At 33.4% G+C, this 142,023-nt stretch overlaps 18 protein-coding genes and 1 long non-coding RNA gene across 31 annotated transcripts; 13 read left to right on the forward strand and 6 right to left on the reverse strand.

Annotated features, from left to right (window-relative positions):
• Positions 1-13,490: 13,490 nt before the first annotated feature.
• LOC107952101 (dynamin-related protein 5A) lies at positions 13,491-18,000 on the reverse strand. The gene is made up of 8 exons (XM_016887355.2): positions 17,597-18,000; positions 16,905-17,096; positions 16,585-16,791; positions 15,848-16,276; positions 15,302-15,529; positions 15,008-15,203; positions 14,102-14,798; positions 13,491-13,897 (listed from the first exon to the last, which is right to left on the reverse strand). Exons 1-8 carry the CDS (start codon positions 17,930-17,932, stop codon positions 13,711-13,713), a joined length of 2,472 nt encoding a protein of 823 aa, XP_016742844.2. The 5' UTR covers positions 17,933-18,000; the 3' UTR covers positions 13,491-13,710.
• Positions 18,001-30,778: 12,778 nt separating this feature from the next.
• Positions 30,779-33,421, forward strand: LOC107952102 (G-type lectin S-receptor-like serine/threonine-protein kinase At2g19130). The gene has a single exon (XM_016887356.2). It carries the CDS (start codon positions 30,834-30,836, stop codon positions 33,216-33,218), a length of 2,385 nt encoding a protein of 794 aa, XP_016742845.2. The 5' UTR covers positions 30,779-30,833; the 3' UTR covers positions 33,219-33,421.
• A 51-nt stretch (positions 33,422-33,472) lies between these two features.
• LOC107952103 (proton pump-interactor 1) lies at positions 33,473-37,422 on the reverse strand. 2 transcript variants are annotated; one of them, XM_016887359.2, is made up of 8 exons: positions 37,266-37,422; positions 36,257-36,621; positions 35,737-35,922; positions 35,460-35,639; positions 35,153-35,347; positions 34,710-34,808; positions 34,128-34,619; positions 33,473-34,040 (listed from the first exon to the last, which is right to left on the reverse strand). In XM_016887359.2, exons 2-8 carry the CDS (start codon positions 36,602-36,604, stop codon positions 33,717-33,719), a joined length of 1,824 nt encoding a protein of 607 aa, XP_016742848.1. In that variant the 5' UTR covers positions 36,605-36,621; positions 37,266-37,422; the 3' UTR covers positions 33,473-33,716. The 2 variants fall into 2 exon arrangements, with proteins under 2 accessions (XP_016742848.1, XP_016742846.1); XM_016887357.2 differs by having other exon boundaries at positions 36,257-36,653; positions 37,266-37,415.
• A 2,688-nt stretch (positions 37,423-40,110) lies between these two features.
• Positions 40,111-42,308, forward strand: LOC107952671 (beta-glucuronosyltransferase GlcAT14B). 3 transcript variants are annotated; one of them, XM_041086906.1, is made up of 5 exons: positions 40,130-40,233; positions 40,339-40,975; positions 41,062-41,137; positions 41,217-41,332; positions 41,592-42,308. In XM_041086906.1, the coding sequence occupies exons 2-5, from the start codon at positions 40,411-40,413 to the stop codon at positions 42,089-42,091; spliced, it is 1,257 nt and encodes a 418-aa protein (XP_040942840.1). In that variant the 5' UTR covers positions 40,130-40,233; positions 40,339-40,410; the 3' UTR covers positions 42,092-42,308. The 3 variants fall into 3 exon arrangements, with proteins under 3 accessions (XP_040942841.1, XP_016743339.1, XP_040942840.1); XM_041086907.1 differs by having other exon boundaries at positions 40,111-40,975; positions 41,083-41,137; XM_016887850.2 differs by having other exon boundaries at positions 40,118-40,975.
• Positions 42,309-51,689: 9,381 nt separating this feature from the next.
• Positions 51,690-52,937, forward strand: LOC121213535 (uncharacterized mitochondrial protein AtMg00810-like). Its single transcript, XM_041086320.1, has one exon. The coding sequence runs from the start codon at positions 51,690-51,692 to the stop codon at positions 52,935-52,937; it is 1,248 nt and encodes a 415-aa protein (XP_040942254.1).
• Positions 52,938-53,975: 1,038 nt separating this feature from the next.
• Positions 53,976-59,728, forward strand: LOC107952104 (probable hexosyltransferase MUCI70). 7 transcript variants are annotated; one of them, XM_016887364.2, is made up of 10 exons: positions 53,976-54,177; positions 55,466-55,977; positions 56,203-56,439; positions 56,786-56,999; positions 57,174-57,283; positions 57,368-57,567; positions 58,191-58,294; positions 58,513-58,700; positions 58,812-59,011; positions 59,350-59,728. In XM_016887364.2, the coding sequence occupies exons 2-10, from the start codon at positions 55,722-55,724 to the stop codon at positions 59,539-59,541; spliced, it is 1,701 nt and encodes a 566-aa protein (XP_016742853.2). In that variant the 5' UTR covers positions 53,976-54,177; positions 55,466-55,721; the 3' UTR covers positions 59,542-59,728. The 7 variants fall into 7 exon arrangements, with proteins under 7 accessions (XP_016742853.2, XP_016742849.2, XP_016742854.2 ...); XM_016887360.2 differs by having other exon boundaries at positions 54,171-54,668; XM_016887361.2 differs by lacking the exon at positions 53,976-54,177 and adding an exon at positions 54,450-54,668 and having other exon boundaries at positions 55,463-55,977.
• Positions 59,729-60,584: 856 nt separating this feature from the next.
• Positions 60,585-63,351, forward strand: LOC107952672 (uncharacterized). Its single transcript, XM_016887851.2, has one exon. It carries the CDS (start codon positions 60,970-60,972, stop codon positions 61,402-61,404), a length of 435 nt encoding a protein of 144 aa, XP_016743340.1. The 5' UTR covers positions 60,585-60,969; the 3' UTR covers positions 61,405-63,351.
• Positions 63,352-63,569: 218 nt separating this feature from the next.
• On the reverse strand, positions 63,570-63,743 carry LOC107952105 (uncharacterized). The gene is made up of 2 exons (XR_001698773.2): positions 63,706-63,743; positions 63,570-63,600 (listed from the first exon to the last, which is right to left on the reverse strand). It is a non-coding gene; the product is annotated as an uncharacterized lncRNA (long non-coding RNA).
• Positions 63,744-71,912: 8,169 nt separating this feature from the next.
• On the forward strand, positions 71,913-80,267 carry LOC107952106 (probable ubiquitin-conjugating enzyme E2 25). Of its 2 annotated transcripts, XM_041086910.1 has the most exons (7): positions 71,913-72,037; positions 72,174-72,282; positions 73,834-73,974; positions 74,092-75,084; positions 75,183-75,246; positions 75,504-76,048; positions 76,203-76,567. In XM_041086910.1, exons 1-6 carry the CDS (start codon positions 71,961-71,963, stop codon positions 75,713-75,715), a joined length of 1,596 nt encoding a protein of 531 aa, XP_040942844.1. In that variant the 5' UTR covers positions 71,913-71,960; the 3' UTR covers positions 75,716-76,048; positions 76,203-76,567. The 2 variants fall into 2 exon arrangements, with proteins under 2 accessions (XP_040942844.1, XP_040942843.1); XM_041086909.1 differs by lacking the exons at positions 71,913-72,037; positions 72,174-72,282; positions 73,834-73,974; positions 74,092-75,084; positions 75,183-75,246 and having other exon boundaries at positions 75,737-76,048; positions 76,203-80,267.
• LOC121213536 (putative ubiquitin-conjugating enzyme E2 38) lies at positions 75,866-76,499 on the forward strand. Its single transcript, XM_041086321.1, has 2 exons — positions 75,866-76,048; positions 76,203-76,499. Exons 1-2 carry the CDS (start codon positions 75,866-75,868, stop codon positions 76,497-76,499), a joined length of 480 nt encoding a protein of 159 aa, XP_040942255.1.
• Positions 80,268-85,130: 4,863 nt separating the features above from the next.
• Positions 85,131-88,543, forward strand: LOC107952490 (uncharacterized). Its single transcript, XM_016887740.2, has 3 exons — positions 85,131-85,349; positions 85,644-85,717; positions 87,352-88,543. Exons 1-3 carry the CDS (start codon positions 85,131-85,133, stop codon positions 88,541-88,543), a joined length of 1,485 nt encoding a protein of 494 aa, XP_016743229.2.
• Positions 88,544-88,681: 138 nt separating this feature from the next.
• Positions 88,682-90,088, forward strand: LOC107952108 (uncharacterized). The gene has a single exon (XM_016887371.2). It carries the CDS (start codon positions 88,682-88,684, stop codon positions 90,086-90,088), a length of 1,407 nt encoding a protein of 468 aa, XP_016742860.1.
• A 108-nt stretch (positions 90,089-90,196) lies between these two features.
• LOC107952107 (uncharacterized) lies at positions 90,197-95,292 on the forward strand. Of its 3 annotated transcripts, none has more exons than XM_016887368.2 (2): positions 90,197-91,013; positions 91,669-95,292. In XM_016887368.2, the coding sequence occupies exon 2, from the start codon at positions 92,216-92,218 to the stop codon at positions 95,051-95,053; it is 2,838 nt and encodes a 945-aa protein (XP_016742857.1). In that variant the 5' UTR covers positions 90,197-91,013; positions 91,669-92,215; the 3' UTR covers positions 95,054-95,292. The 3 variants fall into 3 exon arrangements, with proteins under 3 accessions (XP_016742857.1, XP_016742858.1, XP_016742859.1); XM_016887369.2 differs by having other exon boundaries at positions 92,556-95,292; XM_016887370.2 differs by lacking the exon at positions 90,197-91,013 and having other exon boundaries at positions 92,570-92,789; positions 93,101-95,292.
• A 1,676-nt stretch (positions 95,293-96,968) lies between these two features.
• On the forward strand, positions 96,969-99,752 carry LOC107952491 (uncharacterized). The gene has a single exon (XM_016887741.2). It carries the CDS (start codon positions 96,969-96,971, stop codon positions 99,750-99,752), a length of 2,784 nt encoding a protein of 927 aa, XP_016743230.2.
• A 241-nt stretch (positions 99,753-99,993) lies between these two features.
• On the reverse strand, positions 99,994-100,851 carry LOC107952109 (putative RING-H2 finger protein ATL19). Its single transcript, XM_016887372.2, has one exon. It carries the CDS (start codon positions 100,625-100,627, stop codon positions 100,085-100,087), a length of 543 nt encoding a protein of 180 aa, XP_016742861.1. The 5' UTR covers positions 100,628-100,851; the 3' UTR covers positions 99,994-100,084.
• Positions 100,852-104,460: 3,609 nt separating this feature from the next.
• On the reverse strand, positions 104,461-106,331 carry LOC121213537 (uncharacterized). Its single transcript, XM_041086322.1, has 5 exons — positions 105,842-106,331; positions 105,381-105,697; positions 105,114-105,269; positions 104,616-104,734; positions 104,461-104,533 (listed from the first exon to the last, which is right to left on the reverse strand). The coding sequence occupies exons 1-5, from the start codon at positions 106,329-106,331 to the stop codon at positions 104,461-104,463; spliced, it is 1,155 nt and encodes a 384-aa protein (XP_040942256.1).
• An 11,633-nt stretch (positions 106,332-117,964) lies between these two features.
• Positions 117,965-118,531, reverse strand: LOC107952493 (RING-H2 finger protein ATL65). The gene has a single exon (XM_016887743.1). It carries the CDS (start codon positions 118,529-118,531, stop codon positions 117,965-117,967), a length of 567 nt encoding a protein of 188 aa, XP_016743232.1.
• Positions 118,532-121,332: 2,801 nt separating this feature from the next.
• LOC107952110 (terminal nucleotidyltransferase 4A) lies at positions 121,333-126,681 on the forward strand. The gene is made up of 13 exons (XM_016887373.2): positions 121,333-121,889; positions 122,675-122,787; positions 122,891-122,947; positions 123,207-123,302; positions 123,373-123,443; positions 124,093-124,135; positions 124,613-124,693; positions 124,786-124,845; positions 124,953-125,003; positions 125,131-125,228; positions 125,332-125,380; positions 125,491-125,535; positions 125,756-126,681. Exons 1-13 carry the CDS (start codon positions 121,514-121,516, stop codon positions 126,254-126,256), a joined length of 1,641 nt encoding a protein of 546 aa, XP_016742862.1. The 5' UTR covers positions 121,333-121,513; the 3' UTR covers positions 126,257-126,681.
• A 5,309-nt stretch (positions 126,682-131,990) lies between these two features.
• On the forward strand, positions 131,991-132,478 carry LOC107952673 (protein DOWN-REGULATED IN DIF1 11). The gene has a single exon (XM_016887852.2). The coding sequence runs from the start codon at positions 132,045-132,047 to the stop codon at positions 132,396-132,398; it is 354 nt and encodes a 117-aa protein (XP_016743341.1). The 5' UTR covers positions 131,991-132,044; the 3' UTR covers positions 132,399-132,478.
• Positions 132,479-142,023: the final 9,545 nt, after the last annotated feature.

Consider the following 142,023-nt stretch of genomic DNA (forward strand, 5'->3'; position numbering starts at 1 on the left):
TTATATTTAAAAATTAAGCACTATATAACCTAATTGAGTTAATATTTATGTATATAATCGAAACTAAATTAAAATATCGAACCCAAATTAAAATAATTTTGAAAAAATTCATAAAGATTTAAATTAAAATAAATTTACATAAAAAATAAATAATTAGGTAAACTATTAAAACAGTGACTTTTGTTTATCTTAAGTTTCATTTTAGTCACTTACGTTATTGCGTTGTATCATTTTAGTTACTAAGCCGTTAATTATCGTTAACGGTGTGACGGTAAGCTGACATGGCACGTTAAATCATTATTTCAAACAAAAATTTTAGGTTAATTTATATAATAGGTTCCCATATTTTTTTCGTTTTAAGCAATTTAATTTTTTTTCTTTTATGCTTTTTTAACTTTCTTTTTTTTTCTTTTTTCATTCTCTTTTGTTTCTCCCTCTATTTTTCTCTTTTCTCCATTTCCTTTAACGCAATTTTTATATGTTTTCCATTTGAAGTATTAGTTCTTAGGGTAAAAAATAAATTGATGTTTAATATTTGTTAAGGAGAGATTGACTCTTTTTTTAAAAAAAAATTGGTATATCGTTTGTTCAGAGTTGTAAAACTCCTCAATGAATCAATAGTCTCTCAGTAGTCTCCTAACCTCTTGACCCTATGAAAAGCTCAAATGATTGGGGCAATAGATTCAATAGAATGAGTTCAAATAGTAGTATGTATGCCTTTGTTGCCATTTAAGTGGCATGGATATAAACCCTACTAAACGTGAATGCTTACGTTCCCTTAGTAGGTGGCAATGCATAGATGTGACAAAGTGTTTCTACTCTATTGAATTTATCATCTCAAGCATTCGGAATCTTCGCAGAATTGAGAGACAAGACTTTAATTCGACTCAAAGACAATACCAGCCCATTAAAATATTAAACAATTCCATTAAATAAAAAAAAAACTTCATCATCGAAAATAGGTAACCTCCCCTCAATGATATTAAATATTAAAAACATTTGATTTTAGTGCATATTTATTGGAAAAAAATGGAGCCCGAATCTCTTTAATTTCTTTCAAAAAAGTGTGTACCGAAGAATGTCAAAAAGGGTTTGAGTTAAATAAATCTAACGTCAGAAAATAAGAAAGAAATGGAATTTGTACAGTGAGAGAGGGAAGAGGATTGATTCCTTTGAATATCTTAATTCTCTAAAAACATATATATTTGATTTATTTTTGTTAATATACTTGAGTTTTGTCTTTTTTTTTAATGTGATATATGTTTTATTTTTTTTATCTAATTTAGTACTTGTATTTGAAAATTTTATATATTTTGGTACTCAAAAGTAACGATGTTAACTTTTTAGTATTTAATTCGAATTTTAAAGTTGATTTGATGAAATTACATACTTAGCTAATAATATTAACTAATCAATGTTAATTTTCATCAAATCAACCCTATAACTTAAATTAAATCACTCCCATCGAACTATATTGTACAAATTACATGCAAAATTAAACAAATTCACAGTTAACATTAAATTTATTCTATTAACAAAATCATGAAATACTCCAACATAATAATACTAGCAATTAACTTTCATCAAATCAACCCCAAAATCCAGATTAAACACTAAATAGTTAACCCCGTTACTTTTGGGTACCAAAATATAAAACTTTTGTCAAATACAAGTACGAAATTGAACAAGAAAATACATTAAAAAATATCAAATTAGATTCTAAATGATATATTAAAACATTACACATTTATTTAAATTATTATATATATATATAACTTGTATCATATAAATTTTACTACTACATGTTAATAACTTTTCTTATATCATATTGATGAAATATAACTAAGTAAAAATAAAAACTTGTCATCATACTATTATTAAATATTAAAATATCACTATATTTATTTTATTTGATATTTTCTATCATACTTCGAAAATATGGTTAAATTCATCACACAAATTTTGTACGCAATTATATTTTGTAAATAAACTTTAAATTTTATTGAATTTTTCTATTATTGTTTATTTTTATTTAAAATTGTCACTTAATTTGAAAACAAAATTTAACAAGAAAATTATTACCTAAAATGTTTGATTTTAATATTTAACAAGTTACTTAAATTAACTTAAATTTTTATATAGTGAAACTATTTTTAGTAGTTGTTAGTTTTATATTAATTAATTTATTATTTTAAGCATTACTTAAAATAAAATATTAAATTTTTAATAATATTTTTTAACTTAATTATCTTCAAATTATTTAAGTTTAAATTTAAGTAACAGATTTCGCTCTAACAAACAAAAGTAAAACAATAAATTTATCTTTAATTCAAAAGTAAAATGATAAATATCAATAAAACAAAATATTAAAGTTGAATAAGAAAAATCGAGAAATCGAAAATTAAAAAATGAGGACGATGAATTATTTGAAGAAAAAAAAGGACTAAACTGAACCGACCTCACAATATAATAACAAATATCTCTAATACAATTTTAGGAAAAGGAAGCAAGAGAAGGGACATGTAACCAAGTGCGTGACATAATTTCATGACTTTTACCCACTTTTCTTCTGAAATATAAACGAACAATTTTCTTATGTCATAATCCAAATACTAGTGTTTTTTTTTAATGAATCTGTTCGGTTCGAATTCGATGGGATCCAGTTTTCAAATTGTTGCATCTATAATATTAGCATAAGGTTCTTGGTTGAATTATTAAAATCAAAATTGGATTTTTTATATTGTGTGTAATAAATTTTTTCTTCTCGGTGAGTAAATAAATGGGGTATTGGTTTAAAAATTAGATAATTGAGTAGATTGAGTCTTAGCTCGATTGGTATGGGTATTGTTGTCAATGTAGGAAGACGTGGATTTGAGTATGCTAAAGCGCATTATCCTTCTATTTATAGGCTGAGGAGGAGGTATAATAAGAATCTATAATGAGATTGTTAAAATGAAAAACTTAATGATGGGTATATAAAGATATATTTAAACTAGAAAAATGTAAAGGAAGAATCAAATTCTCATTATAATGGGAAACATAAAATATATGTGTGTGTGTGTGTTGTGGAGAGGGGAAATGAAGGGTAGGGGACCAAAGTTCCATTACAAAACACAGCAGTGCTTGTTGGTGAAAAGGGATCGAATTCTTTTTCTTTTCAAAACTAGTCTTAGATTGTGGAGTGCCTAACATATTCCAGTTATGCAACCAAAAGGAAATAAAGCAGTTTCATTAATTTGCTTTTAATAGTAGTATAGTACTATCCACCATTAAAACCACAATCAACCAATGTTTTGAAGGCAAAAACTATTAAAATAATTGATTTATGCTCGGTAAATATAGGTTAAGATATATAGTAAAACAGAGATGATACTAAAAATTTATGTAGTTCAGATACGTTCAATGTTTACAAGACCTTACTTAGAGAGTCAAATTCATTATGCTTCAATAAGTACAAGTTGTGATTTAAATTCCACTCACTCACCAAGTTGCAATCAGTCCTATACTCTAAACAAGTTCACTCTCTCCAAGACTTTCCTCTCGGAAACTTAGATGTAAAAGCGAAGTGACTCGCTTTGGTTTACTTATCAGTAGTTTTTCTAACTTAATACTAGTCGTATGGTTTGTTAAGTGACTCGCTCAGATTACGGTCAGTAATCTCCCATCCTAAATTAGAATTAGGTTGTTTTGATTTTTAATATTTCAACCATATTGTAATCTCCCATTCTCAAATAATATTAAATTAATTTATTTTTGTTAATTTCCAAAAGTAAAATGTTTACCATAGTTGGGGTTGAAGTAATGTTGTTTGGTTTGATATTATCTTGAAGGGACAAAAACTACAACATCACTCCAAAAACCAAGTTGTAATCATCCATAGTCTGAGTGACAAAACCAAAGATAATTACACTAACAAATCACAACTCAACAAAGAACCTTCATAGAAACTAGCAAAATTAATAATACCCAAATTCAAAGTCAAGTCACAAATCGCCATCATAAACACGTAATAAAATTAAACTTATTCGTGATAAGATGTTGAATTTTTATGGTTCCTAAATTCCCACGAAACTAGTTGTATTGACTACGTTGATTTAATTAGGCTGCTAATGATAATTTCATTTATTAATTATAAAAAAATTGTAAATTAAGCATTGGAAACTTAGAAATATATTATATTTAAAAAAATGCTGGGGCTTGGCCTGCTTGACTAAAATCTGCTGTCTAAAGAAAGAAAGAAAAAGTTGAGAAATGGGTGGTTTTTTCTAATGTTGGAATAGTACCAACTAATTAATTAATTAATTAGTTAATGAGAATCCTACTTTCGAATTAAATTTTGGTTAGGACACGTTGTTGGGACCGCCAAACGTGCTCTTTTTCTTTGTCTTAACACCGTCACACTCAAAGTAAAACCCTTTTATTTTATTTTTATTTATTTTTTTAGCTAAGAAACCGGCCACTTAAATTCCATTTCACTTTACTGCCACCTTCTTTTCCCCAAAGTTATGTTATTATTTAATTAAAATTAAGTTTATCAGTGAAGGTTTTCGTATTTAGGTTTATAATCTAATTTCTAGTTTCTTAATATACATTAGTTATATATTTAGGTTAAATGATTTAATTTAATGACCATATCTTATTTTCAATATAATTATAAAAAATAAGAATGATGAAGATAAAAAAATATTTAAAATATAAAAAACGTGTATCAATTTATAAGCTCTCGATATTGATTAAAATAGGTTAAAATATACCGAATTTTGAATTAGAATGATTAGGTTATTATTGAAATGATACATACTAACTGATGCAACTAGTACCAAAGTAGTACCAATCACAAGGGGCGAAGTCAAAAAAATGTATATTTATACGAGAGTAAAAATGTAATTTTATTATTTTAATAGCTTATATGTTTATAATTTTTAAAGAATTAAATTAATTTTTTATTATTTTTAGGGGAGAAAAGAACTAAAAACTATATAAGTTACTATAATTGTGTTGTTGTTAAAAGAATATGTTAACATTGACAAGGACAAATGGAATTAGAAGGTAAATTTCCAATTTGAAGTTTTAAATTAGGGGTTTGATAATTAAAAATGTAGGGTTCTAAATAGGTGTTGAAGAGAACAAAAGGGAAGAACTCTTCTTGGTGGGTGAGTGTTTTGGTGGGATTTTAAAATCAGTAAAATAAAACATTTTAATTAAATACCTTGACTTTTATGTCCTTTACGAAAAGAAAATTGTGATAAAAGAGAATTTGTCCATTACAAACATTACATGGTTGTAAGTCAAAGCTACATGACCCTACATTGTTTTGCTTCTTTAAATTACTCTCAACAATGATAATAATGGGTTGTCATCATCCTCATAAAAAAATATTTATTTATATATAATGCATAGATATTAAGAAAAAGAGTGAAACTTTCTCAGACTTTAATTAATGGTTGAAGGTTCAACATTTACTCCTCAATGGGCCTACCGAATACAAAAAATTAAGCACTAGGCTCGCTTCAATAGATATTTTGGGAAACTAAAAAAAAGGAAAAAGAGTGAAATATTAAAAAAATACTTTTTTCTACTAAAATTCCACCTTATTGTAATTAGATATGGAATTTGTGTAGTTCTGTATTTTCTTTTACCAATTGTATTTACTTAATTGAGAACATTTTTATTTTGATTTTAAAGTTTGTAGCTATATTATTTTAAATATTTTGATTAAATAAAATTTATAAAAAAAATGTTGAAATACAACATTTTAACTTCTTTAAATATATTTTTAACCTTTTGTCCATAATTAAGAAATTTAAAATAAAAAAATTGATCACCAAAAATCAAAAAATTTAATAATTCTTATTGGGATAGACCAACTGAGAGAATAATATAAATTATCATAAATATGAATAATCATGGTGTATTTATTATATTAATTTTGTATTTATTAAATATATGAAGTTTTCATATTCAAACTTCATATATTTACCAAGAAAATCCAATTAATTGATGGGTTGGTCAAATGACAATTGGGAAAAAAAAAAGTTTGAAAATGCACCCCAATACAATATTATCAATTGTTTAATTGAACCACTTTCATGTATGATATGGAAGTTTCATTCAATCTTTTAACTTAGTCTTTGTTGACCAAATTTGGTTGAAGAGGTAATCCATTACAAAAATAAAAAACAAAAATAAATTCGATTTTTGTGGTGTCTGAGAGTAATATTGAATTCTAATTAAACTGGAGTCAAGTTAGATCAAATTCTGTAACGAGGATAATTTTTTTTTCTAATGATGTTTTTCTTATCCATAGCACTCTAACTTGAAACCTTGATTAAAGAGTATTAAGCTTTTTATCATTCAACCCAACATAAGTATTGTTGGGGATTAACCCGATTAAGTAAAATTTTTTGTAAGTTCTCCACAAGTGTTATAAGTTTTAATCTTTAATGGATGTTTTTTTTAAGGTTGTAAAATAATTTATTTATAGGCTAAATTTGTAGGTCAAATAATAATAAAATAATCTAGACTAATTAGAGTTTAACTGAAACAAATAAACAGAATTTAACTGAAAGATTATCTTTTAAATTTAATTAAAATACATGGCATACTCAACAAGTATTAACGAAAAGGACTAATTTGATATTATAGAAATTTTCATTAAAGAATATATATAAGAAGAGTAACTTATTTTCACTCCAAAACAAATTAATGATATTTAACTCTTTTTTTTTCTTTATTGATTGATAACGGGTGCTTTTCAATCACATAAATTTTAAAGTCAAAATTTAGACCAAAGCTGCCTTTTGAAAATATTGTTTAGCCTTTCTTCAAAAAAAAATCAATTTTAGCTTACAAAAGCAAACAATTAGAAAATCCAAAGAAAACTTTTAAATATTACTTTTATTAATAATTAGTATTACTCCATGTTACATTTCGTGTTGGGTTAATTATTTTTTAATTAAATTATGGAATAAATTTTAAAAGTTAAAAAACATTTTAGTTTTTTGCACTCTTTGTGTATTTATAATTTAATCTTCATACTTTTATTTTTAATAATTTAGTCATTGAATTTAAAAATTAAACTCCAATTGTTAACACCATTATTTTTTTGTTAAATTCGTTAGTCTGACATTTTAATTTCTTTTTAAAAATGCTCACATGGTAACCATGTAACAAAAAAAATTGAAATGGACCTGAATTTAATAGGTAAATTTAATAACGTTAACAACTTTTAAAAATTACATAGTCATTTTAATCAAAATAAAGTATTTGGGCTAATCAATAGCATTGTAAAAGTTGATGTACCAAATTATGTCAAGAAATTGATGTATAAATTTGAGTGTAGTATGGGACCAAAATTGAAACTTGACCATTGTCATATAATCTATAGAAAAATACGGGGTCATGCCACTTTGTCACATTCATTGTCTTTTTTTCTTTTTTTTTGTCTAAAACATTTATAAATAGTTGAAAAAATCACTTTTAACCTTTCAACTGCAAATAATGTTTTTTTATTCTTGCATACTTGTCAGCATACAAAGGATATGATTGTAAAATAATAAGATAACTATCACATGTAAGTATGTAAATTATTTGGATTAATCAATGTTATTGTAAAAGTAAATGATCAAATTATGTAAATTTAAAATATAAATATTAAATATCAGTTGTGAGCATGGTAGAGAAACCGAAATTGCAATTTTACCATTATCTTATAATGACTAAAAAAGAGGGGAAACCATGTTATTAGTTAGTCCAAATAATCATCACGGTTAATAATTTTGGTAGTTGATTTTTTTTTTTTAAAAGACTTATTCCAATTCATCATACCAAAATAACTATTCGGGTGAGTAATCATCAATATAAACTATTTGGACCCAAAATTACAAAAAGAAAAAAAATAGGACCCAATTATTGAAGAAATTCAAGTAGAAAGATTAAATCTTAATTTTAGGCCTAGTAGAGGGACCAAAAGTGATATTTGTCCAATTTTCTGTAAAATTCAAAAAGAAACAAAGACTGAAATGTATGAAGTAAAAGGACTAAAAAGTGATATTTGACCAATTTTATATAAAATGCAAAGAAGATTTCAAAATTTGGTAGAAAAACATATATGAACATATTTAAAACAAGATATAACATATTTAAAACACTATGAACACATACAAAGACTATTAAAATATAAAATGTTGGAATAGGTCCCTTTTCTTCCTTTCTTTAAAGATGGACTACCCATAGGTCTCTTCCAATAGGGACATTAGAGACAAAATAGAGGAAAGGAGGGGACCACTTACAATTCTTGCTAATAAAAACAAAACAAGGTTCACGAATAGTTTTCAACTTTGCTCATACATACATACATACATACATACATATACTCTTATATATGCTGTTCTGTGTTTATTTTAAAGTCAAAATCTTTCATCACCATCATCATGATTCGTATCATCTAAAGACATCATACTCCTTGAAATTCCATTCTAAGTGGGCTACACTTTACATTTTCTTTTTTTATTTTAATTTATTTCTGTACTTTAAAAAAATATAATTGGATCTTTAAAATATCTTTATTCTATTAAATAGGTTGATTCATGTATTTTAGTTATTAAATTAAATGTTAAATGTCATTTTAGATCTGTGAAATATTTTTAAAATATATAAATAAAATTATAAATACGTGTGCAGTTACAACATAAACAATTTTAATTTGATGTCTTAAAAAAATAGAGAGCCAAGAAAATTATGGATGACTGTTTTTTGACACATTATATTTAAGTTGTCTATGTGGTAAGTATATGTATATTTACAATTTAATTTATATGTTTAAACATATTTCGCGTCTTATTTGAGCTTACATTTTATGCTTAAGCCAATGCCAAGGGTGATAAAGAGACGTGATTGATACAATATTGATAATTTGAGGATTCAATCAGAATATTTTGAAGTTTAAGATTAATTTAGAATTTGTATCATAGTTTGAGGGAATTTAGTGAAATTAATCCATATCTTTAACAAAGGTTGAAATTTGAGCCTTACGGATCCCAATAGCCAACCACAGTTACCCCACCCATTTTTTTCTTATTTGGGAAAAAAAGAGAGAACTGTAAACAAATGAAGAAAAGGATGAGGATGATGATTGATGAGAGGAATGATTATATTGAATTGAATTAAGAAAGTAAAATCTCATTGAAACAATTTATTTGAGTTAATTGTATCAAACATCTTTAAATTATAATTTTTATTTTAAATTGACCTCTATCTTAGGGCTTTTAGCGCAATAATTTCATCATATTTGATAAATTATTGAAATGATCAAACTGCTTATTCATAGAAATAAATAAATGTTATTCATCATCTCTATGTAAAGTGAATATTAGTTTGCTGATTACCTAAGATTTAACTAATAATAAGTTGAATAATAAGACATGGATTATGATGCGGGAAGACAACTTATATTAGTAAGTAATCTAATTTGTCAATGGTCCATAAGAATCAGATTAAACAATTGATTCAAGAGACTATTATGTTGCATATAAGTCCAATTGGAAAGATAATTTGTTTTGGTTGTTGAAGTGGTCAACTCTTAGAAACAGAGACATAGGTGTGATTGTCAAAATTGATACTACATCAGATTGGACCAAGTAGAACTTATTTTAGATCTGTTTATGTATTTATTCACTTATGATGTTCATAGTGCAACTTACTTTAATCTTGAGAAACTGACCCTGTGTATAGAACTCATGTACTTTGATATATTGAAAGACTGCACTCTTATGGTAGTGAACAGAAAGGTGGTATATTGGGTGCATGACTTATATATGGCATGGCTTTACTTTCAATAATGGAATTCAAAACTTAAATCAAGAGTAAATGATATCCTATCATTAGCATTACATGAATTATGAAAATGAAACCTAATCGAAGGTCATTTGTCTATGACAAACGATTTTATCATTACTAGTATAAGTAATGATAATTTTCATTGCGAAAGATACAATGATGGCCATGAGATAAAATAAATTGAATTAGATTAATGGATTTAGCTTAAAGAGATCATGGATATTCTACGAGGGTAACACACATTTGGCAATGTTATTTGATGTCCACCAAACTAATTAATAAATTAGCCAAGACAAGTGCACCTATTAATTAATAGTATAGCTATGGTGAACACAAATATTGTTCCCTCAAGGACTACAATTACCAATAACTATCACCTTTCTATTATTTAACCTAATAATTCAAATGATTGATTAAAATTAAATTAAACCATCTAAATTAACTAATGAATGAAACACAAAAACAAGCAAGTATCAATCAAGTGAAAAAACAATACATAGGTAAAAATTCACCTAGATTTCATTTATAATTCTCAATCTAATTTATGCAATTTATTTTCTTAGCTCTTTGATTTGTAGAAATGCCTAATTTATGTTAATATATCTTTTGAGCATAAGAGCAACTAATTCTTGGTTGATTAATTGAAATTTCTTTCTAATTAAAACTCTTATTATTGTATTAATTCGCTCTATGGATCCCTCTATTAGATTTGGCTCTAATCTGATATATTTATGTCGTTTTATTTCTAGGATTGCATGCAACTTCATTCAATTATACAAGATATAGTCACAATGAGGGTCTATTCAACCTCAGACTTATCCACATAAAAAATGAATTAACACTCTAGAATTATTAACCTAAAAATAATAAAATATTCATAATTGAAAACAAATAGACTAAGACTTTATTGCATAAAAATAGAAATTAAACAATAGAATCCATCCTAGGGTTCATCTCCCCTAGGTATTAAGAGAATTAGTTCATCATGGTAAGAGTAACACCAAAAATACAATATAACCACTAGAATAAAAGAAATCCACGATAACTCCCCTGAAAATCAACTTGGACTCTTGAATCTTGGTGAAAAATTGCTTGAAAATTGGTTTTAATGGTGTCCTCAAGGTAATTTCGTTCTCTCCCTTTGTGGCTGCCCCCTTCCCTTCTTTTTGGTTTTCTATTTATATCCTCTTAAGGTGTTAAAAAAACTAAAAATCGTACCTTGCAACCTTCAGTCCACACAATTCCCGAGATTGACACACCTTAGACACAGAACCTTGTGAATCTAAGTGGCCATGTGAATTGCCTATGTGAAAATCTACTACATGTGTACAACTTCCGAAATGCTCCAAAATTCTAATTTCCACCTTTTTTTCACTCTTATGGTTCTCAAATGCCCTATTAAACATCAAACATGAATATAAATTATTAGAAAATATAATTCACAATTAATGTCATATAATCACCCAAAAATACACTAAGAACGAGGCTAAAATATGTTACTTTTAACACTTATCATTATTAAACAGAAGCTTGAAATCAATAGCTTTCGTAATGGTATATAATAAGAAGTTTAGTCATGGTACTTTAGAGGAATGACTTTGTGACTAAATAATTTGTGATTAATAGATGAAAAGTCAAAACTTAAGTACGAATTATTTAAGCCCTAATTATATATGCATAATCGGTCACTCTATTATCTCAACACAACTCTTTAATTAATTGTGTTTAACATGAATACTTGTGTGAAACTGTAAATGATTGAACAACAAGAAATGTTCACTCCATTTACTCATTGGAGTAATATGTGTTTTATTGGTTTAAAGATTAGATTGATATGTAGTTAATTTAGTCACTTCGAATATCTATTTAATTGGATTAAATGATGAGGCCGAAATGGATCTAAATTAAGAGATCATGCTATCTAATTATTTGGAATGAAATAAAATTTATTAAATAAAGTTACACGTGTATTTTAATACCGTAAAATTGTTATAACTTTAATGAGATTAAAATAAGGCTTATGTAAATTATTTAATTAGAAAATTAATTTACATTGCCACTATTAAGGTGATGTAAGCCAAATTAGGCTGACACATATGGGAGAATTTCTGGATCTTTTAGTTCTTTTTAAAACAATTTCTAGATCACATGATTTTGAGGTTTATAATTCAAGATACGGTCATTTTCATAAAACAATGCAATTTCCTATAGGAAGTTTAAGATTAATCACTAGATTTCATAGGGATAACTTTGACTTGACTTTTTGAGACCTTTTGACCATTTTTTTGGACAATTCTTTTTCTTAAAGTGTATACCTTTGAGTTCTCTTCAAAATGACTTTTGAATTACTTGCTTTTGAGTTGTGTAGCTTGAATTTGACCCTTTTCGTAAAGGAGTGCAATTCCTAACGAGGGCAGTTTGAGTCTAGTCGCAAATCAACTTTTCTAACTTGTCAAAGCGAATTAGAATACAGCCAAGTACTAAATTATTGATGTTTTGTTATTCTTAATTATTCGAGGTGATCTTGGATGCATAAAAAATTCTAAAATTCCTCTGCTCAACCCACCACGTTTTTCCAATAAAATTTCAATATGTTTTAATTATGCCCTCAAGCTATCAATGTTATATTAATCAGGTTATTTCATTATTAAAATCATTAATGGCACACCAAATCTTACGTAGCTAAATTTAAAATAAATTTTAAAAAAATTAAATATTATCGCATAACTTTTAAAAATAAAACTAAAAATAAAGTAATACTGAAAAAAGAGAGTGAACGGAAACATCCTTAAAAGCTTCAAACCAAGATTTGTACGATGTCCATTTTAACAATATTCATTTTTTTCATAAAATTTTCTTTTTAAAATTATGTTGTATACAACTTGACATATCATTTAACAATTAAATTAATAATTTTAATAAAAAAACCTTAATTGATTTAATATCGATAATTTTAAAATATAATTTAAATAATTTAAATTTTAAAAACTAATTTAAAATAATAATCATAATTTGAATATGCCGCATGCAATTAACTCAATTTGATTATAGTGTTAAAAAGAACTAAAAATTAGTACAGTGATTAATGGGTAAACATTAAACATCAACTTTTTTATTTTCAATAAACAACTATTACTTTTTATTAAATTGTTAGAAACAAATTATTCAATCATTAGTTTTTATTTTTAATTATCTTATCAATAATTAATTTTTTTTAAAATCTTTGTTTAAATATTTTTATATTATTTTTATTTCTTTCATCCACACATAACGAGTATAACATATGATTAATTAATTTAAAATATTTAACTGAATTCATATCAACCCGTGATACTAATTCAATTAATTAAAAAATATTTTTATTTAAAAAGTAATAAATAGAATGAGTTTTTAATTTTTTATGTATTCTATAAAAAATAATTTAAAATTAAAATAAATCCACAATATAAATTATAAGAATTTTTTTATTTTTTTATTTTTATATAAAATCTAAAAATAATTTTACCTCAAAAAAATTCAGAAATTTAAAATTTACAAATTAAGACATCAACATCTTCAAAACTTCAATTTTGACATTTCAATCAAACCCTTATTTGTTTTTTTTATATAATTTTTTTTGTAAGTGTATTCTACATAATTTTTCTTTAGTATTTATTAAAGGGCTAAAATTACGCAGATATTTAGGAAAGCTAATTTTATTCACTGATTAAAACTGTGGTCAGTACCTTATCCAGAAGAGAAAGCAAAAAATGGTTGCCAGCATTAGAAAACAAAAAACACATGAATGATTTTTTTTTTTTTTGGTTCACTAGATGTGAAACCTTTGCTTGGGAGCATTATGTTGGAATGGAGAAACAAACGGTGTCGTTTGCATCAGAGTGCTCGAGCAACATTTTTGAACTCATTCAAGCAAGATTGAAGAATCTTCTGTCGCTTTTGAAGTGATTGTCGTTCCTTGTGCTGCACCTCAATGGCGTCTGGAGCTATAAACATATCCATGAATTTCTCATCATTCACAGCAAACAGGTCCAATCCAAGTGCCACCACTAGCCTGTCCCGACTATATATCCAAATAAAGCAAAGAAATTAAACCAATGTGTCTTTATGGTCCAATCTAGAGGGGTAAAATGCAATACTGGTCCTAATATAAGTGCCTTTATGGTACTTTTACTGTTCTTACAGCAGTTCTATTGTTAGTGAGGGTATTGATACCAGTAATATCACTTGTACGGATAATAATAAAAGCAGAGATTAAAGAACTTACCATGGGGTTAAAAATCCAGAGTTCAGGGTTGATGTCACACTGCGTTCAACAAGGACTTCACGTATCCGTGCAAAATGTTGTGCTGCCGATGAGCAGATTTCTGAGTAACTTGAACCTGTTTTGGAACCACTATCACCATTACCAAATAAAAGACTACCACCATTGTGAACTTTTGCCAATTGTTCAGCATTTCTGTTGCCAGTCATTCTTGCTATACGTTTTCTTGGTCCAACTTCAATGCAATTCCCAAGTTCCTTCTTAACTCTAGCGTAGACCACATCACATGGCTGGTCAGGAGATGGGGTCTCAGGCACTGTCAATTGGGTTTCTTGAAGAGCTTCTCTAGCTTCTGTGCCTTTTCCTGGAGTGGTTTGCTTTGAATTCTTTTCAGGTGGTATGTTCTCCTGATCTCTCTTCGCCTCGTCGTGCGGTACTTGCTCAATATCAGATAGCTCAAGGCAATATGAAGCAGATGAAGCTTGGTTGTATTTGTTATAGGAACTTGCCGTTGAGTTAAAGACTCCTTGAAAATCATTCTCATAACAAACCTGAGAATACGGACTTGTGACTGAATCAAGATGATGCCTAACTAGTTGCTTGCACTGTTTAGCCAAATCCTTTATAAAGCGATTGTATGCATGCCTTAAAGCTGCATGAAACCCAACATACCCATCCCAATTTCCAGTATTCTTCCCATCTGTGCAAATTAATAGAAATCAATAAGCATTATGTTATAAGGAAATCAGAGAGGAGGTAAATGCTACATGCAGTTGGTGTGCATAAGGTGGGACTAAAATATCCATAAAGTGACATCATGTATGTCAGAAATACCATCTCTTTGAAGATAATCCCTCTTCAAGATGATGGCTAAAAAGTTCGATCAATGAAGGGAAAATGACTTCTTACATTCCGATTCACGGCAGCGATTCCTCTCAAGAGCAACGTCAAAAAGATTGCCTAGAACGAAGGCAAGCCGATCACAAGCAGTATCAAGGAGAGGAGCAAGCCATGACCGTGCAGCAGTACGTGCAATTTCTGCAGCAGCCTCCGTTACTCCTCTACCCCCACCTCGGCCAGCATGTGCAAGTAAGATATTCGCAACCTGTTTCAGGAAAATATATCTATTTACAAGTTTATCGGGGATAAAAGTCATGCTCATATGATATTCTTGGGGCAAATTTCAAAGTTCGATATATCTACCTTCTCTCTTGATACTGGGGGACATTCCATGGAATATGCAGCGCAGCGGAATTCATGCATTACCCTTTCGAAAGCAGCTCCACCATAAAGACGAAGAACAGCATTAGCAGGTTTTATATCAGTAGTAACACCTGGCCAACTCCCTAACCCACTCTCGGATCTTTCCTCCTCTGTTGTTTTCCCCCACTGCTCGGGGGAAGGATCTGCTGCTCCATCGATCAAAACCCCCTTGAGCAACGAAAAGGTAGGATTAGTTTTTTGTAGTTAAGCCACAAGCTTTATGGAAGAAGAAAGGGTCACAAATTCTAAGAGCTCCATTTCAGCATGAATAACTCAGGTCGTGAAACTGGTATATATTAACCTCAGCTGAAGAAGTGGGAACATGTGATGCTACCCCAAAAGTTGGAACAATATTGAGAGTGGTCCAATTTGCTAAATACTTATACGTTACTAGAAGGGGAAATGATTTTCTGAAGTAGCTAAATCTAAAAAGATGAGACTGTTTATCTGAACCAAATAAAAGTCTGTATGAGAGAGATGTCTCACCACATGATTGCTTATATATGCCGCATGCATCATGGCTGATTTTCGAAGATGAGAAACATCGGAAGTTGCTTGTATTTTGGAGTCAATTCTTGCCAGCTCAATGTTAACTTCACTGCAGCGCTGCTCAAGCAATGCCAGTGTAGCTGGGGCAGCTTCTTTGTATCTCTTTTGTAGTTCTGATTCCAAATACTCCCTCAAAGAACAAAAACCAATATAGGGCTTGAACTTTTCTTCATCATAACCTCCCTTGATTCCATCATGCAAATGACGTAAAACTTCAGCATCCACTTGGGATATTTGCCTTCGGAATTCATCATTTGATATGGTGTTCCTTTCCTTCGGCAATGCCACAAAAAATGGCCGGGTATTTTCTCCAAGATATCCACTTGCATTCAAATAACGATCTACTTCCCATCTGTCACTAAACTCCTACATTAATTGAATCGTCACAATCAAATGCCACACAATTTCAGATACACAATCAAGTTACAAGACAGAGACATATCATATCAAGCAACAAGCAAGGCTTATTTTCAGTCCCTATTATGTCAGGACCCCAATGCTCAATTTCTCCTTAAACAGAGCCCCCGGGCTCAGGTTTTCGTTAAACCAAGTCCAGTTCGTTAAATCCTCGGCGGGTTGCAACAATATGTAATACTCATTGTAGTGTGAATGTGTCAGCTCAATGTTACATCTCATACATAATAAAGCCCAAAAGGAAAGCATGAAATCTGTACCTTGAGTCTATTATCAAACTTGGAGACCACAACTATTGTCCTTCTAAAGGTTGGATCAATTTCACGAATTGAATCTAACCACAAAGATGAGCACCATTCCACGCTACTCTGCTGAAGGAATAACAGAATACGATGGGGAGGACTAGCTAGTGACTTAACCATTGAAAGAATTTCCTCTGGTGTGTTCTCTGGTTCTCCCTTCTTTGCCTGCCAACAAATTGCCAACCATATATTTTGCTTCATAAATAAATTCATTATATTACAAGATTTCAATCAATATAAGATCTTTTATTTTTTTCCCAAATGAACTAACAGCCTACCTTAAGAACAAATCCTGGGGTATCAATGATGGTGAGATTTGGACAATGTGCAAATTCAGCTCTCATTATAATTGGCTTAGGAGAAACTGAAGTTTTAGTCTTTTTCAAAAGTGCCTCAGTTCTTGATTTTATGATGTCTGCAATTGTCGATGCTGAAACAACTGGACTTCCATATTCTTCAGAATCTTCTTCCTGTTTGTAGTTTTCAATTTTAAGTAATCAGAAAAAGATAACAAGGGAAACTTAGCAGCTTCTAGAAATGGAGTATATATTACTTAAGAACACCCTGATCCTATACCTCCCCAAGAAAAATGCTAGCAAAAGAATTAAAGGTATAAATCAAGACTATTCACATCCAAAACATAATAAATCCCTGGTATTTGTTCAATAACAAGTGTTTCAAAATTCAACTCTTTTAACACACATTATTCTGTCTAAATTCTATTATAAAGAAAAAACTTATGTTTCTCAATTAAATTCTTCGAAATTCCAGGTATTGTTTTGATTAAACAATTTGCAGTTCTTCCATCCGGAGTAAAATAAACACAGATAAAAAAACCGATTAAGCAAATAACAACATCGCCACAGGAAATTCAAAAGAAATAAAAGAAATGAAAATCCAAAAAAGGGCCTTAAACCCATTAAACAAAACCGATCCGAATTCGCAAATAATAAATAAGAGCAAAAACCACCTGGAAGCGACAACGAGGCTCAAGTGCCGAAGGGTCATTAACCATCTGCAAAATGAGAGGCCGGCGAGTGCCCATCTCGACCTCACGCACATTGAAACGAAATCCAAGCAAAGCTTCAAGGAGAGAACTTTTTCCATCAGATTGGCCGCCGAGCGCTACGATCTCCGGGATCGGAAGCTTCTCCCCGAAGGCCACTGCAGCCGCTTGGAGGCGGTTGTAGGCCTCGAAACGGGACAGAGAGGAAGAAAAGGAGGAACCGTCACGTGAATGGTGATGATGAGAGTGGGACCTTTTGGATTTCTCTACTGGGGTTTTGGTCGGAGTCGGAGTCGCCATCGCCGTTGGAAAGAGAAAAGAGGGGTGGGAAAGAAGCAAAGAGAGGAAGCGCTTCCAATTTTGAATTTAAAATTTCGAGGGAAATACAGACGTTGGAGGATTGTTGGGCATGTGCATGGGCTTGAGCTGGGCTGGTATGGTATGGTATGGTATGGTATGGAATGGCTAATTAGGTTTGGGCTGGACTCAACATGGATCAGGTTTACGCATACATTAATGGCTTATTACTATATTTCATTGGGAAAATTCCACAGATAGTCCCCTAGCTATCAAAACATTTCATTTTAGACATCCAAAATAAAAAGTTTGCAATTTAAGCACCGAAGTTACATAGTTTGATAATTTAGGCCACTCCCTTTAAAATCTCAAACAAAAATCTAACATGACATTTTTCTTTTAAATTTTGATTTTCCACGTAATAAGAAATAAAATGCATGTCATTGTAATTCATTAAAAAATTCATTTTAGCTTGTCAAACTTTTAATCTAATTTATATAACCTTAAAAAAAATTATATATATGCATCATTCCAATCTAAACATCTTCACTAGTGCCTTTTGCTTTGCCTTCCATGCATTGGCATATGATACTTGGTATTTATACTAGGAACTAATATCCGCGATTAACATCGTAACTAGAACCCTCGAATTTGCTTCCAATAATGGTGCTATTTCTTTAGCTATCATATTCAAACTCAATTTATAGTGATCTTAGGATATTGTTGGAACTGTGCAGGTGTGAGGATTATTGTATTTTGTTATCTCCCATAATTGTTTCCTCTTTAGAAATGAGGCTCGTACTCGCCACATGTATCCATCACCGAATTTTACACATGTTCCTACATATCTTACAATTGTAGATGCATCCACTCGGTAGTCTGCGAATGCCTTAACATTGTACTCCTAAATGGCTAATACGGTAACGTCTTTCATGGAAATTGAGTACCAGCTATCAATTGCCTTGAAATATGTATCGGTTGGGGTGGTATAACTTGGAGTGATATGCGGATACTCCGGAAACTCAAGACCTCTCATCTCGTCAAAGTTAACTTCTAGCATATAGGCTAGAGGTTCTAATTTCATATTATCCTATCCAACATCACTAGCATTTACAAGTTCCCTAGTCTTCAAATCATCATTACCAAAATCACCGATCGATTCTACAAAAAGAAATCTGATCAATTTCTTAAGAATTTCTTACTTAGGTTAGGAATGTGTATTCTAGCAAAAGTGGACGACCCCTCGTATTGTTGGGAATGGTGTATACCAACAAAAGTTGATGGCACCTTGTATGGTTAAAAGTATTACTGAATCTGGATTCTAAAAACTATACATTGCAAAATATCCTAATTGCATCTCCATCTTGTTGTATTCATTAAAGATATAAGAAGATTACAACAACGATATGAAGTTATTAATCCACCTGTATTTCGAGTATGGTATTCCCATTTGTGAATCCACTAAAGGGATCGTAGACGAGTTTGGAATATCACCCCCCATGTTCTTCTACAATGTTGTCGAGCTCGACATACAACTCAACTATATCAATACCATTACACTCGTGAATTGCAACCATTGTTTATATATCATCATCACCCATTAAATGAATTACTGAATATCTGACTTGATCGTTACATGTAATAAACCTACACCTTAACAACCCAACCGAAGCTTCAATTTTTTGACCAATTTTGTTCCTCATCTCCACTAACTTGATGTTTTTTTTAAACATCATGTTAATCAAACTTTTAAACTTGAAGATTACATCAGTATTTGTATTATAAGTTTGAATATTATAGTTCACCATAGCATAAAACATTTTGTTCATTTGGTAGTGGATTTGAAAGATAAGACCAAGAATAAACTAACAATTCTCCCTTCAAACTACTGTGAATGTGTCTATGTATGATATTCAGCCTTCCCACCTTTTTCATGACTATTTTTACATTTTACCTATTACTAAATAGGCTTCCATCAAATCATAAAGAGACTTGTTTTATCATTTCAGTTATCAGGCTTCCATCAACTCATGCAAACAGACTTGTTTTATCATTTCAGTCGTTAAACTTCCATCAAATCATGTAAAGAGACTTGTTTTATCATCTCGGCCATCAAGCTTTTATCAACTCATTCAGAGACTTATTTTGTTATCTCAATCTTCCATCTACTCAATTAGAATCTTCCAATGTCTTATTCTATTGTATTAAAATTCCATCCTTTCAATTGTGCTTGCATGTGAAACAAAATTTTATTACTTCAGAATCTTAAACGTGAACCTTAAAATTTTTATATTCAAATTTTAATATTGATTCAAACCCTAAAATGATTGGTTATAGCTTCAAACCCTAATGTCAAAACCTAAAATGATTGGTGGAAAAAAAATTAGGAGTCAGCATCAAAGTCGACACCTCTAGGGCATGTGACCCTTAGAAGTACTGAGTTTGATGTTGGCTCCCAAGGTGCCGACTTCATCTAGTTTACTAAATAATTGTCTAAGACAATTAGCTTGCTAAATAAATCTTTAAACTAGTATATTTGATTAAAAAACCTAACAATAATAATAAAAAATTTAATTAAGTCAAATTAAAGATTAAAATTAAAAAATATAGTATATATAAAATCGGTGAAAGTACCTCGCCAATTCCTAAATTATCAATAAAGGAGTAAACATATCCCTCTACTAAAAGAATGAGAAATTAAGCCCCTGTATTTTTAAAATGTAAGCAAATTGGTAAAATTATTAACATTTGAAGCAAAAGCTATCTAAACAAATGATGTGGCATATGATTGTTCAGTCAATGATATATGTCACAGACAATAATCACATATCACTTATAAAATATTAATATTTAAACATAACATAGAAATTTAAAAAAAATTATAAAATCATTGTACATGTGGCTGATTATGATTGGCTGTAATAACTTTAAAAATAAATAACTCTTTTTATTTTTAATACTTATTAATATAAAAAGTAATTAGCTAAAATTAAATTAACTAAAAAGAAAGAAAACAACTTACCAAACTAAAAAGAAATGAAGAAAAAGGAAGATCGGGAAACAAAGTTTCCAATCTTACGCGTGAATAAAAAGGAAATCGAAAGTAAAAAAAAAGTTATTTATTTTTTAAAAGCTCATTTAATTATTATAGTTAATCATAATCCGTTATATTTACAATGATTTTATAATATTTTAATAATTTTCATGTGATATTTAATTATTAATATTTTATAAATACCATATTAGCATCATCGGTAATATGTCATCATTGATTGAACAATCATATGCCACGTCAACCATTTTAAAGATTTCTGTGATAAATATTAACAATTTTACCACTTTGCTTACATTTTTTGCTCCTTTTTGTAGGAAGACTTTTTTGGCCCCTTATTGGTAGACATGTGCATGGGCGGAGATCGTGAAAGTCCGCTTGAAATATGGACCTAGACAAAAAATAGGGCCCGTTTTATAAATGGGTTAGGCCTCGGGTAAGTCTTTTTTGGCCCAAGCTCAGCCCAGTTCGGATACATGTTTAAAAAATCAAAAGTATCGATACCCTTAACAAAGTATCAATACTTCTGACAAAAGTACCGATACCTTGCCTACTATCGATACCGTTTTAAGGTTCAATGTTTTGAAAATTAAATAAAAATTGTCTAAGTATCGATACCCTCCCCAAGGTGTAACAACCCCTTCCCCGAGACCGTTTCTGGAGTTGAGCACGAGGCGTTATCTGACTTAACTTACTAGTTCGGAACACAAAAATTTGCTTTTAAAATTAATTTCAGTATTCCCAACAAAACTGTCCACCTGCGCGACTGTCACTAATTTAATTATAACTCGAGTTACGAAACTCAAAATTTAGATTAGTAAATTTTCTCTGAAGCTAGACTCATATACCTTCTTACCATAAAATTTCCAGAATTTTTGGCTCAGCCAATTAGTACATTTTATTCGTTAAATTCTCCCCTGTTTCACTGCTTGATAGTTCTGACCTCTTGTCACGAAAAATCAATTATCTCATTGTACAGAATTCATATAATGTTATCGTTTGATTATTTTGAAAATAGACTCACTAAGTAATCTATAAATATAAATTATGACCCATAATTCTTTCTGTACAATTTTTAATGAATTTCTAAATTCAGAATAGAGGACTTCAAAAACCATTCTGATCCTGTCTCACTAAAATTCAAATATCTCAAAATATAAAATTCCTTTGCCTACACTGTTTCTTCATGTAAAAATATACTTGATAAGCTTTAATTATATATATTATTCACTCTCTAATTACATTTCTACTATTTTTTGTGATTTTTTAAATTCACATCACTACTGCTGTCCAAAAACTGCTTCTTTGTATTAGCTACCATTTAAACATATATAACACCAAAACATGTTCTTTACTAACCATTTCGATAGTTAATCTTTAGCCATATCATATGAACATACTCAAAATGAATAAATCTCTGTACATGCCATAGCTTTAAACGTTTTGAAATCACATAATATGTAACACCCCAAATCCGGTCTAAACGTTATGACCGAATCTGGCGATGTCACATTGTAACACCCCTTACCCGTATTCAACGCCGGAATAGGGTACGAGGCATTACTAGAACATATACACTTATAAACATGTTAAACCGAGTTATAAAATTTCATTCAAATTTAAAATCTTCAAATTTTTAACATGCTTTTATAAATCTTCACGTTATAACTTTAAAATACTATATTTGTAACAAATAGAGCTTCTGAGACCCAATACATACTCATGCAATTCAATACTTCATTTCCATTTCATTTAATTCACGATTCTCATGTTCACGATTCAATTCAATTTCTCAATCCAATATACATATCAATACCACAATAATTCATTTAATTCACATCATATCATTTGCAATTTCCATTTAATTCACGTACAATTCAATTTCATTAAGTTCAATACTAATACATATTTATCGTTTAACTTAACGTCCCTTTTTTGCATCATTTAACACTTCAAGCATGAACCTAGTATTTCATTTCCTTTCCACTCCCGTTTCCTATGCATATCACACAAGATATAAACATTACACTCAACCATAGTCGCAAGCTAGTCTTTTTGAAGACTAACCACATGATAAATCATTTTAATAAAGATTACAAACTTTAAACGTTACCACCCTTTTATGATCACAAGCATATTTCCATCTAGACATTTACCATCTCAATGCATAATTTTATAAATTTAATGTGGCATAATCCAGCCACAACTTGGCCAAAGCCTAAGCATACACACGAAACATGCTAGCCAAATAAACATATAGTATAAGCATTATAAGCATGGATAAGCACCACATTTATTTATGTATCAAACTTATCAACATGAGTTAGTTCATAAACCATTTTTGACATTGCTACATACCAAATCATATACCAAGTATACCACATACACATACTATGAAACTTTATTTTCTCACATGAACTTCAACTATAACTAATAATGCACAATTATAAACATCATTTCTTTTCAATCGTTTATAGATTATAATCGAGCATATGGCCAATTATACACAAATCATTCATATGTTCTTCCAATTTTCCTCCTCATCCTCTCCATTCCACATCCTTAATGTGTATAACACACTTAAACAACATTAACTACAATTTCATTATACACTAAATTATTTTTACTCGGAGATATAAAACTCCAAATTAAGATCCGTAAATTTTCCCTGAAACTAAATTCACATATCTTCTTACCATAAAATTTTCATAATTTTTGGTTTAGCCAAATAGTACATTTTATTCTTTAAATTTTCCTCTATTTCACTGCTCGACAGTTCTGACCTCTCTTCACTAAAAATTAATTATCTCATTTTACAGAATTCGGATATTGTTTCCGTTTGTTTTTATTGAAAATAGATTCACTGAGGATTCTAAACATATAAACTTTATCCCATAATTATTTTTGTACAATTTTTGACAATTTTCCAAAGTAAACTTCAAATATCTCAAAATATATAACTCTTTTGCTTGCTCTGTTTCTTTTATGTGAAAATAGACTCATTCACCTTCAATTTCATATATTATTCAGCCTCTAATTCAATCTCCACCATTTTTGGTGATTTTTCAAAGTCACACAACTTTTGCTGTCTAAACTATTTTATTGCTCAATGTACTCTTTCATAATTTCACTTTTTCACTTTCAATCACAATTCAATTAAAAATTCACTTTTCCATTTCTAAGTCGATATTCAATTCAATTCCACACCTATATTCATTATTCAATTACACTTAGTCAATTTCTCGATGAACACTTTGGAATAATAACAGATACTCGGTGGATTCAACACATAGCAACCACCTTATTAATCAATGATGTCCGGTGGAATCAACACATAGCAACCACCTTACTAATCAATGATGTTCGGTTCACATAGTAGCCTGCACATAGTACTACACATGCAACCTATCATTTCGGTACACGTAGTAGCCTTCACATAGTACTACACACGTTACCATCACTTTCACTTTTACATAGTGGCCTACACACAATCCGTGCCACACATGTGATCATTTCTGTCACTTCATTCGTATCCATTTTTATTCCAAAAGTTCATTCGGGAATTTTTCACTTTTTCTCACTTTTCTTTTTATCGATCAATTTCAATTTCTCGTCTTTCTTAATTTATAACAATATATTTAACTTATATAACCTTCACACTATTCATTCCAATCCAAAAATCATACTTTGGAAAAATTACGTTTTTGCCCTTAAAGTTTCATAAAATTACAATTTTACCCCTAGGCTCGTAAAATAATTTTTATTCAGTTTCCTTACATTTTGGGCCTAGTTGAACCATTTTCATAACTATAGCAGCCCACAATACTCACTTATTCACACACTTGTGACATATTTTATAACTTTTATAAATTAATCCTTTTAGGCATTTTCATCGAAAATTACTTAGTACAAATCGTTTATCACACTCCAAACATTCATATTCTTCCATAAAATATCAAAATACATGCATATCATTCATGGGTAAATTTTTAAACACAAACCCTAGTTCAAAACAATGGTAAAAATGGGTAAATCTTGTTAAGAGGATTTCAAAAACGTAAAAATCATTAAAAACGGGGATAGAACGGACTTACAATCGAGCTTGGAAGCTTGAAAAACCATAACCATGGTTTCTCTATGCAATTTTCGGCCTAGGGGTTGAAGATGGACAAAAATTGGCTTTTAGTTTTGTTTTTAATTCATTTTAATAACTACATGACCAAAATACCTTTAATAAAAAACTTTGGAAACATGCCTAACAATACCCATTTTTGTCCACCAACTTAACCGATGGTCTAATTACCATATAAAGACCTCCAATTTAAAATTTCATAACAATTGGACACCTCTAACATATAGAACTCAATTTTTTCACTTTTTACAATTTAGTCTTTTTGACTAAATTGAGTGCCCAAACGTCAAAATTTTCGAACAAAATTTTCACGAAATCATTTTGTGAAATCGTAGACCATAAAAATATAATGAAAATAAATTTTTTTCTCGTTAAATTTGTGGTCCCGAAACCACTATTCTAACTAGCCACAAATTCGGGTTGTTACATAATACCGAGATGTCTGTTGATAGTGTGATGCGAAGCTCCGACAATCCCCAATTCGAGTAAGCTCAAAACACTATAAAACAAAGGAAAGGAAGAAAGGAGTAAGCTACTAATAGCTTAGTAAGTTACATGTAAATAATAAGCACTCATTTAATAATTAACATTTTTTAACATATAACTAATCAATACATTTCTTAGCAATTTCAATCACTTATATATGCACAATCTTACCAAATTCACTTGCATATACATTTACACACTTAACCTTTTATCACATATGCTCATTCTTTCAAATGTACCTGCATACACACCTCATTTCATATTCACTTTAACTCATTATTAATCCCGTTGAACACTCGGAATATACACGGATACGTAAAGAATTAGCACATAAGTGCCACACTGATATGTAGTCAAAGCTACCACTGAAATGTAGCCGAAGCTACCACTGATCAATAACACTGGAAATGTCCACGGGCCCGCTCATACAAGCTGTCAGGTATTTGCAACCCATGCTAGATCACCCAGCACCCGAGATTCACTGTAACACTGTAACACTGGTCTCTAGTGACATGTCACTTGTATCCACTTCTATTCCTAAGTTCAACCGAGAATTTATACTTAACACTTTATTTTAAACACTTTATCACTTGAATAATTCATGAACAATTTTCCTTCCACATTCAATATTAATTCACATATCAAATATAATTCACAATTTATAAATATATATTGCTATTATTTACAGGTAACTTACCTCGAATGCAAAACGACTATTTTCATAAATTAGTCGATAACCTTCTCTTTTCCCCGATCACTTTCACTATTCCTTCTTTCTTGATCTATATTAACACAATTTAATATATTTTATCAACATTCCATTCAAATACAATTCATACACAAAATTTTGACAAACTACATTTTTTCCCATAACTTTTCAAAAATTACACTTTCGCCCCAAAGCTCGTAAAAATAAAATTCACTAAATTTCATAAATTTTAAACCTCACTAAATCATATTTCATGCTCATAACAGCCCTCAATTTCACAAAATCACAACTTTTGGCACACTTTACTATCTTTCACAATTTAGTCCTTTTTCAACATTTTTATCGAAATTCATCTAGTAAAACTCGTAATTAGCACTTCAATCATTCATTATCTATCATCACTCATCAAATTACAACTATATCATGAATGAGTAAATTTTTTAAACTTTAATTTCATTTAAAATAAATGGTAGAAACATGAAATTCAAGCTTCAATAAGCATAAAAATACGAAAATAATTAAAAACGGGGTAGGAAATCACTTACAATTGAGCTTAGAAAAATCAAGAACCCTAGCTATGATGACATGAAATTTTTGGCAGCAAGGGTCTAATTTGAAGAAGATGAACACTTGTTTTCATCTTATTTTGTCTTTTATTCAATTTTGATAAAAATGCCCTTGACCCACTTAGATATTTTTCTAAAATTACCCTTATGTGGCCATAACACTAATTTATGGTTACTTGCCACATAAACACTTCCAATTTCATGCAATAATTCAATTAAGTCCTTTAATCACTAATTAGACACACTTTGCATTTTTCTCAATTTAGTCCTAAAAATTCAATTAGGCACTAAATCATTAAAATTTCCTATCCATATTTTTACACAATATTTCAATCAATCGGTAATTAATAAAAATTTATAAAATTAAACTATTTCACTTCAGATTTGTGGTTACAAAACTGCTATTCCGATTAGGCCCTATTTCGGGCTATCACACAAGGTATCAATACATTATAGCAAGTATCGATACTATAAATTTTAATATGGATCGGGTCGGTCTAGCTTCAGATTTAACATTTATAATCTGGATCGGGATTAAGCAAAAATTTAAACCCATATTTTGGATCAAGTCTGGTCCTAAGAATTAAAATTTTGAGAGGACTTAACCTGACTCATGGACACCTTTACGTATTGGTAATACAGAGATTGCTAGGGCAGTTTTACCATATAAAAACCATAATTTTACTTAATGACTAAAGGGTTTTGAATTTTTTTCTTATTCACTATTTATAATATATTTTCCATCAAGTCCATATTTATGATTAAGTTTACGCGTATAAAACATTGATAAATGCAATGAAATTGACTTAAACTTGTCCCAAATAAAACAAATTAAATTTGAACTTTTCAAACAAACTCTTGATTTTTTTAATTTATACTTTTCTTTTTATGAAATTAGAAATTCTGAAGTTGTCTAATCTACCCCCAATGTGGTCCATCAATCAAAGAAAAAAGTCACGTGATTTTATATTAAAAAATTAAAAAAATTTCGAGTGTCTGGAATAATGATTCTTATTTTTGTTTGGTAATTAGATAATACCGATTCAAATATTTTCAACTATCCTTTTAATATTGTAATAGTAAAAAAGATTGTCGATTGATTGATATAGATATTGTTGTTAACGTAGTATGACGTGAGTTTGAGTGCGTTGAAACGCATTATCCTCCTCTTTATGGAATAGGGATGAGTTATGGGTAATTTTAGGCATTGTATAAAAAAAACAGATATAATCAGAACCTTCCAACTTTAACACTATTAGTATTTTAAGTATAGTTTATCAACTTTGTATGTTGATTAGGTTATATTCAAATAATTTAACATATAATTGACAAAAATTTAGCAAATTTTCACAAAAAAAGAAAAAAATTAAATAAAAAACTTAATTTCTCGACTATTTAAATTTTTTTTATCTGAAAACTACCATTTTATTCCTATTTATTTGAAATAATTCAAAGTCAATTAGTAAAAAACGAGACCTGTGACAAATGATCTCATCCACTTTAGGTTTTTTTTTTTGAAAAGATGGTAACCTAATTCTAAAAATATTAGATGTGAAATTGGAAAAATGAATATGCTTCATAAACTAAATCACGAATAAAATTAATTTTAACTTTTTAAAGCATAAAAATTAAAGTTCACATTACTTAAAACAACTTTCAAAAGATAATTTCAGAAAAAAATACCTAAAAACATTTTGAATAAAATTATTAAAATATTAAAATTATCATTTAAAAAAAAGTATTTTTTTAAATTATTTTCAGTAAAATAAATTAACAAACATGTATTTACGAAAAAAACAAAAAAACAAAAACCCCCGTCAAGACGGAAGCAATTCAACACTAAAAATTAAAAAATATATATGTTGACTGCTTTCATTATCAACATTGAATAATAATTAAAAAGAAAAGACATTCAAAATATGCCCCACACGTTTAATTAGAAACTTTTATCATACTTTTTATCAAAAAAAAAACTTTTATCATACTTTTTATCAAAAAAAAAACTTTTACCATACTTATAAAATAAATAAAAAAATTATCATGGCCACCCAAACCCAATCTTAAATTCCACTTTTCATCTTTGAAAAAATCAACAAAAGAAGAATTGCTTCTTCTTCTTCTTCTTTTTTTTTTAATTATTATTTAAACTATTTTTGTACATGAAAATTGAACTAAAAAATCAAGCCATTAAAATAAATATAATTTTATTAACTAATCAACCAACAAATTTAGTAAATTAATTGGATCGGAGTATAATTACATAATGATGATAAGTTTGGATAATTATTGTAATTAGTGAGTCCAATCGAGTTGGGTGTAATTAGAATATTCCAATTACAATTTTCAATTTTTAAGAGAGAGTGAAAATTAAAGTAATTATATAGATAATTACACTCAAGTGCACTATTAAAAAATATTTGTATACAAGTTATAAAATCATTGTATAAGCATGAACATGTATAAGTGTTTGAGATGATGATGACAAAAAATTTCTTATATTATAAATATTAAAAATATATTATAAAAATAATTTGTGAATTTTATAAAATTATAAAAAATATTATTTAAATGCTAAAAAATCAAAAAAATATTATAAAAATGTTTAAATATTATAAAAGTGTTATATATTTATTTCTAAAAAAATTGTGGTCAAGAAATATGGACATAACTTATTAATGTATTCATACTATTCATAAAAGAATATTATAGCTTTTTTTATTATTATCATAACTTATTTATAAGAAAAATATTTTTAAAAATTATAGAAAAAATTATATTGTTTATAATAAGAGTTATAAAAGTTATTGGACAATTTTAAAGCATTATTTATAAAGGTTATATATTATAAATTTTATATTATTTTTTACTTAATTTATGTATTATAAAAAGAGATATAATTTAACATAAGTTTTTCTCCAAATTAAGTTTATATAAGTTTTTATAATTAAAGTTATTACTATTTGGACCGTGAACTCAAATATTATAAGATTGATGCTAATTATGAAAATACAAAAGGTTCTCTTGCACCATATCATAGGGGTATGATATTATTTCGGAGAATGATATCAAACACAACCATAGATAGCTCACGAACTTTATAATTGAGACATTTAAGGCTTCAAAATATGGTGTTGCTTTAAAAAATATTTTTCATATTAACATCACCTTAGTATATCATAAAAAAAAGTTGAATCGTACTAGCATGTTACATATTTCGTAACTTCAATCATAGGTGGAATTGATAAAATTCATATTTCGAAGAGTACATGGAAAAATGAGATTTTGATAATTATAATGATACAGATTCGAATTCAGATGATGACAAATTCAATTAAGAACCGACAAATTATGATAAGGAGTATATGTTAAATATTAAAGAGGGAATAATCGAACAAGCATGTACTAGAATAATTACATAAAATTGCATATGATTTATTTTTCTTGTTATTTTTATTAGTAAGTGTATTATCAACTATTTTTTTAGACTAACATAATACATATGATGATTTGATTTTAATTTTTTTATAGAGATTATTTTTATTATACTAATATTTTTTATAGTAATTAATATTTAAAAAAAGATAAATTGTGTAATTACAATTTATACTATCAAACATGAGATTGAGAATTACGAAGCCAAACACGTCTAGTGAATTATCATTCTTTGTAATTACAAAAGAGTGTAATTACCACTTTAGTAATTATATCTTTATTCGATCAATTTGTGTTATCCAAATAGACCCTAAATTAAAAAAAAAAAGAAGTAAAAAAAAAACTAAACTTTTAAAACTTTTAAGAAAAAATTAAATCTCAAAATTTACCCAGAGATTAATGGCATATTTTAACCATTAATTATAACATTATAATATATCGATTTCAAGTGTTTCCTTTGAGAAATAAATATAACAGTATACCAAATAAATAATAAAGACATACTAAAATTTCTCCATTTTTCTCCCATGGGAAACAGAACAAGGCTTTTGCTTCCTCTCTATGTTCTGGTTTTTAGCTTTTCGTCATTTGAAACTTATGTCTCCATCGAAATGGATACCTTATATCCAGGCCAGTCACTCTCTGGTAACCAAACTATAAGCTCAAGAAATGGAAGGTTTGAACTTGGTTTCTTTAAGCCAGGTAACTCTACAGGCTACTATGTAGGTATCTTGTACAAGAACCTCAAGGTTAAGACTGTGGTGTGGGTGGCTAATAGAGATGAGCCACTCCTTGATCATTCTGTTTCAAAACTTGAGCTCTCTGAAAAGGGTAGCCTTGTCCTTTACAACCAATCTGAAATCCCAGTTTGGTCAGCTGAGCCATCACCATCGAACACCATGAATTCCACTGTTGCAGTTCTTGAGGATAGTGGGAATCTTGTTTTGAGAAATGGTTCAAGTCCTTCAGTCACAGCATGGGAAAGCTTTGATCATCCTACTGATACATGGTTGCCTGGGGCAAAGCTTGGAAGAAGCAAGGTGAGCAAGAAAGAGCTAATCTATGTTTCTTGGAGCAGTCCAAATGATCCTTCGCCTGGATTGTTTTCCCTAGGGCTAGACACCAATGGAACCGGGTGGTATCATATACTGAAGAATGGGATTAGGCACTGGACTTGTGGGTATTGGCTACAGAGAGTTTCCTCTTTTAGTACTGAGACAGTGACTACCAACTATATCACCATGGGATATGTCTCAAATAAGGAAGAAAATTACTATTTTTACTCGGTCACCACCTCCTCGGTTCTTGTAAGATTTCTGATGGATGTAACAGGTAAAGTGCAGCAACTCATATGGAAAGATGGTTCTCAGGAATGGGAAACTATTTGGGAAAAGCCGAAGGAAACATGTGAAATCTATGCTTTCTGTGGAGCAAATGGAGCTTGTAATCAGTTTGGTGGTCCTAAATGCAAATGCTTGCCTGGTTTTGAACCTAAAATTCCTGGAGAATGGAAAACAGGCAATTATACAAATGGTTGTCATAGAAAATCTTTGTTGAAGTGCAATAAAGATGTGAAACATGACTTCCAAGAGATTGAAAACATAAGGCTGCCACCAAATGAAGTGTTGACAAATAATAAGAGCTTGAGAGAGTGTAAATCGGCTTGCTTAAGAGACTGCTCTTGTATTGCATACACCATTGGATATTATGGTAACTGCTCCATATGGCGAGAAGATTTGCTGAACATCCAATACCTCACTTTTGGTGACCATATTGGAAGAGATTTATATCTCCGGCTTCCCATGACGGAGTTGGCAGCTTCGAAAGTTAAAAAGAAGTTAAGAATTGAGCGGCTCACTATTTGTGCAGCTGCAGCAATTGTGATTTTGATTCCTATCTTGGTACTAATGTCATGGGTTGCGCATTCCAAGTCCGTGACACTAGTTTCAACATGCAGGATGGCAAATTTCTCTGGTACCAAACCAACTGATGATGCTCTGGTTCTCTTCAAGTTTGGTGATTTAAAGAGTGCAACAAAGAATTTTTCCGAAAAATTAGGTGAAGGAGGCTTTGGTTCTGTTTATAAAGGAATGCTTCCGAATTCGGCTGTCATAGCAGTAAAGAGTCTCAAAGGCCAAGACCATGAAGACAAGCAGTTCCGCGCTGAAGTGAGCACCATAGGGACAATCCATCATGTTAATCTAGTTCACCTTCTCGGGTTTTGTTGGAAGGGGACGAAGAGGTTTCTCGTATACGAATACATGCCAAATGGTTCTTTAGACAGTCACCTGTTTTATAAGGATTCAAAGATCCTAGACTGGAAAACAAGACATCATATTGCACTGGGAGTAGCTCGAGGATTAGCTTATCTCCATGAGAAGTGCAGAGTATGCATCATACACTGTGACATCAAGCCTGAGAACATTCTTCTTGATGCAGATTATAATCCTTTGCTTTCAGACTTCGGCCTAGCAAAGCTGTTCGGTAGGGATTTCAGTCGTGTTTTGACCACGATGAAAGGAACCAGAGGGTACCTTGCACCCGAAATGATTTCAGGTGATCCCATCACTCCAAAATCTGATGTTTTTAGCTATGGGATGTTGCTATTGGAGATTATATCAGGAAGAAGAAACTGGGAGATAAAAGGTGATGAGACAGACAATTACTTCCCAGCTCGTGCTGCGATATGCGTAAGCAATGGAGGGGATGTGCTAAGTCTGTTGGATCCCAAGTTGCAGGGGAATGCAAATGCGGAAGAAGTCATCAGAGCTTGTAGAGTAGCATGTTGGTGCATTCAAGATGAAGAACAAAATAGGCCATCCATGGGGCATGTTGTTCAGATCCTTGAGGGAGTCCAAGAGATCAATATGCCACCAATTCCCTGGTTTATTCAAACCATCATAAACTTTTAAAGAGCTTTTCCAATTTGACAAATGAGAAGCAATGTTTTAGTCGTACTTAATATCTTCAAGTATCAATAACCACCATTAGAGCAGCCGTTAAGATTTTAGCTTTCCTTTGAGATGCATCTTTCTTTGTATAATAATGTATCATACTTGTTGAGTAATTGCTACTTTCTAGGAAAATAGTAGACCAGAACAATAATCCCATTGAACACCTGGCATTCTATCTATTGGAATCATATTAATTTAGGATTAATCTCAAATATTGAAATGCATGAAGGATTCTCATGACATTCTCAAATTGATGGAAGTCAAAATTTTTAAAATACAACCAATTAAACCAGAATTGCTTAGTTTTGGCCTCAGTAAGCATTGCAACTGAACAACCAGCAACATTATGACTTTTTTAGTCCATCCTCAATGGATGCAACGAACTTTTGCAGCTATGGGCCTAGCTATTAGCATGTTGTTCAACCAAAACTCTCAGTTCCATTCAAGTTAACTTCTTCAGACAAGATAATAGTAACCTAATGCTAGAAGTATCAGCACCACTAGTGCAGCAGGTGCAGCCCATGTCCAGTAGTTGGTTGACTTCTTACGTCTCAGGATGGCTCTTGGAAGCACCTCAGGTCCTTTAGTTCGATTTCTGTACCGAATAGCATTCCCCTTTTGTGCTTTATCCTTCACTGAAACAGGAGCAGGAACAGGTGCTTCAGCACTAGCATCAACCTTCTCTGATTCTGAAGCCTCAGCCATGGGTTCAGTTGGTTCCTCGGGATTTATAGCAGTCGTAGATGCTGCTGCTTTCTTCTTTGCTTTCTTCTCACGCTCCTGAAAGGAAAAAAACATCAAAAGAATTTCAGTTTTAACCCACACCACTTATGAAGAAGCAAAACAAGAAAAGAAGCAAATAATTTCCTTGAGCTTCTTTTCGGCTTCCTTTTGAGCTCTTATAGCTGCTTTGGCAGCTGCTTTTTCAGCCTGCTTCTTCTTCCTTTCTAAAGCTTGCTTTGCTTTTGCAATTTCCTCTTCTCTCTTCATTTCTTTCTGTTTTGCAGCATCAACTTCCTCGTTTGAAGATCCAGAGATCTTGTCAGCTACAACATTCTCTGGAGAGGATTTTGACTCCATTGCTTTGGTCTCAGCATCTTTCTGGCCCTTTTTCGGGTGTTTAGTACCTGGTTGGGGTGAGGATTTGGCTTCTTCCTTTGGTTGTCTCGCACCAGGTTTTGAAAGTGCTTCAGTTCCCGTATGTACTGGTACCTCTGGTAGAACTAATGGCTTCTCATCAGGATTCCTTATCCGACCATCCCTGCTCAATAGTCGAGTGTCCAGGGATTTCAGAATTCTTCTCTCATAATCATCCCTGAAGGCTTTGTTACCATTCCAGAGATCCATAAACTTCTCAACCTAAAAGCAGCATAGAAGATAAGAGACCAACCAAATATGAAGCACATGAGATACTCTTAACTGTAACATTAATCAGCAGTCTCAACAAACCTCAACATTTGCAAGCTCCTCAAGAGCCTTTATATCTTTCTTGGCAGCAACAATTTTGGCCTTGTTTATGAGTGAACGGCTCTGGTAGAAGTAAGCATTCTGAAATATTGAAAAATAATAGTAATTAAAACGAGTTCTTGGCGATAGCTCAGACAATGAAGTTTGAAAGTTGACTATAATGTGTCATTTAATGAAAAGCATAATGGCAAAACCACATAAAAGTTTTAACTCAACAAATGGTTTTACTCCAACAATGTCAATCTTCCATGAAGATAAGACCACAAAAGCTTTTAAAAATGATTCCATCTTTATATGAAGATTATCAATATGAAGATGTATATCTGTAGTGATAGCAGCTCTTCATGTATAAATGAAAGTTTGAATATGGTCATGTGTGCATATGAAACCGAAATCTTAAAGTTTGAAGCAAAGAAAAGACATACTTCCTCATCATGTTGTTTCCTCAGTTCCAGAATGGTTTGATAAGCTTTGTCCCTCTTCTGGGTCACAGCTTTCAGCTCCTCCTGTAAAGACTCAAGTTTCTTTTCGGTTGCAGTCAATTTATCTTTAATTTGTTTTTTCTTGGACTGGACTGCAAACTGCTCCTTCCTTACTCCACTCAAATCAACACCAATAAGCTACAATAAAACAAAATATAGAAAGTTTATTAGTGTAATGCACTGATGGTCTCAATTAATACAGGAGGGAAGTAGGGAATTTTCGAAATGTGCAAAACAAAAAGTTTCTTACTTTAACCTGATCTTGAATGACTTCCTTCTGACCCATCGAATCCTGAATCTTTGCTCTCATTGCTGCATTAGTGATAACCGCTTCCCTGGTCCCCTCTAGTCGTTTGATTTCTTTAAGGAGTTGCTTCTCCTCGGCCAATGGGATACTTTCATGCTGAATGCGATATTGCAAGCTATGGATCTGTAGTTTCACCAATTCCCATGAAGTGACTAAAAGCAAAGGATTAACCGCAGCAAAAACCAATTGACAAATCTCAAAGCAGTTATGAGTAACATACAACATCGTTGAGCTCTTCCTCAGATGAACACATACTGCCACGACCGGTATAGCTATTAGTGCGAAGCTTGCCTAAGGCCTGCTGCAGTGGTTCTATTTCCTTCTTTTTCTCGTCTAAAATCTCCTTATATTGTTCAAAATCAACATTCAGGGCTCTCACTTGAGCAAGTAACTCAGCACGATCTGACTGCAGTAGCAAAAAGATAATGCTTTAAAATGTGGCAAATACAACAATAAGGAATCGTTATCTATAATGGTTACTACATGCTCAAGAGCATAAATTTCCAACATTCATCAATTGCATCCAGGTTAAATGTCTCTGCATACAATCTATTACTATAAGCACACCCGATTGCACTCAAAACAAAGTTTTAAGTATTCGTCACAACATTAATGTCATCTAATCTGTAGGAACAAACTGAAAGCAAAACAGGATATGGCACATAAATATCTTCTAAAAGTACGAAAAGGAATTGTTCATATTCTACGTATCCAATCAAAATTAATAGCTTTCCACTCACCCTCTTAGCTTTTAATTCATCAGTGATCTTGAACCTGGTTTTACTCCACTTTTGTAGCTCTTTATCAGCCTCGTCGATTTTGGCTTTGATCTTGGGGTCTTCGTAAAGGCGATACCTGACAAAATGAAAAGAGTGGACCTGCTTAGCTGCAGGCCACTCGTCAACTGCATCCGTCGGGAAATTGTCATTGGATGCATTATTCCCGTCTCCCTTACTAGGTTCCTCGCAGCGGGGAACAACTGGAATGGTCTCATTATGAACTGGATCCTCGTCCAGTTTCCCATTTTCCTTATCAAGCAAAAATGATTGGTCAACTTCAGCTACTTTGTCAACAGATACTTGTGCCATGTTTGATCCCACAATCTCTACACCCATTAATCACAAAAATGATATAAGCCTAACAAAATCCAAAAACAAGAGTTTAGAAATACCACATTATATAACCAAAATATGAAATAACATTTCCTTTATGAAATTAAAAATAAAAAGATCACCACAGAGCAATTTGTTTTGCTAGCTTTTTTGTCATTTGGATTAAAAGCATACCTATCCAAAGGCTTTTCTTTAGCTAGTTTTTTATTAATCAAATCAAAAGAAAGTTCTCAAGCATAAGAATTTCAAACAAAATATTCAAAATTTTCGTACATTCTACATGAGATATCCTTGCAACAACCAACATCAAATTAAATAAATTGAACAACAATACATGGTTTGATCTAATATAATAAAACAAAAAATACGATGACAAAATCCAGATGAAAAAAACTAAATAAAAAGAAGCCAATCAAATCAATGAAAACATAAAATAAAACATAAGATCAAGCCACTATCCGTAAACAAACCAAAAAAAAAACTAACAAACATGCAGAACATTATGAAACTAAAAAAAAAAGTTAAAAAAAGACCATAATTTTAAATCGTGAATGAAAAAGAAAATTCAACAGATAAAATGAAAAACAAAAACCCACAAAGAAAAACATTAGAAATGATCCAAAAATTATATGATTACCCTTTTAGGGAGATTATTAGGAGAGGAGAAAACCCTTTTACAAGAGAAAAAAAGGGTCAAAAAAAATAGAGAGCTTTTTCTTTTTGGCGAAAGAAAGAGATATATATCAGCCTCTCTCTCTTTGGATTTCCCTTCTTCTTTACCAGAAAGAGGCAACCGGTTTTAGCTTTATATAGTCATGCTTGTCATCAAGGGAGAGAATTTGAAGGAAAAAAATATTAGATTTTTTCTAGTGATAAAAAAGATTATTATTTTATTCAGTTCTAAAAAAACAGTGGACTAACGTTTTTCATGTCGCAGTTGGCAGTTATAAAAGGATTTTTTTTGTTTGTTTTTGCTGTTTTTGGAGTTATTAACTTCAGATATCCTTTTCTTTTTAATCATTACATGTCGAGATATTTATTTTTATATAATATTGAGAGTGAGATATACATCAACACGATTCGAATTTATATCATACGATTTATTCAAATTAAGATTTTTCAATGATTTTTTTAGTTACACACTCATCATGGCAACTAAATGTGCGAGTCGATTTTAGTTTAATTAATCAGTTTGCAGTTTATTTATGTTATAATAATTTGATTCTATATTTCGACTCATAATGTAAAAGAAAAAATTCATTCAACATTAACTCATTTTGGGATGATAATAAAGAGTGCAAGTTTAAATATTTTAATTACTATTTACGGGGCATGTAAGGTCTTTTTCGTAACTGAAAAATTGTAACCTCCTTAAAAATCATTAAATTATAAATTTATGTATGATAAATTTACACTTTACCCCCTTAAAAATGAAAAAAATTATATGTTATAAAAAAGAGTTTTAAAAAAACAATAATGCATATATATTAATATTTTTTAAGATGATTTAAAATTTTTAAGAAAATATATTTTAAAAATAAAAATATTTAATATGGTATAATTTTTAAAAAAAATATTATTTAATATACCGCACACAAGATTATTAAGGACATGATTTTCTTAACTTAAAAAATTAACTTAATTAAATCATATAATTATTTAATTTTAAAATATTATATTTGCTAAAATATAATTTTTTAAAAACCATGAAAAGGAAAAGTATAAAAGAATGAAATAAATTCAAAGCAGTGGGATAACAAAAAAGTGAATGATAGCTCAGTCTTTATCTTTTGTCCTCTTATCCAAAAGCATTTTATTTTATTACTAGGATTTGCCTTCAAAGCTCATTTCATGAATCCAAAAACCTCGAGGCTTTGTGAAATGAAAATACAAAATTGCCCTTATGTTTTTGGAATTAATGGATAGATTTGAAGTGTTTTAACTTATTTTCTTTTATCTCACACTATAATATCATTACAGTATCTAATCTCACCACTACTACTATTTTTACACTAATTGCAGGTAAACACATCGCTCATCCAAATCCACCCTCAATTCGAGATTTTTTTTATATTTATTATATTTGATTAAGTTTTTTTTGGGATAATATCACATTTGTCACTAGTAGTTTCATAAAATTGTCTAATATTTAAATTTTTATTAATTATATATTTATTTATTTGTTTTCTAGTTTAGTTTTTCACATAATGTTATATTATTCATGTGGACTTTTTTATTAAGAAAAATTTTCTATATGTCGAATTTTCATTGGCTAGTTTAACAATTTATTAATATTAACAGTGTTAGCTCTAAGTACTATAATAAAACACATATTGATAGTTTATGTATCTCATTAGATAATTTATAAAATTACAAGTATCATAATAAAGTACATATTTATAATTTATGTACCATATTAAACATTTTATAAAAATACATGTACCAAAAATGACATTATTTATTCTTTTCTGTTAATTTTACTAGTAGGGTTAAAAAAGTTATGCTACTAATCATATATATTTAAATTAACATATTTATATATGGAAATTTTTAATTCTAAAATAGTTACATATTTGACATTTGTCACATTCTCATTGGATATATATTTAAGCCTTCAATAGATTGGAATCATTAATGGAATTTTTTGTAATTAGCCATGCAATGGTTTAATTTGATTAGAGTTAAATGGAGTCAATTAATGTTGATAACTTAAAATTAAAGTACTAATATTTGGTAATTTAATTGTGGGTGAAATTTTCATATTGCGATTGTATTCCATATATTTGAAAGGTTATTAACTTTTCGCAGTGCTGGTAAGAGATGTCGTGGGAGGAACATTGGAAGGTGCACTATCAAGCAGACAGAATTTTAGGCTATTTATGATGTTTGACTTGGGATGTGAAATGTGATAATATCATTATTAAAATAGATTGTGCTCAAACTCTTACGGTAATCTCAAATAAGTCTTATGGCAAATCAAATAGAGATCTAATGATAAGAATACATGAAATTTGTATAAGAGATTGGCAAGTGACTTTACAGAAGGTTCCAAAAGAAGCTAATGTTATAACTCATACTTTAGCTAGTGTAATACAAAGTTCCCGTACGGTTCAATAAGATTCAAGAAGATTCCGACAGAAATCATTCAACAATTTTGGATTGATGAGCTATAGAATGTAATGAAAGTGCTTGATCCTTATTATTAACCTTTCTATTTCATTACCAAAAAAGAAAAAAAAACAATTGTTTACTTTTTGAGTTAAGATCGACCTACTATGTTAAATATCCAAAAAATCGACTTAAACTCTAAATATTTTTTAAAATCAGCATATTTTTCAAATTTACCCGGGTTTTGCTTATATTTCCATTGTGATTTAATAAATTTTTTGGTCATATATTGTAATAACTTGGAAATAAAAATCCTTGTTCATTATTTTTCTTTCATAAAACAGATGCTGATATAATTGCTATATTTAACTAATTGTTTAATTTTTGTTAATAAATCTTTAACTAATTGTTTATTTTTGTCATTTTTGCATTATAATGTTTTACAATTTTGTATTCTGGGAAAATGGAATGAAGAAAAGCAAAATATAAAGTAGAGGGTAAGTATTTCTGGAAAAAGAATATTAATGGGTTTTCTTTTTTAATGAAAGAGATGAAAGATTTGTTTTTGTTTTTTTTTGGGTTTCATTTCCTATTTTCTGTAGTTGGGTGATGAAGACAGTTTTGTTTTGAAGATTTATTATTTATTGGGAGGGATCCTGTGATAAGATTTGGCAATGATGTTAATGATCATGGAGAAGAAATGGATATTTCCTTTTGTGATTACTTCCATTGTATGCATCTTTTTCCTCGTTTCCTCCCTCAACATGGGGCTTGTTTCTTCAGTTCATAATATCAATTCAATCTTCTCCATTTTCCCAATGGGTCAAAGAAAGCCAGGCTATGTTGAATCCAAGATCGAGTCCGGTTCCCCGCTGCCACCGTCCGGTCCGCCGATACCCCGATTCGCTTATTTGATATCGGGATCAAAGGGTGATCTTGAAAAGCTTTGGAGAGTTCTCCATGCATTGTATCATCCAAGGAATCAATATGTGGTTCATTTGGACCTTGAGTCCCCTGCGGAAGAAAGATTGACATTGGCTTCAAGGACTAAAAACAATACAATGTTCTCCAAAATGGGGAATGTTTATATGATCACCAAGGCTAACATGGTTACTTATAGAGGTCCAACAATGGTGGCTAATACCCTCCATGCTTGTGCCATTCTTCTCAAGAGAAATAAAGATTGGGATTGGTTTATCAATCTCAGTGCATCGGATTATCCTCTTGTGACTCAAGATGGTTAGCCTCAATGTCATATGACTTTTATTTCAGTCATTTAGATTCTTTACCACACTGCTGTTTGGATCAATTTGTGTATTATGCAGATCTTCTTTACGCATTTTCAGCGTTAAACCGGGACCTTAATTTCATCGAACACACAAGCGAGCTTGGTTGGAAACTGTAAGATCTTTCTTTCCCTCGCTACCGAAAAACTTTGTGAATATCGAATTCCGAAATTTTCTGCCTGTGATTGTTTCAGGGACAAAAGAGCAATGCCTTTGATTATAGATCCGGGACTCTATCTGTCAACCAAGACTGAAGTAGTTTGGGCTTCACAGAAAAGAAAATTACCTACTGCATTTAAATTATTTACTGGTTAGCATTCTTTCATTCACCTGACAGAATATGAGGATAGCAGTCGCATATATGTATGTGTAGATTTGTTTGGTGGTGTGAAGCAGATATGGATGGACTGCATGTTACAGTCCTGCAGATAAATAGTTTATCTCATATGTTAGAAACTGAAACTTAGAAGCATAGTTTCCACATCCATGGTGATTGTAATTTTTTTTTTTTGGCATTTACAAATATGGGGGTTAAGTGTTCTCAAAACATCCTTGTTTTTTCGTTGCAGGTTCAGCATGGACAGTTTTGTCTCGTCCATTTATCGAGTTCATTATTATGGGATGGGACAATCTACCCAGAACTCTTCTCATGTACTACACAAACTTCATCTCCTCCCCTGAAGGTTACTTTCAGACGGTTGTATGCAATGTTCCGAAATTTGCCAAGACTGTTGTCAATCATGATATGCATTTTATTAAATGGGACAATCCTCCGAAACAGCATCCTCATATCCTTTCACTTAATGAACTGGGCAAGATGATTATGAGCAACGCTGCATTCGCTCGCAAGTTCAACCAAGATGATCCTGTGTTGGATAAGATCGATGCCGATTTGCTTGGCCGTGTTAACGTGAGCTTCACACCAGGTGCTTGGTGCTCTGGTAAACTGAAATGTTCAGAGGTTGGGGACATTAACAAGATCAAGCCAGGGCCGGGAGCTCGAAGGCTTCGTTATCTCTTAGATAGGTTAGCTATGAAAGCTTATCTTGGCCAAGATCAATGTAGATAAGTTTCATGATGAGGAAGTTCAATTAGGCAAGACATAGCTGTGAACTTGGTACTCAATTTTGACACCCCAACCCCCCTCCCCCCCCAAGAAAAAAAGAAACAAATATATGTACTTATATATCTCAAAATTGCTATTCTTTATTGTCCACAAGCTTGGGAAACTCTTGATGTTAAAATTTCTTCTGGTTTTGAATACATCCTAAGACTACATTTTTCAACTGGATTGCTGTTTCCTTCTTTAGAATTTATTAATTACATCATGTGAATCAAAGTTGATCCTATTAACATTATGATTAATGGCAGACAATTTTAATGGAAAACAATCCAAGTGGTGCAAGTTTAGCACCCTAAAGTTGACTTTGAAAAAGTGGCATGGGATAATTTTTTTTTGGTCCTTGAGATAATGGGCTATTTATTGTTTGGTCATTAAACCTCAACTATAAATAGGCCTTCTCATTTCTCATTTCAATTCATCCCAACCAACCTTTCTCTCTTAGTTTTCTCTCTTCTCCCATTTGAGAATTCTTAAGGAATTCTATTTGTTTGTAATATTTTCGAGATAGTAAAGTTATCATCTGGTGTTAGTGCCCGAGGACGTAGGTATAATTTACCGAACCTCGTTAAAACTCTTGTGTTCTTTCTTGTCCTATTTTTCTTTCAATATTTGAGGGTATAATAGTAGTATTTAATTGTGCTATTAAATTACTATAGAAGGGATATTCTGACTAAGGAAAGACTTGGTATTTAAGAGATCCATGTGATTCACCTCTCTTCCCTGGGAATTGAACTTTGTGTGATTTTTTAGTACAATAATTTACACGCTTCCGACCCTATTGGAACAACAAGTGGTATCAGAGCCGAAGGTTAATCGTAGTATGCTCTGTGGTTGCAGTTTAAACTGATCTTCCACATCAGAAAAGATTTCCTTAGGTATATTGAAAGATTATGGAGAAAACGGTCGGTGTAGGAGCTTCAACATCGTCCATGTGGACAAGACCGACAATTGCAAATACAAGATTGGCCGTAGAGATCTTTGATAGCACGGGCCATTTTGGTATGTGGCAAAGTGAGGTTCTAGATGCCCTTTTTCAGCAGGGTCTAGACATTGCCATTGATGAAGAGAAACCAGATGATATACAGGAGAAAGATTGGAAGGCGATCAATCGGTTGGCATGTGGCACAATTCGATCATGCCTTTCTCGAGAGCAGAGGTATGCTTTTTCAAAGGAGACTTCTGCAAATAAGTTGTGGGTGGCACTTGAAGAAAAATTTTTGAAGAAAAATAGTCAAAATAAGCTCCACTTGAAGAAAAGACTGTTTCGCTTCACTTACGTCCCAAGTACCACAATGAATGATCACATCACCAAATTTAATCAGTTAGTCACTGATTTGTTGAATATGGATGATACATTCAAAGATGAAGATTTGGCTTTGATGCTGTTGGGTCACTTCCTGAGGAGTTTGAGTTCCTAGAAACTACTCTACTTCATGGCAGGAGTGATATATCTCTGAGCGAAGTCTGTGCGGCCTTATACAGTTATGAACAGAGAAAGAAGGACAAACAGAAAAACTCAATCAGAGATACAGAAGCTTTAGTAGTCCGAGGTCGTTCATACACTCGGAAGAAAACTCAAAAGGGGAGATCAAAGTCAAAGTCCAGACTCGGGAAAGATGAATGTGCTTTTTGTCATGAGAAAGGCCACTGGAAGAAAAATTGTCCAAAGCTGAAGAATAAGGGAAAAGCTGCTGTAGATGCTTGTGTTGCAAAGCATGATACCAGTGACTCTGAACTATCACTGGTTGCATCATCATCGTCGTTCCATTCAGATGAGTGGATATTGGATTCGGGTTGTACCTATCATATGTCCCTAACCGGGAGTGGTTCTCTGATTTAGTAGAACTAAATGGAAGAGTTGTTTATATGGGCAATGACAATGCCTGTAAAACTGTTGGGATAGGTTCAATCCAATTAAAGAATAAAGATGGATCAACCAGAGTTCTGATTGATGTTCGGTACGTGCCCAGTTTGAAGAAAAATCTCATCTCATTGGGAGCCTTGGAATCCAATGGTTCAGTTGTTACTATGAGAGATGGGGTTTTGAAAGTGACATTTGGCGCACTTGTGATATTGAAGGGCATCAGGAAAAATAACTTGTATTACTACCAAGGTAGTACAGTTATTGGAGCAGTCGCTGCAGCTTTCGGCAACAAAGAATTGGACTCAATATAGTTGTGGCATATGAAGTTGGGACATGCCAGCGAAAAATCCTTGCAAATTCTGGCAAAGCAAGGATTGTTGAAAGGTGCAAAGGCTTGCAAATTAAAATTTTGCGAGCATTGTGTTCTGGGAAAGCAAAAGAGAGTGAAATTTGGTACTGCTATCCATAATACAAAAGGTATTTTGGAATATGTTCACTCAGATGTGTGGGGGCCTTCCAAGACACCTTCATTGGGAGGAAAACACTACTTTGTTACTTTTGTTGATGACTTTTCCAGAAGAGTTTGGGTGTATACCATGAGAACTAAGGATGAAGTGCTTAGAGTTTTTCTTAAATGGAAAACTATGATCGGAAACCAGACTGGCAAGAAAATCAAGCGGCTTAGGACGGACAATGGAGGGGAATATAAAAGTGATCCGTTCTTCGATGTGTGCCAAGAGTATGGTATTGTTCGACACTTCACAGTTAGGGATACACCACAGCAGAATGGATTGGCAGAGCGTATGAATCGAACATTGCTGGAGAAAGTTCGATGTATGTTGTCCAATGCTGGGTTGGGCAAGCAATTTTGGGCTGAGGCTGTGACATACGCTGGCCATCTTGTTAATCGTTTGCCATCATCTGCATTAGAAAGAAAAACTCCTATGGAGGTATGGTCTAGAAACCGGCTACAGATTATGATTCCTTACATGTGTTTGGAACCACTACATATTACCATGTGAAGGAGTCAAAGTTAGATCCGAGGGCAAAGAAAGCTCTCTTTATGGGAATCACTTCTGGAGTGAAGGGATTTCGTCTTTGGTGCTTAAGCACAAAGAAAATGATCTGTAGCAGAGATGTTACCTTTGATGAATCTGCCACATTGAAAAAGGTAGCAGATAAAGATATTCAGACAAGCAATACTCCACAGCAGGTGAAGTGTACTCCAAAACAGGTGGAGTTTGAGCAGATGGGGATTTGCCCAGTTAATAAGTCTAATTCTCCAGCCACAATGGAGGAATTAGAGGTTGAAGAGGTTCTGACCCAAGAACCACTAAGTACACCAGAACCAGTTGCAGTTGCAAAGCCACGGAGAGAAATTCGTAAACCTGCTCGATTTACTGATATGGTGGCCTACGCCCTTCCCGTTGTTGATGATATTCTTATCACTTATCAAGAAGCAATGCAAAGCTTAGAAAGTGATAAATGGAAAAGCGCCATGGATGAAGAAATGCAGTCTCTCCGGAAGAACAATACTTGGGAGTTGGCGCAATTACCGAAAGGTAAAAGGACAATCGGATGCAAGTGGGTATTCGCAAAGAAAGATGGATCTCCTAGCAAGAAGGATATTCGCTACAAGGCAAGATTGGTAGCTAAAGGTTACGCTCAGAAGGAGGGAATTGATTACAATGATGTATTTTCCCCTGGTGTGAAGCATTCCTCCATTAGAATTTTGTTGGCCTTGGTAGCACAGTTGAATTTGAAGCTAGCTCAACTTGATGTTAAGACGGCTTTCTTGCATGGTGAGTTAGAAGAGGAGATCTATATGACTCAGCCCGAAGGATACATAGATGCTGGTGGTAGAAATTGGGTTTGTAAGCTGAACAAATCACTATATGGATTGAAGCAATCCCCGAGGCAGTGGTACAAGCGATTTGATAGCTTTATGAGAAGGCAGAAGTACACAAAAAGCAAATATGACAATTGTGTATATTTGCAGAAGCTGCATGACGGATCTTTCATTTATCTACTCTTGTATGTTGATGATATGTTAATCGCTTCGAAGAGCCAAAAAGAGATAGATAAGCTGAAGGCTCAGTTGAATCAAGAGTTCGAGATGAAAGATCTAGGTGAGGCCAAGAAGATTCTCGGTATGGAGATAAGTAGAGATAGACAGAGAGGCAAGCTTTGTTTGAATCAGAAGCAATATTTGAAAAATGTATTACAATGTTTTGGTGTAAATGAAAATACAAAACATGTAAGTACCCCACTTGCTTCTCATTTGAAACTTAGTGCTCAATTATCTTCGAAGACTAAAGAAGAAAGAGAATATATGGCAAAAGTCCCATATGCTAATGCAGTTGGGAGTTTGATGTATGCGATGGTATGTACGCGGCCTGACATTTCACAAGCTGTTAGAGTTGTGAGCAGGTATATGCATGATCCTGGAAAAGGACATTGGCAAGCTGTGAAATGGATTCTACGGTATCTTCAAAAAACCGTAGATGTTGGTTTAATTTTTGAACAGGATGAAGCACTTGGTCAGTTTGTAGTTGGATATGTTGATTCCGACTTTGCTGGTGATTTAGATAAACGTCGTTCAACTACGGGGTATCTGTTTACTCTTGCGAAAGCCCCAGTGAGTTGGAAGTCTACCTTACAGTCTACAGTAGCTGTGTCTACTACAGAGGCAGAATATATGGCAGTTACAGAAGCTGTTAAGGAGGTTATTTGGCTTAATGGATTGTTGAAAGACTTAGGAGTTGTTCAAAGTCACATAAGTTTATATTGTGACAGTCAGAGCGCTATTCATTTAGCGAAAAATCAAGTCTATCATTGAAGAACCAAGCATATCGACGTAAGATATCACTTTGTGCGGGAAGCCTTTGAAAAAGGAAAAATTCTACTTCAGAAGATTCCGACAGCAGATAATCCTGCAGATATGATGACCAAGGTGGTAACAACAATCAAGTTTAATTATTGTTTGAACTTGATTAACATCCTGAGAATTTGAACACCTTCAGGTGTATGGCGCTCGAGAGCGCATTTGGAGGCACTACAAAAGATAGCTTTATCAAATTTGGGGAGTTGAAGGAAGTGTGTGAAGATGTGATTATCCTAATCAAATCTTCAAGGTGGAGATTGTTAACATTATGATTAATGGCAGACAATTTTAATGGAAAACAATCCAAGTGGTGCAAGTTTAGCACCCTAAAGTTGACTTTGAAAAAGTGGCATGGGATAATTTTTTTTTGGTCCTTGAGATAATGGGCTATTTATTGTTTGGTCCTTAAACCTCAACTATAAATAGGCCTTCTCATTTCTCATTTCAATTCATCCCAACCAATCTTTCTCTCTTAGTTTTCTCTCTTCTCCCATTTGAGAATTCTTAAGGAATTCTATTTGTTTGTAATATTTTCGAGATAGTAAAGTTATCATCTGGTGTTAGTGCCCGAGGACGTAGGTATAATTTACCGAACCTCGTTAAAAATCTTGTGTTCTTTCTTGTCCTATTTTTCTTTCAATATTTGAGGGTATAATAGTAGTATTTAATTGTGCTATTAAATTACTATAGAAGGGATATTCTGACTAAGGAAAGACTTGGTATTTAAGAGATCCATGTGATCCACCTCTCTTCCCTGGGAATTGAACTTTGTGTGATTTTTTAGTATAATAATTTACACGCTTCCGACCCTATTGGAACAACAGATCCAATGTTATTTCCATAGAATATACATCATATATTTATATTACACACATACATTATAACCAAATCTTAAGTTTACCTGCATTGACAAGGCTAGTTCAGCGTTGGCATCAGGTGCTGGCATGGCTCGTGACTCTTTTGTTGCTCTCCTGTCAAGGTCAAGGCTCCGACCTTTGGTTCCTGCAAGCTCCTTGTCTGCCAATACAGAAGAAAGGTAGAGTATTAGCAATATAGTACGTCTTCTAAGCACTGAAGATTTCAGGCCATTATAACTGCAGTGGCAGAACATCTCAAAAGAAGATAATAATAGCTCATACAGTAAAAACAAAGACCAAGTTAACAACAGTCTATTTATAGGCTAAACACCGGAGAGATCGAAGTATTTTCTTTACAAGAAAGAAATTTTCCTTCAGAAGCATGGGATTTTCCACATAGCAGAAATATCTCGAAAGTTTTTAAAAAGACAAATAAATAAAGAAGTTTAAATGTCTTAATTAATTATAGACTATTCACCTTCTAGCTTCGTGATCCCTTATTTTTGCATCAAACTCTTTGCTTGGAGGATACTTGAGCAAGCTTGAAGGATCACAGGGGAGTGGATTTGTGGTAAAGAATTGAAAAACACAAAGAAAGACAAGTCGAGGAAACTAGATAATAATGTTTAAAAGGTGGCAACGACAGCAGCAAGTTGAAGAATCCATGCAAACTTACGTTGCATGCATGAAACCAGAAACTCGGCTGAAGCATGTTGAAATCCGTTGTGCAATTCGACAAGCCTTGTTTATTTAGTTGACTTTTGTTAGTCTATGGTGTAATCATTATATGCTTTGATCAGCTAAGGTTAAAATGTGTGCTTAGCTGATTTAGTAGTCAAATTAGGTTGTCATTTTGTTGATGTAAACCTTTAGTTACTTGCACAAGCAAGCTGTGTTTTCTTTCTATGTAACTTTGTTCTATTTATGTGTGTAACCATGTACTTATTCGGGTAATGAGAAAAACACTTTGCTCATTCATCTTTTGCTTGTTCTTGCTCCCGTTTTAAGCTTTCAAACATCTAAAACATTCATCTAAGTTGTTTTTAAACTTTGTTTGCTAAGTTAGAATCCAACAAATGGTATCGAGAGCCTATTGTCTTTGAGGGCCTCTTGTTGTGTGCTGTGTGTTTGAAAGAAAAGAAGCAGGAACTATCTTTGTTGCTCAGAGTTTTGGAAGCTGCGTGAAGATGAGCTTCTCACCACCACCTCCACCCGTGTTTGCTAGTGAAAGCTACAATATATGGGCTGTCAAAATGAAAACATATCTACAGGCACATGACCTGTGGAATGTTGTCCAAAATGACACTGAACCACCACCCTTAAGAGCTAATCCCACGATAGCTCAGATAAGGCAGTATAATGAAGACTGTGCAAAGAAGTACAAGGCCATGTCATGCCTTCAAAGTGGAGTTTCAGATGCTATCTTCACAAGGATAATAGCCTGCGACACACCAAAGGAGGCCTGGGACAAACTCAAGGAAGAGTTTCAAGGCTCAGACAAAACCAGGCAGCAACAACTCATTAACTTGAGAAGGGACTTTGAGAATCTGAGAATGAAAGACTCAGAAACCATCAAGCAGTATGCTGACAGAATAATGTCTACTGTCAACAACATAAGACTGCTTGGAGATGACTTTAGTGATCAGAGGGTAGTGGAGAAAATCATAACAACCTTGCCAGAGAAGTATGAATCCAAGATTTCTTCCCTGGAGGATTCGAGGGACTTATCTGCCATTCCCTTGACAGAACTGATAAATGCTCTCTATGCTCAAGAGCAAAGAAGAGCAAACAGAATGGAGGAGTATTCTGAGGGAGCTTTTCAAGCTAGGAGTAGAGAGAGCTCAAGCTTCAGCTCGAATCACAAAGACAAGAAGCCTATGTCAGAAAAGAAAGAAAGAGGAAAGAAGGAAGCTGCCAAGAAGAAGTTTCCACCCTGTGCTCATTGCAAAAGAACAACTCACCTTGAGAAATATTGCTGGTACAGGCCTAACATTCAGTGTAGAGGCTGCAAACAGCTTGGTCACATTGAGAAAGTGTGTAAGAACAAACCAAAAGCTCAGTCACAGAATCATAATCAGGCTCAAGTAGCTGAAGACATCGAGGCACAGGAAGAACATGTCTTCACAGCCTCCTGCTTTGCAAGCTCAAGCAAAGTCAGCAAGATTTGGCTAATCGATAGTGGATGCACTCATCATATGGCCTCAGAGGAAAGCATGTTCAAGGAGCTTGACACCTCATTTGAATCCAATGTTAGAAGGTGAGCTTCTTAAGGCTAAAGGCAAAGGCAAAGCAGTGATTTGCACCAAGTCAGGTATTAAAACCATTTCAGAAGTTCTTTATGTACCTGACATTGACCAAAATTTGTTAAGTATTGGTCAGCTACTGGAGAAAGGGTACTCTCTCCTGTTTGAAGGCAAAATCTGTACAATCAAAGATGTTACTGACCAGGTGTTGGCAAAAGTAGCTATGCAAGATAGAACCTTCAATGTAGATGTAAATCAGTTGCAAGCAAGAGCATATGCAGCTCAGACTGATGAGGCAAGTTTGTGGCACAAAAGAATGGGGCATGTGAACTACAACTCACTCGGGCAAATGCAAAAACTGAATTTGGTTAAAGATATGGTTAAGTTCGAGCCAAACAAAGAGGTGTGTGAAGTCTGTCAGCTTGGCAAGCTAACCAGACTGCCCTTTCCAGTCAACAAGGCATGGAGAGCCCAAGAGAAACTTCAGTTGGTTCACACTGACATCTGTGGACCTATGAAGACCAGCTCACTAAATGGCTGCAAGTATTTTGCCTTGTTCATTGATGACTGCACCAGGTTTTGTTGGGTAACCTTCTTGAAACAAAAGTCAGATGTCACTGACTTCTTTCGCAAGTTCAAGGCTTTGGCTGAAAACCAAGCCAACAGCAAACTCAAGAGCCTAAGGTCAGACAATGGAGCCGAGTATGTGTCTCAGAGGTTCCAGAAGATTTGTGATGATGCTGGCATCCTACACCAACTGACCACTGTCTACACACCACAGCAAAATGGTGTTTGTGAGAGGAAAAACAGGACTGTTCTTGATATGGCCAGATGCCTACTGTTTGAGGCCAAAATGCCAAACAACTTCTGGGCTGAGGCAGTAAACACATCTGTCTACTTACTAAATAGACTACCAACTAAAGCAGTCATAGGTAAAACACCCTTTGAGGCCTGGTTCGGGCAGAAACCAATCGTGTCACACTTGAAAGTGTTTGGATGCTTATGCTATGCACTTGTGCCAACAGAGAAGAGAGCCAAGCTGGAAAGAAAGTCTGTGCCAGGGGTATTTGTAGGCTACAGCAGTGTGAAGAAGGGTTATAGGATCTTTGATCCATCAACAAAAAAGGTTATTGTAAGCAGAGATGTCAAGTTCAATGAAGGAAGTTGTTGGAAGTGGAATGGGACAGATGCAAGCTTAACTGAAGAAGACTTGCAGGACCTTGATCACCAACATGCTGAAGTTGAAAATGAAGCTATGGATGATTTTGATGATATGCCTGTTAGGGGCACCAGAACATTGGCAGACATCTATGAAAGATGTGCTGTGACCATGGTTGAGCCATCCTGCTATGCTGAAGCCTCGAAAGAGAAATGCTGGCAAGAGGCTATGGAAGCTGAACTAAGGATGATTCAAAAGAATGAAACCTGGGAGCTGGTTGATAGACCAGAAGGTAGGAAGATCATTGGAGTTAAATGGGTGTTCAAGATCAAGAATAATGCAGATGGATCACTGAACAGACACAAAGCTAGATTAGTTGTGAAAGGGTATAGCCAACAGCAGGGAGTCGATTTCTTTGAAACATTTGCTCCTGTTGCAAGGCTGGACACTATAAGAATGTTGTTTGCCTTAGCAGCCCAGAAACAGTGGTAGGTGCATCAACTGGATGTCAAATCAGCCTTTTTAAATGGATTTCTCATGGAGGAAATCTTCATAGATCAACCTGAAGGCTTTGAAGTTCAAGGAGAAGAAGAGAAGGTCTACAAGCTCAAAAAGGCCCTGTATGGTCTCAAGCAAGCTCCAAGGGCCTGGTACGATCGAATGGATACCTACCTGACAAGGCTCGGGTTCACAAAGAGCACCAGTGAGCCTACTCTCTATGTTAAGAAGGAAAGTAATAAAACTTTGCTAATTGTTTCATTGTATGTTGATGATTTACTGGTCACTGGCTGCAAAAGGGAGGAAATTGAAACCTTTAAGAAGCAAATGCAAACTGTGTTTGAGATGACTGACCTTGGATTAATGACATACTTCCTTGGCATGGAAGTGAAACAAAATGAACAAGGTATTTTCATAAGCCAGAAGGCATTCGCATCGAAGGTTTTGAGCAGGTTTTGCATGACAAACTGCAAGCCTGCTAGCACTCCTGTGGCTTTAGGAGAAAAACTCACCAGCCTAGGAGATGAAGATCGAGTGGATGAAAAGAATTACAGAAGCTTGATTGGCTGCCTGCTCTATTTGACTGCAACTAGACCAGACATCATGCATGCTGTTGGTCTTCTATCGAGATTCATGCATTGCTGCACAGTTGCACATTTTAAAGCAGCAAAAAGGGTCCTAAGGTATGTCAAAGGGACTCTGAGTTGTGGAGTGAAGTTTGAAAGGGCTGAGGAGCTGAGACTAGTGGGATATTCAGACAGTGATTGGGCTGGTTCTGTTGATGACATGAAGAGCACATCAGGCTACTTCTTCACCCTTGGCTCAAGTGTCTTCTGCTGGAGCTCGAAGAAGCAACAGACAGTGGCTCAATCCACTGCTGAGGCAGAATACATCGCAGCTGCTTCTGCTGTAAATCAAGCCATTTGGCTTAGAAAAATATTGTGTGATCTGAATGCTGATCCAAAGGAGGCTACTGTGATTAAGGTTGACAACCAATCGGCTGTAGCCATTGCCAAAAATCCGGTTTTTCATGGTAAGACCAAGCATTTTAAAATTAGATATCATTTTGTGAGAGAAGCTGAAATGTCCAAGGAGATAAGCTTAGTTCACTGCTGCTCAAAAGATCAACTTGCTGATCTATTAACCAAACCATTGGCTGCTTCAAGGTTTGAATATTTGAAGAAGAAAATCAGAGTTTGCTGCTTTGTAGCCAAGGAGGAGTGTTTAAAAGGTGGCAACGACAGCAGCAAGTTGAAGAATCCATGCAAACTTACGTTGCATGCATGAAACCAGAAACTCGGCTGAAGCATGTTGAAATCCGTTGTGCAATTCGACAAGCCTTGTTTATTTAGTTGACTTTTGTTAGTCTATGGTGTAATCATTATATGCTTTGATCAGCTAAGGTTAAAATGTGTGCTTCGTTGATTTAGTAGTCAAATTAGGTTGTCATTTTGTTGATGTAAACCTTTAGTTACTTGCACAAGCAAGCTGTGTTTTCTTTCTATGTAACTTTGTTCTATTTATGTATGTAACCATGCACTTATTCGGGTAATGAGAAAAACACTTTGCTCATTCATCTTTTGCTTGTTCTTGCTCTCGTTTTAAGCTTTCAAACATCTAAAACATTCATCTAAGTTGTTTTTAAACTTTGTTTGCTAAGTTAGAATCCAACAAATAATAGATAAAACATTACAACAGAAGAGTATCTACCAACTTTAGAAATTTGCATAGATATTCTAAAGAAAGTTTTCCAGATTAAACTTTCAGAAGTCATAATGACTTAGGTGACATAGTAATAAAGCACATAGCAGAGGATTGAACACAAGCTAGGTGATGACACAAACCAAGAGTTTTGGCACTCAAGGTATTCGGGCACAAATTTTTTCATAGCCTAACCCGAAGCCTTGTTACTCAGCCGTGTCCCCTGCTCAATAAAATTTTCATTAAACAGCTTGTTATTCATTCGGTTCCACAGTAACCAGCAAATGAATCCAAACTTGGTTTCCCAGTTACTATGATCTGTCATATAGAGCGAGGGGTACATCATATTAGAGACTATCCAGTCCTGAATGTTGCTATGAATGCATTCATCCCAACTTGTCGGTTTAATAATGTTGCTCCATATTGACAGCGCAGGGAAACATTTTCCCAATATGTGATCTGTATCTTCGTAACCATGCCCACAAACGGCACACGTTGCATCCGTAGCCAAATGCCGTCTCACTTGATTAGCGTTCATAAGCAAACTACCACATGAGATAAGCCACAAAAAAGTTTTGACACGGTGCGACCCCTGATATTTCCATAGTTGTCGCCATCTTCTGTCAATTGTAATCGCATTGGTAACACTCAGCATTTCATATGCAGATCTCGTAGAGAAAATGTGGTCCTTGTTCTATATCCAGCCGAGAAAATCCTCCACATCCCAAGCTCATGGAGGATGCTGGCTTGCAATTCTAGCTGTGATCGAATGTGGTAATATTTTGTTAAATTTATCCCATTTCCAATCACCATCGATGCAACAGAGGTATGCTCACCCAAGATCAGTTCCCCTCATGGAGAATTGCTTTTAAATATTCATATTATTGTAGAATTTAAAAATTATAATTTCTTTTACATATATTATAATTTTAAAAATGTAAAATTTTAAATAATTTTTATATATTTTTCGAAAATATTTATATATATTTGATTTTTTTTGAATTAGAACCAAATTGAGATAATTTAATAAAAATGAAAAAGAAAATAAGCTCAATTAATTGGATCAAGTTCAAACCATCATATATATTTTTCCACATAAGATGGACTTAATTTTGCAAATAGTTAACTACATTTGTTACTCATCTTATTAATTTTACCAAAAAAAAAATGAAAAAAAAGAGTAACTTTTCAGTTTTTTCCCCCAACTAAAACAATCACCACCAGAAAAGAAACATAAAGAATTCCACAGAAAATTGAAGAAGGAAAAAGAGAAAAAAAAAGTTAAAAATCAAAAGAGGGTCCTAGATTTTCTTTAAGGTAAGTAATTTCCCCACTTTTTTAGAAAATTATTTATATATTTTTTTCTTCATTTTTTGGAGTCTCATTGGGGTTTGGAGTTGAACTCCTGGAAATTAAATTGTTATTTCATTTAAATTGTGCTTACAAAACAATTTTATTAGTGTTATTATTTTTGGTTGTTGGTCTTATCCATTTTGCCTCATGGATAAAGACCCAATTTTTATTTTTAAAGACATTTTTTTTCTAGGTGGGTAATTTGTTAATAATTTAATCACTTTGGTTCTTGAATCAATTTTATGAAATTCAAACTGGGTTCTAATTTTGATTTCGAAATTGTATGTTTCTATGGTTGATTTCTTTTTCCTTTTCATTCTTTTTAATTCTTTTGTTGGGTTAATATAATTCAATCATATTGGTTTCTTGAGAGTAAGTTAAGTGAAACTGAATCATGGGCTTGACATGGGAAAAAGAAAGTTTCAATTCTAAACGCTTAGTATTTTGTTAGCATAATTCAATCACATTGCTAAAAGAATTTTAATTAATTAATTAATGTATTTCTTTGTTGCAGTTTGGCATTAAGTCTGTGTATTATTATGATTAGAATTTTTATTTTAGATGCTTTACGGTAATCTCAATCTTTTGCACTGTAAAAAAAAAAAATGACGAATTGTGTCATTGGCTTTTTGTTTCTACAATCTGAATTTCCAACGAGCATATATGGCAGAAAAGGTTATAATCTTTGTCTGAACTGTTTTGAAGAAAATATTTTCTTAGATTCTGTTTTTTTAACGCCTTTGTCTCTTTGTTATCAGCAGTCAACCACATTGGTTTTTGGGAACAATTTGGGAAGGGAAGAGCTTTGCAGAACTGTTATTTTTTTTATATCTGTTGATTTCTTGGCCAATATTCTTAGTGTTCTTCGTCCAAAGCAGATAATTGGGTGATTAACTTCGCTTCTAAATTGCCATAGCAGAAAAAAAGTCCTGGTATAGTTCTTTGAAAGGAGAATCTTGTTGGTGGTTGAGTGAATGAGAGGGTGAAAGGAAATGAGTGAGGAGCTTGAGGTTGAATATGAGATACAATGAATGGAGGGTCAGCTATGGGTTATTGCAGAACATAAATGGGGCTATTGCTGGTGGTGGAGTATCTAAATCTTTGAGTAACGTACGAAAGAGTTCAACCAAGATGCTTTCAGTTATTAGGGAGAAGGAGAGGCCTCTCCCTAATGCTTGGTACCGTTATATAGGTTGTCGGAAGTTTTCCATGCTGCTTCTCATTGCCTTTGCCCTTTTGGTCTTTGCCTTGGGTTCTTTTGTAGTTAACAAAGGTTTGTTCCTTTTTCTGTTACTATGGGTTCTATGTTTTAATTTGATTCTTGGACCCTGATTCTTACTTTCTTAGAGAACTAAGTGTTAATTGTATTGCTAGAAATATGCATCAATAATTTGGTAGACATATACTTAGTCTTTTACTTCACTATGTGACTTTTCATTCTCAGCATGGTTATCTGATTGAGGCAATAAATTGTTGTTCTGTATTATAAATGAACCAGACAGCACTAGTCCAAATGTTCTTCAACGGATTGGAACTTTAGGAACAGTTCCATATGTGAATGGTGGCCATCATGAAGCTTCACAGATCCTTGGAGAGAAGGATAAGAAGAAAGATGAAAATAGATTTCAGATTCCTGCTTTTAAAGGTGCAAGTGTTTTGCCATTTCGCCATCCATGCGTGAATTTCACATTTCCTCCTCCCCCTCCACCTACTCGTAGACGGCTTGGACCTCGGCGTAAGTTGGACTTCTTACTTCTTATTTTCACCATCAGAGTTGTATCTTCACTGTGATTGAGTGATTGTAGTTATATTTTTCACATGAAGGCATTAAAAGGAGTAGTTTGTGATAGTAGCAAACATATTTGTTAACAATAACATGTTATATCACCAGAAAACCATTGGATCATTTGTATGTTGGTTTTTTAATCACTCTTGTTGCACCAAATTAAAATGATCAAAACATAATCATTAGGCTGAAATAACATTCTTGTCATCTTGACTTGCTTGTTTCTATATGTGCATATTGAGCATATGTGTCATTATCTTGGTACTGATTTTATTCTTGTTCATTCCGTTTTCAGCATGTCCAGTGTGTTATCTCCCTGTGGATCAGGCAATAGCTAGCATGCCAAGCTCTTCATCAGCATCTCCAGTGCTTCATAATCTGACATATGTTCTTAATGAAAATCCTATCAAAAGTGAACCACATGGGGGCTCTGACTTTGGTGGATATCCATCTCTAAAGCAAAGAAATGATTCATTTGATATAAAAGAGTCAATGGCAGTGCACTGCGGGTAGGATCCGCTCCCCTGATCACATTTTTAATACAACATAATAACAGAAAATTATGTGATTTTTTATACTTTATATGGTGCATGTAAATGAGTCAATGCATTATTTGTCTTCATAAATAGGTCTTGTTCCTCTGTTGCTTTCTAATATTACAATTCATATGCTTTCTCTGTCAGATTCATTAAAGGAAGTAAACCTGGTCATGGGACTGGATTTGACTTTGATGAGTCTGACCTTGCAGAGTTGCAGCAGTTCCATGACATCATTGTTGCATCTGCCATATTTGGTACTTCTGGGCATTCAATCTTCCACATTAGCTTCTTGGTTATGTATGTCAGATCTTCATTGCTATATGTTTTTTGTTCTTCAGGGAACTATGATGTAATACAGCAGCCCCAGAACATTAGTGAAGAAGCAAAGAAAAATATCCCTTTCTACATGTTTGTTGATGAAGAAACAGAAGCATTCATGAAAAATAGAAGTATTTTGAGCAGCAGTAAACGGGTGGGCTTGTGGAGAATTGTTGTCGTCCACAATGTTCCTTATAGTGATGCAAGACGTAATGGGAAGGTCAGCATAATTTGGTTCGTTTGATTTTCAACTTCTTTTCTTATTTTCTCTAATCATTACTTGGACTCTTTGTAATCTGATTCACCTTTGACCATTTACAAGATCCTTGAATATTAGTTAGTTATTTTTTTTTTGATATTCCGAGTACATAAGCGAGAAAAAGGAAATTACTGTTATTGAATTCATTGAATAATTTATATATATGCTCAGAATATAAAAGGTTGATTTTATTTTTCCATATCATTGTGACTTTTGTATTCAACCGTACCATCTATTGCCTTTAATGTGAGGGTGGATTTTGTGAATTGGTTCTATTATTGTTTTGCTGTATGCTCAAAACTTAGCATCTATGGTGTTTTGGTGTATTCCATCTGCATTTTGCTGTTATTAAAGGGTGTGATTGCGACTTAGTTTTGTTTGGTTCTAATAGACAAACAGGAAGAAGCACATACATATCTTGGCAATTGATTCTCCTCACTGTTTCTGTTTTCCCTCTTCAATATGTACCTAAATTTATATATTTCAGTCCACAAAATAAGTGTATGAGCTTGATATTTTATGAAAGTTTGGGGACAGCTGGTTCTTTAATCGTTCAGAGTTGCTGAGTCATTTTTACTTGGCAGGTCCCAAAGCTTTTATTACATAGAATCTTCCCAAATGTTCGCTACTCAATATGGATAGATGGAAAGCTACAGCTTGTTGTGGATCCTTACCAAGTTCTTGAGAGGTACCCTACATTTTATGGTTTTATTTATATGCCGTTGGTTTTTAAAATTGATTAAAAAATTCTTAGATTATATGATTTCTTTTCCATCATATGGTTTCATTCTCAAGACTTTTTGTCATTTAAGAATGTTAAAACCAAATTGTTGCTACATAGCTACTTAAATAAGTTTTACATTGCTTTAATATTTGATCATTATCTGTTTTGGTTATTCTTCTCAGATTCTTGTGGCGCCAAAATGCTAATTTTGCAATCTCGAGACACTACAGACGATTTGATGTCTTTGTGGAGGCTGAAGCAAATAAAGCTGCAGGAAAATATGATAATTCCTCGATTGATGAGCAGGTGGATTTTTATAAAATAGAGGGTTTAACTCCATATTCTGAGGCCAAACTTCCGATAACCAGCGGTACGTACAATATTTTATGCAAATAGGTAAATGCCTTCTACTTATGCAGTGATTCAACCAATTCTACATTAAAAAAAATTCAACTTTTTGGTATCAACTGGCATTCTTCAGATGTTCCCGAAGGTTGTGTACTCATAAAGGAACATATTCCCATTACAAATCTGTTTACCTGCTTGTGGTTCAATGAAGTCGACTGTTTTACATCCAGGGACCAGTTAAGCTTTGCCATAGTAAGGGATAAAATAATGACAAAAGTTGATTGGAGTATCAATATGTTCTTGGATTGTGAAAGACGCAATTTTGTCATACAGGTATCTATATATTATGTATTGGCATTTTAACTTGATCAGACTGAATTTAGAGCATAAACCTTAAATATACCCTTTTATATTTTTACCAAATCCTGAAATAGACAAGAAGTTATTTAAGAACACATTCAGTTACTCCAATGTTGAAAGTCATTCTTATTATTGCATGATATGCTGAATTGAAGGATTGAGGCTTTTTGGTCTTCATTTTTCTGGTTAGAGGGATTCCCTAGGTTTTTATTGGATACTACCAAGATTCTTTGCATGCATATGCTTGGACTGTGGCATTTATAGGTTTGATGGGTGACCGTTATCATTGCCGAGTGATTTTTTCTTTACAGTCATACCATAGGGATTTGTTGGAGAAAATGCCTCCACCTGTTCCTGCTGTGGTTCGACGTCCACCAGCTTTGCCCAACACACGTGGAAAAACTCCTGGGAAGAGGATTCCTAGACGTGGAAGGGATAGAAGATCGGGTTCAAGCCGTCACTGTAAGGCTGCTGCTAGTAATAGAGATAGAAATTTCTTTTAAATGCTGTTTGAGCCAAAAAGAGAGGAAGGAATTTAGCTTCGTTCTTTTGTTTTACTTTAACAAAATCAAATTGCTTCTAATTGTCACCACAGATAGGACTGTTTAGATAATTTTAGGATCATACAAGGAGAACATTGATACACATATTTTGTCTGAAATTTTGATATCTAATTCATATATTGTTGTAGATTCTGAATGAGCTTCATACAAGCTGTTGTCATTTTCCTTTGTATATCTTGCCTTGTCATTCACATAACAAGAATCTTTGTTTAGATAGAGTTTGTTGAGGTTTAAACAGTAAAAAATTATGTTAAGAGACATGTTTGGTTAGATGAAAAATACAGTCTCAACTTTCAGATAGTCCATGTGATTAATGTATATATATATATATAAGTTTCCTTTATTCGCTACAGCTGTAAGGTGAGAGAGGTTAGCAATGATGGGTTCCTCTTGAAAAGCCTCTATTTGATAAAAGAGTAGCATGGTTGTCATTTGGCTGGCTTTGCCTTACATATCAAAGTAAACGTGATTGGGATTTTGTAAATCATGCAAACCACTCTCCAAACAATCTAAATCATTTTGAGAAAAAAAAAAGGAAATCTGAATGCAATTTGGGATTTCTTAGCAGTGAATTATAGGGATGTAATCGCAAAGAAATGAAATCTTAAGGGAGTGTTTTCTTTAACTTATCCTTGAAAAAGTGTTGCCAAAACATAGGCTTTTGGAAATTTTCTAAAGCAGGATATGAACCTTTTCTAGACTAAAAAATTCTAAAGTTGACCATTTTTAGGTCTTTTTGATCAATTAATTAAAGCAATGAGAATCTGAAGTCCTTGAAGGGCTCAAGGTTGTATTATCTTATAGACTTTTCTTCTTTTTTTCTTTAATTATGGGATAAATTTAGATTATTATTTAATGATATTATGAAGTGTGGGTGACTTCATTAATTTGTAATGAAATTTAAAGAAAAAAACAAGACTTGACTTGAGACAAGCCAAAATCCCTAAATATGGTGACCCATTATTTTCTAAATGAGGACCAGCCAAATATCCCCAGTCAAAGACATTAAAGTACTCTTTTTGGGTAGCAAAATTTACTAGGATTGGTAAAAAATATCAATAAGTCTAGGCTTTAGGCCCTACTTAATCTCATTCCGTATATAACAAAGATATCTCAAAAAAAAAAACATTAATTAGTTGAATAAAAAAAAGGAAAAACTTTTCACCCATTACTAGTTGCCCCACTTAAGTTTTGAGTTGCTTTATATTTCTTTAAATCCAAATAAAATCTCCTATGAAATAGTCAAAATCTATTATAAAGCTGCCTTGATTTTGGCATTAATGCTTTGTTTCCCAAGTTATAAACTTTCCTTTTATTCTTCCATTTCAGCTCTGGGGTCAGTGTTTTTGCCCATTTTTTCATTGATCAATGAGCTTACCAGGGTTCTTCATCATTTGTATGCTCCATTCAATGGTTGCCATCACTTGTGGAGCTTTAATGGTGTTTTACACCAAGGAAGTCTCGGTTTTCGGCCACGGCCACGAGATTGCGAGTAAACTACAAGGTTCAACACCCCATGATCAACTCTTGATCCAAACATCTCAATCGTTTTCTGGGTTGCTTTTGTTCACCATTGGTCTTGTGTTGTTCATGGTGGCATTTGTTGAAGACAGAGAGTTCCAAAGCTTCTTTGCAAAAGGGTGTGTGCTTCTTCATGTTTCAATGGCCGTTTGGAGGGTTTGTTTTGAAGGAAAGCTTGAAGATCTTGCCCATCAATGGCTTAGGCAAGCTCTTGGGGATATCATGTTGTCTCTTTCTTGGGTTTTGCTTCTTGCCTGTTCATGGAGGGAGAAGTATGATTAAAGGGTTGAGAAATGAAAGACAAGTTGAGTTATTTTGTCAAAATGCTGTTTTGTTCAGGTCAGGCAGTGAAATATGAGAAAAAGTGAATCTAGAACATGCTTGAGTTTAAAGAATAATGAAAGGGCAATGTCATAGCTTGGGGTGGAGGGGAATGGTTTTAATGTAATATAATAAAATCCCATGTAATTTTTGTCCCAATAAACCAATAAAATTTTGTAAGGAATTGCCGTATCTTTTATTAGCTTTCCCCCCCCCCCTGGATTGCCTAGTTCTTTTCAACACATGGATACAAATAGCTTTGGGATTTTTTTTCCTCCAATTTTACAACTTTTTTTTTAGTTTTTCATTTAATTTTGTCTTTTTAAATTTTGAATTTGCATTTTTTTATTAAATCATCCAAAATATATTTATATATTTTTTTATATTTTAAAAATTTTAAAAAATTAATTAAATATTTATATGCCCTCCACACAACAATCCACATTAATACCACATGGGCAAAATTAATAAATGTTAACTTTTTCATCAATTTTAAGGTAATTTAACAAAAAAAACTTAAATTTAAAGACTTAAAAATAAAAATTAAATAAAAAATAAAATATTTTTTAATAAAATTGAAAAGATTGAGTTTTAAACATTGACATGAAATTGAACATCATTCGATAGGATAACATAATTTCAGTGGATACATGTGCCTTAGCTTTGCCTGTCCTGCAGCAACATTAGGGATCGGCTATAACCATACATGTTGGAGGATAGGGAAGAAGCTTGTCTATAATGGATTATGTGTTTATTGTATGTTTTATTTTTATGAGTTCTTTTTTTCACATAGAATCAATGTTGTCAGAATTAGATTGATAGTCAAATTAGTTAGATCATTAATTTTCGGTTCGACTGATTTGATCGGTTTAGGTGGTTTAAAACAAATAAATTATTTTTAAAAAAATGTTAATATAAAAATCGATTTAACTGGTTCATATCGGTGCACGAATCAACCAATTTTATACCTCTCATTGAACCACTGCTCCAACCGATTCTAGGTTCAACCAGTCCGGTTCAAACAACATTATGTGGAATGAATTGGAACACCAATAATAATTTCATGCATTGCTTTAATAACTAGACCAATTCAACTGCCAGTCTAATAATAATTAATTAAATAATTAAAAATCAATAAAAATAAAAATTAAAGAAATTATAAAATAGGTTCAACTGCAATTTCTGTTTTTCTTTTTACTAGTTCTACGGGTTTTCCAATTTAAGTGGTCCAATCATTTTATCAAATCTGGTACACTGACTGGTTCTTAATCTAATCTGTCACCTTGAATTCCAACAAATGTTGTTTCATGAACCAAGATATGGACATTTGAGGACTCCAAATGCATTAAACTCTTGAAAAGAAATTGAACATATCTGTCTTAGGCACACACAAACCCGAGTAAGAAGCTTGATGAAGTAAGGTTAGTTTAGATGATGATCAATTAGGCCTATTGCTCCATGTTTTTCTTTTTCTTGACTTCTCTGTTTTAAACTACAAGGTGTTCTAATTCTTCAAACTGACTTAGATTTTCATGTACCATGTCCTATTATGAATAAACTGGCAGGACGTATGTATTTTCTGGATTGCACTCTGCCTGTGGTGTGATTATAACTCTGTTCATGGCTCAACTCTTTTGACATATGAAGCTGACATTTTTTGTAATATCTCTTGGTAACCTAGTCTATTTGCTGCTATACCAAGAATATCATATATGCTAAATAGTAATTCATTAACCAAAGTCCATAGATAAGGCCATTACATTACTGTTAAACATGAAAACACACAAACACAAATTATTCAACCCAAATTTCATTAATCTTAGGTCCCCAATATTACCAAGAAGTAGAACGTCATTGCTCTTTATGTCTGTTTAACGACCACATGTGCAGTTGGTGCAGCTGCAGTTATCTCCGCACTTGCAATCATTCTCAGTTGGAACCTCTGCCACAACAGTGCTGATGTAGCTGCAAGGAAACAACACAGTCCAGATTATATATATTAATTTAGCATCAGATCATAGAAATAGCATGCTTTGAAGAATTTTATGGATAATATTGGTTCGTTTTGTTGCAGGTATCAAAGCCATTGAAGAGTTGAAAGTACATATATACCTCTTCTCAGTCTCAATGACCATGGTGTTACTGCTTCCCTTCTTCCTGCAACCATAGAAAATCCAACGATAAATTATGTCAAAACATGAACATAATCTAAAAACCAGACACAAACTTAGAACATGACAAAGATAGTATGGATTTACTTACACGCACTGGCTCTTGTCAGAACAGTCGCAGTTGCCGCAAGTGTTAGACATGGTGAATTTGAGTGTCTTAAAGTTGATAGCTAGCTTGCAATATTGGGATTGCTGTACATTGCAGCACGAGCATGCATTTATAGATGAGGAAGCAAATTGCAATGATGCAAAGCGAGGGGAGGGTACTGTTTGGTTCAAGTGCTGAAAGAATCTTTTGATAATGGTGGGCGAAGGTTTGCTATCCTCCTCTCATGTCCATATCATTTCTCCTTTTAGGAAAGGGAGATAAGAATATGTATGCATATATTAATCTATAAAATTAAAATTAAAAAAAGTTTGTAAAAATTAAACTTTGAGAATCCACATTAACCTCATACACATATTATTGATTATATTGATAAATTCAAAAATTAAATTATTAATTTATCGTAAAAAAATATAGAATTCAATAAATTTATTTAAATTTTACACTGGATACATGTTCTTGCTTATCTCTTATCTCTTATGGCTTATATATGTATATATACAATTCTTTGATTCTATACATTGGTCCTTAGCAGTATGGCACCACAGCGATAGGATGTTTTATTCGTTTGTCTTTTACCTTTTTCTAGTTTTCTTCTTCTTTTGTCTTTTTTTTTTCTCTTTAAAAAAAAGCAAATAAAGAAAGGTAAATTGTTTTATCCGGTGAGATATAATATAATGGGTTTGGTGACCGAATTGACTTGATTTTCATTCATTAATTATTGACCATCAATTTGCTAGGCATCTTTCTTCCGAATTAAAGATTGATGGAGAGTTTCTATTTCAATCATTTATTAAAAATATAAATTTCTTATTTTTAATATAAAATACAATAAATTGAAAAATTAAATACATTCGAATTTAAATTAAAATAAATTTAGATAAGATTTACGATTAAAAAAAAACCATTACATTTCTACAACTTAAATTTGGATATTCAGAATTCCAAAATCGCAATCTTTATTAACATTGCCAAGATCTTATGGTCAAATTCCTTATTCTTGAGAAGATTTTTACAGCTTAAATTTAGATAAGATCTACGGTTTGCGTTGGGATAAATATATATTTATTTTTCTAATTATAGAGTTTGTAATATGTTTTAAATTTTTGTATTATTTATATATTTGAAATTTAGTTTTTGTACCTTTATTTTTAAGAATTTAGTCTCTTTATTTTTCGAGTTAAAAATGTAAGTTTATATGTTAACACTATTAAAATTTATTTGTTAAATTTATTGGTGTGACAATTTAAATTTTTTTTAAAAAATACTTAGTAACAAAATGACATTATAATAGACCTAAATTTAATAGATAATTTTAATAGTGATAACAATTCTTAAAAATTTAAATAGACATTTTAATTGGAATAAAGTATTTAGACTAACTAATGGTATTATAAAAGCTGAAGTATTAAATTATTTCAAAACTAAAATAGAGAGATTAAATCTCAAATTTGAACAAAAATATATGGATCAAAAGTGAAAATTAAATATTCTTATATGATCTTAAAAAAATAGAAAAAATTATATTATTATGTGAAGACAAAAACAAAGGAAATGTACATGTGCCAAGTAAGAAATGCCTTATGTCCTTCCTTTTATAGATAGTAGTGTGGATATTGCGCCCATTAATTAACTTTTACAGTTGACTTTTGGTCTAATAATGACTCCTTTTCCTTTTCCTCCTTTGTTAGAGTTAGAGTACGTTTTGAAGGGAATTTAATTATTCTTTGGTATGCATACCAGCTCTCGAAACATGTTAAAGTCATTGAGAAATACTTAACCATGTCAAAGTGTCACGGGCCGCAGTTCAAAGCCCGTGACCATCGCACCAAATGCATCCAAGGGAGGTCTATTGCTCAGATGGGGATCATTTGGTCCACGAGAACTGGCCTGATTCAAAGAGCTATTGGAGAAGCCTGTCAGATTGAAGCTTGGTTGGCCTGATAATGAAGACATGGCAACTTAGGCTAATATGATAACTAATCTTAGAAGATAGAGAGAATCATATCTTGTAAAGATTAGATTAGATTTGATATGGCATATCTTGTAAATCCCTAAAATAAAGGGATATGGTTAATCTCGTCCGTCGATGTAAATGTATCTTGACCGTCGATTTTTGGGAAGCTCAACTATAAATAGAGAGCCTCCCCTCAGTTGTACTCACTCCATTCATTGTTTCATTATTATTTGTGAATAAGAGAATAGAGAGCATTTACTCAAACACTTTGCGAGCGTTCTTTCTGTCATTCTTTGTTGTTCTTCCTTTGGCATAAATCGCTTTCGCTCTTTAGTTTGGTGCATTGGAGGAGTTCTTAAGGAATCCTCACTTGAGTTGAGGCTGACTTAGGCGAGTTTGGATGAACGGATTGCCTAAGGCCGCACGGATCGCAACAGAAAACTCTAGCCCCGTGACAAAAGTCGGTACTTAATTATTCTTATAGGTAAAAGGATTGCCTTTGTTAAAGGAGAGGTCTACATATTTATAGATAATTTTCTTCTTAGGTGAAATATTAAATATGTAAGAATACCTGATAGTGTATGTAACACCCCTTACCCGTATCCAACACCGGAATAGGGTACGAGGCATTACCAAAACACATACACTTGTAAACGTATTTAACCGAGTTATAAAATTTCATCAAAATTAAAACTTTCAAAATAATTAACATGTTTCTATAACTTTTCACAATATATCCTCAAAATATTATAGTCATAATAATTAGGGCCTGCGAGACCCGATACATACTCATGCAATTTAATGCTTCATTTCCATTTCATTCAATTCGCAATTTCTCATGCTCATAATTTAAATCATATCACTAGCAATTTCCATTTAATTCACGTACAATTCAATGACATCAAATTCAAAACTAATACGTATTTACCATTTAACTCAATGTTTATTGATTATACCATTCAATAACACATTTATGTAATTCTCAATTTAGCAATGAAAATATCACTTTAGTTTGAATAACAACATCGTCCCGATATAAATACACTACCACTTATCCATTTACTTTAATTCTTTTGGGCTCATTTGTCACTTACCATCCTTAATCAAATTACGGAACGGTCACAGAAAATTGAGTACTTCACTTTCACTTTGCCATAGTATAACTATGGTCTTACGTATGATCACTTATCACTTGTCCCTGATCAGATAAGTGTAGCCACCTATCACTTTGTTTCTTGATCAGATAAGTGTAGCCACTTATCACTTTGTTTCTTGATCAGATAAGTGTAGCCACTTATCACTTTGTCTCTTGATCAGATAAGTATAGCCGAAGCTATCACTTATCACTTTTCACTTGTCACTTGATCAGATAAGTGTAGCCGAAGCTATCACTTATCACTTTGTCACTTGATCAGATAAGTATAGCCGAAGCTATTACTTATCACTTTCCACTTGTCTTGATCAGATAAGTGTAGCTAAAGCTACCACTTATCACTTTGTCACTTGATCAGAAGTACTCAAATCCGGCGTTCCGCTCAATTTGATCATTTATTCATATATCAGGCTTACCAACATGTGTTAATTCATAAACCATTCATGGTATTATTTCATGCCAAATCATATATTGAATATACCATACACACATACTATGAAACTTTATTTTCACACATGAGCTTAAACCATGACCAATAATGCACAAAAATAAGCATCATTCATATTTCATCGTTTATGAGTTATAATCAAACATATGACCATTTATACACGAATCATTCATATATTTCCCAATTTTCCTCCTCCTCCTCTCCATTCCACATCCTTAATGTGTATAACACACTTAAACAACATTAACCATAATTTCAATATTCACTAACATGTATATTCAAAGCTGTTTATCCGAGTCAGAGTCACTAAATTATTTTTATCCGGAGCTAAAGAGCTCCAAATTAAGATCCATTAATTTTCCCTGAAACTAGACTCACATATCTTCATACCATAAAATTTTCATAATTTTTGGTTCAGCCAAATAGTACAGTTTATTCTTTAAAGTTTCCCCTGTTTCGCTGTCTGACAGTTCCGACCACTCTTCACTAAAAATTAATTATCTCATTGTACAGAATTCGGATGATGTTTTAGCTTGTTTCTTCTAAAAATAGACTCATTAAAGATTCTAACCATATAAACTATAACTCATAATCATTTTGTACAATTTTTAATGATTTTCCAAAGTCAGAACAGGGGAACCCGAATTCATTCTGACCTTGTCTCACAAAATCTATTATATCTCATGATTTACAATTCCATTGCTCATATCATTTCTTTTATAAGAAACTAGACTAAATAAGCTTTAGTTTCATATTTTATTCATCCTCTAATTCAATCTCTACAATTTTTGGTGATTTTTCAAAGTTATACTACTGCTGCTGTCCAAAACTGCTTTAGTGCAAAATGTTGATTTCCATTTTGCCCCAAATTTCACAGTTTATACAATTCGGTCCTTTCTCAATTAACCCCTCAATTAATCTAATTTTCTCAATTAGTACTTTACTAGACATTATAAGTTGTTACACAACTATTGAAATTCAGAATTTCCACATATAACTCTATCTTCAAACTCTTTTACTATTAGGTCCCAAACATTCACTTTCTATTCAATTCTTTCAATAAAATCAGCATATGAACAATTTAAAACTCTAATTTCATGCTAAATCATCATATACTTCCAGCACATATTCATATCAACTTTCAACTTCTTTCATAAAATCAAAAACTAATGGATTTAACAAGTGGACCTAGTTGTAAAAGTCATAAAAATACAAAAATTTCAAGAAATAGTCAAGAATTGAACTTACTTGTAATAAAAATATGAAGAACCAGCTTGAAGAAGCCCTTCCATGGTGTTTTAGCTGATGAGAATTCAGAAAAATGAAGAGAAATCTAGATAATTCCACTTGGGTCCTAACTTTATTAAGCAAATTTTGCAATTTTCCAATTTTGCCCTTAATTCTCCTTACTTTATTGCTGATTTCATGCCTCTGCCGTCCAGCCCAAATAGACCTTGGGTCTATTTGCCTTTTAAGCCCTCTTCCTTTTATCATTTAAGCTATTTAATTATTTCCCAAAATTTTGCATTTGTTACAATTTAGTCCTTTTTGTTCAATTAATTATCGGAACTTTAAAATTTCTTAACGAAACTTTAATACTAACTTTTTAACACTCCATAAATATTTATAAAAATATTTATGGCTCAGTTTAAAATCCCCAAGGTCTTGATACCTCATTTCGATTCTAATTATTTTAATATTTATTTCTAGTGCACTATTCACTATTTCAAAAATTTTCCTAACTTCATATTTAACTTATACTTACTAAATTAATAATATTTTCTACCCATTTGTCGAATTTAGTGATCTCGAATCACCGTTCCGACACCTCTGAAAATTCAAGCCATTACATTTTTTTTTCGTCGGATTTGTGGTCCCGAAACCACTGTTCCGACTAAGCCTAAAATCGGGCTATTACAGTGTAGCAGGAGGAGGAGGAATAATTAGGGACTGCCTTGGAGCGTGGGTGATCGGTTTTGCTAGAAGCATTGGTATGTGCTCAGAAATGGAGGCGGATATGTGGGGGGTGGACGATGGGTTATCTCTTGCTTGGAACTTGGGTGCCACACGGATAATTTTGGATTGGTGCAAGCATTGAATGGGCGAGACGGGGTGGTACAACATATCGCACTTTTCCATAAGCTGAAAATGTTGCTGCGACGAGACTGGGTAGTTCACGTTAGACATGTTCATCAGGGAAGCAATAGTGTTAGCTGATGGAATGGCTGACCTTCTCAAAAGAACTCAAGTTGGAAGTTGGCTTTCAAACTTACTCCGAACCACCAGCTGCAATTTATGGTTGGTTGCTTCAAGATAGCACTAGTTGACTGACCTTAGTTTTTAGGCTGAGGTTTTGTTAGTTTGTTTCTTATTTAGCAAAAAAATAAAATAAAATGTAAGATTACTCTTCGCATAATAATAAAATTAGTATTTGATGTTTATATTGCTTGCGAATTTAATTTTTTATTAGTTAAATATAGCATTTAATATCTTAAAAAGAGTCAAATTAATATTTTAAACAAAAACATTGACTAAAACGTTAAATTTTTAAATATGATAGTCTGCATGAAATTTCACATGTACTTTGTTGATGTTAGGTATCAACAAAAAAGAGACACTGAGGAGGATGTGGTAGTGCTAAGGAAAGACGGTTCACTTTATAGGACGGAGAGTCGGAGGTGGTAACTAAGAGAGACTGGGGATGTAAAGGGCAATATGAAGGCTAGAGTGTTGAAGGGTTGATCCCTTCTTCAATGCACAGAGGAGTATATATAGAGGAGGTTTCGTGTTTGGTGACGTTAACGTGGTAAATCTATTGTCATGCCATCATTGTGGGATACATGGGAATGATATCTGTGATGAGACATGTTCTATCATTCCTTCCCGACTATGGCGCAAAGTGGTTGAACTTATGTGGGGTTTGGTGTCACTTTCAATAATAGAACGAGTGCTCTGAGGAATGGGTAAATACTTAAAAGAGTGGGTAGCAAGCTCGCAAGGATGGTCGACTAGGTACCATACAGGGAAAATGGGAGGTCAGTTGGAACCAAGCCTTTTAGGCCCCATCAGAGGAAAGCAGGTCTTTTGGTGACTGGTTTGTCGGCATTAAATTAAAAACTAAAATATATTTAAATAATGGTACAATATAATGATTTCAAATCCAACTAGTTAATTATTGTCGAAAATATCATTTATCCTCAAATAGATTCAAATATCATAATAATTAATAAATAAAATTTATTTAAAAAATCAATTAATAAATCAAAATCAATATGAAGAGTTCACGCAGTAAAATTCAAAAAATGAGAGTTTAAAAGTTTCCATATCCAATCCTTTATCGAACAAAATATAACCTCAAATGTATGTTTTCAATATTTTCATCCACAATTATAGCAAAGAAAAATCAATTCTGTTCTCCTCGTTACAACCTTTCCCTTTTTCTTTTCTCCCTTATATACCGATATTAGGATTGCACAAAAAACCAAAGTTATTATGGAGTTAAATTGTTTTTTGAAAAAATAAATTAGTTCTTATACTTTAGTTCAAAGAGGAAAATCGTTATTTTTATTAAAAATTTTATTTATTTATATTGTTAAAAATTGGCGTGGTTAACGGAATAATCAAATAGTGATATGTAACGTACTGCGTGTACCTTATGCTGACATATAAAGACCAATTTTTAATATTAAAAATAGATGAAATTTTTAGCAAAATGGCCAGATTTATCTTTGATCTAACATATAGAGACTAATTTGTCTAATTTTTAAATAAAGAAGACGAATTGTAATCCAACTTCTAGTATAGAGGCCTCCATAATACTTTTACTTTTTATAGTTTGTGTCATATTATTTATAATAAAATTCCATTTTGTTTTGGATGGAGGGTAAATTTAATTTTTTATAGAGGACAATTTCACTCTATTTCGATTAGATCTAATTATGAGTTGGATGTTTTGCTTGAATTGAGCTTTATACATGATATGTTTTATTCCAAATTGATCTAAATTTAAATTCAATAATAAAAAGTATTTTTATTTAAATTAATTATAAAATAATAAAAATGAGACCATGAAATTTTATTTTAGAACCGGTCCCGGCCCGACGCATGTCTGATTATTTCCTAATAATTCATTGGGCCTTTGATAGTGTGCCCATGTACTAGTTCTTTCTTATACGGCCCAAAAACAAAAAAAAGAGATAGTATTTTATTATGATTTATTTATTATTCATTTTCCACGTCGGCAATACTTTTGAAAATCCGCATCAGCAATATTTTCCACTAATCTTTCGCCCACGCTTCTACGAGTCCCACACGACCACGCATGGACAGTAGAGGCTTAATCTTAATTCTCAAGTCTTCACGTGTCTAAATCTTAGCTGTGCCGGCAACCTTATCGCACGGTGCAAAAAACCACTGTAGCGTCAAGATATGAGTCAACTCTACACTGTCGTACCCGTGAAGCTTTGACAATGATCTTCTACAACCAAGTACACTGAAACTTCCCACCGTCGTTACAACTCCTGCCACCTAAGAAAAAAGAGACATTTAATAAACCATTCAGTGGCAAAATTGGTAATTCAAAGGAAAAGGAAGCTGATTATATATTTCTTCACGACTAGGCGCGAAGCCGTAGAGCCAGACTGAACGATCTCTTTAGTAGAGAAGGATACTGTTTTTTTGGTATGTCATCTACGAAGCCGCCGCCACCATCGCCGCCGCCGTCTACTCGTCGAGCCTATTATAACACGCGCAATTCCAAGTCCTTCCTTAAATTATTTTGTATTGATTGTTTAAAATAAAAGAATAGAAATTGAGCGTCTTTTGCGGTTTTTCTTTGATGACTTTTCTTGCTCTTTCTCTCACTTTCTCTCCTCACTTTCTCACTGTCCAAACAGGAAACGATTGCTTTCTACTACTGCGAGTTCCGGTTTCTTCATGGACCCTGAAGTAATCGAGATCCCTCCTCCGGTTCCTTACTCTTTTAAGTCCAATAAGAAAAAACAGGTCAAACACAAGATTAACTTAGTTATTTTCTTTTTAAAAAACAATTCTTTTCGCCTTCCTTTAACTTATTCTAGAAAAAAAATTATTTAGAATTATGAAATTCGATTAAATATACTGATCGTTTAGTTGTTGCTTTTGTTATTGGAATTTTGATTGATCGGTTTATCGTGGAATTGTGTTGGTCCTTTTTTTGATCATTTAGTATTGATTTTTTAGGGTTTAAAGGAGGATTTTTTTTTTGAAAATTTTGCTGTGAAAACTTATGATTTCACTTATCACTGTGTGTTGTGACTTGGAAGTTGGGACTACGTTCTTCCAATCATGTTAGTTTAAAGTTACCAAATTTATTCCATCTTTTCATTTTTTTTTGGGTTCCTTACTTTGGTCTTTGTACTAATAATAGAAGGGAGTTGTGGCCAATGTTGTGACTGTTAGATGTCCTCCCTTATTTGTTAGGGAACCATTGCTTGCAGGGCCCCGGAACGAACAGTTTGAGACGATGGGTCCTTCCTTTGACACTGTCTCAGGGATTTATAAGAAGCTAACCTTGCTCATGTAATAGGCATGCTTGGTAATGTAGGTGATAATTACTGAGCATGTTTTCTTAGTTGAACTCTTATTTATCCTTGCACCCTAACCCTTTTTGGGTACTTTTCTTCAGTCCCTTTGGTAGATAAGTTACTAATAGTTTCAAATGCTGCGCTTTGAAGATTCAACTTCCTTTGGTGTGACTGGGTTTCAACTGTGTTGTTGGTGTATAAAAATGGCTTTGTTCTCGTTTAGTAGAAGATGATGCTCTGCTTTTTAGTTGAGGTTTCAAATAGTTTATATGTGCCTTTTAAATATTTCTTAGGTATATATTCTTTTATCAACTGGATGAAACTTATTGATATATGTATATATATAGTTAGAATAGATGTTTGAAACCAATATAATTAGCCTCAAGGGCATTTGTCAATGCTCACATGTGGTTTGGTTTGTTATCAGGCATTTTTGTAGGACCTTTTTAGTTTTTAGTTTGAGCTAAATGTTTGAAATCAATATCCTCATGCTGATAAAATTTTGAAGATAGTATTAAGCATTTAAATAGGGGTTAAATTCTGTAATTGCTTGTGTCTAAGACTGACAATGTTCAATATTTGCTAAAATTTGGAAAAGGCTAATGACCTTAACATTGGTCATGATCTGTGTTATTTGAATTGGGAAAGAAAGAACAGCAGACAATTAGTTTTCCATAGAGTATGGCCATAGATCGGATAGAATGTTGGCAAAGCATCTTGCTGTAACTCTGTTACTGAAATTAAGGTTGACTTGATGTATTTTCAGTTTTTTTGAAAAAACAAACTCCAGATCTAGCTACCAGCTCCAAGAAATATCTTGTATATGATATAAGCTTACTTTCTAGAAATAGAGACAATTGCAGGTTTATCAAAGCCTTACTTTTTCTATTGTGTTATGTGTTTTTAACTTGTTTCTTGCACAATCTTGTTGTTCTTTAGAAAAATCTTCCTCATGGTTTACTAGAAAAAATTCTGTTTCATATCTTGGTAGGTTGTTATTCATGAAGTAATTGATGTAGATAATGATGGAGATTCAAGTGATATAGTGATCCTCGATGAGAGGGTTGATGTAAGGAACAAAGGGAAGGCAGTAAAAGGTAGCTCTGGTATCTATAATGCTATTCAAGCTGAGGTATGTGAGAGATTGGAGCGTTCTTGCTGTAGTTACTGTTTACTGTGCCTAACATCAAAATTAATGTACATTTGGACCTCTGATTTTGTTGTTTACTGTTTTCCCATTTCTCCTCAGGACTTCGTGGCCAAGTCTCCTGGTTCATTAAACAAGATTGAGCCTTCTAAGCATTCTACCCAAGGATCACATAATATATATAACCTTGATTGTGATTTGACCTATGATGATGATTTCTTTGATAACTATTACGGTAATGACTTCATGGATGTTGATGAGTATGCCATATTGCAAGCACATTTTGATAATGTTGATATTCCTGCTGGAGTAGAAGCATCCATCCCTTGGTTTGCTGACTTTTCTGAGAGGAAAAAGGATACTTCTCCTGTAAACACTCAATCAAGTGTTAATACTTCTCACTCAAAGACTCAATTGAGTGCTAATGGGAATGACCAGTCACTTTCATCATGGTTGTCAGAGCCTGCTCATATGAAGAAGGCAGCTTTAGTTAGTAGTTCGAGTTTCCATAACCCAGCAGATCCTTTGAGTCATTCTCCTGGAGAAGTAATTGTTCCTTCTACTTTGTTACTTCCACAAGGTTCTCAAAGTAAGAAGTCAGCTACTTCACAACTTAAATTGAGCAGTCAAAGTCTTCCATTTTGGAATTCATTCCAGCCTTACCAGGTTGGTGGTTCAAATAATGGTAGTAATGGGAGTCACTCTGATTCAATGATGCTCCCTCAAGCAGTAAATCCAACTTATTTGGGTCACTTTAGTTCTGCTGCAAATAAGCAAATTGGTGCTGGTAGTTTGAATTCAAATTTTCCTACACCTATAGATCTAAATCACACCATGGTTGCAGAACCCTCCATGCCGTGGTGGCCACCCCCGATGAAACCAAAATATAATTTCAATAAGCACAATAACTATACAAGTTTTCCTGATCCAGTTGATGGTGTTTACATTACTTCTCAAGAAGTGGCAGATATCAGAAACCAGAAAAATGTAAACGAAGAAGATATCCTCAGTAAGTTCCAACTTTTTAAACAGTTTGATACTGTTGAAGATTTTTCAGACCATCACTATGCTTCTGGTGGTGCTTCAACGAAGCAGGTGAGTAGCCTTTCAAGTTGTATTTAGGTCTTCCCCTTTTGTAGTTATGTTAATTTTTCAATCAGTGAACTTGTTTCTGTTAATTCTCTTGGTGGCAGCCACCGAAGAATTGGGCAAAGAAGATTCAGGAGGAGTGGAGAATTCTTGAGAAGGATTTACCAGGTGATTTTTAAGTGTTGAATTATTCTCCCAGAGAGTGTCCATTTGATAACTTGTTCTTTCCTGTTTTCATCCCTTCTAAACAAATATGTCATTTAGTGAATGCTGCAAACCTGTATTGTGATTCAAAATGATCAAGATTTGCATGAAATATTAACAGCTGAGATCTTTTACTTTTCTTGCAACAATTTCCCTTTATGCTGATGGAATGTATAAGTAACATTGTTTCTTACTCAATCCCGTTTCTACTGTTTCAACAGACACTATTTTTGTTAGGGTTTATGAATCAAGAATGGATCTCTTGAGGGCTGTAATTATAGGAGCAGAGGGCACTCCCTACCATGATGGTCTCTTCTTCTTTGATGTTTTCTTCCCTGCTAGCTATCCTAAAGGACCCCTGTATGTAATTGTGGTTTATGAATTTGATTGTATCTTGTATGATCATTTTTTCTGGTATATGTGTTTGGACTGATTAGTAAGAATTGTTTTTCAGCAAGTTTATTACCACTCTGGTGGACTGCGCCTTAATCCAAATTTGTACAGTTGTGGGAAAGTATGCCTTAGTCTTCTAAACACATGGTCTGGTAATAAGAATGAGAAGTGGATACCTGGTATGTCTACCATGCTCCAAGTTCTGGTATCTATTCAGGCTCTAATCTTGAACCAGGATCCGTATTTTAATGAGCCTGGTTGGGCTCATCATAGAGGCACGCCACAAGGTGAATTACTGTCTCGACAATACAACGAGGATACATTCATATTGTCACTGAAGACAATGATCTACTCAATGAGGAGGCCACCAAAGGTAAGTTGAAAGAACTATTTTCTTGATATTTTCAGTGGTGTATATAAGCTGGAACCGGGAACTAATAGTTTGGATTAAGATATTCCTATTATGATAATATAGGGAAATTGCTTCTCTTTGGCTTAAATTCTAATAGAACAATGTTTGGCTGCAGCATTTTGAGGATTTTGTAGTGGGTCATTTCTACCGTCGTGCTCAAGATATACTTGTAGCATGTAAAGCATACATGGATGGTGCTCAGGTAGGTTGCCTGGTAAAAGGCGGGGTTCAAGATGTTGATGAAGGTGACAAGAGCTGCTCACAGAAGTTTAAGAACTCTGTCTCCGGATGTGTAAATATGCTGGTGAAGGAATTTACGGTACTTGGAGTAAAGGATTGTGAGAAATTCCTCATTGTCCCCAAATGTCAAAACAATCGAGTTGATAGTATTCCCAAGGTTCCAGTATTGTGAACTACTTTTAAAATAAAAATTTTGAAACTTGGTTTCATTTATAAATATGCATAGTAGTTTTAACTTGAGCCCTCTGCTAGTAACTTAGAATTGAATTGAGAAGTGTCCTATACTTTCCTTCATAGGATGCGCACATACAGTCTCTGACGTACATTGATCCCTTTTATGGATAGTGGTTATCGGTTCTTACCTGAATCCGAATTATCAATCTCCAACTATTTTCTTCTACCTCAGCTACTTTGGTTAAATGGTATTTGCAGTTGCTACCGATGATTCTCATGATTTTCAGCATCTACGAGCTAGTATGTCCATTAATCTGGTCAAAGAAAACCAAAGTTCAATGGATGACCAATTTATTATTTTACGTGTATAAAATTTAACCCATATATGAGAAATTCTCATCCTTCCAATTTGTCATCTTAATATTTTATATATTGTACAATTTATGTCAACATTCAAGAAGTTGCGTTCTCATTAATTCCACCAATACCTCCTTGGCATATATGTATATCAGTTTCCAGCAGAAAGGAGAATAATGTTATTCAGCAAGGTGACAATGCAGGCCTGTTAAAGAAAAGCATCTAAGGTGAAAATCCATCCCACTTGGGGAAGTTTCAATGACTTTCTGGACCTTCGATGCAGTCTTTGTCTATTCTGTAATAAAAAAATATTTCGATTTTGGATGCTTTAACTATATAACATGTAGACTTGAAAATGACAAATTCAACAAAAATTCATTTAGACATCAAAAACTGTTTGTTCCTTCTTTGAAATTACGAAGGCAATGAAACCTTCAATCTTTCTATGGCTATGTACACTCAAAATTTCCCTTCTGTTCATTAGTTTGTCAGTGAAACCTGTCTCATCTGTTATAGACTCTTACTCTGATCATTGTTTAACGACTGTCCCTGAACCAGTCCCCAACTCTGAACCTCTTGATTACGAATTCGGTCCATTTGGTCCATCCCATTCTGGTTTTTACTATTATGGAAATTTGAGAGTTGTAAGTACAAATATAACAAGGTATACAAATTCATTTTCGTTTTACACCACTGAGGTGAGCCAAACCGATAAAGATGGTGTGCTTATGATCGAAGGAAGCTTCGAGCTCCAAAATCCTTTTGTTTTACACAGCTTCTTATACCGAGTTGGACCATCAAACGGTTCAGTTCCCACACCTCACACGCTGCCTGTGGTTGCCGATTTTACAAATCCGTTCATTTTGAAGCTGCACGGTTTCTGGTCCAAATCTTCGGGGGAACTTTGTATGGTTGGAACAGGTTCTTCATACTTCAAAGATGGTAATCTGCTTACACCTGCAGCTGTTCTTAAGCTTCATAATATCAAGAATTCAAGTAATATTACTACTTTGATTACTGGCACTTTGAAGAGTTTGAGTCCTATCAATGATAACAATTACTTTGAGCCAATCTCCTTAATGACGGTTCCACATTTGAATTACAACTTCACCTTTGCGTCTGGAGATTCCGGTGACGAATTTTCCAGTGAAAGTGATCTCGAAGAGAATTTATCTATGTACAATATACTGCGAGGAAGATCCTTTTGTTCAAAGTTCTCAAACCTTGCAATTAAAGATGTATTTAATTTGCAGTATACAGGCTGCAGATCCAACAAGAAGTGCCTCCCTGTTGGTGGGGTGGTTCAAAATTTGCCTGGTTCTATATCTTTAGGTGTCATTAATTGTACTGATGTTGGAAAGAGAGTTCGGATTTTCCTAAAGTTCGATGATCATACCAAGCTTTCAAGGCTTGACCTGCGTTTCAATCCCAACACAACATTGATTGGAGAAGGAATGTGGGATGACAAGAAGAATCGGTTGCATGTTCTGCTTTGTCGGTTTCTCGGCACAGCAAACTCTTGGTCTAATGCTCATGTTGGAGATTGCACAACAAGGTTGAGCTTGAGGTACCCTGCAATCTTGTCAATTAAAGAGACCAGTACCATAATGGGGAAAATTTGGACTAACAAAACTGTGCATGATTCAGGTTACTTTGAAAAAATCGTGTTTCGAAGTACTGAGTTTCTCATTGAGGGTCTTTATAGTTTGAAGTATGAATACACTGAACTTGACAGGGTAAGAAATGAATGCCCGGAAAGGAAGCTAGACAGAAACAGGAGACAAAGATACCCTAGACCCTATTCTTCCGAGATGAAGTTCGACATGTCTGTTAGAAGTTCCGAAGGAAGGACTGCTAGGGGTTCTGCTGATACTCTCACTGTCAATAATCAGTTTTGCAAGCAGGCCGGCATAGCATTTATGGTTATCCGTGATGATGACTTTGAAAGGCCTACAAGGTGGGAACCTCAAGGCCGAGCCAATATTAGCTATAAGATAGATATCAAATGGCACACTTCTCAGAAGTTAGCTAATCAAAATTATATATCTGTTGTACCTGATGAAAAAATGGAGATTACTGCTGAAGGGGTTTATGATGCTGACACCGGAGGCTTGTGTATGATTGGTTGCAGAAAGTTTGCATTGACTGATCGAGTACCTGGAAATACTTCTATAGACTGTGAGATTCTTCTGAACTTTCAACTTGCTCCTGTAAAAGGGTTTGAGAATGGAGGGTATATAAGGGGAAGAATCGAAAGCACACGGGACAAATCTGATGATCTTTACTTTGATCCTCTAGATGTGTCTTCAGTTGCTTACAGCAGGGAACAAGCTAGGCATACTATTTGGGCAATGGATCTTGAGATTGTGATGGTTGTAATATCTCAAACACTTATATGTCTATTTCTGAGATCTCAGGTCTATCATGCGAAAAGGCATCCTAAAACACTCCCTTTTACTTCACTGGTTATGTTTGTGATCCTTACCATGGGCCAGCTGATTCCTCTGGTGCTTAACTATGAAGCCTTGTTCTATCGGAAACGTGATCAGGATACCATGTTGTTTCAAACCGGTGGATGGCTCGAAGTGAATGAGGTAATCATAAGGATAACTTCAATGGTAGCATTCTTATTGCAATTCCGTATTCTCCAACGAGCATTTTCGAGTAGATCAAATGATGGAAACGGAAAAGGCCTATGGTTTGCTGAGAAAATGACCTTGCTTGTCATACTATCACTGTATGGTTCTGGTGCATTAATTGTCCTGCTTGTCGATAAGGGGAACTATAAACGCGAGATCGTGTTGCTTCCCACTCGTCCGGTCGACTACTGGCAGCGTTCAACTTTGGATGACCTGAAATCCTTTGCAGGTTTAATCTCAGATGGTTTCCTTCTTCCCCAGATACTGTTCAATATGTTCTCAAACTCTAGAGAATATGTACTTAGCCCCTTGTTCTATATCGGTACCAGTCTGGTTCGGTTGCTGCCACATGCATACGATCTTTATTGTGACCACACCTATGTTGAATACAAGGGAACATTCATTTATGTGAACCCTGCTGAGGAATTTTTCTCTACTGCTTGGGATGTGATTATACCTATTGGTGTTTTGCTATTTGCTGCAACCATTTACTTGCAACAGCAATTTGGTGGTCGCTGCATTGTTCCGAAGAGATTTAGATGGCGGGAAAGCTATGAAGAAATCCCAGTGGTGGGTCAATCATAAGTCCCGTACAAGTCTAGTGCTTCATTTGCTGTGTACTTCCCAGTTAATGTCCATCTCCTATATACATATATATACCTTAGTCTCTTTGTGGTTCTATCTATCTATTTATAAAAGTACCAACCCTAAAATTACAAATAGTGAATAGCATATGTACTCATGATCTTTTTTTTTTACAATTAAGTATTCAAACCGTAAATGTGCTATTGATAATTTTTAAATATCCAAATCTTAATTAATTCTATTTTTATTAAATTAAAATATCAATTAATTTTATTCATTGTATTATTTCATTAAAATTCTTATTAATGTAAAATTCATTTATTTAATATTTTATTCTTCTATTTCATATTTTTTATTTGTACTTTCCCTTTTAAACGTACATATACCAAGTTCCCAATTAAAATGAGATAATAGCACAAGAAAAAAGAGAAAAAAAATTAATATTTTCAATGGTAATCTCGACAAATTAGAGGAGATTTGACAAGGTCTTTTTATTTTAATTTAATTAGGTTTCCTTTTAATTGGGCACAAGACCCTTTTTTTACTTCAAAATTTTAGGATTTAATAATTTTAAAATTTATATCAAAATAATTTTTAAAAATTAAATATTCAAATTGTAAATCATTTTACTTTTATTAATTTAATTGGTGGTATGGTTTGTTTAAATCTTTTCTTAATGTGAAATTTTTCTATTTAATATTTTTAATTATATTTCTTTTGTCAATTTGTTTTTTTTTTGAGTTATCAATCTTTTGAAAGGAGTCGAATTTGACCATTAGTCTTTCAAAAAGAGTCAAATTGCTATTTTTTAATGGAAATATTAACTAAAATGTTAAGTTTTAAACATGGTAGCCCGCGTGACAATCCATGTGTACTTCATGCTAATTTTTTTTGAATTTTTATATTTTTTAATTTTGAGTCATTTTATTTTATTTATTTTTTTGAAGATCTTTATAATTATTAAATTATTGTTGGCATGACATACAAGGCACATAGTATCGTGTTAGCATGAAACACACGTGAGCTACTGCACAAGTGTCACGCCAACATCATTAAAAAAATGAATAAGGAAGAAATTGACAAAAAATATAAATGTTGAGGGCTAAATTTATCATTATGCCTTGAAGAAATTAGCGGCATGTAATCTTTTTTATATTCTTAATTTTTTTTTAGTTTTTGTCAACTTAATTCACCAACACTGGACAATAATAATTCATAGGTATCTTCAATTAATATGGGCACAAATTCCTTGAGCTCATATAACTAATGTGGTTAAGACCAACTCTTTGGAGATGAAAATAGATAGTGATGGTGAAACTCAAGAAAGAATTCAAGAGGATAAGTTTTTATAAGTAAAAACAAAGAAAATGAAAACTCTAAAAGAGATTGAGTATGCACTTTGGCCTAGAGTGATTGTCAGAAACTCGAGAAAAAGAAAAGAAAAGAACAAACAAAGGAGAGAGGTACAATCATCGATTAAAAAAAGTGTGAAATACGAAGATGAGTCTCTTTCTAATTCTAATATTCAAACCACATGAGAATTTTGTGCAAAAACGCAAAAGAGACATAGAGGATATACAAACTTATTTGTCAGTAAATTGTGATGATAAGTTAATCACTAATAAACTTAACCTTAAAATCAGAATTTAAGATTTAACGTGTTTACATGATTTTTTTCGAAAATAATCTTTTGATATTGGATTGCCTAATCATGATATTCACTCATTGAACATTGAGAATGTAAATAGTAAAATTAAGTAGATAAACATGAAACAGTCAATCAAGATGAAGGGAACTTAGTAAACCAACATTGGGCCATAATAATTCATGGGTTTCTTCAATTAATGTGGGCACATATTCGTGGTTGTGAAAAAAATTTTGGAGAACGAAAAATAGATACAATAGCTCTGGAATTAATGAAACAAATAGTGATGGTTAAACTCAAAAAAGAATTGATGGTCATAATGGTCCCTAATTAAAAGCGAAGAAAAGTGAAAATTCTTGAAAAGATCGAGAACGTAGTTTATTTTTTTGTACGATAGATGGTAAAACTTTGGGATTTGAATATTATTAAGCATGATTGGCCGTGGCTGTATAAAATTTCTAAAATGTTGTTGGCTTATATTTTATGCATGGTGTGAAATTGGAAAGTAAAAAACTATGAATGAGATATTAGATTTTAAAAGTTCTAATTAAGAATAATGGTGATGATGTGGATGCATTCTGTGAGATTGATGAGTAAAAAAATTACATAATGAGATATTAAAGATTTTAATTATTGCATGATCAAAAATGGAAAAAAAAAGAAGATGATGTGGATGTTTAACAATTTACCTTAACTTCAATGAATTTATTTGTGCAGAGAAGCTCGTGATTTTATTAATAAATGAGATACCGTTGTTTCTTTATATATTAAACGTTACATTTAATTATGAAGTTGTGGGCTTTGTTTAACGAAATGGGATTATTGAGAATGAAGTTGGTGATACATGTTTATTGTATTTCATGAGTTGAAAATTATACTATCCTTGACATTTTTTGAGAAGTGAACTGTGTCAATTCGGTATCACACGTGTCTAAAATTTTTAGAGAAGACAGAAATAGAAATATTGGTATTAGTGGAGTGGATAATTAGATATTATAGGAAATTAAAAACACTTTTGAATTTAGGAAATTTAAATTTAGGAGTGGACTAAATTGTGATAGTGTAAGAAGTATTGGACTAAAGTGAAAATTTTAAAAGTAAAAAATGATGAAATTAGATGAATGAGAAAAAGAGTAAGAACTTGGTACTTGGAGTGTAAATTGATCATAAAGTACATAGTGATGTGATAGTAATAATGATGATTAGATTTAATTTAATTAAAATATAGAAATTAGTAGATGAAAAAATTAGTAGTTGAAACTGATTTCACTATGGCAGCATAATTTATTGCATTAGCCGCTGCATCTAAAGAAGCATAATGATTAATAAATTTGCTTTATGATGTACCTCTATGACCTAAGTTAATTTCACCAATTTCTATCTATTGTGATAGTGAGGCTACTCTAGCAAAAGCATATAACCAAGTATATAATGGAATGTCTAGACACATTAGATTAAGACATAGTTATATCCAAAAATTAATTTCTAATGGAATGATCACTATTAATTATGTGAGGTCAAGTGAAAATTTGGCGGATACTCTAATAAAATATTTTGCTAGAGATATAGTCAACAAGACCTCAAAAGGGATGAGACTCAATCCCATTAATTAGAGTCACCCATAACGGAAACTCGATTCAACGCTTGATATAACGTCAAGTCTTGAGTTCAATGAGACAAAGTATATTATTAGTGTTGACACCATTTTTTTGATGAAAACGGGGTCGACTTGAATTTTGAAAAATAGAACGGAAGTCGCCACCAATCCTTTTTTATGAGGTGTGATTGGATCACCTCGAAAAGTGATTGTTTTTAATAAACGGTTTGATTTTATTAAAACAACAAGTTTGGTCCACGAAATTCAGAAGAACGGGTTCGGGAGTCGGTTACGCACGAGGAAGGATTAGCACCCTCGATACGCTCAAAATTGGTACCTAGTTGATTACTTAATGTCTTAGTGTCGAAAAACTGAAAACTTTAAAGAAATTTAAAAATACGATCCTTGTAATAAAATGTTGAAAATTTTGGGAAAAGGGGCGCGTTCCACATTAATCGAGAAAGAAAGCATCGTATCCAGTAAGTTAGGACACAATGTCTCGAATTCCCGATATGCGAATGAATGTCAAAATTTACTTATTTAAAAGATGTTTAATTATCTCGAGTTTAGAAAATGGATCATGCCCAGTAAGTTAGGACACAATCTTTTCTTAATTCCCGAGATTGTTTAAAACTTGAGTTTGAAAAGATTCGTGTATTTAGATTTATTATGAAAATCGAAACCCAGTAAGTTAGGGTACGACCTTCTCGAATCTAAATACGAGATTTGGTTTTATTTAAAAGCCATATTAAATAAAATTAACTTAACATAAAATGGTAGAAATAAATGCAATATTAACATGTATAACACAATGATAATGATAATACAAGTAAAACTAATATAAGCAATAAAAAAATACATAAAATAACAAATCCAGTATATGAGATAATAAAAGCATTTCCTAAAAATAATAATGAATACATGAATAAATAAATAAATAAATAAATATCAAATAGTATAACAATAACAATACAAATAGTAGGAAATAAAATGTTCATGTATATATATATAAACATATTTAAGTTATAAATCATAAAGTAAGTGAATGTATATATGTATATAAAAAGTTATGGAATACATAAAATATAAAGAGTATATACAAAATACATATTTTAGAAGTATAAAGGATATGTAAATATATATATTTATGCAAATAAAAGAGAATACATGTAAGAATGTATATATGCATGTAAATACATACATATATAAACTATAGTATATATAAAAAAAAATTAACGTACATATGGGCACATATATACATATATATATAGAAGCAATTATATTAGTATAATAATAATAATAATAATAATAAAAGGGCTAAAATGCGGACTAAATCGAAATAAAAATGAAAATATTGGGCGAATTTAAAATAAAAAACGAAAAGGACTAAATTGTGACATTCGCCGAAAGAGGGGGGACCAAAATGGTAAATAGACCATAGCCCCAAAAGGTAGTGCAGCAGTGGACCAAAATGAAACCAAAATAAAACTCTGGGGCTAAATTAAAAATAAAAGAAAATAACGAAAAGGGGCAAATTGCAACGCGCTTCAAAAGTGGAAGGACCGCGCACGTAAATAACCCACCCACACAAAAACACGCGGACCCTGGGTTGCGGTCAGGTCGACTCGCGGGTTAAAGGGCTAAACGATGCCGTTTTGGCTATTGGTGCTGAAGCTCAAAACGACGCCGTTTCATGTGCCCTATTTAAGTCAAAATTTTTTAAAAATTTTCATTTTTCATCCATTCAGTAAAAAAAAATTCTCTAAACTCCCTCTAGCCCCCTCCCTCTGATCTTGGATCCGGCCAATGGCCACCGTGCCGGACTCCTGTCGCCGGCGTCGGCGCTGCCGCGCACGGTGGCCGGCGAAGGCAAAAAAAACTTATTTTCTAGATCTCGACCCCCTGAGCCCGGATCTAGCCTCAAAACAACCGAAAATAAAGGGGAAAAGGCCGTTATGCCATTCTTCAATCGGTTCCGTCACCGGAGAAGGAGTCTCCGATGGCGAGAAGACGGAGCGACTCCCGGTGAGTTCCTTTTTCCCTTTTCTTTTTGTTTCCGTATATAAAATAGAAAAAAAATAAAAAATAGGAGTAAACAACCTAAGTAAATACCTAAACAGAAAATATATCTTCTTGAAAATGTTGTATTTTATTTGCTGAATATTTGTGAAAAAGAGACCTTTTTACAGATGCAAAGATCGGTTTTTTAAAACCGATTCCCCCTCATTTTCGTTTCTTACAAATCGACTTTATAGCCAAAAGAAAAATAAAATTTTGGTCTTGTCTCCTTCTGCTTCTGCTTGTGTTGCGTGTTTGCAGGGTGATGGACGAGCGGCGCGACGTCAGAGGCAGGTGCGGATGGGACGTAGCGAACGGCGGTGGCAGAGGAGTGGGTACTGCAGAGGTGTACGGTGCACATGGGGGAAACTAGGGTTCTGAAACCCTAGTTTTCATTGGGTTTGGGATGTATTTGGGCCTATGGTTTGTATTTGGGCTGGTCCAATTAATTTTGTAATGTAACTGGGCCATTTGGGCTGAAATTTGTTTTGCTGGTAGGGCCCGGGCAAATTTGGGCTTCTACAATTAGTATGTGACTGTTAGCACTATAAATAAACCCATCCTAAGATTAAAGTGCTAAGTACTTGTAATGATAAGGTAAGGATGAGTAATGTACTCTTAATGGACCCATAACATAAATATGTTTGAGTGTTATAATTATGAAAACACTCTTGATGAGATTTACCTATGTGAGTGGAAGTGTGGCCGCTTCTAGATGCTCAAAGGCTTGGCTCTAATAACACTTATGAAAAGAGGACACAGACACATGACCATAATAATGTCCCTGGATACTATGTATTGACCGATGTTGAAATCATTGTGTGAGATGTGTTCGATTAATCAAATGAAATAGTTGGTTCAAAGCTTAGTCTACTATGTAATTTCGATTAACTTTAACATGTTTTCACTAAGTAAACATTCAATCGTAAGACACCTTTATTTATACAAATTGATTTCCAAAAACATCAAAATCTAAAATATTTTGAAAATGGGAGGAGATTGTTGGAACATTTTCAAATATTTATAGTGTTCCAATAACTATAAATGAATTGATGAAATTAATCAAATCATAAATCTTTTGGTCATTGATCAAAAGTTATATCATTTGATTTTTGAAAAAGAATTATTATATTGTTTGAATAGTTATAATATTAAATGAATAATTATATATTTTTTAAAGACATTATTATTCAGAAAAGACGCCTATTGAAAGAGGTCCCTATGAAAAGAGATGAAAATTCCTATAAATAGGAATGAGTTTTTATTGTATCCTTCGAAGAATTTTTTTGCACATCGAAAATAGATGAGGGTGAATATAAATAGTGGTTTGATACACGTCTTGGAGCCTTATCCTATTTCTTGTTTTTTTGTTCAAGTTCCGTTCGTGTGTTCGAGTGTTTCCTCACCGAAGTTTTTGTACTAACACTTGTTTTGTCCAAAAGAAATTGTTTGATTTGGTCAGCATCTATTCCCTCAATGAGTCTATAGAATGTGGAGAATTAGTTACTAAACTCACTTTGTACGTTGAAAAATAAAAGAAAATCTAAATTTATAAATGATTTATGTTTCTCATTCTTGTATGCAAGTAATTTAGGATGAACTAGAGAAAATATTGTCATTTTCCATTTATTATTATACAAATTATGTCAACATTTAATAAGTTGCTTTCTAATCAATTCCAATGATACCTTCTTGGCATATATGCATATCAGTGTCAGAAATTAGAAAAATGTTTGTAGCAAATTGTCTCCACATGCAGTCTTTGTCCAATCTCTAATAAACAAACATTTCGGTTTTGGATGCTTCAACTATATAAAATATGTAAACTTGAAAATGACAAATTCAACAACAACGAAAAATCATTCACACATCAAAAAACTGATTGTTCCTTCTTTGGAATTGCAGAGGCAATGAAACCTTCAATGTGTCTATGGCTATGTACACTCAAAATTTCCTTTCTTTGCTTTAGTTTCTCAGTGAAGCCTGTCGCATCTGTTCTACACTCTTACTCTGATCATTGTTTTTCAATTGTTCCTGAACCAGTCCCCATCTCCGAACCTCCCGGTTACGAGTTTGGTTCATTTGGTCCATCCCAATCTGGTTTTTACTACTCTGATGGAGATTTCAGAGTTGTTAGTTCAAACATAACCAGGTATACAAATTCATTCTCGTTTTACACCGCTGCGGTGAGCCAAACAGATAAAGATGGTGTGTTTATGATTGAAGGAAGCTTCGAGCTCCAAAGTCCATTTGTTTTACAAAGCCTCTTATACGGAAGTGGATCATCAAAAGGTTCAGTTTCCACACCTCACATACCGCCTACGGTTGCTGATTATACGAATCCATTTATTTTGAAGCTGCACGGCTTCTGGTACGAATCCTTGGGGGAACTTTGTATGGTTGGAACAGGTTCTTCATACTTGAAAGAAGGTACTCTGCTTACACCTGTAGCTGTTCTTAAGCTTCATAATATCAAGACTTCAAGTAGCATTACTAGTTTTATTACTGGCACTTTGGAGAGTTTGAGTCCTAGCAATGATAGTAATTATTTTGAACCAATCTCCATATTGTTGTTCCCACAATTGAACTACAAGTTTACCTTTGTGTCTGGAGATTCCGCTGATGAGCTTTCCGATGGAAGTGATCCCGAAAAGAATTTACCAGTATATGATGTGTTGCCAGGAAGATCCTTTTGTTCAAAGTTCACAAGCCTTGTATTTAGAAATGTATATAATTTGCAGTATACAGGGTGCAGATCCAACAAGAAGTGTCTCCCTCGTGATGGGGTGATTGCCAATTTGCCCGGTTCTATGTCTTTAAGTGCCGTTGATTGTTCGGATGTTCTAAAGAGAGTTCAGATTTTGCTAACGTTTGATGATAATATCAAGCTTTCAAGGCACGAAAAGCGTTTTGATCCCAACACAACATTGATCGGAGAAGGAATATGGGATGATAAGAAGAATCAGTTGCATGTTTTGCTCTGTCCGTTTCTCGACATTGGAAACTCTTGGTCTAATGCACATGTTGGGGATTGCACAACAAGGTTGAGCTTGAGGTTCCCTGCAATCTGGTCAATCAAAGAGACCAGTACCATAATGGGGCAAATTTGGACCAACAAAACCGTGGATGATTCAGGTTACTTTGAAAAAATTGTGTTTTGAAGTACTGAGAATCGCATCGATACTCTTTATAGATCAAAGTACGAATATACTGAACTTGACAGAGTAAGTAATTTATGCACGGAAAAGAAACTTGCAAGAAACAAGAGACAAAGGTACCCTAGTCCCAAATTTTCCGGGATGAGGTTCAGCATATCGGTTAAAAGTTCAAAAGGAAGGACTGGATGGGGTTTTGCAGATGCTCTGACCGTGAATAATCAGTTGTACAAGCACACTCACCTTATGTTTGCTGCCATCAATGATGACTTCGAGAGGCTTACAAGGTGGGAACCTCAGGGCCGAGTCAACATTAGCTACATTATAGACATCAAATGGCACACTCCTCCGAAGTTAACTAATGAAGGTAGTGCATCTATTGCACTTGATGAGAAAATGGAGATCACTGCTGAAGGGATTTATGATGCTGACACAGGAGGCTTGTGTATGGTTGGCTGCAGAAAGGTTGCATCGATTGATCAGTTTGGAAATGCTTCTATGGACTGTGACATTATTCTTAACTTTCAATTTGCTCCGGTAAAGGGGTTCAAGAACGAACGGTATATTCGGGGAAGGATCAGAAGCATACGAGAGAAATCTGATCTTCTTTATTTTCATCCTCTAGATGTGTCTTCTGTTGCTTACAGCAGGGAGCAAGCTAGGCATACCATTTGGACCATGGATCTTGAGATTGCCATGGTTGTAATATCTCAAACACTTGTATGTCTATTTGTGAGATCTCAGCTCTATCATTCGAAAAGGCAGCCAAATAGACTCCCCTTTACTTCACTTGTTATGCTTGTGATCTTTACCCTGGGCCAACTGATTCCTCTGGTTCTTAACTATGAGGCCTTATTCCATCAAAAGAATGATCAGGGTACCGTGTTGTTTCAAACCGGCGGATGGCTCGAAGTAAATGAGATAATCGTAAGGATAACTTCAATGGTAGCTTTCTTGTTGCAGCTCCGTATTCTCCAGCAAGCATTTTTGAGTAGATCGAACAACAGAAACGGAAAAGGCCTATGGTTTGCTGAGAAAATGACCTTGCTTGTCACACTACCATTGTATCTTTATGGTGCATTCGTTGTTCTGCTTGCCGATAGGGGGAACTATAGATGCGACACCGTGTTGCTTCCCACTCGTCCAGTTGACTACTGGCAGCGTTCGACTTGGGATGACCTGAAATCATATGCAGGTTTAATCTCAGATGGTTTCCTTTTGCCCCAAATACTGTTCAATATATTCTCGAGCTCTAGAGAAAATGCACTTAGCCCCTCGTTCTATATCGGTACCAGTCTGGTTCGGTTGCTGCCGCATGCATATGATCTCTACTGTGACCACAGCTATGTTGAATACAAGGGAACATCAATTTACGCGAACCCTGCAAAGGATTTTTTCTCCACTGCATGGGATGTCGTTATCCTTATTGGTGTTTTGCTGTTAGCTGCAATCATTTACTTGCAACAGCAATTTGGTGGTTGCTGCATTGTTCCAAAGAGATTTAGCTGGCGGAAAAGCTATGAAAAAATCCCAGCGGTGGGCCAATCATAAGTCCCTCACAAGTTTAGTGCTTAATTTGGTGTGTATTTCCCAGTCAGTGTCTATCTACTATGTATGTACCCCAAGAACTTTTGCTTTTGGTTCAAAAAATGTTTCCTAAAAATGTACTTTGATTCAAAAGAGTGTTAAGACATATCCAGCTAACTATCGCATCAAGTCCCATTAGAGAGATTACTCCGCCAAGCACCACTCTCGTCCATGATTAAGGTAATGCCAAGCTCAATCACTCTAGTAAGACCCCTATCATTCATAATTAACATGCTTTGTAATTCCATCACATCAACTTATATCATTGACTTAACCAGAAATCTACACTGCATATCCTAAGTGACAACCTGCCAACCAAGAAAAGACATGTGGCCTACGCATATCTCCCTTGAATAAATCTCCAAAGCTCGTGAAGAGAGAGAACAACATTATCAACTAACTTCTTCCCCTCTCCCCTCTAGCAATTCCTAAACCTCTCCTCTTCCGTGAACGCCATTTGCACCTGTCGACCCACTGAGTGAACTGTCACCAAAGACATCCTATAGTTGCATCCTTTTATATTCCATCTTCCATTTATTAGCCGGCATAGATCTCATGAGACCCACCCAGCCCACTATTACTACGAAAAAAGCCCTGCCCTTTTCCTTCGCTATTAGGAGAGTAAGCAACCTCTATTAGCGCCAGGCCTTGAGTCGAATTGATCGTGTCATGTGCAACGTCCATCAATGATGGTTCATTAATGTCCATTGATTTAGACTCCTTCCCCCTTCCCAACTACGAATAAGATCGAGAGGAGCCCGAAAGCCCTGGGCAGATCGGCCGGGTCTTTCCCTGTTGTTCTGTTCCCGTCACGATAAAGGCGCACGGAAGAGGAATGCCCAGCGCGCGGAGGATCCGTTGAGAGTTTCTGTTGTCTCAGTAGGGAACTGTACGATCTTTTCCCTTTTCCTTTTAAGGCTATAATCTTCTCCATTTCTTTAGTTTTCTAGGAATGTCGTTAAGTGATACTCGAAATGGCACAAGTTCTTTATTACTTTTTGAAAAGTGTTCAAAAAAATATTTTTAAATAGTGATTTTAAAAAATTTAGTTTAAAATTTAAGTATTAAAATATGTATTTAAATAATATTTAAATTAGTTAATATTATTATATTTTAATAAGAATATAAAAATTATTATAATTTGTTGTTAATATTTTAATATATAAAATATAAAGTTTAAATATTTTTAAGTAATAAATATTAATTATTTATAAAATTTAATTAGAATATATAAATTATATTTTAAATATTTAAATATAATTATTAAATATTTGTAATTAGTATTTTAAAAATTATTTTTTTATAAAAAAATAATTAAGTAGCAAAAATATTTTTTAGAGAAGAAAAACTAAAATTTTTAACCTTTTCATTTTTAGCTCCTTTTTAGAAATGACAGCTTGTTCTTCATAACTATTCTTTCAAAACTACTTTTGGAGTCAAAATTATTTTTTTTAAGCAATGAAGAACTAGGCCTAAGTCTAAAAGACATATTCCTTGCGGATTTGGGATTATACAAATTATGTTAACATTTAATAAGTTTCCAGCAGAAAAGAGACAATGCAGGCCTGTTAAAAAAAAGAGATTACAATGACATTCTGGACTTCTGATGCAGTCTTTATCCACTCCATGATAAACAAATTTTTTGATTCTGGAAGCTGGAAACTTGTAAATGACAAATTCAGCAAAACTCATTTCTGATATATGTACCACAACTTCATTTACACTTCAAAAAACTGTTTGTTCCTGTTTTGAAATTACATAGGCGATGAGACCTTCAATGTTTCTATGGCTATGTACGATCATTGTTCTCCGATTGTTCCCGAGTCCGTCCCCAATTCCAAACCTCCCATTTACGAGTTAGGTCCATTTATATAATAAATTATTATTATACAAATTATGTCAACATTTAATAAGTTTCCAGCAGAAAAGAGACAATGCAGGCCTGTTAAAGAAAAATATCTACTCGGGGAGATTCCAATGACTTTCTGGACTTTTGATGCAGTCTTTATCCATTCTATAATAAACAAAGATTTCGATTAAGTATGCTGGAAACTTGACAGTGACAAATTCAACAAAATTCATTTCTGATATATGTACCACAACTTCATTTACACATCAAAAACTGATAGTTCCTTCTTTCAAATTACAAAGGCAATGAAACCTTCAATATTTCTATGGCTATGTACGTTCCAAATTTCCTTTCTTTGCATTAGTTTCTCAGTGAAGTCTGTCTCATCTGTTGCACACTCTTACTCCGATCATTGCTATTCAATTGTTCCTGAGCCAGTCCCCAAATCGGAACCTCCTGTTTACGAGTTTGGTCCATTTGGTCCATCCCAGTCTGGTTTCTACTACTCTGATGGAGATTTCAGAGTTGTTACTGCAAACATAACCAGGCATACAAATTTATTCTCGTTTTACACCACTGCAGTGAGGCAAACCGATAAAGATGGCGTGTTTATGATTGAAGGAAGCTTTGAGTTCAAAGGTCTTCTTGAAAGCATCTTATACGGAAGTGGATCATCACAACTTTCAGTTCCACCTCGCGTGCCACCTGCAGTCGCTGATTATTCAAACCCGTTCATTTTAAAGCTCCATGGCTTCTGGTCCGAATCTTCAGGGGAACTTTGTATGGTTGGAACAGGTTCTGCATTGTTACAAGAAGGTACTCTGCTTACACCTGTAGCTGTTCTTAAGCTTTATAATATCAAGACTTCAAATAGCATTACTACTTTGATTACTGGCACTTTGGAGAGTTTGAGTCCTAGCAATGATAACAATTATTTTGAAACAATCTCCATATTGATGCCTCCACAATTGAATTACAAGTTCACCATTGTGTCCGGAGATTCCGTGGATGAAATTTCCAGCGAAAGTCAGTTCGAGGAGAATTTTCCAATAGACAGTGTACTGCAAGGAAGATCCTTTTGTTCAAAGTTCACGAGCCTTGTATTTAGAAATGTATTTAATTTGCAGTATACAGGATGCAGATCCAGCAAGAAGTGCCTCCCTGGTGATGGGGTGATTGCGAATTTGCCTTGTTCTATCTCTTTAAGTGCCATTAATTGTACGGATGTTCTAAAGAGAGTTCGGATTTTCCTAAAGTTTGATGTCAAGCATTCAAGGCATGACAAGCGTTTCGATCCCAGCACAACATTGATTGGAGAAGGAATATGGGATGATAAGAAGAATCAGTTGCATTTTTTGCTTTGTCGGTTTCTTGATATAGAAAACTCTTGGTCTAATGCTCACGTTGGAGATTGCACAACAGGGTTGAGCTTGAGGTTCCCCACAATATGGTCTATCAAGGAGACCAGTATCATAATGGGGAAAATTTGGACCAACAAAACTGAGGATGATTCAGGTTACTTTGAAAATATCGTGTTTCGAAGTACTGAGAATCACATGCATGCTCTTCCTGATTTAAAGTATGAATACACTGAACATTACAGAGTAAGGAATTTATGCCCGGAAAAGAAACTTGGGAGAAACAGGAAACGAAGGTATCCTAGTCCCAATTCAATCGGGATGAAGTTCAACATGTTGGTTGAAAGTTCTGAAGGAAGGACTGGATGGGGTTCTGCTAATGCTCTAACCGTGAATAGTCAGTTGTACATTCATGCCCGTCTTAGTTTTGCTTCTATCCGTGATGACTTCTCGAAGCCTACAAGGTGGGAACCTCAGGGCCGTGCCAATATTAGCTACAGGATAGATATCAAATGGCACACTCCTCCGAAGTTAACTGACGAAGATAATGCATCTATTGTACCTGATGAGAAAATGGAGATCACTGCTGAAGGGATTTATGATGCTGACACTGGAGGCTTGTGTATGATTGGTTGCAGAAAGCTTGACCAACCGCTCGGAAATGCTTCTATCGACTGTGGCATTCTTCTTAACTTTCAATTTGCTCCAGTAAAAGGGCTGGAGAACGGAGGTTATATTCGGGGGGAAATCAAAAGCATAAGGGAGAAATCTGATCTTCTATACTTTGATCATCTAGATGTGTCTTCAGTTGCTTACAATAGGGAGCAAGCAAGGCATACCATTTGGACCATGGATCTTGAGATTGCCTTGGTTGTAATATCTCAAACACTTGTATGTCTATCTGTGAGATCTCAACTCTATCATTCGAAAAGGCATCCCAATAGACTCCCCTTTACTTCACTTGTTATGCTTGTGATCCTTGCCTTAGGCCAACTGAGTCCTCTTGTGCTTAACTATGAAGCTTTATTCTATCATAAAAACGATCAAGGTACCGTGTTGTTTCAAACCGGTGGATGGCTCAAAGCAAATGAGGTAATCATAAGGATTACTTCAATGGTAGCTTTCTTGTTGTATTTCCGTATTCTCCAGCAAGCATTTTCAAGTAGATCAAAAGATGGAAACGGAAAAGGCCTACGGTTTGCTGAGGAAATGACTTTGCTTGTGACACTACCATTGTATGTTTCTGGTGCAATCATTGTTCTGCTTGTCGATAGGGCAAACTATAAACGCGACATCGTGTTGCTTCCCATTAGTCCCGTTGACTACTGGCAGCGTTCGACTTTGGATGACCTGAAATCGTATGCAGGTTTAATCTCAGATGGTTTCCTTTTGCCCCAAATACTGTTCAATATATTCTCTAACTCTAGAGCAAATGCACTTAGGCCCTCGTTCTATATTGGTACCAGTCTGGTTCGGTTGCTGCCACATGTATATGATCTTTACTGTGACCACAGCTATGTTGAATACAAGGGAACATTCATTTATGCGAACCCAGCTGAGAATTTTTTCTCCACTGTTTGGGATGTGATTATCCCTATTGGTGTTTTGCTGTTTGCTGCAATCATTTATTTGCAGCAGCAATTTGGTGGTTGCTGCATTGTTCCAAAGAGATTTAGATGGTCAGAAAGCTATGAGAATATCCCAATGGTCAGTGAATCATAAACTTGTCATAAGTTTAGTAATTCGTTTGTTGTGTATTTCCCGGTTGGTGTCAAAGTAATTCATTTGTTGAGTATTTCCCGGTTAGTGTCTGTCTCTTATGTGCGTATTTTAGGGTGGGTTTAGATAGGCGATTAGGTGTAGTGCGTTTAGCTTATTTTTTATCTCACGCTACAATATTGTTATTGTATCTAATCTCACCATCATCGCTGTCCATTCAAACTCACTCTTAATCTCTTGTAGCTCTTCGACTTTGGTGCTTGATATTTACAATATCAAAATTTGAATATCAAATAAAATAAGTCTGGATGAACTGGGTTTGAAACTTGAGGCATTTGCTTTTTCTAAAATGTCTGATGGGTGTAATTTGACATTTTCTCCTACTTCATAAGTTGGGGAATAAGGGACAAAAAGATCAATGTCGATTTTTATTTATCATTTTTAAAGAGTAAATAATGGGTTTATTTTATAAATTGAAAGCATGGTTGAAAGTTTCAGCCATATCAAAGTCAACATCAGGAAAAGTCTTCTGACCCAAGACTGGGCCAAAATTTAGCTTGGACCCACCCCTTAGCTCCATTATCTGTTTTCCCAGTGGCCATTCTTTGTTTTCATATCATAATCATATATTTTCTAATTTTTATATAAATTTTGATTTTTTTAATGTTTTTATTTCGTACTCAAGGGAACTCTAAATTTTTCTTCAACGTATTTGATATGGCAGGATTTGGTTTAGAGTTATCATGGGTCGGGTCAGTAAAAAAATTAAGTTATTTTTTAGGTCTGAGTTCGACTTAAAGAATAGGCTTAAAATTTTATCTAAGTTTAATCTGGATAAAAAATAGTTAATTTGAACTCGACTTGGTCCGCCTGTATTAATTTTTTAATTATTTTTATATAAAAATAAATTTTAAAAATATAATAAATCAAATAGACTAAAAACATTAAAATAAATATTTCGTAACAAGTTGAAAATATATATAAAAAATTTTATATTTAAATAACACTAACATAATTATCACTTAACAAACAAATACTTCTAAAATAGTAGCAAAATTAATAATAAAATAAGAGTTATACAATATTTAAAAAATAACAACAAAATAGTAGCAATATAATAACAAAATGATAGCAAAACAAAAACATAACAGTAAATAACAACAAACAACAGCAGAATTTTTGTCAAATTAGGGCTAGCTAAAAAAATCTTACTCGAGACCCAACCCATTTTCTAAATGACTCTTTTTTTTCTAAACTTATTTTTTAAACTTACATTCTTACAAAAAAGTGAATCTTCATATTTGGGTGAATCACCCGGCCCATATTTTTTTTTCCTTACCTATCTAAATTCCACAAAACCCATTAATTTTCAATGATAATTAATGACATTAACCATTTTGCTATGCTTTCATTGGTTCCATCCAAGACTAAGCAGAGTAAACACTCCATAGAAACGAATAATATAAGGGTCCCAGAAGACTTTTGCTGCTGAATGAAACAAATAAACGAGACTCACCTAACCAAACCTTAGTTAAGGGCACTACTAATTAACCAGTTGAATATATGAGGGTTTTTGTTTTTCTTTTATTGCTCCCATTTTACATGTATTGAATATATACATTTATTCTTGTATGAGGAATCAAACCAAACATGGAATTACATGTTTGGTTTTTAACCTTCAAAAATGCTAAAATTTTCAATTTAATATTTTACAAATTATAAAGGATTGACTCAAAGTCTTAGGATGCCATTTTTTTCCTAGCTCTAGAACTTGGAAACTTCCTACTAAATAGTAAGGACCATACTATTGGCACAAGAAGTGAGAGCCGTAGGATTTTATATTATTAAAACTCATTTCCTGGTTTGCACTGAGTTCTTCATTTCAATCTTGCTTAAAAAAAATTCAAGCCTTGTTATAATGGATTGTTCCATATTCTCTACTTCATCTAAGCTTTTGATTTTTTGTACTTCCTTGCTATTTATCATCTTTTTCATGTGTCTTAATGTAGACTCTGTCACTGCAACTGAGTCTGATTATGGGCTTCACTGTGATTCAGTTGTTCATGAATCAAAACCAGTTGATGAGGAGTTCAACATCTCACCATTTCCTGGACGTCAAAATGGTTACTACAGTGGTGGGGATAATGTCCTGAACCGTAGCTCCGATGGGTATTACTATGGACCTGCGTCGAAAGTTCTCGTTTTCGAAACTCACCACGTTTATACAACAAATGCTGAGGATGTCTATAAGGTGGAAGGAAACTTGATCTTCGAAACCTCGTATTACTATGAACGAAGTTTCTCCAATGGTAGGGAATACTACCATTCGTATTCAAGTGATTCGAGTAGTCGCGGAGCTCTGGAGTTCGATTTACATGGCTTCTGGTCCAGAACGACCGGGAAGCTTTGCATGGTGGGATCAGGCTACACTTACTCCAAAGAAGGTAATGTGCTTCATCTTGCAGCTGTTCTTAAGTTCAATAATGTCAAGATCTCTAGTGATATCAATACTCTGATCACTGGAACCATGGATAGCTTGAATCCTGCCGATGAACCGAATTACTTTGAGCCAATTTCGGTGTTGATGTTTCCTCAAGGGAGTTACAAATACACCAAGGTCCCGAAACAGTTTAGTCAAGGTTGCCCAGGGGGAACTGATGTCCCAAAAAAGTCATCCCTCAGCTTGTCAAGGACTATAACTGTTTGTGATATGTTCTACAGACAAACTGCTTTTGAATTGGAGTATGCAAGTGGTTGTGATTCTTCAAAGAGTTGCAGTCCCTTTGGTGATGGTATTGGATATTTGCCTCGGTTCATGCATTTGAGGACGATCCAGTGCTCGGATGATAAGCTAAGCTTGAGGTTTCTGATAGAGTTTCAGGATGATGCCTATACGAGGTATTATGCTTCTTCCAATTTCAGTACTTCTTTAATTGGAGAAGGATCTTGGGATGCAAAGCAGAACCGGCTTTGTATCATTGCTTGCCGGATCGAAGATGCATCGAGCAGCTCCTTGGAGAAGTCTCATGTTGGAGACTGCACAACAAGGTTGAGCGTAAGATTCCCTGCAATCCTATCTATCAGAAATACAAGTACTGTTGTGGGTGAAATTTGGAGTGACAAGCACAAGAATCAATCTGGTTTCTTCGATAGGATCATGTTCCGGAATACTGACAATAACCGGGGGCAATTCCAACTTCAAGGCTTGAAGTACGAGTACATGGAAACTGACAAAGTGAATAAGTCATGCCCAAAGAAGAGTAGAAATAGGAACAATACTGGAGAGTACCTAGATGGCTATTCTCAAGACATGGCTTTTAGCATGTCAATCAAATATCAAAAGAGAAGTATCGGATGGGGTTCTTCCAAGCCTCTTGCAGTCGGCGATCAACCTCATCAGAGGTTTCCCCTTCTAATACCATCCTCAAGCTCAAGACCTAAAAGTGCTGGTGTTGAATCTATTGCCAGTGGTAGCTTGCTTAATATCAGCTATGAGATGAGAATTGAGCTAAATAGTTTGAAATTGGATCATGGCCTCGATCCATTTAACCAATCTTCAAATGGATATTTAGAAATCCGAATTTCTGCAGAAGGGGTTTATGATGCTGAAACAGGTCATCTGTGCATGGTTGGCTGCAGACATTTGAGGTCACTCAACGAATCAACGGACTGCGATATCCTTGTAAATGTTCATTTTCCTCCATTGGACTCGGATAGGAAAGGAAGTAAAATCAAGGGAAGTATCGAGAGCACGCGTGTCAAAACCGATCATCTGCACTTCGAAACTTTGGAGTTTTCAGGACGAGCTTATTATGGTAGCTGGGCAATGGAATCATTTTGGAGAATGGATTTCGAGATGATCATGTCTGTCATATCCAACACTCTTGCAATTGTCTTTGTAGTACTTCAAATCTTTCATGTGAGGAGGCACCCTGCTGTTTGTCCTTCGGTTTCATTTCTAATGCTTGTCATCCTAGCCCTGGGGCACTTGATCCCTTTGGTTCTAAATCTCGAAGCAATGTTCAATCAAGATAGTGAACGAACTGTCTGGGCAAGAAGCGGAACATGGCTAGAAATGAACGAGGTGGTCATTAGAGCAGTCACAATGGTGGCTTTTCTGATGCATTTCCGTCTTCTGATGCTCTCATGGGCTGCTAGATGTTCTGAGGAAAAGAACGAGGCCTTGTGGATTGCGGAAAAGAGGGGGCTCTATGTATGCCTTCCTGTATACATAGCCGTAGGTTTAATCACTGGCACCGCAAGACAGCATTCGTCATACCACATAGAGCAGACCATTTTAGGAAGTTCAAGAGCTTATGCTGGTTTGATCCTTGATGCCTTTCTTTTCCCCCAAATCATCTTCAACATGTTCTTGAACTCGAGAGAACCAGCTCTTTCTCGGTTCTTTTATATCGGAATCACCCTTGTTCGCATGGTCCCTCATGGATATGATCTCTACAGGATACACAACTATGTTGATATGAACGACTCGTACATTTATGCAGATCCTACTGCAGATTACTACTCAACCGCTTGGGACATCATTATTCCTATGTTGGGCCTGTTCTTTGCTGCAATCATATACTTCCAACAGCGCCTCAGCGGTCGTTTTTTCCTTCCAAAGCGGTTCCGTGAATCAGTGACATATGACAAACTTCCAGTCGATTCAGAGGATCAATCACCGTTGAAATCTAGCCCCTAGTGGTGACAGCTTGTGTTACTACTACTTGTACTTACCATGGAAATGTTCCTGTGTTCTGTTTCCGAAATAATTCTGTAAACTCGTCTGTTGTATTGTAAGTTTCCAAAGTCTAATGCAATCTAAACAGTTATGTATCATGAAACCGGTATTTATATCCGATGCATATTCAGCCACAGGTATTCGAGATTGCAGTTATGATCCTTCAAAATTCGAATACATGAAAAAACTTGGAAAATAGACATCAACTTGAAACATCAAACTGATTCATGGTTTTAAATATACACTTGTGTCTGTCTTTTTAATGATCAATACATGTAATGTTTTTATGCATCTTAAATGCATTTCCGACAAACAGGGCATGTTAGATGATTCTTGAGCCAATGATCAATGCAACTCAAATGAAACATATGTTTACAATCAGGGAAAACCCTGCACGATTCACCAACCACATAATCGTCCAAGCAAATCGGGCACTCGCTCGATTTCAATGCATGTTTATCCACCCCATAAGCCATCGGTGGCAATAGTTTCTCCAAGGCCTGTTGCCTCAACAACAATCTCCCATTTATGCTCTCTGGGAAACCTTCAAGCATATCCAATGGTTGCACGTAGTTAACGATTATGGCACGGTAAGTCGCGGTCCGGACTCGATGAATCCCTCTCCTTAGAATATCGGAAAACAACTTTTCAAATATCGGCCAACTGAGACATTCGCAGATGACATAGATGAATATGAAGACGAACGAGGTAGCAATGATGCAGGCTCCAACAATGCAGGATAATAAGACAATAGCAATACCAAGGGCTGTAAGAGAAGATATTATAAGAGGTAAATTTAATGAATGGAAGGCGAAACTTAGCGTAATCATCCTCATTAATGTCTGTTTTTTTTTCTCTTTTTTTGGCTTGAAAATTGTCTTAAAAGACACCAAAAGCTTGTAGCTTTGAGTGTAATGAAAGGAAAACAGGAGAAAATTATTTAAATTGTTTGTAAGAGATTGGATTAGGGATTCCAATTTTAGGTATTTGATTCCAAAAAGTTGTTATGTTTTTAATGGAGAAAACTATAACAGGTGTTTTGGGAGGTTCATTTAGGATCTGCCATATCATTTTCCTTTATAACCCAGAAAAATGAAGCTGTAAAACCAGATTTTCTTGCAAAATTAGAAAATATATATAGAAAAAAAAAACTAATCATTAGTAGTTTTTTTACATGTTTGACATCTAAGAAACATTTCTGAGAATCAAACTACCAATTAATGACGTTAAAGAAAATGAAAAATATATAAATGACATGTTTACATTAGCATATAAAATTGAATTAATTGACTGAATCAATTTAATTTGGTAAATCGGTTGGTGGTCGAATTTAGTTAGGTCAGAAGTCCGTTAATAATTTTTTTAATATCTTATTTATTGTTTTTTTCCTCCATTTAAAGTTTTTTGAACTATTAAATAAAAGAAAATGAATATTAGCAATGTATTTTTTTATATGTTTTATACTTATTTTAATCAAAAGTCAAAACATATAAATTTTGGTTAATTGATAGAATTAAGCGAAATATTTTGGTTTGATTAATATATTTGAAAAAAATTTTCAATTTGGTTACAAATCAAGTTGAGGCTGTGTGGGGTTATATCACATAGCCGTGTGGGGCAGTATCACACAACCGTGTCCCCAAGCCATGAATCGGTCTAATGTCGTGAAATCCAAGGTTACATGGTTGCACCGCTAGGCTGTGTAACTCACTGTAGCTATATAAACTAAAAACTAACCTAAACATGTAGCACACACAGTCGTGTCAATCACCCATGGATGACACATGACCGTGTGGTAACTCTTGTGCAGCATTATTTACCTATTTGAGCAAGTTTCATACTATCCATTCAAAGTGGCCTATAATGTCATTTTGTCATTCAAACTAACACCAAAACATACACATTTCAAAGCCAAAATATCAATTCACATTATCATTTAAATATACAATCAATATGCTGGCCTTCATTGACACTAACAAACATTAAACCCAAATCAACAACCTGTCATGTTTTAACTATCTCATTTCTCAACTTCAACAATGCCAAATATAACATTCACCAAAGTCTATAGTTATTTCATACCACCATCTAAATCATATGCATATTGCCATACAAAACATCAAACTTGACATTTACCATACATCAAATATCAAACCACAAACATAAGCTTATATACTAAGATATTATACCAAAGTTCATACTATTGTAATACGTTAATCCAACCTATGTGCATGCCACAAATAACCAAACTTGAAACGTAAAAAATCTACCGAATCGAAAGACGAAAGATATGTGCTTCTCACTAATCCAATCGGCACGTTCTGTGATGCGGTCGTTGAAAGCACCAAAAATATCCTATCCCTAATAAATAATGAAAAAGAATAGTAAAAGGGAAGTAGGGTCAAATCCTCAGGGACTGGACTTGCAAAATATCTTGTTCCGTGAAATCCCAGGCAGAGTCTTGCCCAAGACAACCTGCGTTCCTGGAAAAAATAAAAACAATAACAGAATTAAAGGGTTGGATCTGGAAACAAAAAATAAAATAAAAACAGAATTAAGAATATTGAATCGAAAATTAGAAAAATTAAAAATAAATTTGAGAGAAAGAAAATTCTTATGGGAGATTCCAACCTCCAGTTGTCTCGTTCCGCCTTGAGTTTAATCATCGGCTTTTAGATAATCCTTCCCAAACCGAATAAGCCAGTTATAGTGGAAGAGGACGCCTACGACCACCAGCTCTAATGATTTAGACTTACGATTTGGTGGAACCTGACTCTAGCTAACAATCGCTTCTGTGGGATAGTCTTATGCTAGATCAACGCTTCTCAATGGCGAACCCCACGCCATTTTGTCTCTTGGGCTCACTAACCTCTAACGCAGTAAGCTAACGAACCGACTGTGCAACCTTCCCAAAACATAAAAAGCCGCCTTTGCATACGTTGAAAAGCTTACTTCTTAAGGGACATGGACGAAAGCGTCAGCCCCATAGTGCGGAGAAACGATGAATACTTGTTGAGAAGGCTAAGTACGGATTCTAAGCCTCAAGAATCCTTTTGGGGATTTTTGGCAACCTTTGGCTAGATGGGTTTAGTGGCTCATGGTTGTGGTAGAAAAGAAAATAAATAAAATAAAAATAAAGATTTTATTGAAAAGAAATATGAAAAGAACAAAAGCCTAGACTTTTGGGGATAGAGTGTTTACAGAAGAAGAAAAGATGGGATCCTCTTTTAAGTCACTTTACCCCCTATTTATAGTGCTAGGGGAGATATTCTAGTCCTACTTAAATTCCTAAAACATAAATACATTTAATTGAAGATAAATAAAGATAAAATAAAATCCTAAAAATAATCTTTAATAATTATCTCAATATTAATTATCCTAATATAATTAAAATATAGTTTAATAGAATAAAATCTCTTCTTTTTGCATTTCAACCCTTGTGTCCTCCATGCTTGCACTTTTGGCACCAACTTTTCCTTGTGTCGCACATTGACCCATTTTATCTCTAAATTCACGCTTTTGGCCCTTAATTTCACTTTTGCCTCAAATTTAGTCCCTATGAGATAAAAGATCATAAATAGCTCAAATTAGCAGGATCATACTTAGAATAAATACATAATTAATACATAAAAATATGTTATTCTAGAGTGTTATCAAATCCCCCCTACTTAGTCCATGCTTGCCCTCAAGTATGGTTCTTATCTACCGTGAAAGTTAGATTCTGCCATAAAAGAAATACCACTTCCAAAGTTTTATAGAAATCAGTCAAAAATGCATATGAAAAATAAAGAAAACCCTAAGCTTGCTTTAAGTAAAATAGAAAAAGTTTTTCAATTAATACACACAAAAATTAGAATCGACTTGAATTATTTAATGAAATTTAGGTAAATTACCAAACTTACCAAGACACCCTATTTGTTTCCTGCTTTAGTCCCTAAATTATTATTATTATTATTATTATTATTATTATTTTTGCTTTAGGAATATACTGAACCTTTTGATGCAAAGAGAGATGACAGCCAAGCATCCCACCCTGGTTACTCAGCCCAGCAGACTCCTAATTTATTATAATTTTTTCTTAAGAACACATCGAACCTTTTGACTCGAAGAGAGATGACAGCCAAGCACCCCACTCCGGTTACTCAGCCCAACATGTTCTTAAAGATTAATTCCGGTTAGCGGAGTTTTATCTAACACGTCACACAACCTTTTGACGCGAAATAGGATGACAACCCAAGCACCCTACCCCGATTACTCAGTCAGTCACGTTTTTAAGCTGCACTCATAACTACGGAAACATTAAACGATATTTTAATAATAACTTTTTTTATGAGGACTTTAGAGAAAAATAATCAAGTGTCAAAAATAAGTTTCAGTAATTACCTTAATAGTTAAAAAATAATCAAGTGTCAAAAATAAGTTTCAGTAATTACCTTAAACTTGATCAATTTTACGAAAAACAAGATAAAGTTAACTTTATGAATCACAATTATTTTTAGTCTGATAAGAATAAAACAATGGAGATGGCATCAATCATGGAAAATTCGTAATTTTCTCAGAAAACAAGAATCATGCTTGTAGGTCAAACAGTAGGCAATTCTTGGTAAAAATCTTGGGCATGAAAAGAGGCAGGAGATTCTAAAAAAATAAATATGGACAAAATAAAGTCTCAAGCAGCAACACCAGCAACAATAACCAAAATCACAGCAGAAAATGATAGTAATAACGAAGAGTACTTCCCCCTACTGAAAGCACATTGTCCTCAATGTGGACGAAAAGAAATAAATAGGTAGAAAAGTTTAGAAAAACTCCCCGTGTTGTTACTGTCGATCGCAAATGATGGCAATGAGCTTGGTCAGTTGCTGGCCAAAGGTTTCAAGTCGGGCCTCAATGCGCTCTAAGCGTTGCTTAACGGTTTTCTTCGCATTTTCGCTCTGTTTTATCTAAGCAAAAGAAGAAAAAATTATTAATATCCAAATAAGTAAAATAAAATTAAATAAAGTAATAAATAAAGTAAAGAAAAAAATAAAAAATGGGTTGCCTCCCAACAAGTGCTTGTTTAACGTCGTTAGCTCGACGCCGTTATTGGTTCTATGGTGGTTCCAAATGGATTTTCTTAACCGTGTGGGCTTGAAAATTCTTATAAGACGGCTTCAACCACTGGCCATTAACTACGAATCGCCTTCCAGATTCTTCACCCTCTATTTCAACCGCTCTATGTGTGAACACTTTAGTGACAATAAAAGGCCCCTGCCATCGTGATCGAAGCTTACCTGGGAATAACTTTAACACGGAGTTATAAAGTAAAATTTTTTGTCCTACCGAAAAATTCTTCTGAGCTATTCTCTTATCGTGAAACAACTTTGTCTTGTCTTTATAAATGTGAGCATTCTCGTAGGCATCATTGCGAATTTCTTCTAACTCTTGGATGTCTAATTTCCTTGCCTGTCCTGCCGGTTCTAACTGCAACTCTGGTACCTGTATAACAGAAGGTAACAATTTAGTATTTGGAGATAATAACTAATTAACAAATTCAATTTCATTAAGTTTAGAATTATCTCCATAAATTGACTCAAAATTCTCTTCTACCAAAGAGTCAATTATGTCGATACGATTTACGCTCAATATTTCGCTTTGATGGCTAATGGCGTCGTAGACATTAAACTTTACAATCTCCCCATCAAACTCCATCGTAAGAGTTCCACTTCGAACATCAATTTTAGTACTAGCTGTACTAAGGAACGGTCGACCCAGCAGGAGATCTGAAGATCCAGGAGTGCTATCCTCCTCTATTTTGATCACATAAAAATCTACAGGGAAAATAAGCTCGTTAACTTTTACCAGTACATCCTCGAGGACTCCTTCTGGATGCACAACAGACCTGTCCGCCAATTGAATGATAACACCTATTTTTGTCAAAAAACCCGCGTTAAGTGATTCATAAATAGAATACAACATTACATTTATAGAAGCCCCTAGATCACACATAGCCTTCTTAATTACTAGATGGCCTATTTTGTATGGTATTGCAAACATGCCCCTATCTTTACATTTTGTCGGCATTTTTCGCTGTAATACTGCAGATACATTCTCACCAACATTCACCCTTTCATTACCTGTTAATTTTCGCTTGTTAGTGCAAAGCTCTTTAAGAAATTTGGCATACCGCGGTATTTGCTTGATGGCGTCCAACAGCAAAATATTGATCTCGACATTCCTAAATGTTTCAAGAATTTCCTTGTCCTCTTTACCTCTTCGACACTGGTTGAATCGTTCTGGAAATGGAGGTTGAATTTTAGGCAATGGAGGCTTCGGTCGGACCTGTTCATCTTTCTCAGGTTTTTCTTGGGCACTTTCTTGGGCAAGATTCCTGTCAGGAATCGATTCCAGTACCTTTCCGCTTCGCAACGTCACTGCATTTGCATTTTGTCTAGGGTTTGGTTCTGTTTGTGACCGCAGCTTCCCCTGAGAGGTCAATTTCGCGATCGATGTGGTCAACTCTCTGATGGACGCCTCGGTTTTCTGTTGAAAATCCTTCATTTTTTTTGGAAATTAAGATTTTGCTATTAAAAATCAAGAACATTAGCTGCTAACTTATTGACCATGGTTTCTAGAAAATTACCTGAACCTTGCGGCTGTTGCGGAAACCGATTTTTGTATGGCTAGTCATTTCGTGGATTGGCTCCATAACTTAAGTTAGGATGGTCCCTCCACCCTGGGTTGTAGGTATTAGCGTAAGGGTCGTACTGCCTTTGTGGCAGCCCAGGGAAATTTTCTACAGCATCTAGATGGGCCGTGGTATCATCATACAAACTGGGACATGCATCAGTTGCGTGATTAGGTTTAACACATATTCCGCATAACCGAGCTGTCTTCGCTTTTTCTGCAATAAGAGAATTCATCATATTAGTAAGCCTATCAACTTTATCCTCTAAGGTTGAATTACTTAGCTGGTGAACCCTTCTAGGGGGTTCAGTATTGGCTCGAAACTACTGAGAATTTGTAGCCATTGTGGAGATGAAATCTCTCGCTTGTTGGGGAGTCATGTTGACCAATGCTCCTCCACTAGGAACGTCTACCATATTCATCTCCATGGGCTTCAAACCTTCGTAAAAGTATTGGAGAAGAGATTGCTCTGTTATACCATATTGTGGGCAGCTTACACACAACTTCTTAAATCGCTTCCAATAATCGTAAAGGGACTTAGCTTCTTTTTGCCTTATTCCAACGATCTCTCTTCTTAGCTCAGTTGCTCGAGACGCTGGAAAAAATCTGTTCAAAAATAAACGAGATAGATTAGCCTAAGTTGTAATAGATCCAGGGGGTAAATAAAATAATCATTCCTTAGCGGAATTTGCTAGGGAGAAAGGGAAAGCAGGTAATTTAATTTGATCCTCAGTTACCCCCTAAGGTTTCATGCTAAGACAAACCATATGGAATTCTTTCAGATGCTTGTGGGGATTTTCATTTTGTAACCCACGAAAAGTTGGTAATAACTGGATTAAACATGACTTCAACTCAAAATCAATATCCATGGTAGGATACGTGATGCACAATGGCGGTTGTTCTGTTGGAGCTTCGGCTAGTTGCCGAATCGTTTGAGCCATTGGTTGGTATACTAGATTCAGGTTTTCATTAACCCTAGTGTTAAGCACTTCTTCTGGTGAGTCGACTTCTACTTTTTCGCTTTCAAGTGTTCGAGTAGGGTTTTCGTTAACCCTAGACTCAGCTTTCTCGTCGACTTCTATTTCTGGCGGTGGGTTACTTTGAGTTCCAACCACCGCTGACTGCTTTTTTTCGTAACTTTGTCTCCTTGCGATTGGCTCTAGCAGTCTTCTCAATTTCTGAATCGAACGCAAGAGTACCTAGAGCAGATCTGGTCATAAGAAATAAAAAATAAGATTAGTACGTTGCCAGTCCCCAGCAACGGCACCAAAATTTGATGCGGTCGTTGAAAGCACCAAAAATATTCTATCTCTAATAAATAATGAAAAAGAATAGTAAAAGGGAAGTAGGGTCAAATCCTCAGGGATTGGACTTGCAAAATATCTTGTTCCGTGAAATCCCAGGCAGAGTCTTGCCCAAGACAACCTGCGTTCCTGGAAAAAATAAAAACAATAACAGAATTAAAGGGTTGGATCTGGAAACAAAAAATAAAATAAAAACAGAATTAAGAATATTGAATCGAAAATTAGAAAAATTAAAAATAGAGTTGAGAGAAAGAAAATTCTTATGGGAGATTCCAGCCTCCAGTTGTCTCGTTTCGCCTTGGGTTCAATCATCGGCTTTTAGATGATCCTTCCCAAACCGAATAAGCCAGTTATAGTGGAAGAGGACCCCTACGACCACCAGCTCCAATGATTTAGACTTACAATTTGGTGGAACCTGACTCTAGCTAACAATCGCTTCTGTGGGATCATCTTATGCTAGATCAACGCTTCTCAATGGCGAATCCCATGCCATTTTGTCTCTTGGGCTCGCCAACCTCTAACGCAGTAAGCTAACGAACCGACTGTGCAACCTTTCCAAAACATACAAAGCCGCATTTGCATACGTTGAAAAGCTTACTTCTTAAGGGACATGGACGGAAGCGTCAGCCCCGTAGTGCAGAGAAACGATGAATACTCGTTGAGAAGGCTAAGTACGGATTCTAAGCCTCAAGAACCCTTTTGGGGATTTTTGACAACCTTTGGCTAGATGGGTTTAGTGGCTCATGGTTGTGGTAGAAAAGAAAATAAATAAAATAAAAATAAAGATTTTATTGAAAAGAAATATGAAAAGAACAAAAGCCTAGACTTTTGGGGACAGAGTGTTTACAGAAGAAGAAAAGATGGGATCCCCTTTTGAGTCACTTTACCCCCTATTTATAGTGCTAGGGGAGATATTCTAATCCTACTTAAATTCTTAAAAGATAAATACATTTAATTGAAGATAAATAAAGATAAAATAAAATCTTAAAAATAATCTTTAATAATTATCTCAATATTAATTATCCTAATATAATTAAAATAGAGTTTAATAGAATAAAATCTCTTCTTTTTGCATTTCAACCCTTGTGTCCTCCATGCTTGCACTTTTGGCACCAACTTTTCCTTGTGTCGCACATTGACCCATTTTATCTCTAAATTCACGCTTTTGGTCCTTAATTTCACTTTTGCCTCAAATTTAGTTCCTATGAGATAAAAGATTATAAGTAGCTCAAATTAGCAGGATCATACTTAGAATAAATACATAATTAATACATAAAAATACGTTATTCTAGGGTGTTATCATTCTGAACGTCCAAAATCTATAGAAAAGTAGTAGCACGAGTAAGTATTATAAAATACTTAATAAGCTCATACAATATAAACAATTAGGTTACCTTAATCACTTACCCAAAAAAATAATTCAATATGGAATAGTCTCACCTATCATGGCATTCAAGCAACATCAACCAAATGAGGTTTAAGCCAAATCCATATATATATAGCTTCAAATGGTGAATTACCAAACTCAACCTAATGTATACCATGAATTCATTTTCTAATTTATCTATTTGCTTACATGCACCATTCAATTTGCATCATATATACTTATCATAAACATTCATTAAATACATAAGGTTTTAAGCACAAACCATAAACATAATCACAATAGTTCATATATCCATCATAACTAACTTTTATTAGCTATCCATGTTATAAACTTTCTTTTGCCAACTTCCAATGGTATATCATCATGTTTTCATTTCATAATTCTATCTGATTAAACTTATTAAAAAAACTCCATACACAAATGAAAGTAATAGTGTTTGGTTACCTGTTTGGGTTAAACGTACACGAATAATGAATTATAGTGCCTAGTTACCCTTCCGGGTTAAACCTACACGAATTGAATAATAGTGCCTGGTCACCTATTATGTAACGCCCTAAACCCATATCTGTCACCGGAGTAGGGTTACAGAGTATTACCAACCAATCGAAACGTCTAACAATCAATTCATGAATAATCATAAGCATATATTAAATCATAAACGAAGATGCGAATTGTCCCTAAACCAAGTTTTAAAGGTCTTAAAATTTCCTTAAAAACATTTCAGGACTAAATAGAAATCATTTGAGAATTTAAAGACAAAATTGTAAAATTTTGGCCATAGGGGTCACACGGCCGTGTGACTCATACAGCCAAGATACATGTCTGTGTCTCAGGTCATGTGGGCATTCGAAGTAGGGACACACGACTGTGCCCTAGCCAGTGTAACTCACTGACTTGGGTCACACGGCCAAGCCACACGCCCGTTTGTTAGAACGTGTAACAACCTAACTAGCATGCAAAGGAACCTACAGGGGACACACGACTGTGTCGCCAAGCCGTGTGTCACACATGGCTGAGACACACGCCCGTGTCTCAGGCTGTGTGGACAAAATCTTTACCTAAAACAAATTTTTCCAAAACCAAATCAAGATGATCATTTAACCTATTTGAGCACATTTTAAAAGGGACTTAAGTAACAACAAAACATAATCAAACATGTTCAAACAAGCATCTTAGGTGCCTAATCAATGTGCCCTCATTGACACCACATTTAATTCTATCAACAACAACCAATATACCATTCATAGGTACCTCAATCAAAGCTCAAACATTTAAATCATTGAATTTGGTAAATGCACAACCTACATATATCATTCCCATTCAATTCACAGCCAAAGTGACACAAAGAATAACTTTACTTCATTTACCAAACAAACAACCTAAGTTAATCACCAAAATGACCAAATCATTTAAGCAACATTAAATTTCAAGTATTGCATAAAACTTCAAACATGTATTTACAATCATTTAAACTTGTGAAATCATATTCCCTAGGACTTACTAAACAAAAGGGACATTATCACTAAATTTGCATCTTAGGTACATGCCAAAAACACAAAAGAAAACATCACTAACATTGAATACGGGATACTTGAAGGATGCCAAGTCCGGTTCTACTATTTATCTAACCTGCAAACATGCAAATCAATTTACATTTAATATATTTAATTTATTTAGCTAATCACAAGAACAATCAATAATAACATGAGATTATAACTTAACCAAATGAAAATTTCAATTCTTTCGTTAATTTAAGTAACCTTGTCGTATGATCTATTAGTCACGTGGAACCTAGTGCCTAGCGGATAAACTATAGAGGAGTTTGCGCCCAGCGTTAGTCGGGTTAACCGACAGTATTGAATGTGATCCCAACTCTCATTGGATAAACCAACAATGTTTGTGCCCAACACTAGTCGGATATACCGATGATATTAAATGTGAGCCCAACTCTAGTTGGATGAACCAACAGTGTTTGCGTTTAGTGCTAGTCGGATAAACCGACGATTGTGTGCCCAACACTAGTCAGATAAGCTGACAAAGATTGCACCCAGTGCTAATCGATTATATCGACAAAATCCAAAGTGAGCCCAGCTCTAGTCGAATATATTGACGATTGTACAATTATTTTCTTCTACAATTTCCTCATTCATTTTCCTTTACATTAAATCAATAATGCATGTACATTTTATATCAAGAGCTAGATTAGATCGATAATGCATGTTCATTTACTTCCACAATTTCCTCATTCATTTTCCTTTACAATATATTGACGATAATGCATGTACATTTTTTCTTGCAGAAGTTACAAGTTTTACCTCTGTTTGAAGACTTCGATCTACTCTTAAATTTACCGCGAGGATTCTATTCCTGTGTCCTTCCACGATCATTATCAGCATTCTAATCTTGTCTCCCACTAATAATGAAACCCTCTCTCTGAGAGTCGGTTTTAACCACAAGATACTTCATCTTATCATACAAGTTTAAAGAATCGTAAACCTCATCAACTGTGAGGGACTTGCGGGATATATAAAATCATATTTCTAAAGGTTGAATAAGATAGGGGCAACGAACAAAGTAGAATCAACCCTAGATATTCCTTATCATAATGAACCTCCATGGCCTCCAAGTTTGAGAGAATTTCTTTAAACACTGTTAAATGTCCGTGCACAGACGCACCTTCCTCCAAACGATGATCATAAAGACATTGCTTTATATGCAACTTGTTGGTTAGAGTTTTCAACATACATATTTGTTCCAGCCTCTTCCATAATCCAACGACGGTATTCTCCTTCATCACATCCTACAAAATTTAGTTAGACAAATGTAGATGTAACTGTGTTAACGCCTTTTGATCCTTGCGCTTCTTCTCTTCCTCCGTCAATGTCAAAGGCATCTTATCTACCCCTAGTAGGGCTTCCTCTAAGTCCATTTGTGCAAGAACTGCTTGCATCTTTATCTGCCACAACGAGAATCTGGTGTTGCCATCCAACAACGGAATTTCATACTTCAAATATGCCATTACCATGATTGAAATGAACAATCCGGAAGCTCGGATACCAATTTGTAAAAATAAAATGTCGGCAATAACAATATATCGCAAAGAAAAGAGAAAGAAAAATAAAGAACACACATATTTTTACGTGAAAATCCTTTCGGAAAAAAAAACCACGGGCAGAAAAGAAGAAAATTCTCTATGTCGAATTCGAATGACTACAAGAGGAGTAGACTATGTCTATTTATGGGCTTGTAAAATCATATTCTAATAGAAGTGTAGTAAGATTGAAACACCTTATTCTAATCAATATCAAATAGATGAAGTTTAATAAGGTTTAAAAAACCTTATTCTAAAATAAAATAAAAGAAGTGTAGCTCTATATGAATTTTACTTTTATTTTATTTTACCACTGTATTTTATTTAAATAAGGATTCGGGTCACTCAATTCTAAAACTTTTCTTGATCTAAGTTTAACAATTTAACTCAATTAATATATACCATTCTTGTTTTTACTAAAATAAATCAATCCTAGATCATAGTCCATACTTTTATTTAACAACAATAGCCATTTACCCAATTCAAACATTAACATCAAAATTAAATTATCATATTTCCTTTTAATTTTAATGACTCACCAAATATACAATTAATTTATTAACAGTCTCTAAAATCTTAAATTTTAAAAAATCACACCATGCTAGATTTATTTATAACATTTTACTCATTGTTAGTTAATACTAACCAAATTCATATCACAAAATATTTTATTAAATCCCAAATTTCCAGCATAAGAATAACCCACCAAAACAGTCCCTATACTTCACAAAATTATAAATTTTACCCTCACATTTTAAAGTTTGCTTCAAATAAAAATCTCAATGCACCAATTCATGGACTATCTTTCAATTCTTTCCACTTCCATTCCAATTCCAAGAATCTACCCCAATAACATTAAGAACTTAGATTTTTCTATCATACTAACTTGTTCCAACATCAACAATTGTAAAAATTTTAACATGAGTTATTTAACTCATGATCTTAGGATTCTAAAAACACAAAATCGAACCAAAAATTAGTAACTAATTTGAGCTTTAAAGCATGAACAATGTGGCTGAAATATTCTCCCCCTTTTCGGCATGCAAGAGCAAAATGAAGCTTTTAATTTTTATTTACTCTCTCTCTCTCTCTCTCTCTTTTTCCCCCACTCTTTTATTTCTTTTGTTATTAAACAATTCGTTTTCATGTATATTATATTTATTCTAATCCATTTTTTTCTTATAGATTCCATGTACATAATATATTTATATGATTAATATATACATACTTAAAATCATCATAATTGTCGACTATCAAAAATTTATATAATTTAATTAATGGTTTAATTAATGAATAAGTCCTTAATCTAATACCACTTTGCAATTTAATATCAATATAGATTTTATCACCTATTTAATTTAATCCTTGTACTTAAAATTTCAAACACTAGTAATTAAAGTAATCTAACTATCATTTAATTCATTACTAAGGTAACTCCCAAAAATATAATAATAATAATATTTTTGAGCCCGATTTGAGAAATCTGGGTTCTGGAAGTATGCTTCCTAACACCATTGACTTACGGTTTGTTACACGTTAGGGTTAAACCTACACAATAATTAGTCTGATCAGGGCTTAATATACCTATATTCTCGAGTCCGCAACACATGCTAGAGCTCGAAACCTGCGGGAAATAACCCGTAATCTCGTATACAAGACTTTTTACTAATTTCATCGAGTTTTACTCTTAACATATACCATTTTGCAAAAATCCATTTCAATTTTCTCAATGTAGATACTAATTCATAGCCAATTCAAGATATTAATAAGACATTAATGAACATACAGATGAAACTCAATAGATAATTAAATAAATTTATACTGTATGAACTTACCTGACAAAACTGTAATGCTTTAGATATTAGGGACTATTCGACAGTTTCACCCTTTTTCGCCTAAGTCAATAACTTGATCTATATATATAATAGTTAAGATTCAAAATATCAATATCAATATCATAATAACGCAGAAATTCATGCTTACAGTCTTTTAATTTTATTTTATATAAATTTCCTAAACTTTTACATTTTATTCAATTTAGCCCCTAAAACCGAAACAAGTATAACTTTCACAATTGAGCTTCGCTTTTCATTCCAATTTCATTTATGTCCTTTTACAACCCTTAACAATTTAAATTTACAGAAATTTAATGTCACTTTTGACATACTCATAATTTAATCCCTAAATGAAAAATTAACAAAATTTATTGTATCAAATAATTCTTAAACATTTTATAGCTTTCAAATCTACCATTTTCTATCAAAAACGTCTAAATTTTATCAATGACAAATTTTAAAATCTTTAATAGTTTTGAAAACGGAAATATAAGTTAACTGAACCTAATTGTAATGATATCAAAAATATAAATATTACTGAAATTGATTTCGCAAGAGTGCCGATTGTTTAAGCATTCAAAAATGAATTCCTCTTCTATTTCTTATTCCCAAACGGTGACCAAATGAAAGAGACGATAAGTTTGGTTTATGTTTTATCATATTTGAATTTAACTTTAACTTTAACTTTAATTATACTTATATTTTTACTATAATAACAAACAATACCCCTTCACTATAAACCATTATGGAATAATTGTCATTTTAATGCTCAAACAATTACTATTTAATCATTTTAATCAATAAAATTCAATAGCGATTAAATTTTACGGTTTTTATGATTTAATTCTTTTTCTTTAATTAACCACAAATCATCAAAATTTTCAAATCAAACTTCAACCCACTTATATAACAATTTCGTAATATTCAATAATAATATTTATGATCTCAGTTTATGAAAATAAGGTATTAAAACCTCATTTTTCAAAATTATTAACTTTCAATAGTACCACTTGTACTTTAATTAATTGACCAATTAATAAAATCTATTAAATCACCGTTCACTATTATATTATATTATATTATATTAAACTCATAAATGTTAATTAGATATATCTATGAGCTCTCTCATCAATGTTTTGGACATTAGTAAAAAAAAAAAAAGGACTGTTACCATTTTTATATTTGAGCTCAAATATATAATTTTCTTTATAAATTCCCTCCTGAAAAATATATAATTAATTTTCTCTGTCCTATCCTGTCATAAAACCATGTCTGAAGAAAAGATATAATAAATTCTGCAATTTGTAATTAAAAAAGGAAAAGAACTGCAGAAGAAAAGACTGATTCTATATATATATACAAAAAATATATATATATACATTCTCAATGTCATGCTCATACTATCTACTATACAATTCCGACAACTCGAACAAGTTACATGATTTCTCAACCAGTTATCTATGCAACTAAAATGAAAAACATGTTCGGAAACAAAAAGTATATATATACTTACATTCTCAATGTCATGCTCATACTATCTATTATACAATTCCGACAAATCGGACAAGTTAAATGTTTTCTCAACCAGTTATCTATGCAACTAAAATGAAAAACATGTTCGCAAACAGGGAAAACCCGACACAATTCATCATCTTCGAAGTCTTCCAAGCAAATCACACATTCATCCAACGTTGTTTCTCTCAAACTTTTGTAGCTCACGCATGGCGAAGCATGCTCCAAGAACTCCGGGGTCAGCCCCGTGCCTTGCCTTTCGGCCAAATACTCCATGAACCCATTGAAAATCTCCACCATCCAGAAATTATTCTGTGCCATAGCTTCATGTGACCAATCGGAATTTTCGAGTTGATAATCGGCAACTTGGCCCCATTCGATGTCAAGTTGATCGATGCTGGCTTCGTACCGGAGCCAGTTGTGAAATCGGTCGAAGATTTGAATGAAAAGGATGATGAACATTACTCCCAAGAGACAAATAACGATCGGCATTTGGAAATCTTGAAGATCGTAGGTGACGTTATCGTTCGGTGAAGGTGGTGAAGCCTCCATTGATGATTTTTTTTTTAGAAAGCAAGGCAAAATCAATCGAAAGCCGAAGAAAACCGTTGATTTGATTCTAATATTATAAAATTATAGTTCTCAGCTTTGGGGTTAACAAAGTTGGGGTTTTCTTATATATAAATTTCTGAACAAATTTACTCTTAAAGCTCTAGTTATTTTTTAAACGAATTTTGTAATTGGCTAGTTAACCGAAAGCTTTATGTTTCCACCGTTGATGTAAGTAGGTAACTAAATAAATTAACAAAAAAAATCAGGTGATAATGGAGAAAACTTTGGGTTATTTTTTTATTTGGTTATTAAGGTAAGGTAACTAACATCAACAAAATTTCAGTTTTTTTATTTTTATATATAAAAATAGTTGGATTTTCATAGTTGCAGTAGGTACTAAGTTTGATTTTTTTAACCGCGAAAACGTAAACTAATTGATTTTATCGGATTAAAAAAAAGGTAAATTACAAAAATAATCACTTTTGTTTGCTTTAGATTATATTTTTAAAATGTTATGTTTTAGTCATTTACATTATCGTTTTGTTATGAAGTGGTTACTTTACCGTTAAGCTCCGTTACTTCCCAAAACGACGCTCCTACATGGTAGTTCAAATGGGTTTTAAATGCCAACTTGGATGTCTTATGTAACAGTCCAAATTAAATTTATTTAATTAAAAACATTTTTTCATCCCAGCAACTAGACATCTAAGTTGGCATTTAAAACCCATTTGGACTGCCATGTAGAACTGCCGTTAGGGAGGTAATGGAGTTTAACGGTAGATTGACTATTTTGTAACAAAACGAACATGTAAGTGACTAAAATGAATATTTCAAACATATGTGACTAAAATGTAATCTAAAGCAAACAAAAGTGACTATTTTTATAGTTTACCTGATTAAAAAATAATTATGTTGTTTCTGTTTATATGATACAATATACAAGACGAATTTACTTATAACAAAGGATTTATCAAAGATTATGGTTCTTATTATAATGTATATATATATACACCTTTAATTGAGTAGAAAAGTGCATAAAAAATCAAACTACAAAATAAAATATATAATTAACTCAGTATTTAGCCTATTCGCCACGAGTATTTTACTCCACAGTTCATGTTTTTGGTATATAGGTGACAGTGATTTACTATTGAAGAGGGTGTGTGAATTATCCACTCTCCTAGTAATTTATTACATTTTCATTTTTTTATTTTGAATATAATAATCTTTCATAAAAAAATATTTTTTCACTCACCAAGTAAGGTTATGTAGGGCTAATGTAAAAATAATCCCCAAATGAAAATTCTGTCACTTGCTCTGTATGAAACTAATAACTTTTTTGCCAAAAAACTTGAAATTTCTGCATGACGCGTGCTAAATGAAATGTTGGATGTCTTCACTATTCCTCCTGTTTCACGTTCGATGTGGCCTCATGCGGTGAGCATTACTTGGTGCAGCTGATATTAGGCGAAGAGAAAGGAGCTGCTGATTTTGTATTTCGTTATGTGTATGAACACTTACACGTGAAAGCTCCCTTGTCCAAGAATCTCGTGGAAGGCACTGTCGATGATCGGGCTGAAGGTCTTGTGCCTGATGTGGTTGATGCAGGTTCATGATACTTCGTTTTTTGTTTGTAGGGTATTTTTCATTTATTCTGTGCTTCCAAAGAACATAGGCTCTATTGATAGATCTCATGCATGCTCTAGTTTCCATGGGGCCAACAGTTTGTACTAGTGCTGGTGGTCCTTCTGTGCCTTACTGAGATAGTGGGAGAGGATCTCACCGTTGCCCTTACCTTAGAAGATGGTCATCTTCTAATACGTAATTTACATTGTCAATGCCATGCTCACACTATCTAGTATACAATTCCGACAAATCGGACAAGTTAAATGGTTTCTCAACCAGTTATCTATGCAACTGAAATGAAAAACATGTTCGCAGACTGGGAAAACCCGACACATTTCATCATCTTCAAAACCATCCAAACAAATCACACATTCATCTAACGTTGTTTGTCCCGAGCTTTTGTAGGTCACGCAAGGCAAAGCCTGCTCCAAGAACTCTGGGGTTAGCCCCGAGATTTGCCTTTCGGCCAAATACACCATGAACCCGTTGAAAATCTCCATCACCCACACATTGTTCAGCGCCATAGCTTCATCGGGCCAATCTGAATTTTCGAGTTGATAATTGGCGATTTGGACCAATTCGAGGTCAAGATGATCGACGGCGACTTCGCGCCGTAGCCAGGTGACGACTCGCTCGGAGATTTGAATGAAGAGGACGATGAGCAATATTCCCACGAGGCAAACGAAGATCGATGTTTGGAAATCTTGAAGATCGTAAGTGACGTTAGTGTGTTCATTATTGTCCGGTGATGGTGGTGAAGCCTCCATTGATGACTTATTGAAGTTTTTTTTTGTTTTTTGAGAAAGCAAATTGTAAAAGGCAAAAGCACTTGAAAGTTGAAGAAAAGCAGTGATTTGATCCTGATGTTGTAAAGATTATAGTTTTCAACTTTGTGGGATAATTAAAGTTGTTTTTTTCTTTTTAATTTTCGAACATATTTATTCTTAATTTCCATAACTGTCATACTTTCCAGGCTCTAGTTTTGTTTTTTTTCTGAAACGAATTTTGTAAAGGGCCAGGTAGCCAAAATTTCGAAGTTTCCACCATTGATGAAACCAACCAAGATACCTGAAAAAATTAACAAAACATTTCACGTGAAGATGGAAAAAACTTTGATTTTTTTTTCTTTTTTTTGTTATTAAGTTAAGGTAATTATTATCAACAAAATCTCATTTACTTATTTTTTATTTTAATATATATGAATAGTTGGCTTTTTTTTATAGTAATTTTGGGATTGAGTTGGTTTTTGTTTGACCATGGAGGAAAAGTTAACTAATTGATTTCATGGGGTGCGAGAATGATTATGCTGTTTCTGTTTATCAAATTATATAACATTCGACAACAATTTTCTTATAACAAATTTCCATTTTAATGCGTTAACTTGATTGTCAAAATGTTCATTGTCCTAAATATAATTTGAATTTGAGTTGCGTTGTTAAATATTTACCCTTTTATTGTAATTAAAAAAAAAAAACTTATAGTTATTATCGTAGTATGTGCATGATAATGATTTTTTTCTGTTAAGGGTATGTGAGCTGTACAAAAATTAATTTAATCTTTCTTATGTATATTATTATTTAATCTCCTTATTGAGTTGATGTCATGAATCAATCGAAAGCCAATTCAATTAGGTAAATTATGAATATATTCTTCTGTAATTAAAATAAATTATATTAATCAAGGTATTAAAGTCTTCTGGTTAAAAAAATAAAAAAAATTGCATGTGATTAGACTTGAACTCATGCTATTTACATAACTAAAACATTAATTTTGCTACTAAGCCAAAGCTTTTTTTAATTTAATATTGGCTAAAATGTCAAATAAAACCTCTAAAAATAATGAAAAAAATTAATCCCCGTTGAAAAGTGCACCTAATTGAGCCATTTGAATCATGATTGGTACCCAATTAAGCTCCTTGAAATCATTTTTCCATTGAAGCCCCTAACGGCCATTAATTGCTAATGCTGACGTGGTGGGTGACGTGCTAAGCTAATATGGTAATGTGGCAAAAATGATATTGTGGTAACTAGAGGTGTTCATGGGCCGGACCCAGAAAAAAATTTTAGCCCGGGTCCTAGGCTCAGGCCTGGCCCGGCCCGGCCCAAAATATAGGCCTAAAATTTTGTCCAGGCCCGACCCGAGAAAAAATTCTTAAGCCCGAGTTCGACCCGGCCTATTTTTTTAATAAACACCAAAAATTTATTCTTAAAATAAAAAAATTAAAAAATTATTTTAAAATATTTTAAAATAAAAAAATAAAAAATAAATATTTATTATATTCGGGCCGGGATCGGGCCAAAAAAGTAGTGCCTGAGGCCCGGCCACGCCCGTTTTCTAAATGGGCCTCATTTTTTTGTCTAAACCCATATTTCGGGCCTATATTTTTACCCGAACCCTCCCATATTTCAGGCGGACCGTCGGGCCATGAAAAAAAGATGACATGGAGGGCTTAATTAATTTTTATTTTATTTTATTTTATGAGGGTTTATTTGCTTATTTAAGTAAAAAATTATTAAAAATCTAAAGAAATCTATTTCATATAAATTAAAAATTCATAAAAAATTATTAGAAATTTATAAAAAATTATTTAAAATATAAAAAATATAGAAAATTTTTAAATGTTATAAAATTTTTAGAAAAATATAGAAAATATTATACAATTTTTTGAAAAATATCAAAAATTATAAAAAAGAATAGAAAATGTTAAATTTTATAAAAAAATAGAATAACATATAAAATTTATTTAAAATTTTCAAATACTATAAAAATATAAAACTAAAGCTATAAAAATTAAAAATTACTAAAACATTTTTTTATTTTCTATCACACACGGTCCTACACCATACATCAACCTATTCTTATAAGCTTCCCTCTCCTTAACCTTCCTCAACTAAAACGTTACCTATCACTAAATGTGTTTATAGGTTGTGCCAAGCTTAAGGCCGATTAAAAAAAAATTGTAGGCTCGAGCCCAACTAAACTTAGCTGGTCGAAATGATTTCGTTTCACTATTTTAAAAATAATAAAAATATTTTTATTTAAATTTAATTATAAAATATATATTATATATTAATATAAACTTATTTTGTACGTATTTTTTTTTAATTTTTGAGAGTTAAATTGATTTTCCAACCAGATTCTTAGAGTTTTCTAGTTCCAATCATGATGTCTCACTTTTTTTCATCTTCACTTTTGCAAGAAATTGAGAGTTGAGAAAGAAAGAGTTATTGGTTGATTTTTTATACGTAGTTGCTTTAAGTTTTCATGGACGAGGCTTAAGAGAAAATGGATGTGAGATGAGTAATTAGCTGAGATTTCGATGTTTATAGGTTATATTTAATTAATAATAAAATTATATTTAGCTGATTGCTTCATTAATGGAAAAAATTAACAACATTGTTGATAAACTTATTAATAACATAAAATTAGAGAATTAAATAATGAGAAATTAAAGTAGAAGAATTAAATTCTAATTTGCAGTATTGTAGAAGGACTAAAACCAGAATTAAACCTTAACAACAAATTAGAAAACAAAAAGGAAATGTATATATCCTACGTCGTTTAAGATTAAAAGATACCGCCTAGACCCAAAAACCCTAATTTCCCTAATCCCCAAAGCCCTAACGTTTAACCTCCATGAAACTGCATTTCAGTCGGTGGAACCCCGAACCCAGCAATTCGCGACCTGTCCCCTAACTTCCTCAATTCCCCAATACCATAATCTATTCTTTCCTTCAAAATTCCCTTCAATGGAACCTCAAACTCCCACAAATTCGCAACCCGTCCTCTACGAAACCCTAACCTTAAACCCAATTTCTCTCCCTTCTTCCCCTACCGCCGAATCTCCGCCGTCCAATCAATCTCCTGTTGAGCCGTACACTGTCTTCCGCAACGAAATCTCTCTATCGGCAGAAAATACCATCTCCGTGGACTCAGCTGCGCCGGACTATTTCTCGCTTGATGTTAATGAGCCGGATGAACCAGTAGTAATTCGGGCTCCAGTCTCGGCCTGGGATGAACCAGAGCCGAAGACACCGGGTCCTGCGGATGAGCCAAGGCTTGAGAACAAATGGTGGTTTCGTGGGAATAGTAGGTTCCAAAGTCCAATGCTTCAGTTGCATAAAGGTTCGCTGATGATTTGAGCTTTTTGTAATGGAAATTTTGAATTTTTTGACTTTTTTTTTTCTGTTTTTTATCGAACTGTTTGGTTATTCTATGTAAAATTGAAGTTTGTGATGATTAATTATAGTTTATAGTGCTTAAGCTGATTTGAAGTTCAGTTTTTGACCCCTTACAAAATATCGGGCCAGCTTTATTGCTATCATATTTTTCAATTGCCATTAAATTCAATGCTTTTAGTTATTTTAGTGATGAATATAGTTGGAAATGAAGTTTTAAGTTTTTAAATTGAGATATCCATTAATAAATTTTGGCATTTTGTATCTTTACCTTGGTTTGTGTGCTAGTTCTGGATAATTCATTTGGAACTCTGTCATCTGCTTGTTACTCTGATTTTTTAAGTTTTAGGGTAAATCACATTAATTTGGTGGATATGGTTGTCTAGAAAAGAAATGGAGGGTTGCACGTCCAATGGTCATTATGGTCCTTGAGTTTATGATTGAAGAGTCATACATTTTTGGCCAGTATGTGTGGTGGGAATGATACATGGAGTCTATAGATGGGCATTTGAATCAAGTACTTCAGATTTTAGAGTTCTGTTAATATAATCTTGTAATTATTGAAGAAGGGCTAAATGTATAATTTAGCTTTATTTTTTTAAAAGTATGTGTGTTTGTAGCACATTGGGTTCCTGTAATTGGTAGCTGGTAATAAAGATTCTTGAATGGAACTTTTATGGTGAGTACATCATAAGCATATTTTAATACTTCCCACCATGGTGGGCGTTGCAGAAATAGTGGACTTCTGTGATTTTCTATCCCCTACTCCCGAAGAGCAAGCAGCACGTGATGCAGCTGTGCATTCTGTTTTTGATGTTATCAAGTACATATGGCCTGCCTGCAGGGTATGATTGGCAGCCTCTCTTTCTCTCATGCACAAAAGCACACACATGTAAAGATGCATACATAGTGTACAATGGCAAATGGTAATGAGTTGTTGCTTTGCAGCCAGAAGTTTTTGGGTCATTCAGGACAGGGCTTTATTTACCAACAAGTGATATTGATGTGAGTAGTTTGCTTCCTTTTATCCCATAAGTTTATGTCTCGCAACTCAAACTATATTAATGTTTAATCTTGTTATATTGTAGCTTGCGTAACATGGTTGATGGGTTTTTCATTAGGATTATGAAATTTAGTATATAGATTTTCTACTATGGAAAGGAAAGAAAAACAATAGGCAGAGGAAAGCTGACCCAAATTTTTGTATTTCTCCCCTATTCTGTATGACTGACTTTCTTAAGCCATTTGTTTCCATTTTATGTAGGTAGTGATTCTAGAGTCAGGTATAAAAAATCCACAGACTGGTTTGTATGCTCTTTCCAGGGCATTATCTCAAAGGGGAATTGCAAAAAAGATGCAGGTATTTTATTTTTTTGGAAAGTTTACTGATACAATAGAGTATATTTAGCTAACAATTCAATTCCTATCAGGTGATTGCAAAAGCTCGCGTGCCAATAATTAAGTTTGTAGAAAAGAAAAGCGGTGTCGCATTTGATATAAGGTAGTTCTATATTTCTCTTGCCCTCTTGTCCTAGTATGTTTTAATCCAATATCTCATCTAAAATTCTCTTCGCCTCCGAACATTTCTGAATTTGTTTTAGTTCTGGTATGAATATCATCATAAAAGACACTGGATTAATATGAAATTTTAGCAGTGAGGTTTTTGGAAGATATTATGGTAGGATTGAATTGTCTTCATTGTTTTCTTTGAGGTCCATGATAATTGGGAGGTCCAAGTATTTGGAAATTCCATAAAAAAACTTAGGATTCGGATATTAGTAGCGAATGAGGCTAACTAGTTTACCAAACAGAGAAATTTTCTTTATTTTTTATTTCAGGAAGATGAGATTGTCGAGAATTCATGAACAAGAAATCTTGGTCATTTTTTCTGTAATCGCATAAACAGTTCACTTGATTGAGATTCCTATTTTCCTGAATTTTCTTGACTGACAAGATCTGATAGGATGCTTGGAATTTGATGAGGGTGGAGGCATGTTTAGTTTCCTAGACTGATTTATAGCAGATGTAATAAGTGCACCAAAGAAAGTTGTTTATCTCCATCTTGGTTTGATGTGGCAATTTAAAAGCCATGTTTTCTTTAGCACTTCTGTCTCACAATTTAATATTTAATTGGGTGTTCAATATTGCAGCTTTGATGTAGATAATGGACCAAAAGCTGCTGAGTTTATCAAGGTTTGTTGCAATTACAGACTTTCCTGCCTCAGATGTTTCATTTGTTAGTGGTGCTTAAGTTATAGTTATTTTAATCCCCTTTCTTGTCAGATGAGGTCAATTAAGTTGGACCATAGACTCTTTCTTATTAGGATTTCTTCTGAGACAAGTTTCATTTTTGGCTGCAATTATTCTTGAGGATTGTGCTCTTGTGTTGAGTTTGATTGTTTCCTAGCTTTATCTTCACCAATGGGAATCACTGCTTAATTTTCACTTATTTCCTATGTCTACTTCTGGATTTGTTGATTAAAATTTATGTAAATCATTTTGGTTCGATTAACTCATGTTCCTCAAAATTAGGACTTCTGTGGTTTTCCTGTGGTTAATTAAAGCTCTGCTTCTTTAGTTTATTTCTTTGTATGTTCCATAAACTTTGGGCTTTTTTCTAGATGTTTTTTTTTTTCTAAATTTAAACTTTGCTTATGTGTTTTCTCTTAGGAAGCAGTACTAAAATGGCCTCAATTACGACCATTGTGTTTGATCTTGAAAGTATTTTTACAACAGAGAGACCTTAATGAGGTTTGAGTTTATCTATATTGATGATCTGTTCGTTTTGTTCAAAAAGTAGTGTTCCTCTGTTCTTGATTTGCAATGTTTTTGAAACTATGCAGGTATATTCAGGTGGAATAGGTTCATATGCTCTCCTTGCAATGATCATAGCCATGTTGCAGGTATGCATTTTCGGATTTTCGATAAGGCATTGGACTCTAGCACCTTTTGCTTTTACCCCTGTTTTATTGGTGTTGCCTAACCTAACTTGTGGCTTTCCGTACTTCAGAATCTGAGTGAATCCAGAGCTTGTCCGGAACATAACTTGGGAATGCTCTTGGTACGTGTGCACAGAAACCATTTTCTCTTTTGCTTCCCTCTTAATCTGAACATTTTGTGATAAAATAAGAGAACTGAAAAGAAAAGCTGACATGCAATGTTATAAATGTACTTCATTTTGAAATTAGGTGCATTTCTTTGATTTTTATGGACGAAAATTGAACACTGTGGATGTTGGTGTATCTTGCAAAGAGAGAGGCACTTTCTTTTTGAAGAGTAGCAAAGGGTAAAAGGAAAAAATTTCCGTCATGCTGAGTTGATCACTTTTCTTCCACAATTACTTGGTGACTAAAATTGTATATTCTTCTTTTGGTTTGATTCTTCTTTAGGTTTTCAAGCAAAGGACGGCCATTTCTCATCTCCATCGAGGACCCACAGGTTGCCTTGAATGTTGTTACTTCTTATTCATGCTTTGGCTGCTGAGTTATGCTTTCCCTCTCTTTTTTTTTTTTTTTAAATTTATTAATCTCTTTCTTATGATGAAACAGACTCCAGACAATGACATTGGGAAGAACTCATTTAACTATATCCAGGTTAATAATTTTTACCTTTCTAGTTCACTGTTTCTCGAGGGGGAAAACCCTTCACCCATGGCTGCCCTCTTACTCCCTTATTCATGCAGTAAACCTAGTATCTCTCTGGTAGGATAAGTTAGATCAAGTTGGCTTCATTCCAACCTTCTATTGAAGGTGAGGAAGGTTTTCAGCTACTATCAGGATACATGTAGTGAGAATGTTATGTATTGTCTTGCAGATTAGGTCAGCTTTCGGGATGGCTCTTTCGAACCTGAGTAATCCCAAGAACATTTTGGCTCTGGGCCCCAATAGAAGCATTCTCGGTACCATAATTAGACCGGATCCAGTTTTGCTTGAGCGCAAAGGAGGACCTAGTGGGGATGTCACCTTTAGTAACTTGCTTCCTGGAGCCGGGGAGCCTTTACAAACACTTAACGGAGAAAAGCAGGACATCTTATGCAATTGGCAGTTCGATGATGAAGAACCGCTGCCTCGAGGGAACGGAAATGCTGGAGATGTTAGTGCTCAATCCTCTGGAAGAAAGAGGAAATCTTCTTCCAAAGGAAGGCACAAAAAGAAGAAAATAAAAGAAAACGTTGATGTAACAAAGGACTGGGATGAAGAAACATTCTTAAAGAAAGAAAAGAGTTCAAGGAAGAAAAGTTCTAGACATAGCCATAAACATAAAGATTCCAATGGTTACGGTTATCATCATGGTGGTGCGTCCTGGAGTCGCTAGAACTACCATACTCTTAACCCCTTTCATTATTGGTCATCCGCTTCAATCATTCAACAATCAACCTTAACACTAAACCGTGGTCTGTTTGCGCAAATGTCATTAATTCTATCATTACAAGAGTCTGGGATTTTTGCCATTGACCCCCGTTTTTACGGGGACATGGATGGGTTTAAGTTCATTACAGCAGCCCCATTGTTCTTTAGCTTGCTTGTGAGGCCACTTTATAGTCTGCAAAAATGATCAAAACTAGGGGAAGAATCTGAAAACAATTCGTTATACGGTCAATTAAATGTAACCATAAATAGTTGAATCAGTTTTGTTCGAATCTTAGAAGGATAAATGTCAAACCATTCACTTCCATTCTTATTTTTTGCAATGTACCATCAAGATTATGATAATGGAAGTAAAAGAGCTACTTATCTTTCTCTTCTTCCTTTTTTTTTTGTTCGTCAATTTATGCTTCTTTTTCCTGCTAGTCTTTCAACTTGAAAGTTTTGTCGTCTTTAATAATACATGGTTGTTTACTTAGAATATTTTTGCAATGTACCATCAAGATCATTTAGTTGTTAACCTCATAAACGATCTTCATTTCTTGTTTTGAAAGTTACTTCGAAGTTTTATTTTGATTATTTATAATATTTTTCCTTAATTTAATCACTTCTATTAATATAATTGTTCAAAATTTCCGTTAATGGATTGCTAACATGTAATTAATTTCTTTTCCATGTAATTAATTATTTTCACTTCACTCGGCCATTTAGGGATTAACATTGTCATGTCGGCTCGACTGTCACACAAATTATTTTTTCTTTTTAAACTGAAAAATACATTTTCTTTTTAATAAAATAGAATGATGGGATGTTTTACAATAACTTAAAGTGTACTTAAGCATTTAAAAATTAAAAATTGAATTTAAATAGGAATATAATTAAACTGATCTAAAAGATTATTTACTTATCGTGTGGATTATATCATTTATTTTTCATTATAAATTATTAGCATGTTTAAACAACTAAATCACTAAAAATTATTTAAATTACTTATAATGAAAATCTTAAGCAAGTGATAAATTAAAATTATATTTTTGTAACTTCAAGTTCAGCAGTGAAGTAAATTGATTTATCAAGAAAATAAAAATCAATAAACTCTAAAAGAATATCTTATTTAAAATTTTAATCTAATTCATAAGCCAATTGTGTTATTTTTCTTTATTATTTTTAATTAGTGTAGTTAATGAAGCTTAAATATAATTTAATTTCTACTTATTTCATAAATTCTCTCTTTTAATTGCATGTTTTCTAATATTGGTGATACCCTATAAATTATTTTCTTCGTCATTATAGTAAATTCTTGCAGCAGTACCAAAAGTCTTCTGCCCACTAAATTAAGAGAATAATGAAAAACAAAAACCCATCATTATCCATTGCTATGGCAAGTTTAAATGTTCACACGGCTCTCGCAATTCTGGTGATTGCGGCGAGTGGTGCGGTCATCATTGATTCACTCAAGGCAAATAGTTGCGGATACATGTCGTTGCCTTGCTTGGACCAACTTTTCACAAGCAGATTAATAAACGAATATTGGTCGATCATGCCATGAAGCAATGGTGAACGGACATCTTGAAGACCCCCTTTACGATAACCATACAAACATTATACCGGAAGTCTTGCCGGAGGCTGAACGGATATGGAATGAGTGCATTTTAGTTGCTGCTGATGTTTCACCTGCTCCTTCTCCTTGAAGAATTGGATACCTATTATGTGAACAAAAATCATAGTTAAAATCAAAATCACCATGAGATGTTCTATCAATGATCTAGATAAAAAAAATTTGTTCTTTTAATATTCATATTATTAGTAAAATAAATTATTTATAAGGATTAATTGCATCATACTCCCAAAACTAAGGTTCAAATTTTAAATTAATCTTTAAAATTCAAACATTCTAATAAAGAAATTGGATATATTGTGTTAAAAAAAAAGACTGTCATTAAAAATTAGGACTTTTTTTTCTTTTTTGTTTAGCATGTCATATCTAAGTTGTCCATAGGTACAAACGTATTTAGAATTTGATCACGTATTTTTAATACGTTCCATGTAAGATCCAAGTTAACATTTAATGTACAAATTAACAACTAGACAATAAAAAGATCTAATTGATGCAATACTGATATTTTAAAAATCTTATTAATAAGTTTTGAAGTTTGAGACTGATTTAGAATTTAGGCCATTGTTTGAGGATGAGTAATGAATTAACCCAATTTATAGTTAAACGCCTTCCCTGCTTCCTTCCGCTTCTTCATTTTCATCTTATTTCTGATGGTTGGACCGTTCCAGCCTTCTGGTCTTATCTATATTGTAACCCTGGATGCATATGAAGAATCGGGGCCATTTTTATTTATTTATTTATTTTTAAATGACAGCATTTCTCAGTGTTATCTTCAAATTAGCTCTTGAATTCCAATGGTTACATTCGATAGTGAGATATCTCCTTTCTTTTCACTACCTTTTTATGCTTGTTGAGGAAAATACGATGTTTTCTTGAGCTTAGAGATGATACTTGACAAAATTTCACTGATCATCTATATGTTGCATTAAAAAGGATAGTAATTATCATATTAGTCTCAGTTGCACGTGTTAGATGTAATTTGTTGCATTTTTATCGAAAACTCGTTGGATTTTAAGCAGCAATTTAACGGATTGGATCATTGAGTAAAATCAATCAAAAAAATTATTCTTTTGAAGACTTTCGGTGCTTATGTAAAAGGGAATGTCAAAAAATTCTTAGCGGAGAGAGTAATCTAGTAGATGTTTAGGAGTGAAGTTGCGATTTAGTAAATGAGTTGAACTTAAATCACATCTTGTACTGTAAATTGATTTTGGATTATTCTTTAATTTATACCCGCAAATGTAGAAAAATTTTCCGAATTATATAACCAATTCTTATGTCCATCTCCATATTTACTTTTTCAGTTGTAACTAATAGGCAAATTTAATGAGTTCTCATATTAATTTCGGGATGATGAAAATATAGAAACAAAGGAAATTGAGCTCTCCGAAGTAATTTAAGCATCATGGAGCTCAATAATCATTTTGTTGTAGGGGTATACATTTTCGAGTTGGTGCCTGAAATAACTTTACTAGATTATTCAACAAAAAAGTGACAAGAGACATAAAGTCTTCCTAATTTTCTATGATGTGAGTCGGTTTAGTTAGAACCAAAAAATTTTGATTTCTAGCTACAACGTTAGTTGCAATTTGAGGTATAACTAAAATTTGGACAAAATTTATCTTATTTGTGTTGACAATTTTTTGATGATGTATATCTACCTTGCATAAAACCATGTTCTTTCACATTTGATTTAAGAAAGTAGACCGGGAAACTTGAAGAAGCCTTCGCCATGCATGAAGAAAATTTCAAGGAAAACAAAAAGATGTAATGGTGGCGATATGCTTTAACTCAAGTAGTTAACATCAAAGGGTGACACTTGAATAACAAGTAGTCATCTTTTTCTTCCACTTCTGTTAGTGCTAGTTTTACCTACTAGTTACCATGCTAGTTGCAACTTGAGATATGGCTAACAGTATAATGAAACTTGCCTTAATTGTTGACATATTTGACCTAAGCATATTGACTATTTACTTGTATATTTTTGAGGATTTTTGAGTAGCAAATCAAGAGATTATAATTGGAGAAGAGATTGAACGAAGCAAGGTTAGTTTTCAATCCTTTGTATATATTGAGATATACTTACCTTATATATTGAAATATACAATCGCAAGAAAATGTGGGAGTGACTTTGTGAAGATTTATCTTAATCTTTTGTATCCTTATATTAATGGTAATTGGTTCAGTGAGGTTTAAGCATATTGAAATGGATTGAAGATTACTTAGTGAAGCTTAACTTTAGATCATTATATGGAAACCTTGATCAACCTTAAAACTGGCTTTTAATGCCAGTTACAATGTCAATTATAACTTAAGAAAGAATTGATAGAACATTATAACTTGCCTATTTTGTTAGAATATTTTGAAAAAAATTCTGTGCATCTTCCTAATTGATATTGTATAATATATTTCATGGTTTGCTTAAGCTAGAACTTTTGTCAAGCAAGGACAACTTGAAGAAGCTTAGTGTGATTGTCTTTCCATAAATAAAGAGATATGCGATCAAGAAGCTAATTATCTCAAAATTATCTTTCTCCTTAAAGATATTTGATATGGATAAAATTCTACTGATTCATTCAAATCATACTAGCTGGATTTACCAAACTACAAGTTTTATATATTAAAAACTTGTATTTATGTTTTAGACATGAATTCGGAGAGAATTTAATATGTTCATTGTGAGGAACATCAGTGAGTAATTTTGTGATATATTCAAACTATTTTATTAGTGTGACACTAAGCTTTCATTAGGGAAAGTTTTGGTGGGAGAGTGATCTTAATTGAATGTACAAGAGCGAAGTTGTAATTTTGTAATTGAGTTGAACTTAAATCGCATCATGTAATGTTCATTCATAGTGGATTAATTTTTAGGAAAGACTCCACAGACATAGAAAGATATTTCGAATTGCATAAACAATTTTGAGTATCCATTTCTATTTTTTATACAATACTCACTTGATCTGGTTGCAACTTGACTTATACTGAACTAATATCTACTAGCAAAAATCGACGTTCTTTCAACTCTAACAATATGATATCAACATTTAAATATCGAAGAAGACTTTAAATCACTAAACATGTTGGCTAAGGATTGTGCTATTAAATTTTGACTCATTAAGGCTTTTCTTTACTTTGTTTTGAATTTGAAGGCATGAATATTCATAATTTTCTGGGGACATCACTAAAAGGGTAACAACAAAATTATGTCAAATATTTGCAAGTGCTCCTAATACATGAATGGAATTCATTGCAAAGTATACATGGGAGATGAAGATGATGGTGTTCCCTATATTAACCCATAAATAGGAGGATAATATGTTTTAACGTTCTCGAGCCCACATCTTCTTGCATTGGTAACAATGCTTATACTAATCGAGCTAAGACTCAATCGGCAACTTCAAATAAGTTTTTATATGTTAGAGGAATCTGGGAAGCATGTTTACTGTTGAAATTTGGCAACAATTCAGCCGCATGCAAGTGTCCAAGCAACAATACAGCAGCATGCATGCAGCATGCAAATGTCCATGGTGTATTTCGGTCATTGAACTTTTGTAACATGTGACATGTTTGATTTGATTGTAACTTTTTGATTAGTTAAGGTTCAGCCATGTACTTAGCAGTTTTAATAGGTTCAGGTTACCATTAAGCTGATTTTACAGCTTGGTTACTTGCACAAGCAAAATTTATTTGCTTCCAATGTAATAGAACCATATATGTACATGTTATTTTGCTTAATAAAAAAATAGAGAAGTCAGCTTCTTTTCTCCTTCAGCATCCGATTTTTGCTTCTATTTTTCACCTTTTCAACACAAATTTTAGTTGTTTTTGATCTTTGGTTTGTTTTAAAACTCAACATTTACTCATATAGGTATGACAAAGATAAGGTAACGGTGAGTATTATTTAATTTTGAAGTAAAGCGTAGTTAATGAAGCTTAAATAATAATTAATTTCTATAACGTTTTCTTATTTTGATAAATTCTCACTTTTAATTGCATGTTTTCTACTATCGGGATACCCTATAAATTATTTTCATCGATATAGCCAATTCTTGCAGCAGTACCAAAAGTCTTCTGCCCACTAAATTAAAAGCAAAACAAAACCCCATTATTGTTCATTGCTATGGCAAGCTTGAATGTTTATGCTGCTCTAGTAATTCTGGCCATTGCGCTTAGTGGTGCGGTGATTGTTGATTCAGTCAAGACACACAGTTGCGGAAACATGACGTTGCGTTGTATCGACGAAGTTTACACGAGTATATTCAGAAACGGGACCGTCTCCGATGAATGTTGTCACAAACTTGTGAAAATCGGTCGACCATGCCATGAAGCATTGGTGAGAAGAGATCTTGAAGATCCTTTCTTCAAAAACCATACAAACATTAAACAAGAAATTTTATCAAAGGCTAAACAGATATGGAATAAGTGCACTTCAATTGTTGATGCTGTTTCAGTTTCACCCAATGCTTCCCCTTGAAGAGTTGGATTCTGATTATGTAATCCAAATTTATAGTAAAAGGCAAAATATATCACCATAAATCAACAGATTTTTCTTAAAAAATATTCATCCTATTAATAAACGAATTACTTATAATTAAGAGCTTGTCTGCTTGCTTTCCTTTATGTGATGTCCCTTCTTCGAATGTTTATTTTGGCATAGTGATTTATTTAGCTTTTCAATTTTACAGAACAATTTTTTAATTTTTTCTTTTACATTTTTTAGCCCTTCAAATAATTGTATTTGCCATTTTCCTCCAAAAATGAATGAAAACATAGTTATTTTTATTTGTAATTTTCCTTGGAATAACAGTGTTTGTCATTTTATTATTAAACTACATCAGTGATATTTACATAAAGCCATCGGTTTCTCTTGATTTTCAAATAAAGGCTAGGTTTTATCCAAATTAAGTTCTTATGAGTGTTTTTTTTGGTTTTATGTTTGATTTGAGGTGAAAATGTAGATATTATATTGCAATATTTTTCAAACCAAAAAATTAGGGCTTCGAGTTTTGAAACCCGAAAATTTGAGGCTTTTATCATAAAATTTTAAAAATAATCAATAAAATAATCAAACTCTAAATTGTGATATATTAACAAAAGTTCACCTTCTTCAAGATTAATATGGATTTCAAATAGCTATTATAAAAAAAGAGAGCAGAATATAATAATCAACTCATTTAGGTATTAAGAATAACTTCAGCAAATTAGCACAACATTCCTTCAATTGATATTTCTTCACATGTGAATTAATTATCTATTTATAGATTTAATATGATAGAGTTAGGGTATTTAGCATTACTTTTAAGACAAACAATACTTTTGAGATAAAATTATTGCTAAACAAGATGCTTTTAACTTTTTTAAAAGTACTTTTGGAACAAAAATTTTTTTGGAAAATCACTTTTTTGGCCAACAGCAAAAGTAGAAAATTTTAACTTTTACTCAAAAGTGCTTTTGAAAAACAATACTAAACTAACTTAATCGACCAACAGAATCCAAATTAAACATAATTTTATAATAGTATAAATAATTTTCAATCTTATCCAAAAATAAATTAAAATTAATCTCTTTAAAATCTGCACATAAATCCACCTAAATATGGCATGACAATTGAAACGCCAAATATCTTTGTGGTCTTAGGTGCACATATTTCGTGCATGGAAATCTTGACTTTTGGGGCTTTTAAAGGCTCAACACCTTATAACATAAATTGCATAATTTTACATATAAAATCAAATTTGTACTTAAACCAATTTGATCTCAGAATGCTTGAAGGATCAAAACCTTGATTTTTCTTTAACTAGATAAAAAGGAGTGTAGTCACTCATAAATACATATTAAAATGTTTATAGAAAAAATTAAATTTAGGATTCAAGGATGAAATCACAATTATCTAACCATTTGACCAAAAGAGTTAATATGTCAAAAATATTAATTAAAAAAAAAGACTAACATTTAACTATCTAACCAAAACAACTAATTTGTTAATTTCCAATAAAAACACATATTTGATGGGTGTTGAGTCCACCAATATAAACCTACGCCTAATTTGCAATTTAAGCAGTATAGGGAGTAGGGTCGATCCCTCAGAGACTGGGTTTACTAAAAATTGTTTCTCTCTCGACCAGATTCGTGTCTGGGCAGTTGTCGTGCCCAAAATATTTGGGGGAGGATAAAATTGAAAACCTGGAATCTGAAATAAACAAGGAAAAAAATGCGTGAAAAGTAAAAGCTGAAAATGAAATAAAAACAGTTAAATAAATCTGAAGTAAAATTAATTAAACTAAGCTTAGCTTTAGGCACGGGTTTTTCTCGTCTTTGAACCGATCCTCGAAATTAGATTGCCGAAACCATTTTTATTTTGAAAAACGGGGTCAACTTGGATTTTGAAAAAAAAATGAAAATGGGAGTTGCCACCGATCCTTTTTATTTAGGTGTGATCGGGTCACCTCAAAAAGTGGTTATTTTTAATAAGCGATTTGACTTTATTAAAACAACGGTTTTGGTCCACAAAATTCAGAAAAACGGGTTTGGGAGTCGGTCACTTACGAGGAAGGATTAGCACCCTCGTAACGCCCAAAAATTTTGGTACCTAGTTAATTAATTAATGTCTTAATGTCGAAAATTGAAAACTTTGAAGAGATTTAAAATACGATCTTTTGTTTTTTTTAGAAAACTTATATAAAACAAGTTACTCGATAAGACCCTCTCATTTCGAAAAGAGAAAATGTCACACCCAATAAGTTAGAGCATGATATTTCACTTCCTCAAAAACGAGCTTGTCCAAAAAACTCGTGCAATAAAATTTAAAAGGATATTCAATTGTTTAAGTCAGATGAAGAAATCGCAACCCAATACGTTAGGGCACAATTTCTCAAAATTCTAAACATTGAATATTACCTTTATTATTTTTAGAAAAAATCCTCATCTTGAGAAAACAATGTGTCATATCCAATGCGTTAGGACACAACGTATTGAATTCTCAATAATGAGCTTTTTATTTATGTTTTGATTAAAGAGCTAGCATTCTCGATTATTCAGATTCAACGAAAGAGTTGGAACCCAATACGTTAGGGCTCAATCCTCTCGAAGATTCCAAATACCGAGTATTGCCTTTATTTTTCAAAATTTTCTCTTTATACGAATTTGGGTAAAAATTATATAATGGAGTAACAATTGTGATAATGTAAATATAAATAGCATGATCAAGAACAATAATAATAATAATAATAATAATAATAATAATAATAATAATAATAATAATAATAATAATAATGAAAAGATAAATAAAAAACAAATCAATCATGTATACACAATATCAAGTAAATAAACAAATAAAACCGTAGCATTTAAAGAATATAATAATGATAATAATGGTCATGTGAATAAATAAATAAATAAACATCAAGTAAAGCAATAATAATAACAAAGAAAATAGATAAAAAAATATAAAATATAAAATATATATGTACATATAAGAAAATATATATGTATGTGAATTATAAAAATAAAAAATATAAATATACATATTTTAATATGTAAAATATATATATAAGTATGTATATAAAATTATGAAACATAGAAAATATATAAAAGTATGTGTATATATATTTATAAAAATTAAAAAATGTGTATGTATATGTATATATTATAAAACGTATGTATGTATACATGCATATATATAACAAAATTTAAAATTTTAAAGGCATAAAAAAGTAAATATAATGATACAAGATTAATGATGCCACGTAATAGTATTAATAATATTAAAATAATTAATTTAATAATAAAAAACTAAAATAACAAATAGATGATTAAATAGCATCAATAATCAAAGACCAATGAATTTAAAACAGAGAGTATAAAATAAAAAAATATAAGGCAAAATAAAATGTAAACAAATTTGAAAATAATGAATTTGAAAATGAATAATAAGGGAAAAAGAGATTTGAAATCAACAATATACAAATCAATAAATAAATTATGCACAAATCAACAAAATAAGAACATGCCACAGAAAATAAGAACGCAAGAGAGAGAGAAATTTGAGTGAATCCTCTTAAGAATTATTATTACTCCCAACTCCCAGTGTTTTACAATGAAGGGAGAGGCCTCTATTTATAGTTGGGCCTCCCCAAATCCAACGGTACAGATCAATTATATCAACGGCTAAGATTAAAGGATATCTACAAATTAAATCTCTAAGATTACAAAATCATATCTTCTAAGATTGCATATCAACCTAAGGTTGCATATCCTTGAAGATTATGTTTCCATAAGCTTGTAGATGGACCTTCAACCTTTTCAAGTAATGGGCCATTCTGATCGGGCCAAATAATATAATTTTGTACTAGACTTGGACTTTGTTTTGTTATTTTGGGTTTATTATTTTTTTGTGAGCCCGGGCTAAATTGGCCTATTACATAGATGAACTCCTCTTTTCCAATAAGCTAGTTATAGCTACCAAGGACGCCTCAGACACCAACTCTTCCTTGTGTAAATTAGTTATGAAACATCCAATAACTAACCCTTACCTATTGAACAACGAACGAAACGTTTGTGATTTAGAACTCCAACAGCTTTTCGTTCTAGAAGCGCCTAGCTCGAACCAATGCCCTTAACCACGTGGGACATTTAAATCTAGTTACTACTTCCCTTGACGGAACCAAACAACAATCTCCACTTGGCATGCCAATGTGTTCACAGAAAATCGATTAGACAATCGATCATTTTGGAATTCCAACTGTACGTCTAACCACACTAAATCAAATGACGTCTTTTTGACTTTGTGTTGATTTGACTTTGTGAGTTGACAAAATCATACTCTTAATCTGGAGAAATAATAAGTACTGGAATTTAGGAGTTAAATTGCTTGGGTTCGTAACTCTCGGATCTTGACGAGGCTAACTCCGACCTAAAGCTAAAAATAGATTTAGTTGATTAAGGTTTGAGACATGTTGGTATTGGTCATAATTGGAGAAGATTGAATAAATGAAAAAAATGAAAATAAATGGGCGAAGGTGACGCAAGGTTTGAGTGCTAAAGCTAGAAACTAATAGATGGAAAATTATAAGAAATTGATTTCGGCAACTAAATTTGCAAAAAGGAAAGAAAAGACTGAATTGCAAGAGAAATAAGCTTGATCGAAAACTTGATTAATGACTTCATTCAAGCCTTGATGATTAAATGAACAAAGTAGCCCCCTATTTATGCTAGTGGTTTTGCTAAATTAAGAGCCACTAACCATAGAAAATTAAGGAAATAAAATATTCCATGATATAAAAATCCCTACATAATCTCCCGCTAAGTCAAACATAAAATTTCAGCTAATTAATCTTAGAAAAATTCTGCTTTGGCTCGCCTTCTTTGCTCCTTTCTTCAATCTAGCCCAATTGTTTCATTTTTCTTCTATTTAGCCCCAAATTGCACCCCTGCACAAAATTCAATATAAACATGGAAAAATCTGTGGTGCACTCTCATTAATTAACCAATTTAATTACACAAAATATGTAATTTTAGCATTTAATCAATATTGTAGGACGCATTTTCAACAGACATGGCTAAGAGTGCACTCTGTAGGACGTGTTTTCCTTTCTCTCTATAAATACAGCATAGATCAATAAATTTTGAAAATTTCAGTATACTTTCTTAAATTAGCCATAATATATGTTACCATTTTTTATTAAGATACCATAAATTAATGCACAAGTGTTGTTTTTTTCAAAAACAACCAAATAAAAGAAAGTTATAAATTCACAATAACTACTACATTGAAAGTTTTAATAATTACTAGAGATGCGTCACTTTAATTAAATTTTAATAACTACACCCTAACCTTGTCATCATCAGGCCTCTCTAATGGCAAACTACCGTCAACCAATTTGACGTTGCCAAAAGAACCCCAACACTCGTTATTGTATAAGTGATGTATAAAAATCAAGTCATAATCTCCTCATTATCATCTTGAGATCTGGTTTCTCATTCAATATTATGTTATTATCTTGATTTCCAATGAATTTGGATATGTACTTACTTTAAAACTGATGAGCAACGTTTACCCTTTAAATGGAGTTAAATCTTTCTTAGTTGAAACTACGATAAGGGCATAGAATTTAATACATCTGTTAATTTTGGGTGTTCATTGCCCAATCAAGACTTTGTAAGTGGTAACCTCCCATAACCTTCGAAGTGAAAAACGTAATCTAACTATGGTTACATTTAATATGTCGATTTAATGCAAATGTCCCAATCATGAGACGGAGCTAAAGGTTAACTATTTGCATCCTGTCCTTATTTATAGTTTGTTTAGTTAATATGTCAATTTCGTAAGGGTCTCTATCAACTTAAAAAAAAAACATGATAGTCTTGACTTTCAAAACGAAAAATACATCATAGCAAACGCAATTTAATGCTCATTACATCAACATGTCTCAATCTTGAGATTGAGGGAAAGGATTACTATGGTTCTTATTTGCTTCCTAGCCTTATTTTAATGTCTGTTTAGTCAAAGATCAAATTTATGGGGCAATATCGAATATCGTTTTTGGTTAAAGATGAAACAATTAGACTTAAATCAAACTTACTGCCAACCAATTCATTCATTTTTTTCACTAAAATATTATTAGTAAATGTCCTGTGGATTACCATGCCAGCAACGTCGTTTGTCCTTTGTAATCATTGCAATATTTTATTATAGTATTTAACCACCCGTATGGCCTGGCCGTCGTACTCTAAGAGCCTAGTTACTATTCACTCTCCATCAACCTTCTTCGAATAGTGTTGGTGCAAGAGGCAGCAACAGGCTGTTTTGTTTCTTGCTTGAATAGCAAGCCTCGAGCCTTGGTGAAGAAATAAACTCGGAAGCAGAAACAGAAAATGAAACTAGCTAGTGAAAAAACAGAAAAGAGAGAAGAAGCTTGAATGAAAATGAGCTGATTTCTTTCATTAACACATCAACAAGGCATTAAGCCATTACATATATTAGTCAACAAGTAAAACAAACAAGTAATCACCTAATAACATACCTAACACCACTAAATTGCCTAGTAACTTGGTAAACTTGATTGAAAAAAACAAAAACTTCTACCTAAACTTGTCATTCAGCACCTAATTACATCAAAATACAGTTACCAACTTAGTTCAAAACAAACTAAAACACAAAATGTTCATTTGAGTAACCAAATGAAACAATGCAGTTTCGGTTTGCTGTTAAAGCACGATCCCTGCATGGCCACCTTGCATGGTCACCTTGGCTGCTGCATGGGGGTTGACTTCAACACTCCTCCTCAGCTTCTATGCAGCAGACTCCTAGTTGCTTCCTTAGGTTTACAAATCTCGATGCACCAAGTGATTTTGTGAAGATATCAGCGATTTGATCTTCTGAGCTGCAATGAATTAGCTTGATCTCTCGAGCTTGTTCCATTTCTCTTATCACATGGAGTTTGATGTTGAAATGTTTTGTCCTGCCATGGAAGACAGGGTTTTTAGCAATAGCAACTGCTGACTTGTTGTCACAATGTATCACAGTTGCATCATTCTGCTGTAGATTCAAATCACCCAAAATTTTTCTCAGCCACATAGCTTGATTAACAGCATTAGCAGCTGCTACATACTCTGCTTCTGCTGTCGATTGAGCCACCATTGTTTGTTTTCTTGAGCTCCAACAAATCATAGCTGAGCCAAGAGTAAAAGCATAGCCAGAAGTGCTCTTCATGTCATCCTTTGAACCAGCCCAATCGCTATCAGTGTAGCCAATCAGTTTCAACTCTTCAGTCTTTCTAAACTGTATTCCATGGTTTAAGGTACCTTTGATGTATCTTAGCACCCTTTTCCCAGCCTTGTAATGTTGCTGGTTACAGCAGTGCATGAACCTTGATAGCATGCTCACAGCAAACAGAATGTCAGGTCTTGTTGCTGTTAAATACAGCAAACAACCAACAAGGCTCCTATAAAATGATTCATTGACAGGCTCGTGTTCTTCTTGGCTCGACAGTTTTATGCCAACTGCCATAGGTGTGCATGTTGGCTTGCAATTTTGCATTGAAAACTTGGATAAAACTTTCAAAGCAAATGCCTTTTGTCCCAAAAAGATTCTTTGATCAGCTTGTTGTATCTCTATTCCAAGGAAATAAGTCATCAACCCCAAATCTGACATCTCGAACATTTCCTTCATTTTTGCTTTGAAATCAGCCATCACAAGCTTGTCTCCTCCAGTCACTAGAAGATCATCAACATATAGTGACACAATAAGCTGTGTTTCAGCTCCATTCCTCTTAACATAGAGTGTTGGCTCACTAGCACTCCTTTCAAATCCCAAACTGACCAAGTATGAGTCAATTCGAGCATACCAGGCTCGAGGGGCCTGTTTTAGGCCATACAAGGCCTTTCTTAGCCTATACACCAAATGTTCCTTACCAGGCATTATAAAACCTGGGGGTTGCTCGATGTATATTTCCTCTTCTAGGAATCCATTGAGGAATGCAGACTTGACATCCATTTGGTGGATTGTCCACTGGTTCTGAGCAGCAACTGCAATCAGCAATCTGATTGTATCGAGTCTGGCTACTGGAGCAAATGTTTCCATGTAGTCCAGACCATACCTTTGACTGAAGCCCTTTACAACTAGTCTGGCCTTTAGCTTGTTTAAACTTCCATCCGCATTGTGCTTCACTCGATAGACCCATTTTACACCGATAGTCTTTCTGTTGGCAGGCTTTTCAACCAACTCCCATGTCTGATTATTTACAATCATGTTGATTTCATCAACCATAGCTTGTTTCCAACCTTCATCAGCCTCAGCCTCTTCAAAACTGCTAGGTTCTGCTATTGCAACCTGTGCCCTTTCATAAATATCTTCTAGGAGCCTTGTGCCTCTCACAGGCACATCATCAACATCCATTTCAGGTCCTAGCTGCTCAAGTTCAGCTTGATTAGGCACTAGGTCTTCTAAAATTGTTTCTGGCTCATTTTTCTCCCAATTCCAATAGGCTTTTTCATCAAAGATGACATCTCTGCTCACTTGGACTTTGTTTGTCAAGGGATCCAGAACCCTGTAGCCCTTTTTGACTGAGCTGTAGCCTACTAGAACACCTGGTTGAGCCCTTTTAGAGAGCTTGTCTCTCTTTGCTGCTGGTATTTGTGCATAACACAAGCAACCAAACACCTTCAGATGTGCCAAGGAAGGCTTGAAACTGAACCAAGCCTCGAAAGATGTCTCGGATGCAAGAGCTTTAGTAGGAAGCCTATTCTGAAGGTAAACAGCAGTGTTTACTGCCTCAGCCCATATGGTCTTGGGCAGTTTCTTTTCAAACAGGAGACATCTGGCCATATCCATCAGACTTCTATTCTTTCTTTCAGCTACCCCATTCTGCTGAGGTGTGTAGACATTTGTAAGCTGATGTTTGATACCAGCATCATTGCAAATGGCTTGAAACTGAGCTGAAGTGTACTCAGTGCCATTGTCAGTCCTTATCGATTTCAGCTTGCAACCTGTTTCTGTTTCTACAGCATTTTTAAACTTCACAAACACTTGAGCTACCTCAGACTTGTGTTTTAAAAAGAAAATCCAGCAAAACCTTGTAAGATCATCAATAAAGAGGATGAAATACCTGTTTTTGCTGAGTGATTCAGTCCTTATCGGGCCACATACATCAGAGTGCACCAGCTGCAGTCTTTCAGTAGCTCTCCAAGCTGAATTTGTAGGAAATGGCAGTCTTGCCTGTTTCCCCATTTGGCAAACTTCACACACATCATCATGCTCCACTGAGCTGGTGAAGTTCTCTGCCATGCCCTCTTTGGCCAATCGAGCCATTGATCTGAAGTTGGCATGTCCAAGCCTTTGATGCCAAAGCTTGAAGTCATCAACAGAAGTTGTGTATGCTGAGTTTGAGTCATTTGCCCAGTGAACCTCAAAGCATTTATCAGTCATTGTGACTGTCATAAGGCTTGATCCACTTGGATCAGTAATGTGGCATTGTTTGTCCTTGAACACAATAGAATAACCTTTCTCGAGCAGTTGAGCTATGCTGAGAAGGTTTTTGTCAATCTCTGGCACCAACAGCACATTTGGAATGATCTTGTTGCCTGTGGGAGTACATATCAGC

The sequence above is a fragment of the Gossypium hirsutum genome, chromosome D01 (genome assembly GCF_007990345.1).
Source record: "Gossypium hirsutum isolate 1008001.06 chromosome D01, Gossypium_hirsutum_v2.1, whole genome shotgun sequence".
Classification (NCBI taxonomy): Eukaryota; Viridiplantae; Streptophyta; class Magnoliopsida; order Malvales; family Malvaceae; genus Gossypium; species Gossypium hirsutum.

Coding starts and splice junctions, on each gene's coding strand:
- LOC107952101 (XM_016887355.2), bottom strand. CDS start 17,932: ATGGCGACTCCGACTCCGACCAAAACCCCAGTAGAGAAATCCAAAAGG. Junction 16,277..16,584: donor AGTTTGATAATAGACTCAAG/GTACAGATTTCA, acceptor CAATTAATGTAG/GAGTTTAGTGACAGATGGGA. Junction 15,530..15,847: donor CATATATAAGCAATCATGTG/GTGAGACATCTC, acceptor TCGTTGCTCAAG/GGGGTTTTGATCGATGGAGC.
- LOC107952102 (XM_016887356.2), top strand. CDS start 30,834: ATGGGAAACAGAACAAGGCTTTTGCTTCCTCTCTATGTTCTGGTTTTT.
- LOC107952103 (XM_016887357.2), bottom strand. CDS start 36,631: ATGGGTGTAGAGATTGTGGGATCAAACATGGCACAAGTATCTGTTGAC. Junction 35,348..35,459: donor TCATTCAAGATCAGGTTAAA/GTAAGAAACTTT, acceptor GTTTTATTGTAG/CTTATTGGTGTTGATTTGAG. Junction 34,809..35,152: donor GGAAACAACATGATGAGGAA/GTATGTCTTTTC, acceptor TCAATATTTCAG/AATGCTTACTTCTACCAGAG.
- LOC107952671 (XM_016887850.2), top strand. CDS start 40,411: ATGATGTTAATGATCATGGAGAAGAAATGGATATTTCCTTTTGTGATT. Junction 40,976..41,061: donor TCCTCTTGTGACTCAAGATG/GTTAGCCTCAAT, acceptor TGTATTATGCAG/ATCTTCTTTACGCATTTTCA. Junction 41,138..41,216: donor AGCGAGCTTGGTTGGAAACT/GTAAGATCTTTC, acceptor TGATTGTTTCAG/GGACAAAAGAGCAATGCCTT.
- LOC121213535 (XM_041086320.1), top strand. CDS start 51,690: ATGGAGGAAATCTTCATAGATCAACCTGAAGGCTTTGAAGTTCAAGGA.
- LOC107952104 (XM_016887364.2), top strand. CDS start 55,722: ATGAGATACAATGAATGGAGGGTCAGCTATGGGTTATTGCAGAACATA. Junction 58,295..58,512: donor CCTTACCAAGTTCTTGAGAG/GTACCCTACATT, acceptor TATTCTTCTCAG/ATTCTTGTGGCGCCAAAATG. Junction 58,701..58,811: donor CAAACTTCCGATAACCAGCG/GTACGTACAATA, acceptor GGCATTCTTCAG/ATGTTCCCGAAGGTTGTGTA.
- LOC107952672 (XM_016887851.2), top strand. CDS start 60,970: ATGAGCTTACCAGGGTTCTTCATCATTTGTATGCTCCATTCAATGGTT.
- LOC121213536 (XM_041086321.1), top strand. CDS start 75,866: ATGCTCCAAGTTCTGGTATCTATTCAGGCTCTAATCTTGAACCAGGAT. Junction 76,049..76,202: donor CAATGAGGAGGCCACCAAAG/GTAAGTTGAAAG, acceptor GTTTGGCTGCAG/CATTTTGAGGATTTTGTAGT.
- LOC107952106 (XM_041086909.1), top strand. CDS start 77,284: ATGAAACCTTCAATCTTTCTATGGCTATGTACACTCAAAATTTCCCTT.
- LOC107952490 (XM_016887740.2), top strand. CDS start 85,131: ATGGCCACCGTGCCGGACTCCTGTCGCCGGCGTCGGCGCTGCCGCGCA. Junction 85,350..85,643: donor AGAAGACGGAGCGACTCCCG/GTGAGTTCCTTT, acceptor GCGTGTTTGCAG/GGTGATGGACGAGCGGCGCG. Junction 85,718..87,351: donor CGGCGGTGGCAGAGGAGTGG/GTACTGCAGAGG, acceptor TCTTTGCTTTAG/TTTCTCAGTGAAGCCTGTCG.
- LOC107952108 (XM_016887371.2), top strand. CDS start 88,682: ATGAGGTTCAGCATATCGGTTAAAAGTTCAAAAGGAAGGACTGGATGG.
- LOC107952107 (XM_016887368.2), top strand. CDS start 92,216: ATGTACCACAACTTCATTTACACATCAAAAACTGATAGTTCCTTCTTT.
- LOC107952491 (XM_016887741.2), top strand. CDS start 96,969: ATGGATTGTTCCATATTCTCTACTTCATCTAAGCTTTTGATTTTTTGT.
- LOC107952109 (XM_016887372.2), bottom strand. CDS start 100,627: ATGAGGATGATTACGCTAAGTTTCGCCTTCCATTCATTAAATTTACCT.
- LOC121213537 (XM_041086322.1), bottom strand. CDS start 106,331: ATGAAGGATTTTCAACAGAAAACCGAGGCGTCCATCAGAGAGTTGACC. Junction 105,698..105,841: donor GCGAAAAATGCCGACAAAAT/GTAAAGATAGGG, acceptor TGACAAAAATAG/GTGTTATCATTCAATTGGCG. Junction 104,534..104,615: donor GCCATCATTTGCGATCGACA/GTAACAACACGG, acceptor TGCTTTCAGTAG/GGGGAAGTACTCTTCGTTAT.
- LOC107952493 (XM_016887743.1), bottom strand. CDS start 118,531: ATGGAGGCTTCACCACCATCACCGGACAATAATGAACACACTAACGTC.
- LOC107952110 (XM_016887373.2), top strand. CDS start 121,514: ATGGAACCTCAAACTCCCACAAATTCGCAACCCGTCCTCTACGAAACC. Junction 122,788..122,890: donor ACATATGGCCTGCCTGCAGG/GTATGATTGGCA, acceptor GTTGCTTTGCAG/CCAGAAGTTTTTGGGTCATT. Junction 124,694..124,785: donor AACAGAGAGACCTTAATGAG/GTTTGAGTTTAT, acceptor GAAACTATGCAG/GTATATTCAGGTGGAATAGG.
- LOC107952673 (XM_016887852.2), top strand. CDS start 132,045: ATGGCAAGCTTGAATGTTTATGCTGCTCTAGTAATTCTGGCCATTGCG.